The sequence below is a fragment of the Tachysurus vachellii genome, chromosome 15, assembly GCF_030014155.1.
Source record: "Tachysurus vachellii isolate PV-2020 chromosome 15, HZAU_Pvac_v1, whole genome shotgun sequence".
NCBI classification, from domain to species: Eukaryota; Metazoa; Chordata; class Actinopteri; order Siluriformes; family Bagridae; genus Tachysurus; species Tachysurus vachellii.
The window spans coordinates 10027938-10172116 of record NC_083474.1 but is presented as its reverse complement, the minus strand read 5'-3'; the positions used below and the strand labels follow the sequence as shown (position 1 = coordinate 10172116).

Below are 144179 nucleotides of genomic sequence, written 5' to 3'. Positions count from 1 at the left end.
TTTAATCAATTTCTCTCTCTCTCTCTCTCTCTCTCTCTCTCTCTCTCTCTCTCTCTCTTTTTTATATATATATATATATAAGGCTAGTTACGATATCCACAAAAAAATGTTTTATCGGTTATTTGATATATCATCATTGATATTTAATGCTACAGGACATACTGTAGGATGTTTATTTGAAATGTGAGATAATTAAGTTAAGGGAGAAAAAAAAAGTCTTGAGCTGCTGTGAATAACTGACAATCCTGGATTTGTGTCATTTGTGTGCATTGTGTCAGGGCTGCTGGGGTAAATTGGATTGGAATTTGTACTCCTCCTACATCATATGTAAGCTCATATATCATAACTCTATATGCACAAAAGAAAGCAGAACACAGAGTGACATGCAGAAGCCACAGCCAGAGTCTGATATTTTACTATAAAAGGAAACAGTTTTCATGATTCAAATCATTTTGTACAGTTTGTAACACATGTAAAGTTTTCCTCTGACTGAACTATAATTTTTTTTGCAAAACAACTTCCTGAGACCAAATGCAGCTGTGAATTATAAATGCTTGTGTTATATTGTCTTGAACATAATGATATAACATGCAGTGCATCCCAGAAGTCTTCATACCTAGGGGAAATGAACACTTCATGCAACTGTATTTGCAAAACATCCTCTACATGGTTGCCAGTTCTTTGTAAACACTTGTGTTAACACTTCTGGTGTTATGTCCATTACAACCTTGCAACAGCTTCCTGATCCAGCCATAAGAGTGACTTCATTACGTTTTTTGTTTGTCAGAGGCATCTTTAAAGGCTATCTAGGAAAAAACCAAACTTATTTTGGAAGAAGTTTTGAGAAAAGTGTTATTTTTCTCTATGTATGGAGACATTTAAAATGTCCTGTAGTAATACACTGTAGAATAGGCTATAAATGTGCAAGAATTAAGAAGGCTATTCTTAACATGTCCTAATTAATATTTTTTTATCCAGAAAATATGAAATACTGGCAGACAAATCCCAGATCATTGGCCAAACTGAAAACACAGAAAAGGCAATAGTCAGGTGATCAGTAAACAGCGTAAATTAGACATCCAAAATGCAGAAATCAGGAAAATTACCAGAATAATAATCATAAAAATTAAGGCTTGGTAAGTTGGGGGGGTTCGGTGCCTTGCTCAAGGGCACCTCGGTCGTGGCCAGCCCGAGGGTGTGGGTTCGAGTCTCGGGCCGGCCACGACTGAGGTGCCCTTGAGCAAGGCACCCGAACCCCCCCAACTGCTCCCCGAGCGTCGCAGCATAAAATGGCTGCCCACTGCTCCGGGTGTGTGTTCATGGTGTGTGTCTGCTCACTGCTGTGTGTGTGCACTTTGGATGGATTAAATGCAGAGAACGAATTCTGAGTATGGGTCACCATACTTAGCCGTATGTCACGTCACTTTAAGAACCAAAGTCTCTTTATAAAGGGTGTGTTGAAGACTGGAAACAGGTGAGTGCAATCAGAAGTCCAGTGATTGTGAATGTATCAGACTTTGTGAGTTATGGGACGTCTTGTTCAGAGTGTGGCCATGTCCGTAGGCCACAGTGCATTCTGAGTTCACTTTCAGAGTTGACCTCACACCCTGAAAATGTCTGTTCAAACCTTTTAGCCCTGTCTCTGTCAGAATGAACATAAACATGGTTACAGCCAGTAAAAATGAATTTTTAGCCTCCCAGCATGAGTCTGCCTCTGAGGAATTTGAGTCACACTTGCATACAACACACTAACACTGAGAATTCCTCTCTTGCTGCCAACACACATGTTCCGTTCAAGTGACCAGGTGGTTTGAGCTGGTTATGTGGTTTAAAAAGGGCTCTGAGTTGTGCGGTTTGTTTATGAGTTTGGGAATGAGGTTTGGAGTGATGGCATTGAGGGAGGGTTTGTTTTATACCTCTAGGGTTCAGAATATGTCAAAGTGATTACATCACTGCTGGAAACTGTGCACAGCTGACAAGACAACCTTAATGACAGGCAAAGTTTGTAAGTGAAAAGATAAAGATGATGGAGAGGACTGTTTGGGCAATAAAATTCACCAAATAGTGAATCTGAGCTCTGGGTCTCATGGCCTTCAGAATATGATATGTGATATATGATATGATATATCTTTTAGAAGTCAGTTTGGATCATGATGCTTAAAATGTGTAGATCTTCACTGAGCTGGGCTTGACAGCAACACCACCATCTTGAATATTTCACTGGTTGAACTTTTTTCCTAGTACACTGGCGATCCATTACACTAGAAGAATATAAATTGTCTTAAGGAATGTTATCTATCAATATAAACAAATAAATTATTTTATGGTCGCAAGTCTAATAAAAACATCTCCGAATATTAAATTCTACATTTTTAAAATTCTTCAAGGCTGTGACTCTCCAAAGTTCAAAGAGCTTAAGCAGTGTCTAAACCTTATATATTATCTCTTTTTCTGAGTAACGAAGCTTATAGAATTTCCGGGCTCAATTCAACTCAACATCATGTGAGCAGTGATCACTGGTTCTGATATAAGATTTTAGGTTTAAAATTTAACATCTATCAAACTCACCTTAAGCTCATTATATGAAACTGTCAGGACTGAGCAGTGCATTGTATCACAAGGCCTCACCTATGGTATAATAAGAACAGTGTGGGCAAACAAATACACGCACACACACACACAGCTAAATTTGTGATTTCTGATTTTGGACAGTCAACTTTTAGATTGTTCTTAAAAATAAGATGACAAATGATCCACTTCCATTGTGTTCACTAACCCACAACTGTATTTCACATGTACTTTCTCAATCACTGCTCATAATTTGTTAAAGATGTGTCAGTGAAATGGGTAAAAAAAATATCAGCATGCCATTGTGTATAACATGGCTGTCACTCCACTCATAAACTACATAAATCTACAGTCTGGTCTAGAAAAGAAATCAACCCCAGCTTTGCTTCTTGCATTTGTACAACTGTATGTTGTGCTCAGATCTACAAAAATTTTAAAGAATTCACATGAAGGCATTTGTCAAAAATTATAGGTTGAGAAAAGTGAAAAGTTTAAGTTTATCTCAAATTACAGTGCTGTGTAAATCAGACAAGAGGCTTGAATCACTTCAATAAGCTGTAGCTGGAGAAGATTTGTGCAGAATGAAGCAGAGGTGTGTCTACAGTACAGGCCTGGACAGCACGGTGGCTGCATGTCTCATATATCTAAAGAGGACTAGGTTATAATTACCTGCACACAAAAAATTATAATCTTCAAAACAACAAAAAAGTTTTTTCAATTTTTATTTAAAAGGCATATTATAGTTTCATTCATCTAATGCTTTATCCGAATTTCTCGATCATCCACCTACTGAAATGTTTAGGTATTACATTCAAACATATAGATAACAGGTCTCAAAGAGAAAAGGGTTTAATCTGCCATGCCGTCTAACAGCAATATTTATTACTATAGCAATGAAATATATTTTGTTAAATGACAATTAATATATAAGTAAATTAAACACAACAACCTTGCTTTATCCTGGTCAGGGAAACAGTAGATCCTGAAATACACCCCAGATGAACACACACATATATATATCCACTTGCACACAGGCAGTAACTCAGACCTCAAGGCTCATGGAGCATCAAATAGCTTTTGCACACTTTTATGTCAACAGGGAAAACAAACATTTGAACACCGTGAGACACTCAATGTTATTTGATATAGAGAAATAAAATGCCTTTAATAAGTATAAAAAATGTTGCTGCTCTCAGCTTCAGGGTGCCTGTATACAGTATGAAGATCAGGTGAGAGACTGTGTTTGGTTTCTGTGTATCTTCTTCCTGTGTATGGACGGGTTTCCTCCAGTTCTCTGCTTTGTTTCCACATCCCGGAAACATACTGGTAGGTAAAATGGCTATGCTAAATGACCCCTAGTGTGAATGTGTGTGTGAATATGTGTCTGCATGGTGTCCTCTGGTGTCCTCCGATGTCTACATCCAGTCCAGGGTGTATTCCCATCTCACATACGGTGTCCTCAGAATAGTCTCCAGACCTGCAGATCCGACCAGGATAAAGCTCTACTGAATAAATTTTTCTTTCTTTCTTTCTTTCTTTCTTTCTTTCTTTCTTTCTTTCTTTCTTTCTTTCTTTCTTTCTTTCTTTCTTTATGAAGCCTCATTTACTTGTTAAGGCAGGCAGCACTTCATGTTTATGGTTTTACATTTACTAATGGAAATGAAATATACTGAAAGACAATATAATAAAAGACATTGGTTCAACCCTACTGATTATCTGGTCAGTTCATATCATCTGCCCTGTGCACAGAATAGTGATTCAGGAGGCCATTTTGTAACTGCAGAGGCAGCAACTTGGGTGAGCCACTGTAAAATACGAGGATTATCAGGACACACACAGTAAAGGTCTCAATCGGTGTGTGTGTGTGTGTGTGTGTAGGGGCTGTTGTTGCACAGATGTCGAGGGCAGGGAGACTGTGATTTAGATGGGGGTCCAGGCGTCTGTCATGACATGTTGAAATTTCCAGAGATGACACTTCAGTGAATCACTGAGGAGTTGATCTGCTCTACACGAATTTCCTGCTGTGTGAATGCACACAGGTGAAAGTGTGAAAAGGCCAAATCCCAGTGGAGGAAAAGTGTTTGACCAGCCTCATCTTCCCCTAGTAGTCTCTTTATGTGCACAATAAATTATATGGGTCCCCTTAGCACAGATTAATTGATTAAATGAATATTTATTATTGCTATTGAACTATAGGGATGGGGGCACGGTGGCTTAGTGGTTAGCACGTTCGCCTCACACCTCCAGGGTTGGGGGTTCGATTCCCGCCTCCGCCTTGTGTGTGTGGAGTTTGCATGTTCTCCCCGTGCCTCGGGGGTTTCCTCCGGGTACTCCGGTTTCCTCCCCCGGTCCAAAGACATGCATGGTAGGTTGATTGGCATCTCTGGAAAACTGTCCGTAGTGTGTGATTGCGTGAGTGAATGAGAGTGTGTGTGTGCCCTGTGATGGGTTGGCACTCCGTCCAGGGTGTATCCTGCCTTGATGCCCGATGACGCCTGAGATAGGCACAGGCTCCCCGTGACCTGAGGTAGTTCGGATAAGCGGTAGAAGATGAATGAATGAATGAATGAATGAATGAACTATAGAGATTTCCTTTTCTGAGAGATTTTTAACCAGTAAGCTAGAATTGGCATCATTTATAATTAAGTTTGGATGAAATCCATTTAGTGAACTTTGATGGTAGCCTAATGGATGTCCTCATTTTGAGCACTGCTTTCATACACAGTGGAAACAGGCCACTCACAGTTTCTTCTATCCTTTCCATACTCAGATCAGTCTCTAGCTCTAGTGATAAAGCAGTAACCATGGCTCCATACCAAGTCCCTGTAGCACCTGCTCCAGGGATTTATCCTCATCACTTTATGAATGAGAAAGCTTTGTTGTATTGAGCCTTGCAGAGAACATATAATATCACATTACACAAACAGATTGCGATGCATAATTATTAATTAGCTTTCCATGGTGTCATTATAAAGATGCACATTGTGTTCTTTGAAAACACACCTCACTAATACGAATGCACACCCATATACATGCATCTGCACAGGAGGACTGACTCACAGTGACTCACACACCAGACACCAGAGCTGACATACAGTAACGGTAATGTCCTTATGTGTTAGACAGGTGAAAAAACAAACTAGCACAGTACACAGTTCTACTGCAGCTATACTACATAAAACAGCTCCCCTGCTCCAGGTCATTTACACTAAGTCTCACCTAAATCTCTCCAGGTACTGAGAGTTTTACATTCACACTGCAATACAATGACTGATGTTTAAGCAGCACATCTGATCAAATATCCTCTTATATACTAATCTGAGGAATAAAATGGAACCAAGTGTAAATCTCTCAGCCTCAAATGAACAAAATAATAGACCTGTCCTCAAGTTGTTATTAAAGATGATTGAAATTCATCAGGCATAAAGGCCTAACAAGTCAAACAAGTACTAAATACTGTGTATTCCATAGGCTTTACATAGCCGGTACCCATGGCAACACTGAGATAATGAAAAAAAAGTCTTCATAGAGTCTTTTGAGAATAAGGGAAACAAATAACTTTGGTCTTATATGTATGACTGATGAAATTCAGCTTATTTTTTCCCCTTGCACACGCAATGAAAAGAAAAAATGAAAGGAAAGGAAAGGAAAGGAAAGAAAAGGAAAAGAAAGGAAAAAAGCATTATAAACCAAAGTAAACTTAGTAAAAAGTAAATTCTGCCATTTCTTATTGCAAGCCTAAATAAATCACTCACTCACTCACTCACTCACTCATTTTCTACCGCTTATCCGAACTACCTCGGGTCATGGGGAGCCTGTGCCTGTGCAATCACACACTACGGACAATTTTCCAGAGATGCCAATCAACCTACCATGCATGTCTTTGGACCAGGGGAGGAAACCGGAGTACCCGGAGGAAACCCCCGAGGCACAGGGAGAACATGCAAACTCCACACAAACAAGGCGGAGGTGGGAATCGAACCCCCAACCCTGGAGGTGTGAGGTGAACGTGTTAACCACTAAGCCACCGTGCCCCCTCCTAAATAAATCAGAGATTAATAAATAAAGAGAAACTGGTTGGTAATTGACAGTTATGATGCAGAATCAGTAAGTGTTCATTCCACCTCTACTAGAAGTCCTGTAAGAATCAACATTCCAGGTAACCTCTATACTGTAATGCAAAAATACAAACTAGGGCAAAAATATACAAATAGTAATAAAATCTCAGTGTATATTGAAGTTTTTATTTATTTATTTATTTAATATGAATAGCAATGAACATTGTCACAAAACAGTTTTACAGAAACTAGGTCTAAACTTAGACTTTTTTGTGTGAAAGCCAGAATTGACAGACTCAAGGAAAGTGTCCCTGAGCTGGCATTAGGAATAAACCCAGAGCCAAGCTCAAAAAGAAATTCAGCCTTTCCAAGGCCACACCAGACAGTCTGCAAATCCCAGATGTTCACATAGTTTAGTGCACATGAAAGAGTTCACATTGGCAGATCACAGTGCACATGGAAGTACCCACATTGCTGCCACTAGAGGGCAGATAAACCATGCTGCAAGACAAGCCTGATTGGCTTAGATCCAAGTTCTCATTTCAACTGTTGTGCAATAGCAATGGCCACATGATTGGAGGAATGTAAGCACACTTTGTATATGTAAGCAATGCATGCTTCCTTTTAAAGGAAGTTCTCTTTTCTCAGGACCCTTTCCACACAGCTGTGGCTTAATATTCAAACCCTACTATCCTAACAGTCCAACTCAAAGTGAAGTTGTTGCTCACTAATGTGACTCATACACAAAATATAGCTGTGCTGAGCTGATCTGTAAAGCCCATCTCTGTAATCTTATGAAGTTGTAAAAGTTGATGACTTGTTTGGACCGCTGTACAGCAGGAGATATGTGAGCACATTCTGCAGCTGTCAGCCACATGTGTACACCAAGGGCACTGAGTCCATGAGACTCTCTCTGCTCTCTCTTGTTAGCATGGACCACCATGGGGGCTGACACAGAGGGACAAACACTAGTCTGTCTCCATGCATTTTCCAGACATTTCCAGTAAGACATGATCACAGGTGAAAAGTGCTGAGAAAAGCCCTTCTGTGGATGGCAGGTGGAGCTGTCAGGCCTAATCCTGTTATCCCTGTCCTTTAATCCACAGACAACACTTCAGTCTTTAATACTGAACTATACAGTGCACACTCTCTCTCTGTCTCTGTCTCTCTCTCTCTCTTTAAATATATATATATATATATTTATATATATATAATATGGTAGACAGTCTGCTGCTTGGTGTGGAGGGAATCAGAAAAACTATCTTGCATGGAGGAACCGGTGAGATTCCCAAATTCATCACAGGATCCAAGGTAGGATAAGCAGCTTTATGATAAAATTTATCAAACTCTATACTGCTTTGATTTCAGATATATTACACATATTTATAAACAGGTATTATTTGTGTAAAAACCAAGAATACAGCTGGTCACTTGTCTTCTTTATCAAGTTATGTAAACAAGGAAAGGAAGTAAAAAAGAAACTCACTAGTTGTTTCTAAAACAAAAGCATGTAACTGTCCTCAGCAGATCTACCATGTTTAAGACTAGTTGTAAAATGATGAGTGGGACAGGAAGCGTTGCTGCCTCACAGCTCAAGGGCCACCAATTCAATCCTCCGGGTTCTCTGGTTTCCTTTCACCTCCCAAAAACATGCTGTTAGTTGGATTGGCTATGCTAAATTGGTGCTGAGCAATGGACTGGTGTCTCACACACTACTACCTCCTCATGCCCAGTGCTCCCAGGATAGGCTTAGAATCTTCGACTGACCAGAATCCATCAGATCAATGAATGAAGATGAAAAGTAAATTTAATAGTGAATATTTTTTTGAAGTGGAAAATAAGAAGCACAACCTAGACTATAGGGGACACATGATTGCAGAGTTTGCCAATTTCCCTGATTGGAAAGACCTGATTCAACTCACCAGCTAATAATCAAGTCCTTTGAAGCTTTGATTATGTATATTAGAGCTGGGTAAACACTAACCTCTTCAGCTTTTTAGCCCTCCTGCAGAGACTCTGAGCTACATTACCATGCCAACTAGACATTTTATACACATACAGTATCTGACTTCCAACTATACATTTTATACACATACGGTATCTGACTTATACTGACGATGCTTTTATTTTTCCTGAAATTGGTGACTATTTTGTGTCCTCTCATCTTTATCCTCTGTGATTCACAGGTGACTTTCCATTTCCGAACCATGCTGTGCAATGACGATCGCACTGTGCTGGATGACAGTAAAAAAGTCGGGGTGCCCATGGAAGTGGTGATCGGGAACATGTTCAAGCTGGACGTGTGGGAGAATCTGCTCAAGTCCATGCGCACAGGAGAAGTTGCAGAGTTCTGGTGTGACATAATCGTAAGTACCATCATTCAGAACAACTCAAATGTACATGACTGTAAGACTTGTAAATATCCCCATGCAAAATGCCGAACACAGTGAAAAGCCAAAACAAGCTTTGTAAAAAGTTAATCAAAAATGTTCCAGGAATTCAACAAAACCACACCTGACAGAAAGTCTAATAGTTAGCAATACTATATGATTTAATGTCATGCTCATTACCAGCAAAAGTGACACTGTCATGCTGTTTGTGTACAAACTCAGCATGATCCTAAACTCTGTATATTAAAGTCAATTCAGAAAAGGCTAAAGGCAAATGCTGTTAAATGCAGTGTTAGTTCAGGTCCTGTGAGAGCTATAGCACACAGCTGATATTTTTGTGCTCTCGTAAGCTCTGTTGCTCTCGTAAGCTCTGTTCATTAACAGTGTAAAGAGACAGGAGCCTAGTGTCTACAGCTCAAGTTCCTACAGAAGGATTAAGCTGAATGAACCCACCAGATGTAGTTATTATGTACTGCTGTCAAAACTGAGCCCTATAACCAATTCCCTGTTCTCACAGCAATCAGAAAAAAGACAAAAGCTCTGCTTCATTTAGCTTTTAAAAAAAACGGACGACACCTTGAATTAGTTTGAGTTTTAGAATATCCAAGCAATAGGAAATATACAAATATCTCAGTCTGCTTGTTGAAAGACAGCAGCCATCTTTGTGCATGTATTTAATTTTCTCTGGTTTGTCTGTTTGCTGGACAGCACACTGGCATGTACCCCATGGTGGCAAAAAGTCTTCGACGCATTGCAGAAGGAAAAGATCCAGTGGACTGGCACATCCACACCTGTGGCATGGCTAACATGTTTGCATTTCACACCCTGGGTTATGATGACCTGGATGAGCTCCAGAAAGAACCACAGCCTCTCATCTTTGTGTTAGAACTGCTTAAGGTTATTCCCATCTCTCACATACGAAGAGATACTAAATCTTAAGCAAGTCTATGTTGATTTAGTCAGCATGTTTCATGAATCAGTTGTGTAACAGATTTGTGTTGTGCAATTTATTTAAATCTGAGGAGGAACTTGAGTGCACAAAACTACTTCTCAAGAACGGCCACTAGGTTGAGCTCTGGATTTATTTTCAGTTAAAGCTGCTTAAGAGCAATACTGTACATTTTTATGGTTCATCCTGTAACACTGTAAACACTACATCATTACTACACTATATTAATTATTTAGTGTCTCTTTATGGGTTGCGTTGTTCAGGTTCAGCAGCCGAGTGAGTATCACAGGGAATCATGGGCGATGAATGATGAGGAGAGACTAAAGGTTGTTCCTGTGCTCCATGGCCAAGGAAACAAACTGTTCAAACAGGGTCGCTTTGAGGAGGCCACAAACAAGTACAAGGAGGCAATCCTTTGCATCAAGAACATTCAGTCAAAGGTGAGAAAGCTAAGACCTGTATATGGATGGTTGATGAGTAGATGGATAAAAGTGAATTTAGTTGATAATAATAATAACAATAATAATTTTAGTTGATATGTGAATGTCTGATATATATATGTAATGTTACAATAATCCCAGATTTTTCCTACCTATTTATAATACCATAAATTATCTTATATCTTACAACCATTATATCAAGATTACAGTATTATGTATTTATTGTGTGTGTGCGTGTGTGTGTGCGTGTGTGTGTATAGGAGAAGGCCTGGGAGGTCCCCTGGCTGAAGCTTGAAAAGATGGCCAACACTCTTACACTCAACTACTGCCAGTGTTTGCTGCGCATGCAGGAGTATTATGAAATTATTGAGCACACTAGTGACATCATTAACCAGCATCCTGGTGAGTGTAGAATATAGATTCCATAACATTGGCTTGATTTTATTCCCAGCCAGTGTACTGTGTAATAATGTAGAATAACTGATACACCAAAGCAAGTTGTTTTGAGAATTGTATGTAAAGCACTACATGTGTCATGTAGGGGTAATGAAAGCTTACTACTTACGGGGGAAAGCAAACATGGAAGTGTGGAACGAGGCTGAGGCCAGAGCTGACTTTCAGAGGGTGCTGGATCTAGACCCAGGTATGAAGAAGTCAGTGAAGAAAGAGCTATCTATTCTCAATATGCGCATGGAGGAGAAGAGAGAAGAGGAAAGACAGAAATACAAGGGAATGTTCACAGCCACAGCAACAGAGCAAGAAGCTACTGCACAAGAAACTTTCAAGCAAGTGGTTCTGGAGCAAGCACCTACAGAACAAGAAACAACATTACAGAAAACCCCTGAGAAAGACAATTCAGAGAAGGAAATTTTCAAGCAAGAAACTCAAGAAATTTCAGAGCCAAACAATCCAGAAGAGAAAACACTAGAACAAGAAACTCTAGAGCAAGAAACTCTAGAGCAGGAAAATGTAAAGCAAGAAATTATAGATGAGCAAAATCCAGAGGCAAAGAATGCAGAGAGGAAAATACTACAGCAAGAAACTTTAGAGGAAGAAACTCTAGAAGAAGAAACCCCAGAGCCAAACAATCCAGACGAGAAAATGCTAGAGCAAATAAATCTAGTACAGGAGACTATACAGCGAGAAATTACTGAGAACAGCACTCCAGTGTTATTAACTCCAGAACAGGAAACTCCAGAGAAGGAAATCCTAAAGAAATCCTGAGAATGAAGCTCCAGCGAAGAAAGAGCAAGTTAATCCTGAACAAGAAAATGTATCACAGTTAACCTCAGCAGTAGCACAAAACTTTTGAAGAAGCAACACCAGAGCAAAACAATTAATGACTGTCAGTGATGTAGCTACTTAGTGAAAGAGTTTGACCCCCATCTGATCCCTCTTATTGGAATTAATCTAATAGGGCATGAGGTAAGCATATTGCTTACTTTCAGGAGTCTTATTTAAGATATAACCTGATATGTACCTGATATTTGAGAAAATACTACAGCATAATATTTATATTAATAATTTTCCATTTGGGGCAAACTATTATTCATACAATACATGTATATCTGCAATAAACATCATTTATCAGATTTATCAATGTTTTGAAAGAGTGCTGATTTTCTACCATTCTTCCTTTCGCCCTCTTTATTAAGGCGCTGACTTTTGACGATCTGGCTTTTAATTATTATTTTGCTAAATGAAGAAAAAAAATCATATCGTCATTATAATTCACACATGCACTCAGACAGCGAACCTCAAAGTCAATATTACTGTCACGAGTGTGTTGAGTGAGGTCTGAAATATGGTTACTCCAGGAAACTTTGGCAATAGTCATATATTAGGCTATACACAACACTATACATTAGACTATACACCCATTAAGCACAGGACAGCAGTGTCTAGATGGTAGACAGTGGGAATAGTCATTGGTGACTTGTGTGTATAGTTTAAAGTGTTAGTGTTTGTGCATATATCTAGGATTCTCCTGGGTTCACATTTGGTTCTGGTGGAGAAGCAGATAACAATTCTGTTCCAAGAAGACAGATTTTAGTAACTCTAGGTCTGTACCTAAGGAATCTGTAGCATGAAGTAAAATGCCTGATATAAGACAGGCTGCTTGCTGTCAATGAGCTTTTAGGAAATTCCCCTAATTCCCCAAAAGACAATGTTTGGATCTTCACAAAAGTTTTACATGCTGTTCATATTACTGAAACCAGACACTTGGCTCTGACTTTATAATGCTGCATTGCGAATTGTAATGTTAAACATGAACTACTTTAAAAGCACCTGACTAGATTCAACTAACATGTTCAGATAAGCTTTTCCTGTTGTTTTCTTCTGGCTGATAGATAGGTAACATTAGGTGTCTAGACTTTGTACTGTAGGTAGACCTCTGGTCTTAAAAAATAAATAAATAAATAAATAAAGCTCAGGTTACTGTCTTCGTGGAGTTTTACACATTCTCCTGTGTGGCTGTGTGGAGTTTCATATGTTGACCCTTTAATCTTCCCTTGACTAACATTCATGAAATCAAGAAAAATCATGTTGACATGGGTATGAACTGCATTTATTTCTTTTGATTAATCTTTAAAGAACCTTTACCTTACAGAATAATGGCAAGCTTTCCTCACAAGTCTCTTCAGTGCGGCCAAAAATTTGAATAACGTGAATGATGTGATTAATATGGTTTTATTCAATTGCAAAATATTAAGTTGTCAATACAAAAGCAAGATTTGCCTAAACGAGTACATTTACAGCAAAATAGAGCTCTATAATAAACATGTATGATAAACAGCAGTAACAATCATTAATTACTTCTCTTTCTATTAGAAATACTATGGCCATTTTTGCAGTCATGAAAGATTTGAAGACTAAAGCCTTTCAATAATACTATTGATCTTAGACTCTGAAATTTTTATGTACAAAAATGACTGAAACTGTGGAATTCCTCCTTCTGTTACACTGAAATGCTGGTAATGATGTGAGAGATAGGGAGTGTCTCTCTGCACCTCTGTCCATTGGGATGGTCTGGGCGCAGAAGCAGTGCAGGGGCTGATGGGAGAAACAGTTCACAATCCTGTAGTGTAGTGTAGTGTGCAGTGCAGAGAAGTAAAGCTTGAGCAAGTCTCCTCATCAGCAGCTTTAAACAAAACAAAGCGAAAAGCCTGCGGCGCGACACGCAGCTTCTGCGCGCTCTCTCTCACTCTCTCTCTCACTCTCTCTCTCTTACTCTCTCTCTCTCTCGCCCTCTGCGTTTGTGCGTGTAGAAAAGTGGCTTTCTAGTTTTAAATATATTTTATTTATTCTTTTTTTTTCTGTCAAACACCTTCAAATCTTGTGCGCAGAAGAAAAAGTGAAAAGTGATGGTGGGTTTTGGTGAATGACTTCTATTTCTCTCCGTTTTTTTTGTCCTGAATCGCGTGGGTCTGATAGCTGGTGTAGTGAAAAGGGCGGATTGAATGGAAGAGCCGATCTGAAGTGTTTTGGGGAAGAGGAAATGAGCTGATGTGAATGGAAGCACGCTGCAGCCTACAGTTCTGTGGATGTGACTGATCTTTCGAGCGTCTAGTGGATGCTGAAAGTGCTATTTATTAGTAGGTTCTGTTGTTCACGTTTTATTGGGAACTAGACCAACTAGACCAACTAGACCAATGCGTAACTGACCTGCAAATGATGGAAGTTTAACGCTGCATCATTACTTCGTTTCTACCAAAGTGCTTCTAGACAAACGGAAGTTTTAATCTCAGTGTGAACTGATTTTCGGAGGTGAAGCATGGCTGTAAACACCGACAGTGAGTTTGAGAAGACGGGCCTGGCTGAACGCGGCAGGGTGCAGCATGAAACGGAGAAGCTGCTGTGTGACGGCGGAGCAGGAAACGGGCTCAGTATGTCCACCTCCGGCACTCTCACTGTGGACGTAGAGAAAGGAGCCGAGGGCGAGCAGAACGGCCACGGCGGACCACAGAGATCGAGCTCGGTGGTCCAGCTCGCCTCAGCACCCCTGTCCTCTTCCAGACCAAGCCTGAGCCGCACCTCATCCACCGGCAACGCGGTGCATGAGCAGCCCATACCCAAAGACTACCTGCTGCTGGTCATCCTGTCCTGCTTCTGTCCCGTCTGGCCCGTAAGCATCGTAGCACTCGTGTATTCCATCATGGTAAGGAAATTAAACGAAAGTTGCATTTTTCCCCAACATTTGCGCGACTTTTCCAGTATTTCATATAATGTTTAATATAATAAGGGGTGTGAATTTAGTTAATAGATATAAGCAACTGTATATCAACCACTATGATAAAAAAAATATATATACTCTGTACTGAAAACAATACTCTCACCTTTAAGATCCATTTTCACCTGGAAACGTGAAAATATTGTACCTTTAAAATGCTGTATAGAAATTGCTGAAATTACCTTTTAGAATAAAGCCTTAAAGCAATACTACATCACCTTTTTCAGTTTAAATATACACAAAAAAAGATATACAAAGATATGAAAAGCGTACTCTTGATGGTCCGACTTGAGAGACTAGGAGTGGTACCTTTCTCTGAGAATGTACTGTTATAATAATCAAGCTGTGTTGAATTTACTCTTCCACTTTAAAGACACATATACTAATACTGGAAGATTTCTCATCTGTGTCTTCCTGTTCAAGTTAATTTCATATTGATGTGCTCAGATGAATTACAGAGCTAAGTATGCAAAACCCAAATGATTTATCTCCAGACTACATGCTGAGTTAAGGCTTGGTTCTGAGAAAATATTGTTTCTCACATTCATGGCCAAAACCTTAAACAAACTGACTCTCAGAATAATCTCATGCACTTTAGGATCTGCACTTAAAAAAACAAAAGAAATTATCTCTTATTATGTTCCAATGTGCAACATTGTGTAGTGTTTTAATATTTTTAGTGCATTCCTTGCCTGAATCATCTGAAAAATTCCAAAGATAGAAATCTAACAATATAAGCCAGTTTTATAGGTAGAACAAATCTGCATTGGCCACCAGAAAGCCCTGGCTGCTAGTATATCGAATATCTATAATGTGCCAAGATAATGTCTTTCCCACTGTAATCATTTATTCTTGCAGTCTCCAACAGGGAATCATAACAGCCTCTCATTTAGTGTAAGAGGCAGGATGGTAGTTTTGGGTGTGGCTCCATGCATTGGACTGGTCTGTGTGTGTGTGCACAGTTGAGAGAAATGACTCACTCATAAGCGATGTTGAACCAAATGGTCTTTCCCTGATGAAATATTTACTGTATGGGAATGCCCTTTTGACTCAGGCTAGTCTGAAAGAAACACTCGGAGAAGAGAGAAATTGAATATCTGCATATTGGAAACTGGATCTTTAAAAGGGGAAAAGGAAAACTCCTTTCTCTACTGTATCCTTCTCTTTATTTGTCTCTTTCCAGTTTTGAGGATTCCCAGTCATAGCTAGCCAGTGACCCATTTGGAGTTTAAACATTTCTTTCTATTAATTATTATGGCATGGAGAATAATAGAAATATGGGGTATAAGATAATTATTTCCTAGTTTTTCCAGTGTACTCTTTGGGATCTAATGTGTCATTGTTGTACTTGCACCTATCATTCTGTCTCTACAGGGAAAATGGAGAGTTGTCTCTCTAGAGAAATGCAAAGACAGATTGTTTTGAAGTGCTGTATCAGCAGTATCATGTGCATGCAGTAAATTGCTGCAAATGAGTAAAGTTAGAATCTGCTCTACTTTTCACTGACACACTAGATGGAAAATGAAGATATGACACAAGAGTTCAGGAGGATGTTTTCTTAGCACTTTTCCACACTTCCACAGATCTTGAAGGCATTTTAGCTTCCAGTTATAGATCTATTGAACCACTTGTATGTGCTTTACATAGCACCTTGGAGAGCTCCCACAGAGGGACAAAAAGAAGTGTGTATGGACAGGACACTGCCTAATGAATACTTGTGTTGTTTGTAAGGGCTGATATTGTATTGCAAATATGGTTTGACCACCAGCCACAATTATCCAAACAGCTTGGCCTGTTCAAATGAACAAATGAACTGAGCCTGTTTTAGATGACTGGATTCAAATGGCTTTGGCTTTGGATTTTTACTCTATCAGAGGGGTGAGTTCCAGAAGAAAAAAGAGCTGGCCTTTTAACTCGTTATTAGAAAAGACAGGGAAATTGCAGTTGTTAGTTGTTGTTAGTTAGCAAAGAGACAACATTTACACCCTGTTAGATGCTAGCAGAGGTCCATTACACATCATCTTAGCTACTGAAGAAAGTGTAGGAGAAAAAGAGAGGCAGAGAACAGACAGTGCATTATCAAGGTGTTTCTTGGCTAGTGCATTATCAAAGACTCTTGAGACAAATTGGAAAGCAGAGAATACAGTTGGTTACAGAGATGTTGGTTCAGTAAGATGTACTTGCAAGTTGCAGCTCTTGGATGTAGAAAGGATCCCATTACTAAGTCCATTTATTGGACAGAGCAAGGTTTGACATAAAGGGAGAGTCAGAGCTACAAGACTGCATGCTAGGCAGAATTGTCGGTGAGTTATGGCTGTCAGAGATGCAACAAAGCCTACTCATTTGTGTTTACGGTTCCCTTTTTATTACACCTCAGTAGAACAGGAACCTTTCCAGCAATGGATGGCTCTTTAAGTAAAAGCTCTGCAGCTGCAAACAAATAAAAGCTAAGGAAAAAGGTTGATAACGCTTATTGAGCAATTTGTCCAAGCTGCACATTTTGAAAACGTATTTGCCGAGTTCTTCCACTACTATTGAACCATCACATTTTAGATGCTCAGTATCAGTGAGATCATGTTTCTAGTGCACCTGCTCATTTACTGACCACAGAGGCTTTATGTACAGTAAGAGAGCTGAGTCAGTGGTTGAGGAGCTCTTCCAGTGCTTCAGTGAACTATTACTTGGTTGTCACTTTTGCTTCTGACCTCTAACAGGGCTGTTCCTGCCATTATTTATGGCATCATCCTGTAAGAAAATACTTCACCATAGCAGGCCAGTATTGAGGGGCAAAGGCTCAGTATGTCATCTGGTGTGTAAAATACCATGATGAAAATATTCCTGGAATAAAGATATCCATTAATCACACAGTGAGAGGCAATCCTGGTCCTCTTCCTTGAGGAAAAAACACATAAATCATTTGATTCCTTTACAGCTACCTTCTCACCGCTCACAGTTATGAAAAACTAATAATCAAAACCTAATATAAAAGTTTGTTACACACTAAAAAAAATATATGTTTAACCCTCCTAGCTTTCTCTATTGAAGGTTTTCTCTACAGAAAAAACCCAAATCAAATTTTGAACAAATTTTTACCTTTTATCACATTGTGTAGGTAGTAAGGGTGTAACACAATGACACTATCTGTATCATACTGCTATGTATGGTCTGTGAATTTTGCCTTTAAAATGTCCACAGCCCCAGTTAGAGTTCATAATTTGTCTCATCTAGAGGTGTGGAGCTATTTTTGTTTGTTTGGTTCCTGCAATTATAAACAGAATGAGTTAAGTTCATTCTATTTCACAAATTATATATATATATAACTTAATGGATAAACTTAATGGACATGGATAACTTAACTCACCATGACTATGCAGGCAAAGCACTTGTCTTTGTTAGTCCATCTGAAAAAAATGTGAAAATGTCATCTATTTTTGTATGTTTATACACATTGAACAGATGTTAATTTGGAATAAAGTATCTGTGATTGGCTCCATCCCTAAAAGAAGCTATACAGAGTTCAAATTCAGTACAAAGTCTGGAGACAAAGGATCACTCTGCTCTCAGAAACAGAGCTATTGCAGATTCTCACTTCTCTCAGGAGCAGTTTGACAGGGTGGTAATTCAATCCCCTGCTGTAGTGACCCCTGCTCTAAGCAAACACACCTGCAATGCTGAGATGGAGTATAATAGGGGGCCGTGGTGTGTAAACAGTCTAGTACGAATAGAAGATTATAAGGTTTGTTTAGTAATTACTTTGCTGATTGTTAAATATAAAGCTGGGCAAGGATTTGTGCCATGGATCAAACAAATACACAACATTTTATTACAACAAAAGGGATAATGCTTTCTGCTGTAGATGTTGAAATATGGAGGAGTCGTCAAATACGTTTTTTCTGCCCCCAACACATCCTCAAACTCATTGTGCAGTTACATTAATTTGACCACACTGCAGTAGGAAAGGTCATGAAAAAAAGGGAAAAACGATTAACTCGCATACTGAAACAGATTAAGACTTCATTTTAAATTTTATATTTATTCATACAAAATGAAATATATATCTAAGAGTAGCTTTTACTGGGATTACAAGTTAATCTTATTCAATTAAATATTTAAAACACAGATGAACATTAACCAAATTATATGTTTATAGCCAAGGTTGTTTCTTAATGTCCCCTGTCGCTGGATATGAAATTCCTTGAGAAATTGGCCTGATGTAAGGTTGTCTAATTGATGACTCCTGATGTATGCACCAGAGAATGTGAACGATTTATATTTCTTCTGAGATCAGCAATGAACTGCAAGAAAAAGGCGTCCATTTCACATCGCATTGCCAAAGTGGGGTTCAGCACCACGGACAGCGGCAGTGTAACAGCTAGTCCAAAGTCTTGTGTTACTGCACTTCTGCATCTGCTGAGAGATTTTTTAAGGTTATATCACATCACTGAGCTTGTAAACAGAAGTATAGGGATAATGGTATGTATGGAAAGTGTGCTGTAGGGTGAGGTGCCTTTGTCATGGGCTTTTTTTTTTCAGCTGTGCTGCTATGTATCGATTGCTTTAATGCAGTCTAGAGGGGCTTTCCCCAGAGTGCACTGAAGCGCTAATAGGAAGTGGTGGCATAGGGTCCCTTTTAACGAAAATACATAGTCATCAGGAAGCTCAGCATGTCTTTGCATCACTGATGACGGTTGTGGCAGGACTCGTAATAGCACCTTGCTGTTATTTCATTCTCCAGAATAAAAAGCTGGCTTGTGTCTTAACATAATGAGATTCCATACTCTCAGCTGGGAAGAATTCCTAGTCAAAATGACTTCATCCATCTTTATGCAGCATGAGATAGTGTTCAGGTGCTATCTTCATTAGGTTCCTGCTGTAATGGCAACTCATACATATTTAAGCAATAAGCACTTTGGGCTCTTTGTGAGATTTTTGCAACATTCTTCATCTTTCTGTCTTTTTCATTCAGTCCAGAAACAGCCTACAGCAGGGGGATATTGACGGGGCAAAACGACTGGGACGCCTGGCTCGTCTACTCAGCATCGTGGCCATCATCCTGGGCCTGGTTGCAATTATTGTCTATGTTGTGGTGTCAGGTACTACACACTAATGCATTTATCTTGCTCGTTTGTAATTTTTTGTGGCCCAGTGCTAGTAAAGTGTCAGTCTGTTAAGACATTATCTGAGGTAGGAAGTCTAAACTAGACTTAAATTATTCATACTTTTGTTTTCAGTCAGTAGCTGAAAACAATAACTGAAGTAGAAATTATATAATGAAATATATATGAAATGAAATCTGCTTAAACAAACAGACAAGATTGATTAGGATTTGAGAACAGTAGTGTTATACCATATCTCACAATATATAAAATAACAAGAAGTCAAAAGATTCAGTTAATGTTCACAACAGATTAATGGGCTAAAATATGATCTCTGTGGCTGTGGCATGGATCTCCTGGAATTTTACACACAACAGTATGTAGACTTTACTCCATCTGGTGCAAAAATAAATCGGTTTTAACGGTTCTTTGGGTGGAAATAGCTTAGTGATGAAAGAAGACAGAGAAGAACTGCAAGGCAGGGTGGAGTACAGATCTGTCAGGAAAAATATGGTAACTAAAAACTTCTTATGACTGAGCAGAAAAGAGAATGCACAACACATTTACGTTTTCAGCATTCAGCAGACACCCTCACCCAGAGCCACTTACATTTGAGCTCATTTTATACAACTGAGCAATTGAGGGTTAAGGGCCTTGCTCAGGGGCCCATCAGTGGCAGCTTGGTGGACATGGCATTCAGAGTTTTACCCTTCCAATTAGTAATCCAACACCTTAACCACTAGGCTACCACACCATACCTTAAATAGGATGAACTACAACAGCAAAAGGCCATTATTGAAAGCAGGTTCAATTCCTGTCAACCAAAAACAGGAATCTGAGGCTACAATGGACACAAACCCTAGAGATGAAGACTAGAAAAATATTACCTAGACTTTTTCATCTTCAGCTGTCCAGTTGTAGTGAGCATGTGCACATCTTCAGTGTGTAGGCCTTCTGCTGTTGAAGGTTCAACATATTAATCTCTCTGAGATTCATTTCTGCTTAACATGGATGCATAGAGTGATTCTTTTGGTTTGCTCTAGCTTTCCTGTCAGCTTAAATCATTCTGGACATTATCTTCTGCCCTCTGTCATTTCTAACCACAGATCTTTCTGAAATACTTCAACTTTTCTCTTTTCTGATGTCTGATGTGAACAATAACTGCAGCTCTTGATTTTATACATGCAGTTCATCTTTCCAAAAATATACTTAAATTACATTAGATGTACAGCATAATATAAAACCACTTGTTTTTATATATAAGAGTCACTGAGCAATGTAGCTTGTTACTGCTTAATTGTAGAATATAGATACCTTTAGAGATTATAGCATGTGGAAGGTCAGTAAAAGACTAATTGAGTGATAGATAACTGAATGTGTCTCTGCTTTCTCCTACAGTGAGCTAAAGTACAGGAAGACATCTGACAAGAAACAACCATCTACAGCAAAAAAGTCTCTACTGTGTAATTAAAAAAGAGATCTTTCATATAAAATGACATACAAAAGAAAAAGAAATTAAAAGGAGTGTAGCAAAAATAAGATCTATTTACAGAGAAATGACATGCATGCTATAAGTTAATGTGTGCTTGATTAAAAAAACCCACAACTATAGGTTTAAAGTGAACAGTAAGTGTGCTTAGTGTACACCAAACACTGTTCTACTGACAAACTGACCGATGATGATGATGCCAAGGATGAGAGTGGATCTCTTCAGCAAGATGGGGACCTCAAGCTGCAAGATGCATTCTAACATTATATTACTCCTGAAATATCCAGATGCACAGATATATTTGAAATATTTCTCTTCGCATATATTTTATGTAAAGATTTGTATGACAAGATGAAATGAATTAGGAGAAGCAGGAGAGTCTTAGCTTTGCCACATGATACGTGACCTTATGGACATTGTCAATGGAAAATGGAAAGAATTATGAACAGGAGGAGTATTTTTGTTTTGCCTTATTTATTTTGTAGCTTTTGTTTTATGAAGAATGAACACATGCATGTAAAAAAGCCAAACATCATCATGTCCCTTTAGAAAGACTTTTTTGTGGGCACTTAAATTGAATTGCACATACTACATGACTGGATCTGGTCTGGGCACAGATGAGCTGATTCTCTTGGCCTTGCTGTTGGAAGTGCTGCGGGTACTACGCACTGAAACGCATGTCAAATCCCCTTCCCACATCTGAGCTACCTGCTGAAGCATGGACAAACGTCTAGAGGCATGATTGGAGCAGGACCACTTCACCGTGCTCGGTGCCAAAGCCCTCAGAGCTGAACTCTACCCACAATCACTAAAACCACTAGTGCAGAATGCCACTCTAGCTCTTTTGGACTCCTAACTTGTATACGTATGCTATATATCCAAATACTTACCAAACTATTTAGGCATGCTGTAGACAGACAGTATATCTGTTTGCTATTCTCTCTCTCACACACACACACAAAAGCGCCACTTTAAATCAAATTGTTTCTTTGATACAACACAAATTACAGTATTTCCTGCATCTTTGCAAAGGTAACGATAAAATTGAAATTTTTAGTCTAAAACTTTGTTGAAGTCAAATAAAAAAACACCAAGATTCGGCTGTTAGGCTTTTTCTTCATAAATGTAATACATGACCACTTTCTCATTCTGTTCAAGAATTTTACTGCCCCATTCAGTGATTTCCAAGCACTTTATTACCTGATGTTTTTTCAGGATTTTTACTCCAGATTAATAATTCTGTTCACATGCATTAACAAATTTCAAATGTATGAATTTTTGTCTTATTGATATATTGCCTTGTTTCTGTTTAATTTTTCTGTACAGGTAGAGACTGTTAGCATCTACAAACCACCCAGAATCACAAACACTGGATTCTGTATACCATTTTACCTCATCCACAGTTTTTTCTGTCCTTACAGTGTGTGTGAGAATGTGTGTGAATGTAAGAGATAGAAATGCTATGCTTTGCTCTAAGCTGTGGAACATTTAGACGAACACAGCTCACGTATATCTGTTTCATACATCAGGTACTTACTGTACATTTAAGTGCAGTGCCAATATTGATGAGATGCACAAGTGCTGCTATGTGTCTAAAACTGTGATTTTATTATTTATCCCTTCAACGGTTTATGGTACCTTGGTTCACTTAGGATATGAATTTCTATTTCGTAGGTTCATAGCGTACTTCTGCATGGGTGGAATAAATGTTAACCTGCATGGTCTACAACGTGTCTGATTACTTATTCTGAAGATATCCATTAGTGCAGCAGAATTCAGAATGAGAAAAGAAAAAAAAACTAGCAGTGCACACAGAGGATATTATGCTTTTCTTTGACAAAGGCTTACGCCATCACAACCACGCACGCACGGCTATTTTTCAGTCTGTTTTGAAAAGGAAGAATGCACAGATCAGTAAAACTGCACATCTACAGGCTGATTTTGCAATTTATATGCAAGCTGCTGGTGCTGATCTATATAGCTCACAACTCACTGTATCACACACAGGTATGGAAAACATACCTACAATTATCTAATGAAAATGATCCTTATGTAGTCACGCATTTAAAAGTAAAATCAAATCATTCTTAATCACCATGATTGAAGAACACACCTTTGCTTCCAGAACTCAGATGTTTAACAGTACTAGCTTTCTTAAAGGGAACATTTTGCATGAAAACAATGCAACACTCATAGGAGTTTATATAGAATAGTATGAGAAAACCTCACCATATCAACTAATGTATGTTTTTTCTTAGAATTAACAGGAAATGTTTATTATTAGCCTTAGATTATCTAAAAGCAAAAGAGCACATTAGGCTCCACTCTAGTGAGGCAAGAACAAGAATCTGAGGCCATCATGAGTACAGACTCACTGAAGACCAGAGCAGGGTGATTGTTTTTCTAATTCTTCTCCTGTTGTAGCTCATCCACCTTAAGGTTTAATGTGTTGTGAGGTGGGATGCTTTTCTGCTCACCACATTTGTAAAGAGTGCGTTATCTTCCTGTCTGCATAGATCAGTCTGGTCATTCTGTTCTGATCTCTCTCATCAACAAGCTCACAGGATGTTTTTTTCTGTTTAAACTCCCAGAACATCCCAGGAGATCAGCAGTTTCAGAAATACACAACCCAACCCTGGTACCATGCCACAATCCCAGTCACAGAAATAACATTTCCCCCATTCTGATGTTTGTTGCTTGATGTATAACTGCATGTTTTTTTTTTTGCATTGTGCTACTGCCACACGATTGGTCGATTAGATAACTGCAGGAACGTGCTGGTGCACAAGTAGATTAGTGACAACATTAATTTGTTCATTAAGGTGTGAACACTGACAAATTGTGATATGCAGCACATTGTGTTAATTTCGGAGGACATGCACAAGCAATGCTCAAAATGATTACTGAATGAATGCAGCAGCACTTTCATACATGTAGACATACAAGATAAGGGGATTTTTTCTGAATAGGCAAAATGATTTACCAGGAAAGACTAAACACCTCTTTGAACTGATTCGTTGCTCATTAAGTATGGTCCTTTATTGTTCAACCAAGTCTGGGATGTCTGGGAGTTTTCCCCTTGTACAGAGATTTGCAAAAATTATTACAAAACATATTTATACCTAAAAATCCCTCTGTACTTTTAAACACATTATGTGAGAACTAGACAATCCTCTGTGAGGTTCTAAGTGAATAAGATTAAGTGTTTGATGCTTTTAAATTTAATGTGGAACTGAGGAATCTTCCAGCAACATCTCAGTGCTGAGAACAGTGCAGTGTGTAAGAGGATTGATAATCTGTCCATCATGAGTCCATCTGCTTCTAATCTAGTCATCTCTTCACTCTAAGTAACTGTAAAGCCTTAACACAGGTGTAACGCAGGAAGACGATCCAGTAGGGTTTAAACTATAAATCATTAGGTTAGAATGAAGAGATTTCCCATCAGCCCACACACACCCATGTGAGAATTATGAGAGGGAACAAACCAGTAATCTCCTTTTAGAGCTTCCCTCCCATGAGGAAAGCCATGGCACCAAATATTTGTATTTATTTGAGCTTATTTTTATTTCAGGGAAGCATATCGAGAACAGTCAGCGTGTGATGCTGCTGTGACCTTTAGATAAAGCCCCAAATGGTAAGAGCATTGTTGCAGGACTGATGACTCTGGCTGTGTTAAAACATTTAGAGCACTGGATTTACTCAGTACAAACCAGCCTGCACAGGGAGATCAAAACAAAACATGCTGATGGAATACCTTTAAGAAAAAAGGCACATAATTTATAATGACAAAAACCAAGCACAGCACAAGAAGCAAGGAAAATTATTCTGTCACAGCGCAGACAGGAACATGCATCGTGTGCCAGAGCTTGTACACACTACAGGCCCACGGTTCTTTTATAAACTCACACACACACACACACTATGGTAATATACTGTGGTTTGTGAATTCCAAAAGTTTATGGGTACCTCACTATCATACCCACATGTTCTTTTTATACATCCAATTTCAGATTTAGTTTTAATTTGCTTTTAGAACAACATCCACACTTCTGTAAATGGCTTTCTGCTACATTTTGGAGTGTGCCTATGGGGATGTGTGTTCATTTAGCCACAAGAGCATTAGTGAAGTGAGGCACTAATTTGGGGTGAGAAGGCCTGGGACACAGTTTCCATTCTATTCTATTACAAAGATGTTCAAGGTGGTTAAGGCTCTGTGTGAGGCACGGCTGAGACGATGTCATGCTGGAACAGGTCTGATACTCTTAGTGAAGAGAATTCTTAAAGCTTTACCGTATAAAGACATTCTATACAATTGTGTGCTTCTAACTTTGTGGTAGAAGGAACACATGGGTGTGATGGTCACCTTTTGCCATACAGTGTGTTACAGAACACTTTGCTATGCTACAAGGACTCCACTATGAAACCCACTGATCCAATGTGTCCAATGAGAGTTAAATGAAACTTTAACAAAAAGTCAAAATTACACCATCAGGAGACAGTGCGTCTCGTCAGGTTCTTCTTTCTAGAAGGATGGGTGAACATCAAAAACATCTCTCACCTCACCTCCACTCCCACTCACTCACTCACCTCACTTCCACTCTCCCTCACCTCACTTCCACTCACTCACTCACCTCACTTCCACTCACTCACTCACCTCACTTCCACTCACTCACTCACCTCCCTCACCTCACCTCCACTCCCTCACCTCACCTCACCTCACCTCACCTCACCTCCCTCACCTCACCTCACCTCACCTCACCTCAACTCCCTCACCTCACCTCCACTCCCTCACCTCAATTGTGATGTGTGGAATAAAGGCTGCCATTTAATACTAACAGCTTTTTCTAAACATTTATTCTATCGGTAAAGATGATGAAATAATGATTAAAGCCACCCCAGGTCATTATACACAATGGGCATCCTTATAGTTTTACTCTCTCTTTAGAAACCTGATTGTAATTTTCAGTCTTCCATTTTCACTAATTCTTTTAAAGCCAATATAAGACCTGCAACTCAAGACATTGACAAATTACAGACCTACAGGGTTTAGTGAAATGGCAAAAGAAATGATGTCAGAAAAGTATTCAAGAAGTCAAAAGAAACCAGGTTAAGAGAGGAAGCAGTACAATTTCTCTTTACAGCAACCTGGAAACTGGAATGATTATAGCAACACTTATGGTAAATGTTTCATTATTAACAACTAGAGGTGTGTGGGGGACAGATTGAAATTCTGTTCCTGCCCATTCCTTAAAGAATTCTCACAAATCAAAATGCACCGTTTAAACCAGTGACCCTGACTAGGATATAGTAGTAACTGATTGTTTCATACAAGTGTCATGCAGCACTGCACAAGCACCATATATGCTCTTGTGTTAATAGACGTGACTTTTCTTTATTCCACAAATTTCACTACTGAGCAGCAGTTACTGGCTGCGTAACAAGAAAAAAATTTCATACTCCAGAAAGTGTTGATGCATACCTATACCATCATTAAAAGCATTGCTCCCTTGTCTGAGCAGCGGTCAAGAAGATTTTATTGGCAACAGCGAAATTGCTAATAAAAATATCCCACTAGTGCTGATTTTTTTTATGAAGCCAAAATCATAAAAAACAAACTTGGGCCTTTGGTACTGGTCTGTTGGGTTTCTAGTGCCAAAAGTTCCAGTACATTTGAATTCAGTAAAAAAAAAAAAAGGCTTTAAACAAATTATAGCCAATGTTAGATGTTTTACCCAAAGAATCCTGGTGTTGTGTATTAAAGCCCATCTGGATTTCCTGAGTCTTTCTTCTGGAGATGTTCTTTTCAGCACATCAAACACAGGATTAGTTGCCTCTCGGTCTTCTCCTAGCTCAGGCGATGATCATCTACATGAAATGCCGGCTCACAGGATGAAACAGATGATGCTGCATCTTGTTATCTTTCTAACATTTCTTCACAGACAGCAAACACATAAAGGTTTAGGTTAATCACATCTCTATGCACTACGATGCAGTTTTCATCATCAGAAAACTGGCCATAAGCCCAATCAATCTTTACACCTGTCTGCAGAATAAAAACTTTACAAATACAGACTGTTTGACTTTTTAATATTGTGTATATGAATAATTTATTAAATGACATGGTACATAACATCATGAACATCCTCTTCACTAAAAGGACCATCACATTAAAATTCTCTTTACCCCAGTAATCAACGGTGACAGCACAATTTCATGGTGCTGTGTCACAAAGAAATTTCTCTTAAAGCCAGTATTAGTATTACAGACTGCTCTTTTAAAACCAAAACGTTCTGGTTTCATTTAGTATTTGGTCTCCATTTCATTGTCATCAGAAGAGCATGTTTGTATTAAAGAAAACAAAAATGCTGTAAGAGCCACATCCAACCCAGTGCTAGATACAAGTAAGGTAGTCCATGCTGGCCACAATCAATCCTGTTATTTGATTAGGCCAAGTGGGAGTCTGCTTAGCAGCCTCCAGGGTCCCATTTACTGAGCTTATTCTCCAAGCCCTGCCACTGTTTGCAGAATAGCTCAAAATGCCATCAGATCCTCTGTCAGTCAGTGAAATGCGTAAAGCAACAGAAGAATGGTGCAGATGCCGATAACTCCACCCAGAATTAATGAGTCCCGTCTCTTCCTTAAGTTGATTCGCTGGATGAGGCTATTGATGGCAGGAAATCGATCTGGCAGGAAAAGTTAAGGACCCAGACAAAGTCAAGCATTTCCAAATATAATTAGAATGAAATAATTATCTTAAAGAAATGATTCATTCTGAGGACAGACAATATATTTCTGATAAATGTTGTTAATCTGCATTTCTTCTGAGAATATGCTAAATGCTCAAACTCTTGCTATCATTAAAGGAGATATGGTTCTAAGTACAAGGATTAAACAACACGTACAATCAGGTTTCTTTCTAACTAGCACTCTTCCCCTTTTCTGTTTGTTGTATTGAATCAAGACACCCACAGCCACTTTGCTTTATGGTGTTGTGGCTGAATACGATGCCTCATTTATGTTCGTGACTGATGGACTTTTCCATCATTGTTGGAGAACTGCGGAAAACATAAACCAGGCTTTAAGTTGTCATAACGCCAATGGTCAAGTTCTGCTTCAAGGAAAATTTTACGGGGAAAAAAATCCTGTCTTTGTGGTTTTGTTACATTGCAGCAGAAAGTGTTTTTATTTACTTCCTTCCTTCTGCTGGTTTAGTGTTTTCTCAGTGTCAGTGTTTTCTCTCAGTGGCTGTAGTGCCCAGCATTAATTACTTGTGCTCACCAATAATCTGTGATTGAGTGATGTGCCAGTGTTCTGGCAGTCATGCATTTATCTCCAGTTTGAATTTTGACTTTGTGCAACTCTCACCATAGACATGTTTCTGCCTCCTCCACTGTAAGGCAGGTAAAAACCTACCGCATTTTCACTTAGCTTCCCACCCAGCTTCCCACCCTATTGTCAAAATACATCACCCTAAAAAACAACACATGCACTATATCATAAAATAAGGGCTTTTTTGTTCATCACTACAGAGAAATGTAGTATCCAAAAAAAAAATAAAAAAATGGTGTCAAAGAAACACTGGTCATATCCGTGAACAGACACCTCCAAACCACCCTGGTCAACCTTTGAGTGCTCTACAATAGCTGACTAAATGTTAATGAGAGACTGTCTATTTGGTTACAGGGACATGCAAAAGACATGTTATACAGTGTATGAACATGTTAAAGAGAAACCAAAGTTAAAGTTAAAGTTAACCAAACAATAACAGTTACTTTCCCACATACCAGTGTTCTCAGGACAATTCGCTAAACGAGATCTATACCAATTTCTATAGCAGGCTTTGCTTGATGCTTCTGACTCTTTGCTTGATGCTTCTGACTCTTTGCTTGATGTTTCTGCTTGAGAAATAAAAGGATACTGGCCAGAGTGTTGACCCTGCTCTGTATAGATTTTAATATGCCTCGCTGGGAGGTCATGTTTTCCTTCGTTGCCATGGCAATACTGGAAAAGAACAGAAGAATGTTTTCACATGAGTTAAACATGAGATTATCAACCACAGCCTTTATTTATTATTCTGTAATGCATTTATAATACAGAAGACTTAAATGACTTTGCTGTCACTCTTGAAATGCGTGACCCGGTTATGCACGCTTTCACTTTTTTAAAACTGTCAGGCAAATTCAGAGCCAGCACAAATTTGTCTTCTTCAGCTGAGTCTTGCTTTCCTGTAACTAGTAGAAAGGATTAAATTGCAGTGTGACACTATAGCTCACTCAGGATTGGGCTCAGCAGCTTTTTGGAGTGTAAATGATAGCCTGGCACCTTAAGCGCATGCTGCAGGCTTCAGCTATTTACTTGAGGGAGCAGGACAAAAAGATGTTACACAAAAATCATCCCAAGCCAAAAGCTAAATGCAGGGTAATGTGTTATATTCTCTATATGTCTTTGTTCAACATAAATCCCACTGTAGAGCAAAATGAAAATACACAATGTTCAAGGCTTTAACAGCACACATGCATTCTCACTTTGACATGCTTCAAATTTACGTTTTCAGACAAACAGATTGAAATCATTTAGATATATGCTGTAATTGTAAATACATTAAAATATCCTGTGTACAGCAGGGTGACATAAACCTGTCCTAGAGCATCACAACCCCACAGAGACTTTCCCTTGGGAATAAGCTGCAGAGTTGCATTAGACGTGTTACATGACTCCAAAGTGTTCTGATCCACCTGTAATTTTTCTGTTGACATCAATGTTGAGTTAATTCAACATTACAAAGAAATGCAACATTACAAAATACATTGTCTGTAGTTTTGTCTCTTAAATCTTAATAATACAGCATATAACTGATTTACACATAGCATTAAATCAAGGAAAAATACAACACAATCCACTTATATAAACAATCTGTATAACAAAAGACAAGTCCTTTTTGGTGGCTTCTCCCTTGATGCCATTAGACAAAAACAACGAGGCTCCAGAGACATTCATCACCTCTGAGAGCTCTACTGATGGACCGCTCTCTGAGGACTTGGAAAGTGGAACCATACAGGGAATATTTCCATTGGACACATATTTGTGTCTAAAGCTTAAGACACTTTCTCACTCTTACAACATGTACTTCTGTAATGTAGTAGCTCCACAGCTCTGGGGTAAAAAGAGCACAACTGTCTTTATAGAGTAAAATACCATGAGCTGGCCTGACAACAGGAAAAGAGGAATAACGTATTTAACCACAGATGGGGAGTGGAGAAAATATGTAGTAAACAGCATAATCATAACAATAAATCTTTGATAAAATCCTGGCTAATCTTTAAATAGTCTCTTTTCTTACCCAATTTTTTACTAGTTTCTAAATATTTCTGGTCTGGTAAATATTTTTACTAGTTTCTAAATATACAGCATCTGATTACTGACGTTAGAGAGTAGAGAAAATAAACAGTGTTGTTAGCGAGTTTCTAATTATCATTACATTTAAAAATTTGTACTGAGAGTGGTAGTGATGGCATACTCCTTCTCCCCGGTGAGCACTGGTATGAGGGCAGATAGTGCTGCATGAGCAGTAGTTCAAAAAGATGTCACTGGCTGGCTTCACATGTCTTTGGAGGAAGCACTTGTTAGACTTTACTCTCCCCAGTTGGTCGCTGTTGTATTATAATGGAGAGCTGGCTGGTGGGTTTCAAAAAGGTTAGATATAAAGATTAATTCTAGGAATATTTAATCTTTTAAATCGTTTAATCTGAATAATTTTTGGTAGTTTCCAGAAAAACTTTGTTAACTATATATTTGTCTAATGCTGAATAAACTAATACTATATAGACTAAAACATAGTCTCAAAGTTTTCTTTATTATAACAAAGACAAATGTTCACTATGAATCATCAATTGCAACTGATCTACAGTAGTAAGGACAATTAAGTGTTAATTAAATATACTGTTATTTGGAAGTAATAAAATGTTGTCCACGAACGTTATAGGAGCTGGGATCTTGTTTAGGAGACCTTCCTGTGATTCATTAAAACCCAATCAGAAGCACCCCAGCACCCCAGTGACCACAGCAATGAGGAGTTCCAAACTTAGTGTATTGTTGTGATCCCAGTGCAGAAAGCGTAACGATCACAGGCAGTAGATTTTGAGCAATTTTCTGCATGAATAACGCCACGGGAGATTAGAAGAGGAGCTGCATGGACCACGAACCAGCTTAATTAAGCACCTGGGCCACCTGGCTCCTGTGGGCTTCCCCCAGATAAGGTAAACTGCTGTGCTGGGAGAAGATGAAAAGAATCTGCTCACACGTGCACCAGTCACGCCATGGGAGAGCAGACAACCCACGCTCAATCAGCCTGTACATCACCTACCAGGTGTAAGTATGAGCTCAGTTCAAGGGCAGGACCTGCACCCAGGGCTTCAGTTGCACCTTCAGATGTGTTAATTGTTATTTATTGAACCAGGACTCAACTCACAGAAGGAGGTATTTGATTAAAAAAAAAACACACACACAGCAATGTTCCTTTGCAATATGTTAAGATTTGCATCCATTAGTTGTGCTTGCCATAGTGGACACAGGATGTACGCTTGAACAAAGTGGAATATGTGGTTTCAAACAAAGCAACCATTAAATGTTTGCCAAGAAAGCTTTTCTGACAGCTTCACTTAAGAGAGAGGATCTGCTTTCAGCCTAATCTCAAGCAATAATCTAATGGTATCAGAGAATGGACAAGTAATGGGTTAGTGGCTTGATGTTTAGCATTGATTGAGGTCTCTAATGGAAATGGGTGCAAAACACACTACTGGTTTAGCAGAGATTTGAGTTTTGAGAAGTCAAGTCACACTTCAGTTAACGTACACAATTAAAAATATGCAGAACTTAAACAGTTATTACAAAAGTAGCCTGAGAGCATAGTATCATTAAATACCGAGCAATTTCTGTTGGATCTGGCTTACCTTATTGTATCTTCAATAAGTCGATCCGAGCTGTAAGAGGAAAAAAGTAGATGTGAGAGGCATGAGTAAGAATGAATAAATAGAGGTAAGCTTATTTTTACAGTCGCTGAGATTCAAAGTTATTGACAAGAAGCTCTTTCTCTTATGGAAAGGAAAATATTTTAACACCTACAACACAACATAACTTAGTAATTATAATTAAAGGAGAATTTAAAATGCATCCAAATGTCAGGGAGTTATAGCAGTTTGAGGCTCAGTGTTGACTCCTTATGCATAAAACGCAAATTTTCTTATAGACCTTAAACACAAAGTGTCCTGCAAGCTTCAATTTCAAAGTGGTTTATCACTTTATATGACAATGAGCAGGAACTGCAAGAGTTCACGGCAAAGAAATACCGTCCAGCTTGAGACTCCAATACGGGGCCTGCACTAAAACAGGATTACAAATTCTACCCCTGCTTCCATGTCTTCCTGACTACAGCGGTACTGCAGAATGTTGGCAGTGAAAAGGACTGCAGTGGGTTAATGGTCCACATTATTCATTTCAGCAACCGTAACGTGACAGTGAGGACACAAATTCACAAACATAAACATGACGTAGGATTTTGTGGGAGTAAAGGAATAGTGTCAGTCAGTTAAAAGGTTTTTACCAAAGTCCCTACAAATAATGAGGCATGCTTTTGCAGCTAGACTAATTATTATAAATTGCCTCTTATGGTTGGTGCTGATGCAGTCGGTTTCTGACTCTCCTGTTTAATTCCCCACAACGGTGCAAGTAATCCTAATACGCCCTCCCTCTTTTGTTGTCCTTTTTTGACAAAATTGTGTCAAAGGCATTGCCAATAATTAGCAAAAACTGTATGAAAGAAAAATGAAATGGAAAAAAAAACATGTGTATTAAACACCAAAAATTAAACAGAGCAGCAAAAAAAACAAGCGCCAGCAGTTAATGAGAAACTTGAGAGCCATGAGGGCCATCGGTCAAGTACACTGAAAGTAGTGTCATGGCTCGGGCTTGCATGGCTGCTTCAGGAACAGGTTCACTAAACTTTATTGATGATGTAACTCATGATGATAATAGCAGAAACATTCTGAAGGTGCCAAGGGTGTATGGCCAAGTTGTTTAAACCATCTATATATAAATATCATGAAAAGAGAGCTGAAATGCTGATCTATTGTCTCATTATTCTTTTGTTCTAAATTCCAAATGTCATGTGACAATATAGTGTAATAACCCTGCTCTCCCTTTGAAAGAGTTGCTGTGTGTTAGACATACATAACTGTATGATAGTTCCAGAGACATCAAAACTTCTCATTTATCTAATATACTTCATAGTAGAAAGACCACATTGAATTAATTAATTTGTTTATTTATTTCCCCCATTTGCTCCCCTGTCAATTCCCCATCAATCAGGTCTTCCCATCATGTGACATCTGCTAACAAGTTGACTAACACAGATTTTCAGACTGCTGTTCATGCTGCATCACAGAGCAGCACAACACACTGTGAGGAAAGTGATATCTGAACTCTTCTGCATACGTGAGCTTAAAGACTGGATGACTGATTAGTATCATTGTGACTGACAGATGGTAGAGAGTATGCCATGCTGTCTATGTCATGAGTCTAGTTCAAGAGTGCAAAATTAACACGTCAAATCTTTAGTATTCATTTGTATCCAACTACACTTAAACTTCCTGGATAAAACTACAATAAACAGAGGCATGTAATGGTGAGTTAATTAAGACAATTGTTTAAACTGCTAAAAAGCTGGTTTCCTTCAGCAATGTGTTGTTAATAGCTAGAATAGATGTCTGAGGAAATAACGACTGATCCACTGCAAAGCCTCGGCTATCCCTGTCCAGATCTTTCCCACGGCTGCTGTGAAATATACAGGGACAATATGAACCGCATATGAAATGTATATGAAGCGTGTAAGAAGTAGAAACTTGGCTTTATATGCTCCCCTACAGCACCCTGGAACTAAACCACACCCTCTGAAATCACCCTAGGTCCATGACATCATCCTTCTGAGACCTTGGTTCTGCACAAACAATGCACTTAGCTTTTTACTACGCAATTAGAACTGATCATATTCAGTGAAGCATCCTTTTAATAGGACAACAAAAAAAACAACATATTTGCGACTTTCTGAAGACCAAAGGAATATATATTAATACTACTGTATAATAAAGTGCTATATATCGCTTTGATATCAGGATAGTTACAGCTGTAACAGACAGATGCACATCTGTTAAAGCAGGGAGAATGCTTTACTCTCATTCACTTAGTTTTTTTACCGGCCCAGATGAGACAAGGCTGAAAGATTTACTGTCCTCTTCTATCAGCGCAGAACAGACAGAATGTCACACTCCAGTGCTACATGAGTGGATGTGTGTGCAAAGATATTCTCAAGTAGTAAAAAGCGGCCCTCAAACAGCCGGCATGAGCTGCCACAGGCATTAAGTCAGTCATTATCACGAGGCACAAATTCAGCTCTCAGAGCATCTTGTCCTTCTGCTTTCTTCCTGTCCCAGCTTTATCCACTCAAGCAGGACAATTCAGTTTGTCTTATAACTCCCATAATACCATCCAAGTGTACTTAATACATTTATACAGTGATTACTTCACTGATGTATGAAGAGCGCTCATTATTCCCTTCCTCAAATTGAATAGTCTTTCATAGAGCTTCATCATTTTGAAGCAGAACTCTGTCTTGAAAGATTATAATGTGTTTGAATCGGTTCTCACTGTATATAGAGGTATAGAAGAATTGATGTGTGTCTGTTTGCAAACAATGATGCCTTGGTTTCAGCGGTTCTTATATTATGCTTACCTGTTCCATAGTTTAAAAAAAAACCTAATCAACTATACTCACAGACAGGCTTAGAATGCTCGAATATTGATCTTCTGTATACACCTAATAAATGAATGGCAGAAAACTGCTGCCCAATCTCCAGACACTGTTTTCAATAAAGACTTTATTGTGATGGCACCACAGGTCTGGCAGGGACACAGAACTACCCCAAATCCTTGTATCAGCTTGTGAAACCCCACAAAGGCTGTGCTTACACACTGAAAAGCTCTACAGCAGCATAAGGTGCTAAAGCTAGTAAATGGACATTATGCTATGTAATATGACCGAAGCATAATCCATCTGTCTTATTACACCCACTCAGCCCGACACACACATTACAGGAACAGCAGAATGATAAAAACCACTAACAAACTGTGATATGCTCCATTAGACCTGTAGTCTCCAACCTGAGGCAAATATTGAAAGAGTTAACGGTCTACACCATGACCTCATGAATCAAATATCAATATCAAGTTAAACGAGACATATTATGTAACTTTAAGCATCACAACAGCTTTATCAGGTCTTTCCGAACTTCTAGCTCTTTCTGCAGTTTGAGTACCCATCCATCCTTGAGCTTCGCAGAAAGAAGCAGCATGGGAGCTAATCAGAAAAGCCACTGTCTGTGACAGGCAGGGAGAGATTTATTTCACAGCTGAACAGGAGTTGACAGAAAAAGGGGAGTGCGCATCTGGATCTAAGCTGCTGAGCTCCATCTGCTGCTTTTTTAGCACACGACTCCACTGTAGGTCCTCACCCAGTGTCTCTTTGTATATTCTATTCTGTCACTCATATGCTCAAACATAATATGGCTTAATATGTAACATCTGTAAGATATTAGAATAACTATTCCTAAAATTAACTTAGTGTTGTACCACTGGACCGGCGAGGTCTTTTTTACATGTTACTAGCAGGACATTCTTCCATTTCCTCTGCTGGTCACTGCGGTTTTTCACCACCACAGGGAGTTGGTAAAAGGAAACTGAGCTAGATAATGGAATAAGAGGCATGCCTGGCAGAGGTCGCCACATTGGCTCAACGATGTCTTTTCCGCATACATGAAACATTACGGTCGCTCTGATCTCAATAGGAAATAGCAAATAAATTGTTTTATTAATGGCAAGCTTCTCTATGCACAATGATAAGAAAACAAATAGTTTACTCTTGAGCTCAGTGTCACAGGCCTGCACTGGTTCTGAACACAATAACAAAAAAAACTTGTCATGCCAGTTAGTGAGAATGTCAGGTTCTCTGACTTGTAAGAACAAAGTCAGTAGTATATATATATATATATATATATATATATATATATATATATATATATATATATATATATGAATATATGAATATATGATGGTCTGGGAAAACACTCTAGTTGTTGCTGTGACAGAATTCTGGCAAACAAGGTTCATCAGCCTATACCATACTTTCACCAAACCAATTAACCATGCTATGTCATGCAACTGTCATACAAAGCTCAGGTTAAGAAACCAGATGAATAAACAAAGTGGTAAAAAAACAGTTTCTGCAGAAGACTAAAGCTTAAATGTGATTTCCTTATGCACTGAAGGTCAGTTATGTGCTGTAGCAACACTGACAAAAGCCTCTTCAACTCCAGTTGGAATCAGATTCTTGCCATCGAAACATTGGCCATGCACCTGTGTCACAGTCAGAGTGGAAATGTACTTTTCACTTTTGGGCTAACCAGATTTTAAAGATGCTAGTTTGGAGTATGAAATGCATGCAAAACAGAAACATATGCCAGCTCAGGACAGTCTATATACAGTATAATCAAACGTGAAAAATCCACCTCATGATTTTCTCCTTCCCCACCCATATATAAGTCAAAATAACTGCACTGATGCCTGCCAAAACTTGGAATCTATTTACAATCAGATTTACATTTATAATCAGAGATCTGAATAGTTACATTTTCTGGGTTGTTGGCTGGTCTTTTAAATAAATAAATAAATAAAAATGGAAAAGGAGCTGGATGTGGTGGAAGCATACATTTTCATCCATTCTCTCCAAAAAAACAATTAAGCTAATACACAATAGCTCTTTTTACCTCAGTGTTTCTACCAAGTTCTCTAATTCTGAATATGAACTTTCAAAACTTAACTCAAGTATCAGAGATAGGCCAACACATGGACAAGCACAAACTGGACTCACTGCACCTCTTTAACAGTGAATAAAAACCAACCCTTTTTGTTTCCTTTCTGTCTGAGGGCTGAGACATGAACATGAGCCAAAGAAATAGTCAGCACTCTGGAATTAGTGCTATGCAAAGAGAAACTGAACCCTTGGGGAGGTGCCTGTCAGCAAATATTAAAATGCTAAACAAAAAAAAAATCTTAAAAATCACAGATAACATGTAACTAATAGTACAATGCTGATATTTTCCATGGAAGTGAATCTATATTCTAGCCATGGAATAAGCAGTATGCAGCCAGTTCCAGCAAACACACACTTTCATCATAATCTTTACAGGAAGAATCAAGAGGAAGTCTGTGGCATGTTCAACTTTTATATTTAAGTATAATGTATTTATTTTATACGGGAAAGCATAATGATGTATTTGCCACAAAATAATCTGTCTCAGCAGAGCACGAGTTCGTTTCCATTCTGCAGCACGTTCAGCAAGCCATTAACGCAACTCGAGAAAATTGTCTAATGGACTCTGTGGCTGTTACATATATAGAGATCCTGCAAGAGAACACACTTACGGTCCTCTGCAATGGACACAGTGTGGAACAGAAATCCACACTCTACACATGGATGGTCTGAGTCCAGTACAGCACTGTGATTTTAAAGAGCCATACATGGCTTTTTCATCAGACAATATTACCCATAATCCTGCAAATTCCTTTGCTGAGTTTTATTACCCATCTTGCCCAGGAACCATGCAGGCTGAGCTGTGACATATGAGTGGAGCTCATATAGTGCAGATGATAAAGACTGGTCAAGCACAAGTAGAACATCAATCCTGATTAAAGTTTCTAGCTGACCCCTCATCATCACCTGCAAACAACCTTCAGCAGAAGGTAAACAGTGATTGTCTGTCAATTGTCTTTTAATATTTACTGTGCTCCAGTCATCAAACAAGGGTTAGAACATTCACACAGTTCATATCTAATGCAAAAGCTAAAACAAATTAAGTCAGAAATCATAATTCAATTACTATATTTCATATAAAATAATTCATATTTTTAAACTGATATGTAAACAGGCTTGCAAAGTGTTTTGCCCTTTTCAAAACACCTTGCTACAGATTCTGAATAACGTTGGTCATATACGGATCAGTAGGTACTAAACTGAATCGTATTGCAATATATTTTAGCAGAATAAATACCGCAGCCAAATATCAGACTGTTGCCTTCTCATGCCTTAAAATCTCATGTGGAAGCTGGGGTATGACAGAAAAGATCAATGGCCAAATAGTGTTCAACTCCAGCCCTCCCTGACACGATCTGGGCAAACCTCTGCAGCAATAATGCATGAATAAAGAGAACAGAAGCTGTAGATCTTTAAAATGAAATCTTTTACCAGATAGCTAAAGTATTTCCACTTTAATTTAAGTGTTATCTTGGCTACTACCTCTTAATGAAGTAAAGGTGGAGTGTGTGTGTGTGGTTAGGGGTGTGTGTGTGTATGTGTGTGTGGTTGGGGTGTGGGGAAGGGATTTCTGAATTGAAATGTGAATCAGTCATAAATCCATGTGCTACACTTTTGGAGGCTACATCTAATCAAAGTTCTTGAAAAAGCAAATGTTGAATACATGGGTTTGTTTAACGCAAATTATTATATTATTTTTTAAACAGATTAATGTCACTATGTAAACAATATACTTAAATTGCTTTAAAAAATTTTTTAAAAAAACGATGCTGTTGGACGTCTCATCGGTCAGTTGTGAGTTATCCCAGGATCACCAGGGTCCCACTGCTGGGCTCCGGAGCCAGACCCTTAACTATGTTAAATAAATGTAAACCTAAACATTTAAACACAAAAGAGGGCTATATGGTGAGACTCGTCTCCAGCAGGGAGTTGGGACTGATCACTTTAATGGCTTTTTTGCTAAAACCCATGAATCAGCAAAAGAAAAGGAGCATTAGAGCAACTGCTGGAAATAGATGGTGTATTACTCTAAGGCACCCTAAACCTTTACCATTTAGACTGATATTATTTCTAGGTGTCCCACCAGACATACTGCTGGAGACATTTGAGGACAAGAGGAAGCAGGGAATTACACAATCCCTACAGAGGAATCCATAGACCGTTGATCAAGGTGACAAAGCACTTTCAGAGAGTCTAAGCTCCTCTAATGAGTTTATCAGTTTTTCTCCTCCACTGGAGTCTTCCCCTATTTAACCAAGTAATTGTCTGTAATGTGTTCTTCTACAGCCCTGCTCACATCATCTTTCTGCCTTTCCTCTCTCAACGTGTCCAAAGCTGTCAGTAAGTGGATAGATCTCAGACGTGAAGTTTAAAAGGTGTTACAGATGACCTCATGTTCAAGTACAGTTATAAGATCTGTTACTAATGACCGATTTCCTTTCCAAGAGAATGAGAATTAAAAAGTGGATAAATAATAAGAAAAGCAGATAAATAGCTGCTTTCACCATTATACAACAGTGACAACTTTGAACCTTTACTGATATCCTTGACATCATTGATTACGGGACTGTGTGTCAGCTCAAATCCATTAATGATAAATGTCGCAGGGTTGATGGCAACATTTTACCAAATTACTGGCTGCAAATCAAATGCCATCATCTCTACTTTATTACTGCTGTGGATCAAGGGCATATCAATGGAAAACTGAATACATGGTAAGGAAGGAATACACCCTAGATGGTTTTATTTAAATTTTTAATCATCCAGTAGTTTAGGTGCAATAAGCAGTGAGCGCCCCCGCCTGCATCACTGTTTAAAATAGTGCAGCAATATGCTGACTGGGCTGATGTTTAAAGCACCCACAGTTCCTTTAATAGCTGTTTATAACAAATTCATCTCTGTAAACATAGCTGTATATCTTAAGCTTAGACTATAGCTCAAGCACACCTAAGCGGAGTCATTGATGAAAGTCCACTGAGTGTTAAAATAGAGCCATTAAAATCAGCAGGGCTGTGCTATATCGCTAAAATAATTATTATAGAACTAAGATATTGACAATTATATAAATATATTTTGATAATATATTTGTTGAGAAAAAGTACATAGCTAAAGAATGTTCATGTCATCATATTTTTTCATGAATAAGTTTTAACATTAAACTATTTAAAATTGACTTGTACAACCTTCATCTTGCCTACTGTCTATTTATTTGTGTCCTATTACTTAATAAATAAATCGGTACAGTTTTTAATACTTTGTTGTTATTTTTCTCAGTTAATAATTTATTGTAATGGGAGCCTCTACGACAAGTTCCTGTTTTTGTTTTGTTTTTATGCTTTGCCAATGAGAGTAAACATCATCAGATACTGATATGATATCAGATTACATCATCCTGTTGATCAGCCCTATAAATCAGGTGACTGGAGGAAAAAAGTGGAGACACACTACAGTGCTGTAAAGGCTGTAAATGCCACCACATATTGCTGTAAAGGGCAAATGACTAATGCCTCGATTCAAAGCCAGCGAATCAGATTACACACAATTAGACAGTGAGATGTAAAGTCGCAAAGTATACCTCGACCAGGAACATTAGAACAGAGTTTCATTTAAGTTCACTTCATTTAATCCATTTAGACAGTGCTGGGACTGCTGCTACACGTCTCCAGACTTCAGTATGTGTCACATATTGATAGATTTTGTATGGAAATTGTGTTAGGGACCTGAATCCTTACTGATGGATAGATATACTGATGTCCTAATTCCTTTAATCTATAATGACAATTACATGATTTTATTTACATCAAAATGAGCTCTAAATTCTGTGTGTGTGTTTATAAAAATCTACAACCACGTGAAATGAAAGCCTTAATATAATAGCACATGGAGATTATGAAAATGTACTTACTTTCTTAGGTGCTCATGTTCCTTAAGAAAAAGTTCTGTCCGTCGGTTGTTCACCCCTGAGCCACTCTTGTACGTCCTGGTAAAGAAATGAATAATTATTCATATTAGAACATATCTTAGCACCTCCCGGATTTCATGATTGCAGAAAATAACAAAATCGAGCCACAATCTCCACAATACAATTTTACCACATATTTGGATCAAGACACGTCATGTGACGTCGACACATAAGTACAGCCATCTTAGAAAAAAAATTACATATGTGTATTCACTAAAAAAATATAAATAAATAAATACATTTTTAAAAAAAGCACAAACTCTTCAAAAAGCTGCAGCAAAATGACATGAATATAATGAGCACATTTTTTTAAACTAGCCAGTGGAAATCCAGCTATAAATCCTATGACATTCTCTCACACGCTTCGCCTGAACTTATAAATAATGAATACTGAATAATACAAAACACAGCTTGTCATGTTACAGCAAAACTGTTAACTCCTAAAACTGACTAGTTGATACAAAGTGCTGCAACTCAAGACTCCATACATTAATGTTAAATAAACATTTCCTAAGGGAATAATTCAACATATAAGTATATGTTTCCCTTTAATATGTTTAAATCTCTATTATTAGGCTTAAATGATGTATCATTAATCTAATCAATCAGAAATGGTATATTAAAATAAATAAATAAATAAATAAAAACAAACAAACGACACATGACTACACAATATAAGCCACAATAAATATCTCCAGGTTTCAATGGCCTACACCTACAGTTCTGTAATGTTTTGGACAATAAACAGTTGACTTGTCATCAGTATAGGCTTGATTTAAATCAAAACTGTAACTTACAGAGGGCATGACATTTCAATCCTATTAATCAAACTTGCCCCCTCGAGCTTGGGCTAGCGAGTCCAAGCTAATTTAACACTGAGGCGTTCTTCTTCCGGCTGTCTAGATGGAGAATCTAGCCAGTGCTTCCACAGAAAGCATTTAGTGTGAATAATGAATGAGTGCAGTGCTGGGAAGACCAACCCTTTCCAAGGAGTTAATCAGGGCAGTGGCAACCAGAGATACATCTTCCTATGGTCTGCAAACCTGGAGGCTACAACCCTCGCTCTACTGCCCACAGAAATTAAAATCCAACCTACATTTCAGAGCCAGAAGGCAGGTAATGGACGCGATGTGTGATACACAGCTAATCAAATGACAAAACCAACAAACATAAAGCATACACCACCCATTGGTATGCATTAGGGTGGGTTTACTGCAGCTTCACAGATATGGACATCGCTCTGCTCAGTGGGAAAATGCATTCACATACCAACCCGATCAACACGCAGCACTGACAGTTGATTTAATCATTCCAACGACGCTATTAAAGGCCTGGGCTATATTACACAAGCATGCACACACATACGCACACACACAGAGTGACTATCATTTGTGCATGCTGGCATTTCTACTGTACTGTGGTGCAATGCAGATCAGACGAGGGGGGGTGGGGGCACACAATGAACACAGCGATAGGAAAAACCTCCACAGTAATCACTGGTGTCCTCATCCTGAAAGAGGGACTCCGCAGTCACAAACACACAGGGAAAACGACTAGGAAAGGAAAGCTATGACCATACTGATGTGTTTTCCTGAAGAGCGCGTGCTGACACCTGGTGGTCAGTTAAGATAATGCATAGTATTTTTTTTACACTGAAGTATATATACCCTCTAAACCAAGAATAAAGGAAAAAACTTTGATATCTTTGAAAAAAACATGCTATTACAGAGTCTAGCCAAAAAAAACCATACCTGAGCCTGTTAACAGCATCAGGATTATATGTGAAGGGCTGTTTTCCACAAAAAAAATAATGTGTAACTGCACATTCACAACAGATTTCAATCTAACCATTTAAACTACTGTCAGTCAAGAACATGTATACATGACTACACTTGTGCACAAGCTGACCAAAAGTGGACAGTTAAAGCTTGGAAGAAAGCTTTCTTAGCACACATTGTACTTCTTTATATCAATCAAGCAAGTGAATGCGTTAGAGTATTTTTGTTGGCCATGTACATCCTTAATGGTCAAAATTTACTAATCCTGTTAATGTCGGGCTTTTCAATTGGCGGTCTGCAGGCAGAACACCGGTCCAGAAGGTAATTTGTTTCGGCCCTTCAAGTAGCCTAGTGTGAACAAGATATCACAGTGGGATAACGGACCCTACAGTTATAAAGTGACATGCGTTTGTTCCACAGAGCAGGAGTCATGGGATGTTAAGCGAGTGGCACAAGCAGCCTCTCCTGTGAGACTCGGTGACTGACAAGAGAATGACAGATGAGAACTTTTCCATTAGTATCATTTCTTCTGTTCGTTTCTTCCTTAATTTTTTTTTTTTTTTTTTACAAAAACAAAAAAATGGGAAATTGGGTGAAACAAAATGAACCCAATTCTACTACCTATGTCTACTTACATGGGTGAATAGTCACTCACACATGTATGTCATTAATATATATTAATATTTACCATTGTATCTCTATTGTGCTGACAACATATACACCAATTCACTGCTCTTGCCAAATCTAAAAAAAATGTCATTTCTATTATTAGAAGGCAGCATAAATGTTTGCAAATGACTGAGATGGCTATGAAAAAATGGAATGAAACAATGTTATTTTCCATATTTTTTGTTATGCGCACTTCAGTCTCAGTTAACGGAGTTAAATTCTAAATGTGTGCGATATGGCTGACTGATTTACCCATTTGAATGTAGAAAAAGCCTACTTAGACATTGTTGTTGTGTCATCACTCATATTGCAAGCTATATCTCTCTGGCCCCTCATTTAGGGTGCTTTTCATGAACTAGCCCCAATGACAAACTAATTGAATAACCCTGCTCTAATGGCTACTTCCAGCATAAAACTGCACCATGTCACAAAGCCCAAGTTATCTCCAACTGGTTTCAGGAACATGACAATATGACCGTGTTCAGTGTCTATGGCCTGCACAGTCACCAGGTCTCAATATAACAATTCTAGAAAGAAACTTAAACACCACAAGACACCACATGGTTTCAGTGCCATGATAAATCGAGTCTGTTCTGACAGTATCTACCCAGTATAAGTATAGTGTTCCTAATCAAGCGTATATATTCTGGGAACATTAAGTTAAAAATGTTGGAGAATAAAATCAGAACAAAAAGAACAAGTTGGTGAGCAATAGAGAGAGCACATTTCCATCTGAACAACCTCAGGGGAGAGGAACTGTTTTTTTGGCCTGAATTCATACTTGGAGTATGCTTAATAAAAAATAAGGCATTGTTACTATAACTAAAAAAAAAAAAGTTCTCAGTGATGTGACACTAATTGCGGATGCATACATTCAGCTACTAACCACATCTGAGAGCTTGAAAAATGTCTCACTCACTCAATGTCTTTCCTAACGGATCCAAGAAGATCCTCTCGTTCTCTGATGGCCAAGAAGTTGGATTTGGTTTTGTGAAACTCGTGTGTGTAGTCCTGCAGACACAGAAAGGGAAACATTACAGAGATGGAAAACAGTGTGAAGTTTAGTATGTTTGAGTTTGAAGTACAAGCAGGAACCTAATTCTATGTACATTCGGGCAGTGGAATTAGTTTCAAATTTAATGAATTGTTATCAGAATTATTTTTTTACTTAATATCTGAAGACTATTCATAAGATATTCATTCTGATACTAAATAAACAATATAAGATTTGATATCCCTACAGACAGAATACATATTAGTAAATATGCACATCCATGGAGGATTCTTATTCATTGTACACACATTTACCCCAAGTTAAAAACTTCCTGTTTTTCTTAGGTTTAGTTTGTTTTGGTTTTAAGCCTCCAAGTCTACAACATGATAAAATCCTAAGTAGGTTTATTCACTTTATATGAGGTACAACATGATGCCAATCTAGGAAAGTACACTATATGCCCAACAGATCAGCATTTGCAATTCGGCAAAAAAAAACAACAATAAACGTCTGATAGAAAACGTTATCTACTTTTCGGTGTACACACTTTCTTTCCTTTCTAAATAATTAGCTAGAAACCTGATTGATAACTTGGCCACAACTGAAACCTAACTAACACCGTTGAATATATTTATGTCTGTGTAAATATTGTGAAAATTTGAAAGTGTCTAAAGAAAGAAAAATGACCTGCTTTGGGCAGAAACTTTCATAAGCGATCACAGTAAGTGGGTAAGATGAGGAAGGAATAGGTGTAGGACATGTCTCACCTGCAGGATGTCTCTGTGCCTTTGCAGTGTGTGCATTAGTGCAGCATTAAGAGACGTCACTCCCGGCGTGCTAGTGTACTCTGCCATCTTATCGTTTATTCCTGTAAGCTAGAAGAAAATACAGAACTGAAACTTATTATCTTGTTGAAGCAAAATCTGGAAGAGACTGTGTTTAAACTGGTAAAACTGAGCTTTGGTTATAGAGTTTTACACTCCATCCCAACACACCAACACTGTAGATAGAGGAGGTTTTGAGAGAAACAAGGCATTCTGTAATAAAATCCAGTATCAGCTGTGTAAGAAAAATGCTTGTTTACCTACAGCATATGAAACTGTTTACAACTTCTTCATCTGTTAATGATGACAATGCAGTTTTCTGGATTTTTAGCCAAGGTATATTTGGTATCCAGATTTGCCATGAGGTTAACAGGTACACACATTGTGTAACTAAAAACAAAAATGTGATACTCTAGGACATTCAAAACAGTGTGATAAAACACAGCACAAGGTAAATCAAGTGAGTAAACTCAATTTTGTGGGATTTGTTGCACTGAGTGGTCAATTTAAAAAAAACATACAGACTTGACTTAAAGATAAGTTCTAATGTTTCTTTGTACGTTATTTTCTAATATGGGATGTTTGCAATTTGCTGTAGATGGACATAAATGTCTACCAGTCATTTGAGAGTTTGAAGCAAACTTGTTTTCAGGGCCTTTGGGTAATCTTTGGCATAAAAGTATTTAATGGATTTTATACAAATCAAATAATAAATAAAATTCTTTGTTGTGTAAAGGCCTTATAGAAGCCACTCCGGAAACAAAACTCACGGCTGGTCACCTACACAACACAAACACTGTTCCTTACCATTTTAATATTTTGCAATTAATCTGTTTTTGTTTTTGTCAGATTAACAAATTCGGCTTACTAACCTTTGCAAGAAGCTGCTCAATCTCGACTGACATGGTTTCAAACATTCTGTCTTGGGTGGAGTTATTAAGGAGTGGTGTTGTGTCAGAACTGCAAATAACAAAGTAAAACATATTTATAGATGGTAATAATGTATAATACAAAGATGCATTGTATTAATATAATATGTTTCACATCCTCGTGTAAAGTTACCTGTCTCCTCTCCGTCCATCACGAGAACTGCTGTAGCTGGTACACAGTTTACTGAAGGACACCAGCTTTAGGTCAAGCTCATTCTCCAACTGTCTGGCTTGTTTTCTCAAATCTGAACATACAAAACAAACAAACAAACAAAAAAAACATCATTGCTCTTCCAAATAAAATTAGGCTACTTTTAAACAACTGCAACAAGTTGCTTTTATTTTGCTGATATTAGACTAATTATACAACACGAAGTCTCACATCTAAAGCGTCCATTTCCAACTAACTCTATGACACTCTAGCAATATATTGTATTATATTGTGCATTGGTGAACTGGTCTAAATGTCTCACAGCTATTTTTTCATGACAACCTCTACACTCACTCACTTTATTAAGATCACCTCTGCACCTACTCATTTAGGCAATTATATAATCAACCAATCATAAGGCAGCAGATAAAACCATGCAGGTACGGATCAGGAGCTTTAGGGAATGTTCACATCAACCATTATGAGGTGGGGGATCTCAAATGATTTTGTTCATGGCATGATTGTTGGTGCCAAATGCCCTGGTTTGAGTATTTCTGTCACTCTCCTGGGATCTCCTGCAATTTTCACACACAACAGTCTCTAGAGTTTATACAGAATGGTAAAAATCTGAAAAAACGTCGATTGAGTGGCAGTTCTGCAGACAAAACTCCTTGTTGATGAGAGGGTGAGAATGGTCAGACTGGTTCAAGCTGACAGAAAGGCTACAGTAACTCAGATAACTGTTGATGCAGTTCTACACTGCAGTCATTGAATCTGTCCTGTTCACATCCATCACAATCTGGCATGAAGCAGCAACAAAACAGGACAGGAACAGACTGCAACTCACAGTAAAAACAGCAGAAAAAATAACTGGTGCCCCCCTGCCCACTTCCCAGGACTTGTACCATACAAGAACCAGAAACCGGGCAGGAAAAAATCACTACTGATCTTTCATACCCTGGACACAACCTCTTCCAGCTCCTCCCTTTTCTCAGGCGCTACAGAACTTTGCTTACCAAAACTGCCAGACACAGGAACAGTTTCTTTCCCCAGACAAGCACCCTGATTAACAACTCACCATAATCATATTACCTGCTTCATATCTATAAGTACTGCATTATCGGAACTGTCAGTCATCACATCATCCGTATACGTTGCACAGTACTGCTGCTGCATATTGTACAAAAAGCTAAATATTGCACAATATGATTATTTGCACTACCATGCACTTCTCACACTTTATATACATAACTGATCAGTGATATATATTCGGTATTCATATTTAATACTCGTACTGTCTATATTGCTACATTGTCTAATTTACTTGTTTATTTATGTGTGTACTTTTGAGAGTCACAAACAGCTGGAACCAAATTCCTTGTGTGTGTCAACACACATGGCCAATAAACCTGATTCTGATTCTGATTCAGATAATCATTCTTTACAACTGTAGTGAGCTGAAAACCATCTCAGAATGTGCAACGTCAAACCTTAAGGTGGATGGTGTACAACAGCACAAGACTATGCTGGGTTCCACTTCTAACATTCCCAGTATAAAAGTGAACCTGAAAAATCTGCAGGAAGTGTGTGATGTGATCATGTCAACATAGACCAGCATCTCAAAATTCTGCTTTCATATGGTGGAATCCATGTCATAGAGATCCGAGGCTGTTTTGAGAGCAAAGGGAAGCCCTACCCAGTATTAGTATAGTATTCCTAATAAAGTGCACTCTCAGTGAGTGTAGAATACCCCAGTTGCATTGCCTAACATTACTTTTAAATACTGTCACACAATTTAAAGCAGTACACAAAGCTAATAACGGATATATTTAACACCATTCGATATATTGTACTGTTACGTTGTTCGACCAGTTGGTTATTGGTCTTACATTATGTGGAACAATTACAATTTAAGTCCCTGTGTGTATGAGCTGTTACTAATGGAAACAAGAAGGTATTTCGACTCATGCATTAACATTAACCTATAGTTCATGTTACAGCTGATACTTACGTCCACATCACCCTGTTATACAATACTAATTCACACCTACTGACCAATGCACATGCAGTTCATTTGACACTAAACTCTACTTTTACAAGATGGTTCTTTGATTCCACTGAAAGCAGGTGGACACTTTGGAAGCTGAAGTAAGATTGCTTTGCTCACAGTGCAACCCGAAGGTACTTGCTGTTGTTCTAGTGGAGGTTGAAATAACCAGATGAAGGCTACTTCCGGGAGACATAAAATACCCTAAAGTGTGAAAACAGCCAATGACACAAGCAGTAAACAGTTCGATGTGCTTCTAGACAGCCTTAAGCTGAAGCCAGTCACATGTTGCATTACACTGAATCTCCCTTTCAAAAGCAGAGCTGCTGACACTTTCATTTTTTGTTAGCTATTTTAGTTTCACTAGCTATTTTTTTTAAAAACCAGCTGCGGTCAATTCAATCAAACGTCACCAAAGACGAGAGATGAGTTTTTTTTTTTTTATGGCAAATAATGTCAGAAGCATTTCTACTGTATACTCAAACACCTGTCTGATGACTTGTTGACAAATCCATATTGCCCTCACATTGCTAACGAAGTAGCTTGCTAGTCAACTAGCTGGCTAACTAGCTATTCCTAGCGTCAACGAGTCAGTACCTTAAACACAACAAAGTGACAAAACAGTACGTGACGTCTCAGTCTACATGAAGCACGATAATTAATCACACAGGCGAAGCTAAAGAGAAAATCTGAGCTATATGACTGACGTCACGCCGAAGGCTAGGCTCAAAGCTAAAGCTAGTTAGCAAGCTAATGCTAACGCGATGCACTAGATGGAGGTTTTGGTGCCAGTTAGCCGATTTCATTCTTAATAAACGTCCAGAAGCGACAGCTCACAGAACAGGAAGTCATAACAATTCATTTGGAAATATTACCACCGAGTCTTTAATTACGCCACTTTGCCACCTCACCTTCCCAGTAGTTGCTGTTTGCCGCCGCCATCTTTGTTATCCAACGTCATCCGCGTCTCGCTGGCAGAGGCGTGGAAAAGCCTGACGTACGTCCCAAAGAACACTAACCGTTCGTGCTACAAAGCACCGCTACAGCGCCCCCTCCTGGTACAGGAAAGAATGCACCCATCGTGAATCATTCATTCATTCATTCATCTTCTACCGCTTATCCGAACTACCTCGGGTCACTGGGAGCCTGTGCCAATCTCAGGCGTCATCGGGCATCAAGGCAGGATACACCCTGGACGGAGTGCCAACCCATCGCAGGGCACACACACACACTCATTCACTCACGCAATCACACACTAGGGACAATTTTCCAGAGATGCCAATCAACCTACCATGCACGTCTTTGGACCGGGGGAGGAAACCAGAGTACCCGGAGGAAACCCCCGAGGCACGGGGAGAACATGCAAACTCCACACACACAAGGTGGAGGTGGGAATCGAACCCCGACCCTGGAGGTGTGAGGCGAACGTGCTAACCACTAAGCCACCGTGCCCCTCCCATCGTGAATCATTTTCTTCTAAATCATTTTTGTTATTCTAAAAATGTATGCATCATAAAAATATAGAATTATTCATAGAAATAAAGCTATCAGTACATCTATGATTTAACTCAAGGATTTATTCATTTATTTTCAGTAAATCGCTTATCCTGGTCTGTATCCGGAACCTATACCAGGAACACTAAGGTGCAAGACAGGGATACACCCTGGATCTGATCTGATCTGAGTTTATTGCAGGGATGCAATCACACACATTCACACTTGGTCACACCTGTGGGCAAATTTGCACAGTCAGTCCCTCTACAGGCAACCATACCACCAGCATTTATGTATTTATTGATTGATATCTACACTCCCTGACTAAAGTCTTGTCGCCTATCCAAGTTGTAGGAACAACAAATAATAACTTGACTTCTAGTTGATCACGGCCTCTAGATTACGCTTATTTTACCAAAATAAAATCTTATCATGCCTTGATTTTTAAATATTTAATTAGGACAGAAAGGTCAGACTTTGCTTAGACAAAAAAGTCTTGTCACTTAACAGAAATAATGTACAGTACAGAACATAAAGTCATGGTGTAGTGGAAAAAGAATTAATATTGTGTATGACTCCCATGAGCTTGGAGGACTGCATCCATACGTCTCAGCAATAACTCAAATAACTTCTTAATAAAGTCACCTGGAATGGCAAAGAAAGAATTTTTGCAGGACTCTTTGGTTTCATCAATGTTTTCTGTGTGAATCTTGGGTCCATGCAGGTTCCAATAGGTCTTCTGCAGTATTTTTGCGACGATTGGGATGCAGTTCAATAGATGATTCGTAAGAAAAATCAACCTTCTGCCACTTTTCCACAGTCCATCCTTCCTGCAAGCTGTGGGCCTTGGCAAATGCAACAAGATTTTTTAGTTGTCTTCTGTTTAATGCTGGTTTCTGAGCACTAATTCGACCATTACTGTGATTAACCAACCAACAAACGGTCCTCTCGAACAGTTGTCTTACGGGGTCTGCCTGACCTGGTCCTGTCGTGAACTTCACCGGTTTCTTCAAATCTTTTTCTTATCCTCTCCACTTGATGTTTAAATACATTAAAAGATGTAGCAGGAGAAAGGAGACTTGGTCTTCAGGCTCTTGATGATCAGCTCTTTGGTCTGTGGTTGAATCTTTGACATGCTGTCAGAGGCCAGGATGCATTTCAAATGACGGTTGGGTGTGCTGGGGTTCTTCTTCTACATACCTGGGAATGTGTTAATTACAGTATTTCTCACAGGTGATGCTCTAATCTGTGATTGGTTGAATCCTTTAAAGCTGTGACAAGACTTTTGTCTAAGCAAAGTCTGACCTTTCTGTCCTAATTAAATAATTAAAAATCGAGGCATGATAAGATTTTATTTTGGTAAAATAAGCATAATCTAGAGGCCTTTGCCTTTCATATAAGCCACTTCTGATTCCAAATGATCGACTAGAAGTCAAGTTATTATTTGTTGTTCCTACAACTCGGAAAGGCGACAAGACTTTTCTCAGGATGTGTAGATATCAATGAATCCTGCATGTATTGGTGGGTATTTTGATGTACTTAATACTTAATAAAGATGTTTAAATTACACGAGCGCCATCTCACATTTATTCCAGGCTTTTAAATCCATTTTATTTGATATGTCTGTCATTCAAACTGAACCATCATGTGTCATTGCTCAGTTAGGTTGCTCTTCATTTACACACAAGTGACTTCAATTATCTACAATCACTTTTGTATCAAAATGGAAAAATATACAACTGCACGACCAATACATCCAAAAGCTATACATGTTTGTTCAAACACACAAGTCATTTACACTCAAGGGTCAGCATCAAGCCATCAAATTAGACTTTGCAATTCATGAAAAAAATATATATAAGTGGACTAAAGAAAACAAATGAACCTCATGTTTGATGTGAAATATGGATATCAAAGAGAGAGAGAGAGAGAGAGAGAGAGCACAAGAGAGAGAGAATACCACAGTGAGCATATAAAGAAGTGTTGATTTTGACTAAAAGCAGTCTACATGCTTCTTAGGTTCACACTTAGACATTTCCTTATAGTATATTATGTAAATTACAAGAATAGACACAGTTCAAGAAAAAAGGTTTCCCTGATTACTTAAACTATTAAACACTGACATACATGGCTAATATCCATTATTTTGCCTGTGCTTTGTTTTTATCCAAATCTGCAAAAGTCAGTAAAAATGTGGGATTTTAAGGGCATTTCAAAGTCACTGGATGTTAACTGGCAGTAAGTGAGAGAGCAAAGTCACTTTTAGATATAAAAATGTCCAAGTGACCATTTGGTTTGGAGAAAACCGTAGATTATTGTTACTAAATTTGAATAATGTATCATTTGATTGATTTAAAGTATTGAATTTATACAGAAGCACCAGTAAAAAAAAAACAGATCGGAACAGAATTCCTGTGAGAACAATCAGAACAGGAAATGTGAAAATGATTATAGCCTGATTTGATCTCAAACATCTGGAATATTTGAGAACTAAAATGTTTTCAACCCACTACTTGGCTGTGGCTCGATAAACCGTTCAGATGTGGTTTAATATATTAACGATGTCCACAAATTTACAAAGATCCGTCGCATTCTATGATCTACGTAAGAAAATAATTACTTGGCAAGTCAAATATCCGTAGCACTGTATATTATGCTACAATACAAAATGTTCAACAAACTGATAACTGACTGAGTGTTTTCCCTCTGGACAGTGTGGTTAGTAATCCACACAACAGTACACATGGATACTGCTATAATAAAATGCTAACAAGAATGTTTGTATGTTCAGCAATAAATGGAACAATAAATAGTTAACGTGTTGTTCATTAAAGAAGTCAGAAATGTTGACTGGTATAAATGGGGGAAAAAAAAAAAAATAAAAAACACGAAGTAAATTCACTTTTCATTTCTTTCACACGGTGCACTAAATACAATGCTTCAAGACGTCATTACCGCGAGTGCATGACCCAAATAAAAACACTAAAACTAAAATACATCCAAGAGTAAACTGTAACTGGCACCTGAATATTTTGCAGGTTTTCTGAATAGAGTGACATTTCAGTTTGACCACGTGTCAGCATGGATTCACCAGTGAGTCTGGAAAGAGGGGTAAGTATTTCATTACAGTACAGCTAACTTGGAAACAAAAACCATGACAAGATGTAGTGTCACAGATTAGTTACCAAACTGCACTGTCCAGGGAGAAACACACTATAAAAGTATAGTTGCTGAAATATATATATATAAAAAAAATTCTAAAGGTTTCTAAAGATTCTCAGCATTGAGGTTTTGAGGCACACATTTACCCAGAATTGATCTCAGTATTAGAAATCATAAGCAGCAATTCTGCTCCAAGACAGTTTATGTACATAATTTGTCACATACTGTGTGGGACAATGTGAATTAAAAAAAAAGAAATAATAATTATACTCCTGATTATGACCCAAACACAGAGCTTCCAAGAGGATATTTCAGCTTACACACATTACATTGATCTATACATCCTAGTGATATCCAACAGGCAGCAATGGCTCAGGCTAATCAAACAAGGCACTGTGTTTAGTAATCCTGCTGAGTTTCGATTCATGTGGGCAACTGCGTTAGAGATGTACTGACTGGAAGAGACGTGCAGAATATTTCCACACTATAAACAAGTATAATTTAGCCTCAAATAAATAGCATGTTGGTTGAGAGCAGATTGTATGGTTGCATACATTAACTTGTGAAACAGTCAACCGATCTCACTAGGCCAGTAAAGTGCATCCTGGGATAGATTTCATGGCAGTCTGGGCAGACGGGCCTGTGAGCTGAGCACCCCCTGCTGGTTTGGACAGACACCTGATTAAACTTGATCTTCTGTCTCTCTCAGTAGGGTGGCAATGTAGGATATGAGCATAGCAAGAGAGTTAAATATCAGAGTTTGTTGGCGTACAGTGTGTCTTCATCGCTTTCGCTCTCGTCCTGGAACTCGTGGCTCAGCAGGGACTTCTTGGAGCCCATGGACGTGAGCCGGATCTCATCTTCATATTCGTCCCGGTGCTGGCGCAGGCGGTGGAAGCCGTCCTTCTGCCTGTTGGACTTGACTGAGCACACGCACCAGATGATGCAGGCAGTGATGGCCAGAGCTGTCATAGCTGCAGCTGAAGCAGAAAAAACACAAATCATTCAAAAATATAAAACAACAGATTATCTAATCAATTATCCTTCATCATTTGCATCTTACCTGCAGATGCCACCACTAACTCTCGCGGTAAACCGAAGATGCGGTTGTCCATGTCAAACTCAATAACAATGAAGCTCGCTGCCTCATATGATGAGACAATCACCTGGAGAAGGCAAAAGCAAAACAATGAGGGGAGGAAATTAAATAAATTCAATTCATTTAGATAGACATTTTTCTGTGGATACTTCATTTTTGCTTTCATTATGATAATGCATTAGTGTTAATGATGCATCTGGACCAGCAGCTGGTTAAATTCAGCTCACCAGTCAAATGTTTACTGGATTCCAGTTCCAGTGTACTGTCCAGCAGTAGTTTCTATATCTCCATTAGATACGGAAGCAGGATTTAAACCCAGGCATCAGACGCAAAATGCATGATGTGCAACATGAGCGCTCGACACACATATGCGACGCATTTTTCTATTTATATTTCCGCTGAATGCCTCACATGGCCATAAGCATGGCATAAACAGCATTCCTGCATTGTTTTGCAGTGTATGCAAATAACTTAAACAACGTGAGCTAAATTTTAGCCTGTAATTTACCACTGTATGGAACCAGGCAAAAAGTAATGGTCAAAAAACTTGATGAGTGGCATTGAGCATGACAGTAAAACATACACGTGCACACACACACAAAAGGTATTTCTTTTTGTTTAGGAATTCACTGTTTGTTTAGGAATTCACTGAATTCAGGGTTTGGTTGAACTTTTCTCATGCTTGCTTGATACTGATTTGATCCAATCTGACTTCTTTTTCAACACATCTTTACATCTTTGCTGAGTTGATACAGCACGGTCATGATTCGCATGCAACATTTGTCTCGTCAATCAACATCCCACTAATTCTCAGTGGAAAAGAGAGCAAAATATGTCTATCCATAGCCTATACTCACCTCACTCTCACTCACTCATTTTCTACCGCTTATCCGAACTACCTCGGGTGCCTGTGCCTATCTCAGGCGTCGTTGGGCATCAAGGCAGGATACACCCTGGACGGAGTGCCAACCCATCGCAGGGCACACACACACTCTCATTCACTCACACACTCACACACTCCGGACAATTTTACAGAGATGCCAATCAACCTACCATGCATGTCTTTCTACCGGGGAGGAAACCGGAGTACCCGGAGGAACCCCCAAGGCACGGGGAGAACATGCAAACTCCACACACACAAGGCGGAGGCGGGAATTGAACCCCCAACCCTCGAGGTGTGAGGCAAACGTGCTAACCACTAAGCCACCATGCCCCCCTATCCTATACTCATTCATTTCAATTTACTTGTATAGTGCTGAATGGAGTCATATCACAATGGAGTCACACTGATGTACAATATTAGATCAATGCACTCCTAGTTTTTATGAGAATTCTCAAACCTTTTGCCTCTGCTGTTGGTATCCCTCTGCTACTGCTTCAATGCTGTGTGACCCTGGAGCCAGCAAAGCATGGAAGTAACCTCCCTCACTGGTGAACATTCGCACACCACCATTCAGCACAATCATTGCTCCCGCTATGGGCTTGCCACTCTTGTCCTTTACAATTCCACGAACTCCTTTGTGCACCTACAAAAAAAAAGAATGAAATTTAAGCCGCAAAGGCTTAGTCTTAACAAAGAATGCCGTGTTTTTTGAGTCCATCACTTTCCATATAGAGGACAGGGAGTTCTTAAGACTGTAAGCAGGAACAATGTAGGATATTACAGACAGAGCAATGGCTTATGGAAGGAAAATTCTAACTGACCTCGACCAGCATGCTGAGTAATGACTTCCTATTCTCAGTCCAAAGGGTGGGCAGTTGATCAGCTTGGGGGAATAGGCAACAACTGGTATATACCGTAATCTCAGGACAGTGTCCAAAGTCCACACTGAAGTCCTGTAATGTAACCAAATAACAATTAAACACAAGTTAAATGGAAACAAACTGAACAGAAATGTTCTATACATTTCGGAAAGTCAAAAGTATTTCTGCCAGTTCACTGGAGAGTATGCATGGGACATTTCATGGATTATTAAGAAGCATGGGCTTTTTCAGTCAGTACACATTTTTTTGGAACTCCTCCATAACTTCTTAGATATGGTTGCCCTGTGAGCATTACCCTCAGTCATGTCCAGGTGTTGACTGTCAGCAAGTGAGGAAGCAAAGCTTTATGAGATTAAAGGCAGTAGTGTGTTGTGTGTCACACTGCCATTGTTCTGGTTGTGGGTGCACCAATCAGGAATAACACACACAACCAGGAAACACTGATAAGCGGTTTCCTGTAGCCAGGAAATGTATCATAGAACGTGCCCCACACTCCCAGCTGGACTCACTGTTAACATAAAGTCTCAAGATTTTAACAGCCAAACATCCTTACATTAAAAAATAATTGTGTACACACACACCCACACACACCTACACACACACACACCTACACACACACACACCTACACACACCTACACCCACACCCACACCCACACACACACCCACCCACACACACACCCACACACACACCCACACACACACCCACACACACACCCACACCCACACCCACACCCACACACACACCCACACACACACCCACACACACACCCACACACACACCCACACACACACCCACACACACACCCACACACACACCCACACACACACCCACACACACACACCCACACACACACACACCCACACACACACCCACACCCACACACACACCCACACACACACCCACACACACACCCACCCACACACACACCCACACACACACCCACACACACACCCACACCCACACCCACACACACACCCACACACACACCCACACACACACCCACACACACACCCACACACACACCCACACACACACCCACACACACACACACACACACCTTCATGCTGCCCATGTGACTGTGTTTCTCAGCTGCCCGCAACACTCCATCCGGGATGTTTCCCACTGAAATTAAACGAGTCATTGAGAGAATGTTTATACATTTAAATAGAAAACTAGATAACTTTAGTGTCAGCTCTCAACCATATGACTGCTGCTCATTAATTTATGTTCCATAATTAAAATGAATTTGATTCGACTTGATTCGAGTATTACACAATAACAATTCGAGCTAAATTTATTTACAGTGTAAAAAGCAGTATAAAGCACTTCACATACTCTGGGAATTGTTTGGGCATCCAGTGTCTCCTAAATGCATTGTGGGATGGTTGTTGGCATACACCGTAGCCAAATACCTCAAGGTGCTCTCATTTTCAACTGAAAACACACAGCAAAATTTAAAACCCTTTCCAAAACATGTCAATAAGCTGCCACCATTAAGCTGCCATCTGAGAAGAGAAATGGGAGACCTGGTTGAACTGGTTTGTCATAGGGGTAGGTAACCAGTACAGAGCCTCCATCCAGTGCTACTGACAGAGTAAAGCCCTTCTCCTGTATCAGATCCATCACTGCACGAGTCTCAGGCTGAGCTTCTGTGGAGCGCTGCGATGCATTACCTACAAAACACCAAATCCACATAATTCTGTACACAATTCACAACATTACTATTCCACAGTGTAAACACAGATGTTCTTTAAAAAACCTATAACATATAGCTGGGGGACACAGTGGATTAGTGGTTAGCACGATTACCTCACAGCTCCAGTATGTTTGCATGTTCTGCATCAGGGGTTTGCTCTGCGTACTCCAGTTTCCTCCCCCAGTTTAAAGACGTGAGTTATAGGCAGACTTTCATCTCTAAATTTGCTCTAGTATGTGAATAGGTTTGTGTGCGAGTTCTCTAGGATAGGCTCTAGGTGCTCTGTGACCCTGTTCAGAGAATGGGTGGATCGACCCAATACCGGAGAATTATGGACTATTCAGTGTACAAACAGCAGGAAATCTTCACACTGCTGTAACCTGGTTTGTGTCCCAGTGGATCCAGAACCTATTTCAGGAACAATGGACATGCAGCAAGAATACTGGCTAGATAGGACACCAGTCCATCACAGGGCACCAAATACACATTCGCATGGTCGTTCTCATACTCACAACTAGTCGCAATCTAGCATAAACAATCGACACTCATGTACTTGGTAGGAGGTGGGAGGAAACTGGAGAATCCAGAGAAAGCCCACAAGCATGTCTACACAATGAACTTAGCAGTTAGTAGTAGTTTTGCAATGTCAACAGTAAAAGCTGGTCTTGTTGGTTGTTTGCTCACAATTTAAGTGTGCAAGATTTTTTTTTTTTTTTTTTTTTTTTTTTTACAAATGCTTACCAAAGAAATCAGTGTCGAGGTCTTTGCCATTTGCATTGGTCATACCCACAGAGGAGGAGCACTCTCTTTCTTTAGCAAGCTCACGACCATCCGGGTTAATGGAAGGAAGGATAACAATTCTTGTCTTGTTGATTAACTAAAAGGAGAAAGAGAATGAGAGGTTTAGAAATGTGAAAAGTAGTCAATGTGATTAGATCACAATTTGATACTGTACATATTATAAATGTGGGGTAAAAAAAACTGTGTAATTGCATTTTATTGTTTCATTTTGTATTCAGGTTCATTGCCATAACAACTTCAACGGCTATTTTATTTCAAATCCAGGTATAATATTTTCCTGGCCCGTCTAAAAATAAGAGTTTGTCCTGCTAGAAGGTGTCTCATGACTCATGATATTAAAATGATGGTAGACAAAAAAAAATGAACAAATACAAGATGACACAGTCTCACCCTTGTAATAGCAGCATTTTTGCCATAGTTGATACACAGGTAAGCAGCAAACTCCAGCAGCAGCTCTGTGCCCACTGGAGCATTGCCATGGATGCCAGCCACAAATCGGATCTTGGGCTCGGATGGCGCTGGCACCTCAGGAGTGTTGTAGATCTCCAGGGCCCAAATGGTTCTGAACTCCACACTCTGACCAAGACTAGACAAGATTAAAACAAGGTCACGGCTCTGAATCTGCACCTGTGACAAAGAAGCTGAAATGCTGTTGGAAAAAGCGGCCTGTACTCTGACTGGAAAATTACAGGAAAGAGCGATTATGTCTTAGCTTTGTAGTCTTGTTTAGTTTTAGTTTCCACAATTATGTCTTGTAGCCCAATTTCCCCATCTCTCCCTGAATGCTGGTCTAATCATAGCAGGCAGGTCATTTTGGTTGCAATATGAAACCAGACTGTACAGTAATGTGGATTCCTCCTTTCTCTTTTATTTGTGTTCTACATTGTACACTTACCACACACTGACATGAACCTGTTAAATCTGAGTGTATTAATAGGAACACTCAAGCAGGTCTTTTCCGGCAAGTTATTTTGCAACCCGCTTGCAAAATATGTTGTCTTTAGTACAATCTGCAACGGCTGTAAATATCCTGTTTGCTTTTCTTAATACATATTCAAAATCTTCTCTGAGATTATGTCATCCTACATTTTTAAGCACAAAGCTTAAAAGATTAATCACCAGCCACATTGCAGACATAATATTCATCCTCCTGAGAGAGTGTGTTGACAGAGGATGTGTGTGTTTTTTTAAACAAACAGGATTTTAGGCTTTGGTACTGGCTTGTCTCCACAAGTTGGATCCACTGACATATGACTCATCATATGTTCATTTTGTTCATTAATCTAAGACTGATTGCACAAGACAGTTGCAGAAATATGAATTTTTGATTCTTTATTTAATTTTCTGATGCACTCAGCTGTGCAGGTAAGAGACCAGTACCTGCGTAGAGAGGTGATATTTGGGAAGTTGAGGTTGAGGCTGCGCAGGAACTCGGACACCTCTTTATAGCCACGATAGCGGAAGCTGCTGGTGGTGGCTGTGTTCTGGATGAGCTGGTCCAGACCAGGTCCCACTGACAGCTGCTTGATGAAGCTCTGGAACTCCTCTTCACTGGAGTCTCGATGGCTGGTGGGGCTGCTGTTGACATGCTGTATCCGGGTCAGTTTAAAGTCCACGACCTCTGCAACACCATCAGGCACGGTGGCGTACGTGACAACAGACTTGTAGCTGGAGAAATTGTGAATAGAAAGAGAGGTTTTAATTTACAATCAAATTCTGTCTATCTATTATATTCTCAGGAAAACAGACGTAGCACTGAAGCGTTTTACAAAAACTTTTATCACCAGTTCTAAACCTGAAAGCTGAATAATAAATGCAAATGGAGCTTTAAGCACAGAGGAAGCAGGAGATGATACATTATAATGCCAAAAGTGAATTCAGGAGTACCAGTCAGTTCCATGACCACAGGTGTATAAAATCAAGCACCTAGGCATGTCTGTCAATCTGAAGGATGAGTCTGGGTTTGTTGGTTTCTAGGAGAACAGTACTTTTCTGACAGCATTATACCAAGTGTACAGTTTGGTGGAGGGGATTATGGTGTGGAGTTTGTTTTTTTCTTTTCAGTAGTTGGGTTTGGCCCCTTAGTTACAGTTAAGGAACTCTTAATGCTTCAGCATACCAAGACATTTTGAACAATTTCATGCTCCCAACTTTTTTGGGAACAGTTTGAGGAGGACCTCTTCCTGTTCCAACATTTCAAGGTCCATAAAGACATGGATGAGCGACTTGGGTGTGGAGGAACTTGACTGGCCTGCACAGAGTCCTGACCTCAACCTGACAGAACACCTTTGGAATGAATTAGAGCGAAGACTATGAGCCAGGCCTTCTTGTCTTGTGTGCCTGACCTCACAAATGCGAGAGGAATGGTCAAAAATTCTCATAAACACACTAATACAGCTTGTGCAAGACCACCCAGAAGAGTTGAATCTGTTATAGCTGAAAAGTGTGGGCCAACTCCCTTTTATACCGGAATGATTAAGAATGTCATTAAAGTTCATGTGCATTTAAAGGCAGACACCCCAAAACATTTGCAAATATAAGTGTATCTCCATACTCAAGAAAGAAACTCAAAGAAGCCAGTCATATCCTTTTAGCATTTGAAGTTGACTTAACCAAGAAGTTGACTGTTTATTCATTGTATTTTATTCCTTACCACAGCAATTTAGCAGTAAATTACAAGTCTTAGTTTAACAATGATAATTAACAGCACATCATACTTTTAACTATTAGTTCCTATTATTAGTTGTTGTATATTAATTGTATAACCGCTACCAACATTCTCTCTTATAACGTCTGTCTCAAAAAAAAAGGGGGGGAATGTCATGTTACAGAAAATCCTGAAAAGTAGTAAAAAGTCCTTACTGACTGTTATGTAGCATCAACTCGTCCCATAAACGTTACATAGCATTATTACATTTCACCATATCAACATTTTTCTTATTTAAAAGAAACAAAATAAAAAAAAAATCTATTTATTACTTGCCTTAGATTACTGTGGAGGATCTGCTCTAAGTCCTATAAGAGTAAATTTGATTTGCCTCACACACTGTTGCTAATCAACACCATTTGACCAGTCAGATGCAAGTGCACTGAGGCACAAGTCTGTTTTCATTTGCAGTGAGGTAGCTTACCCTTGAGCCGAGGCAGTTAGGTGGTATGTTCCAGGTACAAGCAGACGCCAGTAATCTCCAGCTTTGTTAGTGGTGATGGGGTGGTCGATACCTTCTACAGTAATGGTGGCATTGGGTATACCAGTGCCATCCTTACTATCAGTCACCATCCCCTTCACTCCTCTGTGGACCTAGAGATCATGAAGATAAATACAAGAAATACAGAGTGATGCATGCACTCTGGATACAAGTAGAACACCCCTGATACCTCCCTGTACCTGCCGAGGCCACACTATGTACTTTTCAGTAATCAAGTGCAATATGTGTGCAATGTTTGTAAATATTTCACAGTATGCCTTTTTATTTATTGTCCAAAGCCTGGATAAAATGAGAGGTTTGTGTCCGGAGATGGGATTATTAAAAAAAAAAAAACAGTAAAACCGGTAAACCAGTATTCACTATTTTTAAACTTAAGAGTAATGTCAATCAAAGTATTTTTCTGTCTGCCTGTCTCTCTGTCTCTCTCTCTCTCGCTTTCTTTATTCAGAAAAGTGTAAAAGAGATCAAAAAGAATAAAAGATTCATAAAAACAATGAGAGAGAAACAGACAGATAAACAGTAATGAACCTGGTGAATAAACTGCAGCAGAGATCTCCGGTTGTGCTCCCAGTATTGTGGCAGCTCCTGTGCTGGAGGATATTTCACACAGCCCAGCTCTACAGTCACCTCAAAGCAGTTAGTGTTAAGATAGTTCCAGTCCTGCATACCACCTAGAAGAGACACACAAAACACAAAGCTCACTCACACAGAACATGCATAAACACAACCAAATCAATACTCATTACATTTGAGCATGTTGTCTTCAAGCAAGAGGCTTAAAAATAGGCCCAGGGTTGAACATATTATTACTCGTTTTCTTATTGCTGAAGAAAAACTGGCTTATCATTTAAGGCTACACGCATCTATGTTTGTGTTTCATTTTAATATGTCTTGTATTTGTACATTGATGGGGTTTTGTTCAGGAATTATAACATTCTGGTACAGGACTTCAGGCTGCCCATTACTAAAATACTTAAAAAAATACTATCAAAAATTTACTTGTATCTCAAGGCAAAAATTCGGTCGAATCACAGCTCGTATCTCAAAAAATTCGTATGTCAAAAGCACTCGTATCTCGAGGTATCACTGTATATGTGTTCCTATTAAAGTAGCCTGTATTGTTATATAATAATTGCAAACCCTAAACATGTTCAGGAACTGCTCAATATCTTAAAAGTTTCTGATGCATATTTTGTCTCTGAATTCAGCCACTTACCAGGCACATTGTACCAAGCAGCTCCATTAGTAATACCATCCTTAAAGTACTCATCAGGGTATTCTTTTACATCTTTACAAGGGTGTCCTTTATACATAAGCGGATTTTCCTAAAACACAAGAAAAGTCTTTAATGGGTGTGCTTGTGAAAATGTGGAACAAGTCCAAGAATAGCTCACACTCACCTGCGAGTAAGCAAGAGCGACCATTTTAAACACACCATCGTCCGGAGACCTGCTATATCTACTGACACCCTCCGGATCATCGTCATAAGGATAATTTACCACAAGAGAGCCTAAAAATGTCACAAACAGCAATGTACATGTGTAAAGATTGCCATATTGTAGACCAGGAACATGATAAACCTAAGATATTGATATCTACCTCCGTGCAGGTTAGCCGACAGCACAAATGGGTAGCTTTTAGCCCAGTTCATCACTGCTATAGTCTCTGGCTGTCTGGGTTCAATAGTGGTTTGGAACTGGTCAGGAAAATTGCGATTTAGGTCATAGTTGTTGCTGTTATTACGCCCTTGGTAGCCATTGACATCTCCTGTGGAAGATCACACTTGTTTATTATGTTGAATTACTGGCAAATTTATGGAGCAATGCTACAATGCTAAAAATAAACAATGCTAAGCAACAAATTACTGTTCATGTATATAAATATTAATAAAAGAACCACATATAAATATAGGGTTCAATTGAAATTTTTAGGTTAAAGAGTGTGTTTTAAGCTATTCCTTACCCTCTTGTGCAATTTCATAGCCATCTGGGTTCATGGAGGGCATGATATGTATGCGAGTGTTGTTGACAAGCTGCGTGACCTCAGGGTCGCTGCCATAGTTACGGCACAGATACTCGATCAGATTTAGAAGCAGCTCTCGTCCCACCACCTCGTTGCCATGCATGTTAGCAATATACTTAAACTCTGGTTCACCTAAAGGAGGTATTGAATCGTTTTAATATACAATATACACAAATGGTTGACAAACACGTTATGAAAGAGTATTCATATTTTACAGCACCTTCTTCGTGTTTTCCTGGGTTATCGGAGATCTCCATGACCCAAAGCAAACGGCCCTGAGCGGATTTGCCGATGGAGTAGAGACGTGTGATGGAGGGGTATTTGGTGCTGAATCTCTGCATGAAGAGCTCCATGTCACTGTTATGGTGATGACGAAACTCCTGAGGCTGCTGCGGCTGTGGTGTTGGGGCAGAGCTGCTTAAAGACACGTCTGTAACCCCTGTACCATCACTGGGCATGCTGGAGCCGGTACGGATGTGGCTGCTGTTGGTTACAGCTACAGTAGAGGGTGTAGTAATGGTTACAGTTGTGTGGGTGACACTCTCCTTACTTAGAGGTGCTAGTGTGAAGTTGAGTTCTGTAGCTTTGCCCTCGGTTACTTGAACGCCAGGCACAGTCATTGGCACAAAACTAAAACACAAAAGGAAAGCAAGTTGTGTGTACAGTGTATGACAAATACAGGAACAACATTTCAAGGGAAGTATTTCAACAGATCTACACTGCGCATTTGCAATTCATGAATTCATAAGAAGTATTTTTAATCTATTTTTCTATTTAATGTTTTTGGCACTGATCCTAAAAGATCTTGCTAAATATGTTGAACGACCCATTAACACAATAAAGGCAAATCTTCCTTTTCGTTGTTCTATATTTAATCTATATGAAAACGTCACATTACAAGCATGTTATATACCTGTTTATTTTATATACATATATATATATATATATATATATATATATATATATATATATATATATATATATATATATATATATATATATATATATATATATACACATACATACATACATACACACACACACATAGAATTAAAACACATGAGTAATTTAATAAGCAATTTCAATTCAATTTATTTGTATAGCGCTTTTAACAATTCACATTGTCTCAAAGCAGCTTTACAGAAGTATAGAAACAGAACAAAAAAACGTTTATTCAGTATTTACTCAACATCATGACTAACCAAAATAGAACTTAAATGAAAGTTCAAAAAGAGAAGATGCATGTCTAGTCTTGTGACAGTCTGATGCCACACCATGTCTGGTCAGAGGCTTACCCAGAGGACACAGCTGTGATACTGTAGGTTCCTGGCAGCAGCAGTCTGTAATAGTCACCAAAGTGACCAGTGGTTATGGTGTGGTTAATTCCTACTACAAAAATCACTGCATCAGAAATAGGAGCACCGGTTCCGGCTTCTCGGACAAAACCTCGCACACCGATGTGAACCTGAAACGAGATCGAGGTCAGTGAATATCATATACTAATACAAATGATATCTTTTGACTAATCTAAATGCAGGATAAATGAAACTAAATGCTTAAATGATGTTGAACCTGCTCCATATAAGCCAGCAGAGACTCTCGGTTGTTCTCCCACTCTTTTGGTAACTCTGAAGCAAGCGGATACTTGCAGCAACTCAGCTCCATGGTGATTTCCAAGCAGTTCCCTTTTAAATAATTGTAGTCCTGCATTCCTCCTGTTCAGAAATACAAGATATATATAAATGACTGATGTCACCACATGCAGTAATACGAGTTCAAGACCACCTAACCCACTTTCGAATGATTTATGGCAAAATCGCCCTCAGCCACAAAGTGTTATGTGAGTAAACCTCATTAAGTAAACAAAGGAAACCCAACTTCTTGCATTTAGAGATTTTTCCCTCTCACTAACCCTGCAAATGTAAGTTACAAGTATTTAGAATTTTGGTCCAACAACTGAAATATATGAAAAAACTAAAAGATATACATCAAGGTCTAGGGAACTGTCCCAAAAATAGGCGCAGAGTCTCAGAAATCTCTAAATCTTATTTTTGTTAATGGTGTTTATTAGAAAAGGTTTCCTTAACAAAAATCCATCCATCTATTTTCTGTACACGAGGAAGGACAGGATGCCAACAGATGGTCTGATACAATGGCACACACTTGAAGCCTTTTCATGTCAGCCTGCATCACAATGCTCTGTTTATGATTAACACAGCCTGTAATGCATTATTCCTTAATGTTCAATTTATGAAGCATTCATTGAATTCTGATTAAATGTTAATAACATGCAGCAGCACTGACTGTTTATTTATTCCATGACTAAAATAAGATTCTACTCATATAAGTCAAATAAACTCCAGCATGATACTGAATGCTGAGAATGTACTGAATGCTGAGTTTCAGATGTAAATATTCCATCTTGAACTTCAAGACACTCCATTCTGGACACGTAAAATCCACAATGATATGCCCACTGGTTTAGTGTCTTTTCTAGGTTTGTTACAATTTTCTTTTTCCAATCCGTTAACAAAAGTGTTAGTTGCTTCATTAATATTTGTTAATGTGTTTATTGATGCTGACGTTTGTGGTTTGTTCATGCCAACCAACATGCTAAATAATGCCATTTAAAGAAGCCTTAATGTAAAGTGTTACTTAAATTTACCCTTCAAGAACAGAACATATGCACAAATTAAGCCTCATTCATCCTGGCCTAAAAATCTACAAGGGCTCAGAGCTGGGAAGGACAAACAAAAAACTCATGATCTAAAAAATATATATATATATAGAAGTGACGCAGAGCAAAAAGCAAATTCCTCTATGCAGCTTTACTTCATTGAACTATTATGTTTACATCTCAATTAACTGTGACAGAAGAAATAATACTTATTATATGTTAAATATAATTGTGATCTATTCTAAGCTTTGAGGGTGGGATTAAACTAGATGATTACTCTTAGCACCAGGAATTAAGCATAAATGTATGTCCATTTATATGAATTTATGTTTAAGGGTTTAATATACTGTCCTCAATACTGTATTATATTTCATTCAGCGTCTTCTACACTCTAAATCAGTGTGTAGGGAAAAGCTGTCATCTTTCAGTCCAATGTACTTGACCAGTGGATTAATTTATAGCAACGCTGCAAGTAAACAATGAGTCTGTTAATAAAGAAATAACTACCACTTCCTGGTCAGTTTTTCCAAGTTCCTCTCAGCTGACCCTGCAAACTAAACTCACTCTCAGACCGACTTTGCATATCTCAAGAGAACATGGGAGACGGTTGACTGAACTGTTCATCCATTACCTAATAAAACACACACACACACACACACACACACACACCTATAACTCGGAATTAATCAGTCGTAAAATAAATTAAACTTGAATACATTCTTGTCTGCTACTTTAAAAATCCTGTTTTAAACATTTTTAAGATTTTAATATTTAAAGCATAACGTGAACACGTCACTGTTATTGTTAACCACAATGTGTTGATTCTTCTTTTGTAGGTCACCGATCCAAGCAGAAACATAAAATGAGCCGGCATATTTTATGATTAACTTTATTCTCTCGTCTTAGAGCATATCCAGTTAATGATAAACTAACTGGCATTATGTTTTCCAGATGAAAAACTCATACACCTGAAAGTCCCTGGGTTCAAGAACTATACACAAGAACCATAAAAAAGGTCAGCGTGATCTTTATAGGACTGTGCACATTAAAATGAAGTGTAAAGGCGTTTACTAGGTGTGTTAAGCATTGATCTGCTTGAGAGATCGTAGAGAAACAGAACAAACATTTAAAAGTCAATATGCGTGTGTAGAACACATATCTTAAGTCACCTGATGTTTGCATTAGATCATCACACAGAATCCTTGTGTGACAAGGATACAAATAGTGCTTGGTGTTAGTCTTCTACTCCTTCAGTTAAATCAAGTTTGACTCAGCCTGCAGCAGCACTTTACGTCATTTCCATGTTCGTTATGCTATGCCTTTAGGCTTGGGAAAACTCACACAAAACGTGTAATGCGATTCTCTATACCTGGGTCATTGTAATGAATATTCTAGATGGGCTTTGTAAATTCTTTACAACCGATTATTGTACTGAGTGCCTCCCAGAATGAGCCTGTTCAACTGGTAATGGCAAAAAACTAAGTACTAGCTATTTAGTGAAAAACAGAAAACTCAACCTGTATATCACCAAGTACAGAATCAAAAGTGAAAACAATTGTGTCTATTAGAAGAAAAAGAAGGAAAAAGCCTTTTATTTTTGTCACATATACATTACAGCACAGTGACATTCTTTCTTCATATATCCCAACGTTGGAGGTTGGCGTCAGAGCGCAGGATCAGCCACGATACAGTGGCTCTGGAGCAGAGAGGGTTATGGCCCAACAGTGGCAGCTTGGCAGTGCTGGGGCTTGAACCCTGATACACCAATCAACAACCCAGAGCCATAATCGATTGAGCCACCACTGCCACCATATACATACACATTTGTATGTGTATTATAGCAAAAGACCACATAGCGTTAGCATTTCAGAAAGCTGAGGCTGCACAGGCTTGCCAAAAATGGACAGCTGAGGACTGGAAAATGTAGCCTGGTCTGATGAATTTCCATTCCTGCTGAGTCACACACATTGTATGGTCAGTATTTGACACCAGCAGCATGAATCTATGGTGCCAACCTGCCTTGTGTCAGTCCATACTGGTGGAAGTGGAGTAATGGTGTGGGGAATATTTTCTTGGCACACTTTGGGCAATAGTAATACCAATCAAATATTATTTGAATGCCACAACATTTATGAGTATTGTTGCTAAACATGTAAATTCCCTCATGGCAACAATTTACCATGTTTTAATGGCTATTTCCAGCATGATCAGGTCACAAAGCGAAAGTCTCAAACTGGTTTCATGAATATGAAACAGAGTTCAGTCTTCTTCAGAGAACTTCCCAGTCTCCGGATCAGAATCCAGTGGAACACCTTCAGAAATAGCACCTGAAAAGATGAAATGTTTCATCTTGTGAAATTCATGCCACGAAGAACTAGTGGTATTTTGTGAGCTAAGGGAAGCTCTGTCAACCACTGTCAGTATAGTGTTCCTAATAAAGTGGTCTGTGATTGAACAAAATGCACAGAGGATTCTGACTAAGCCATACATCCGTTATGACTTATTAGTTTCCTTTTGAGAAATTTGTTCTGTTTGGATATGAATATGTCTCACAGCATAATGCATCACAACTAGGCCGTGTCATACAGTATAACGTTCTGTAAGTGCTCTGCATCTTAATTTGAGCAATAGCAATGTCAGACAGACCTGAACATGTTGTGCCAGGTTTTAGACTACACACCTGGCATCGTTTTTACACCCCATCAGCTCCGGAAGAACAACATCCTGGTGCCAGAAGCATTCAAAGAAATCTTTCTTCAGGTGCAAGGTGGCCATTGGTTCAGATTTCAGGACACAATGCAGCTCAGGTTGCAGTGCTGAGAGTGATGTGATGTGACGGTCTGACTATGCTGGTTTTACATTGACATAGCACTGGCTTATAAAGAAATGTATCAGAACACAGCAGGACAAAACTATGCCAGAAATACAGGCTTTTAAATTAGCGGCTACAAATCAGTTCCTCTCACAGGTTTTGGTTTTTGAGTACAGTTAGTGACAGATTATGCAAAAACAGACATTGTCTTATAAAGTGCTAAGAGCAAAGACGGTTTAAAAAAAAATCAGTAATGCTTGAGAAAAAATAACTGAAATGATTTCTCCACTAGCTAAATAAATATTCAGTGCGTTCGCTCCTGTTTCAACATGTCTGTAAACACAGTTATGGATAAGTATAAAAGATCATCAGAAACAACAGTGAGATCAAGACTTGCCTGGTTTAGGGTACAGCTGCTAATTTAAAGGACTTAAAGGCGAGACTGCTCAGTGCTTTCATAATAACCAGATAAGCCCTCTGTGCCATATAGCTCTTGGCTATGACATTGTTTGCCCTAGATCTTATTCTACTAGCTTTGAAGGAAAGTGCAGAAGAAGAATGTTGAAAGAACTGTACCAAAAGTTTACAAGGAACTGCCAGTGTACTGATAAAATAAAGGTTATTCATGTTACTGATTTTTTTTTTTTAATCAGGTCAAAAAATTGTAAAACTGCTGTCATCTTTACAGAAGGTGTATGTGCTCTTCTCGGTTTTGATGAGTGCAGGAACATCACACAGGTAACTGATTAAAAACTTTGTTTGTCTATATTTATGTTCTGCTTCTTTGTGGAAAGATATTTTGTAGAAAAAAAAGGAACTAGGAAGGTTTTAGATATTTTATTCAGAGTGACCACATTTCTGCTGCATTTGTCAAACCAGCTCCTCCACTACATAATCTTTACAAGCTGACACCAAGTCAAGGTTAAAAAGCAGCCAAAACAAAACACTGTTTTGGTAAAATATATTTAGGTTTTTTTTTACAATATCGATGACAATATATACTCCTGGTAGAAAATTCATTCTGCTCTTTCATTTTCAGTCAAGAGTAAGGAAATGGGCTACAATTACACCCGAGGGCTTTATTTTTTGGGGAAAACAAACTTCTTTGAGACGTGCTGTTGAACCCAAGTAGTACTTTTTAAACAAGCTGAACAATGAGGTAAAATATATCAGTTACCTGGGACGTCGTACCACTGCGCACCATTAGTGATGCCGTCCTTGAATGTCTCATCAGGTTCTCCATCACACTTGGGCTCCCCTGTCTTCATGATGGGGTGATTCTTGGCATAAACATGTGCTAGGTAGCGGAAGAGTGCATCGTCAGGTGAGCTGCTGTAGACACCAGTGAGGGTGTGCCAGGCTGAGTCATCAAATGGGTAACTGGCCACTACGGTTCCTCCATGCAAATTTCCAGACAAGACAAACCTGAAACAAGGAAAACCGACTTTTAAATTGACCCATCAACAAAAGATCTGACTTGCAAATTCGATTGAAGGCTAGACAATTTGACAGGGACATCTGGTTTGCAACATGACAGACTAAAAAGCCTATGATTCACACTTGGACTGATGTAAGCGTACTATAAGCATGTATAAGAATATGAAAAGGTTCTCATAAAAAAAATCCTATTTTACTGATAGAACCAAAACATAAATTTAGAGGACTAAAATGGGGTGGTTAATATTACAATATGGAATAGTTAGGAGTTTTAGACTTGACTCAGACTCTACAGGTAGAGAATCTGGACTAGACTCAGACTCTACAGGTAGAGAATCTGGACTAGACTCAGACTCTACAGGTAGAGAATCTGGACTAGACTCAGACTCTACAAGTTGGGAACTCAGTGCTCTGGATTCAGAGTCCAAAAGTAACACATAGATAATTATGCTGTATGCAGTACACATTTTGGCTAAGTATGGCCCATTGCAGACACTGTGCGGTGTACGTCATCTGTTTATACCCTGTTTATGTAGTGCAGCTATACAGGAAGTTGGAAAACATTCGATAATGAACAATCATGACTGATAATTTATGCTGTGAGCCATCAGAAAACCTGAATAAGAAACATTAAAAACTGAATTCTGCAAATGTGCAGAAACTGCCACATTATGTACACAGCAAGTATGTAATATATACTAACTTTATGAGTTGTCCTACACTTAGACTTTGTACTCAATATGAGTTTGTATTTACATTTTCCAACATTTAGCAGACGCCCTTATCCAGAGCGACTCTTCTTATTTTATACATCTGAGCAACTGAGCGTTAAGGGACTTTCTCAGGGGCCCAAGTAAGGGCCTTTCTCAGCCTGGTGGACGTGGGAATCGAACTCACAACCCTCCGATTGTTAGTCCAGCGCCTTAACCACTAGGCTACAACAGATTTGGTCGTTGAAAGCAACAGCTGGCTGAGTTTGCTTACTTGTTGTTAAGAATCCACTTCATCATGGCCGTGTTTTCTGGGATATCAGCTTCGTTCACGTTTATCTCTATGAACTGATCCGGAAATTTCCTGTTCAGGTCGAGGTTCTTTGCGTTATTTCTGCCCCCTGCGTCGCCAACACAGTCCCCCTCCACCGACCTCTCAAAGCCGTCTGGGTTCATGCTCGGCATGATATAAATATCCGTGTTGTTGACGAGCTCCGTGACCCGCTGGTCGTCTCCGTAGCGCTCCAGAAGATACTCGATCAGATAGATCAACACCTGACGTGACACCGTCTCGTCCCCGTGCATGTTGCCAACGTATTTAAATCTGGGTTTCACCGGCACGTCTTTTAGAGGCTCGGTGGTGATCCGCATCACCCACAACTCCCTTCCTTCAACCGAGCGTCCGATGCTGCTTAAATTGGCGATGTGTGGATATCTCTGAGCCAGAGCTCCCAGACGCCGGGTGAGCTCTACATAATTATAGTAAGTGTTATAGGTCTCCGGTTCCTCTGCTGCTCTGATCCGAGGCGCCTCCACAACGCGACAGCTGACAGACGAGACAACAACAACAAGGACGAGAGCGAAGAGTGAAGCTGTACACACTTTTTGTCCGTTCCTGTCCGACATGTCTCTGTTATTTTGCTCCCTGTAGTCATTAAACGTTTAAAAAAAACAGCTGTGCCATAACAGAACAGCAGACCTTCTTCACCAAGCTCTGGTGTGGATGTTTAATGTGCAGCTTCCGGCAAACCTCAGAGATGGGCGGAGCTTCTTAGGGGTAGACAGGAAGCGACTGTTACACCACTACTTCCGGTTTGTTTGTTTGGTTTTTTTTCCCACCCGCAATGTGAACGGTTGTAATTCACGTGAAATCCATTTGCTACTATGATTTCAAGACAAATAAATAAACAAACAAATGTCGGAGAACGGTGTAATGATTAAAGCTTCGTTCTAATTGCAATGATTGCTTATAATTTGACTTGAGGATCTAATTAACTATAAAACTAGTATTAAAAATAGCTAAGAAAATGAAAACATTACTGTTAAAAAATTTTCGCCATAACATAATGAGCTGAATTTTTGTGGCTAGCAATATATTTATTTTAAAAAAAAATTACTTGCCAATATTTAATATTTGTCACTGCTATACTTTCACCTTGCTGAATACTGTCATTGTGTTTTTACATTAATTATTATTATTATTGTTGTTGTTATTATTGTTATTGTTGTTATTATTATGTTGTCACTTACCAAACCCACACTAGAACTGTATTGCTGTCACCTCTTACTGTGACTATTGTCCTCTTTTAGTAAATATTGTAGTGACTAATTTGCACACATGCACTTTATGTAATCCGACGTGACTTGAATACTATGAGCTCAATGCATTTTCTAAGAAATATGACTTTGCTGATGTCTAGATTCTTAGATATTTATACAGGTGAAGGTTATTTAGATTGTTCTCACTGGCACTGATGCTTATCCGGTGTTCATTGCACCACAATTACTCCTGTAATAGTGTCTATGTTGTTAAAAAAAACACGTTGGTAGTACATAAGCTATTTGTAGTATTCAGAAATGAATATACTTAGAATACTTTGTTTTTATAAAAAATAAAAAAATAAAAAATCACAAAAACAAACAAAAAAAAAAACAGTAAGTTAGAGGTAATATAACTAAGTTCATGTTTACTCAAGTTTTATAATAATGATGTATTTATCCTAGTGCATTTAAAAGTAAATAAATTTACTTGGCAGCTAATCTCAAATTACATTTACACATGCAAGTGTAATAAAAGTAAACTATAAATATAGATCTATATGCTTAAATGTCGAATGAGAAATGATATAATAATGCCACCTAATAATTCACACTAATAAAGGCCCTTTACAGTATTGGCAAAGACGTGAAACATGACATTTAGACCTAGGGCTTAAGCATTTGCTTCTCAAATGTAGTAGTTGGTTTTGATTCTACTTCTGCCCAGAGATATCCAAGCTTAATTCTCAGTGCTTTTCTAATTATTTTTTATTTTCATGCACTTGGTTTAAAAATGTACATGCCAAAATGCAGAACAAAGAACAGTGAAACTGGCAAACTGATTACCATTTAATTATAATGAAGTTGCATACGTTTGATAACCGTCCTGTCCAAGAAGCTTTTACAGTGCCATGAAATGGTCAATAATTAATAGTTAATAATAAATTCTTATCATTCAGAAGGTTCCACCAGAAACCCACACTAAACTCTGTAAATTGCAGTTAACAACTTGTTCACATTTTTGTGCCCAATTTTAGACAAAACATAAAAGCAGTTTTTTTTTTTTCAGTAAACCTGTTCTACCTTTTACTAGTTTCCCATTTAATCAGCATGGAAAATGGATATATTACAAAACATGCAAAATTAAATCACAAAAGATTTTATTTGAGGCAGTTTTATTTTAACTCGTGTTATTTCCATGCTGTTTCTCTATAAGAACACTAATACAGATTCTTTTTCTGTGGCTCCAGTCAAATTTCCAGTAGTAGTACAAATTAGCATCAAATTAAATATAAACAAAAAATACAGATGAAATTGTAGGCAATATATAAATTTAGGGGAAGAAGGGAGATCGATTATTTCAAATACTTAGAGCTTAAAATCAACTTTATTAGTGCTTTTTAATATTTTCAAACAGCCAATGGAGACCTGCATTTTAAGTTCTAAAAGCAACAAGGCTCCTTCAATTTTTAGAGCGGCAACTATCCATCCACCGTCAGCCTATGTGCATAATACAGTATTTTAGCACAAATTACAGTCCGCACCACTGCTAAGTATCACTACATAACTCCTACTTTGTGATGTTAAGCATTTGCTCCACATGGATAAAGAAAATTGCAAACTTGCTCTGAAAATCTAAATTGACAAAAAGAGCACTTTATTTTGGACATGCCCTTTCCAAGGTTTAATCATTTAACTGCATTTGATAATTGCACTAACACAAATATTACAGCTCCAACAACTAATAGCCTAATAGTAGACATATCAGTAATAGTAATAAAAGTTAATTTTGCAATTACATTAAGAAAAACTCATATCCAGCAACTGATAAAATGTTGAGGAACAAAGCAAATAAACTTTTAAAAAAAAAAAAAAAAAAAAAAAAAAGGAACATTGTACCAAGACACACAAAAAAAAAAAATTCAAAAAATCTCTAAGCTCTGCCCATCAGAAATTACAGTTGATGTCTGTTTCAGAAGTGGTTTCTTGTTTCAATTAAAGGGATAATAATAATAATAATAATAAAACAAAACAACTTAAAAATAAAACTAGAGGACAAATAAAAATAAAAACAGGAAAAAAAAAAACACAACAGAGGCATCAAGCTGTTGCATGTCATTCTTGAGGTTGGGCTTTGTGGCCACTTTTATGAGTGGACTTTGGGAAGGGGGCGAGTGGGCTGGAGTCTGATATTGGCGGTGATGTTTCACTGGTTCTCATCCTCCACATCTTGCAGCGCCTCTTTATTCTGTTCCTCACCTGCATATTGAAACAATACATCGACATATCAGAATTCATCATCCACATGTTCTACATTGTACAATTTAGACCTTAAAACTTTATGCACCAATAATCCGAGTGTGTTCAACCAAGACCAAAGCACTTCTAGTGGAGAACACATGCAACAAAGTGAAATAAATCATTAACAAAGCAGATAAGAGAATAGTAAAGTGATCAATTCTCACATTTTCCAGGGGATTTGAATAACCAAATGCCAAAAATGTCCTCAATATCAATTTTATCACAGAATCATATCCAAGCATGTATTGTATTTAGATTACAAATGCATAAAGCAGAGTGTTAAATTCCATTCTCCATCTGAATCAAAAGGTTGGCTGTTGACACTTTCTTGTACACATTGTTGACTGTACACACTTTGCACTCTAACAGAAACACAGCATGGCAGCTGTGGGTGTAAATCCTGAACTACATCTCACATCACTTTATTTATGAGACACCAACACCCAAGCAGACACTGAGCCCTTCATGTATGGAGATACACCGATTTAAAATAAATAAACAAACAAAAAGAAATAAATTAATAAATTAAAAAAATAATAATAATAATCAGCTATAAAAAACAGCTGATCTTAAATGGAGAACCATATTTGTGTTGTATTCATTTTACCAATAGGGCTATTATACTGCAAATGATTAAAAACAAACTCCTTAATGTAGGTTTTTTGTTTATACTGAATCTGGAAAGTACAATCTTGCCTGATCTTACTTTGATTAATTAACTGACACAGACATCCTCTTAGTCACTAAATTAGCTTCCTACGTTTTTCTGCTGCCAGGGTATGGGAAACATCAGTGGCACAATAGCAGTGTGCTTTAAGAGTTCACATGCAAGATCTGAGTCATGTGAGGCATAGCAACATGCATTCAGTGATAATAGTCTGGTGCTAATTAATGTAACATCTAAACCTGTGCGTGATAAATAATGCCATCATTCATAAGATGAGCAAAATAGTGCCACGAGTCTTCAGCTTAAAAGGCACTTAACATTGGGAACGGTAACAGCATCATCATGACATTCATAAGTCCAGATTGGAAATATTGTTAAACCATTAATTGGATTTAAAAATTGAACCTAGACTTTTAAATAAGTAAGTAAGTAAAAAATTATTCTTTTTTTTTCATTCTTTGGAAAAAAAGCAGTTAAGAAAACCATTTATTGTATTTAGTTTAAAACCTCTTTTCTTAGTCTAACTGTTAAACTGCTTATGTGACTGAAACCAGTAAGGTCAAACTAGAAAAAGTCTGAGAACATGAACCTCCAAGAATATGAACAATCTTTGCCAAAAGTCACATTATCAGATGCCATCTGGTGAGCATTTACAATTATACTTTTCTCTTTCTGAAATAAATTGCAGACTTCTCTCATGTTTTAATCTCTATTAACCTGTTAATGTCAAGACATGCTCGAGACATACAAGTAGATTTCTAGATTCCAAACCTTAGCTCAAAGGTTAAGGTGAGTGAGTGGCAATACTGTTAGCAACATAGCAGAGCAAAAAATGGGCTCACTTACAAATACAGTTTGTGGGCAATTAACTTAATACCCTTTAGGAATCTAAACAGTAAGAATAGAGGGGAAAAGCAAAAGGTTAAACAAATGAAACATTTTGTACAATAAAGATCATACGGAAATGCAGAGATTTTTGTTTGATAATGAGCTTAAATTTCTCCTATTCATAACCAATGCATTTAAAAAAAAAATTTAAAAGTGATTTTCTACTGAATTACACTGGGAACTAGTTACAATGCCTTAATTAACATGCACAAGGGCTTCCTATAGTTATTTACCCAAGTACCACAGTGCCCCATCTCTGAACATAATGTACTGTGAGCCCCCAGTAGTACTTTACTTACTCTTTACAAAGAGAACAGCAACACTCATTATTCAGAATTCTAGAGTTGCAAGTGCTCCTGGTATCCAGGCAAATTTGGATAAAACAATTTATCAATAGAAATAGAAGAAACATTCCTAACATGACTGTGTTAGTCAGTTAAAATTATATTTTATTTTTAATCTAGTCCCCACAGACAGGCTTCAATACCTAGTGAACCCCGTCCAAAAGAATTAAGAATGTTATAGCAGAAAAGAAGGGACTAACTGCAACAGGATGTTCAATCAGCACATATAGATGTGATAATCAGATGTCCACATAGATTAGGTCATATAGAGTATATTATACTCCTGGTCCATGAATCTTCGCTTTCTCATGGCTATCCCCAGTTTTTAAATCGGTTGTGTGATTCATGCAGAGGGCCTTACCATCTCCCTGCATATCTGAAGTCCATAGTGTCAGATTATCACGTAACAACTGCATGATGAGTGTGGAGTCCTTGTAGCTTTCTTCACTCAACGTGTCAAGCTCAGCAATAGCATCGTCAAATGCTGCCTTTGCCAACCTGAAACCAATAACAATCATGACATTACTTTGTTGTAGTGTGTTCCTAAGTAAACAAAAAGGTCAAAACACTAGAGATAGTCAACATTTCAGCCTGATGCATTCTCGGATATGCCTGATACATTAGTCACTGCCAATTCACCAACTTGTGATCTTAAGAAAGTAGGAGTCAAAATGGGCTTCCTCTGTAATTAGCCTTTAACATGAGTGCTGTTCATCTGCCTGTTCTGACATATACAGTGAGAACTGGAGAAACTGTGGGGTATTTCTGTAGTTAAATGTCAGAGCTTTAATACATCACAGAGAAAAAACAAACCTGCATGCACGGTCAGGAGAATTGAGGATTTCATAGTAGAATACGGAGAAGTTCAAAGCGAGACCCAAGCGAATGGGGTGTGTAGGTTGAAGGTCTGTCATTGCAATATCACTAGCAGCTTTGTAAGCAACCAAACTGTTTTCTGCAGCCTCCTTCCTGTCGTTTCCTGTGGCAAACTCAGCGAGATACCTGTGGTAGTCACCCTTCCTGTGAAATCAAAGATACAAGCAAAATGTGTGGTTTTTATCATTCATACAAACAACAATTCACCACTTTCATTTGAGGAACTTCTGCAAATTTTCCCACCATTACATGTGGGTTTAAAAAAACAAATAAAACAGTGCAATATTTCTTGTCCAATATAAAAATTTATAACAATGTTTTTTTGCTTTGCCAAATAACTTTTTTTTCCCAATGAAGCTTTATTTAAATAAACAAACAAAATTTACATACATTTTGTAGTAAAACACCTTTGACTCTCCTGAATTAGCAGCCGGAATTAGGTGCTTGTCCAACACATCAAGGATATCATTGCAAATTGTTTTCAGCTCCGTTTCAACCTAAAAACGGAAAAACATCGGTTCATAAATATAGAGTAAAACTGGCAGTTTCTTTTTGATCAGATTAACTGGATCAGAACTACTTACTGTTTGCCTGTACTCCCGGATCATCTTCAATTTGTCCTCCCCACCCTTGTTTTCTTCTTTCTGCTCAATGCTGCTAATTATCCTCCAGGATGCTCTTCTGGCTCCAATGACATTCTTGTAGGCCACCGACAGCAGGTTTCTCTCCTCAACTGTAAGCTCCACATCCATTCCAGCCACCTTCTTCATTGACTCAACCATTTCTGTGAAAGTAAAAAGTAAATTAAAAGAGCAATCCTGGCACAGTGGTGTTTATTTCACTGCATCAATAAATGTCTCATCCATTTTATCTGTTACTGAGACACACATGTCATGCCATGGTTAATGATTTCATATTACCAATACATACTGAGACACAGACACAAATAATTTACTTATATACATCATAAATCACAGACTGTGTAAAGAATTAAAATGAAAAGGCAGTGTGCTTGTGTGCTTATGTTAAAATGGATTTTTTTTGGGCAGTAGTTACACTACTTGTATTTTAGCATCTCTGCTTGGCTCAACTGCGGTGGTTTGTTCCCATGTATGTGAACATGTTTTCTTTAAAACAGTAGGCTATAGTGACATGTTTAGTTTGAATAATTTACCCAACATTGTTCAAGTTTGCCACATCCACACTGAATTTAAACAAAGTCCTGTGCTACATTAAATACTTAGCAAAACCCTAAAAACGAGTGATTGTTTAATTGTTTAATAATTCTTTTTTAAACTGTGGCGCACTTCTCCGTATACATACTTTAACACGGACAAAATCCTACACAATTAGATGCTGTTGCGGAATTCGACCGTAAGCGATGCTAATGGTGATGGAGAGTCAGAGACTCACCAAGGGAAGCTATCTGGTATGTCTAAAAGGGATAGTAAATCATATTACTTGTTTTTTTTTTACTGATGTAAAGGCTCTGACTGTCTAAAAAAAGAAAATTATATTCTCAATCAATATCAGAGAAGTAAGACATTCTGGCACTAAATAGCCCTAGTTGATAAAACATGCCTCCAAACTGTTCATCTCATAACTGGATTTGCACAGATTTCACCCTATTGCACAACAACCATTTATTTCCTAACTAAAGGGATAATAATAATAATAATAATAATAATACGCATAAAGACAAACCATGCTTGCAAAAGACCCTCCACAGGGGGAGGGACATATACATTAGAGAGCACTTCATTGGATAAACTCAAGACTAGTGCAGCATGAGTCATCAAAAAAAAAAAAGAAAAAAAAAAAAAGAATAATTTTCCTTTCAGTCACCATTTATAAAAAACAAAAACATATACAATTTCTTAACAGATGTACAGTCCTTTTGGTGTCCATAACAATTAATGTGACAGGTACCACATACGACCATACAATGTATTTTGTCCTGTGAATACATTGGCCACTAAAACAACTTGGACAAAAGACCGTTTTATTTTCTAACTGATAGCTCAGCCGATACATTAGAAATAAATAAAATGTCAGTCGAAATGTTTTTCGTATTGTACGAGCTTGTCAGTGAGGTTTTTGGCACCAGTCTGAGGAGAAATCCTCGTCGACATGCAGCAGAGCCGCTCTGGTTGTGTTGCTACTTCAGACTTTAACGCGACTTAACAAGTTGGAAATAACGTTACTAACGTTATCGCTGTAATGACAACTGAGATTTACTCTAATTGTAAACCAACAAATTTGTCTAATGGCGATTACTGCAACCTATAATTAAATCTGTTGATGTCAGGTGGGGTATAGAGGTCTGTGACTCCCCCCACCCCCCCGCCGCCTTGGCTAGCAACAGCTCGCCTCGCCCAATAACTATCCGCCATTTTGTCTGTTCCACTAACGTCTCCATCTTCATTCCATCCCTCATCGAATTATGATGACCCACGTAGTTTGTTCACGCCAAACGAATTCTCGTTATGCGATTAAGACAGCAGCAGGTTCATTAACACGTCTCAACACACCCCATTAACTAGTTTAACTGGCTGCTTGAGATTACTGCATTAGCTAAGTCGCTAATATTAGCTACCATGCTAACCAGAGTTAGCTAGGAAACACTACGCCCGACAGCTAGCGTGAGTGTAAGGTAACGGACCAGCGCTCACATAACAGCGTTTCTTCAAAAATCATCTTACCGTCATATCTCTCTGCTTGTTCAGCAAGCTTAGCCTGGTATACTAAATCCTCCCGGTTAGCCATAGTGAATAATGTGCGACGAGTGGACTACGGATTTGAAGAAAAGGAGTGTGAGTGAAGCAGCAGGCCCTCGCACAAGCCAGCAGCTGCAGCCTGAATGGTACTGAAGCGCGTCCGCCGGTGAAACTGGAGGAAAAATGGCGGAGGCTTTCATCCGGGAACTTCGGACAACAGCAGGGACCAACCATAGTCCTTATTTTATCCTTCAGACTTTTACAAACGGCTTTATTTATTAAAATCCACTATATTATTATTATTATTATTATTATTATTATTATTATTATTATTATTATAATGTTAAGAGAGTTTATGAAAGTTTGAATTTCTCTTTTAAAAAATAAAGATGTGTTGTTTTGTGCCACACTTTACATTTTGAATGATTGATTGTCCCTTTTGTTCACATTAATAGATGGGAAAATAGATCCCATTTTGTGAATCATTGTGAGGTTTTTGGACAGGAATCAGAACACACTTCTGTCTACAGACATGTTATTCTGTGGATTAGCTTTGTTTAATTTCCCCTAGGTGTGAATGGGTATGTGGCTATGCATATACATGGTGTCCTGTACTGGCCTGGCATGCCATCCCATCTCTGCTGTCCCATCTCTACTGTCCCATCTCTGCTGTCCAATCTCTACTGTCCAATCTCTGCTGTCCCATCTCTACTGTCCCATCTCTGCTGTCCCATCTCTACTGTCCCATCTCTGCTGTCCAATCTCTACTGTCCAATCTCTGCTGTCCCATCTCTACTGTCCAATCTCTGCTGTCCCATCTCTACTGTCCCATCTCTGCTGTCCAATCTCTACTGTCCAATCTCTGCTGTCCCATCTCTACTGTCCAATCTCTGCTGTCCCATCTCTACTGTCCCATCTCTGCTGTCCAATCTCTACTGTCCCATCTCAGTCCCAGGATAGGCTCCTATCCCTCCCAGGATAGGCGCTGGACATGTCAAGACTGACAGAATCAAGCTGCTGAGAGTACTAAAGTAAACAAGTTACTGAAAATGAGTATGCGAATAAATGACGTCTATAAAACATTTTCAATTTTATATTCAAATTATTATAAAAATATTTAAAAGATACAAATTCTTTTTATGACTCATATAAAAGATGTCCATAGATCCTGCATTCTTTATAAGGATAAAGGTGTAGAGATGTTTCTAGGCTCTGGGTTTCTAGTCGTTTCTGGGGCTTTAAATATACCCCAAGTTCTTTCCAACATAAATTATTTAAATTGACACCAGCAATAGTATTAATAATGAATACTGGTATTTTTTATATTAATAATTGATGTGGCAATATAATTCCCTTTGGTTTTTATATATCTTATTTAAAAAAAAAATGTTAGTTTAAGATGAGAGATGAGAAAACGGCTGATATTGCACAGGGGTCTGTGTGGTTGCACTGTTTATGCTTTGTATACTAGTTTTTACTTTATTTCTAGTTATTTGGTTTGTAAGCTGCTGTTCATACCCAGACCAACATGTTACTTGCCAATAAAAAAATAATAATGAATCCCTGCGATGGGTTGGCACTCCGTCCAGGGTGTATCCTGCCTTGATGCCCAATGACGCCTGAGATAGGCACAGGCTCCCTGTGACCTGAGGTAGTTCGGATAAACGGTAGAAGATGAATAATGAATCCATGGACCTAACATGTCCATTAAATGTTATGTAAGGTTAGGTAACGTTTTCTTGGCACACTTTAGGGACATTGATTGCTACAGCCTGTTTGAGTATTGTTGCTGACCATGTGATCCCATCATGGCCACAATGTACCCATCTTCCAATGGCTACTTCCAACATGATAAAGCACTATGTCACAAAGAAAAAGTCATCCCAAACTGGTTTCAAGAACATGACAATTATTTCAGAGCAAATGAAGACCCTATTCAGTATTAGTGCAGTGGTCCTAATGAAGTACTGTCAGTCAGTCTCCCTAAATACCTTTAGGACCAGACATGAGATCCTCTAACTAATGTCCACAACGGACATTTAAACAGTTCTGTTGTTCACCACATTACATTACCCCAGTTATGAATGTGTGTGATTTTGGTGCCACGTGACAGACTAACAGCCAACACATGACCCTTACCAGAATCAAATGATTACTAAAGATTAGTAAATGAATATATATATCAAATGTCTTTAAGCAAATGTGCATTTGAGAGGAATAAATTTGTACTTCAGTCATGTATGCTGCTCAAAATTACTGACACAGTCAAAAGAATGGAGTTTAAATAGTTTACTATTGGGGGTTATCTTCATTTCATGTACAGGCTGATCCAAGAAAAAAAAAACACATTTAGATGTTTTATGAGGCAGTAGATGAACATAGATTAATGTCAAGTAAATATGTAAATTTTACCTAAGACAAAAAACAAAAACAAAATAATACTTTAAGTACGAAACCGCGGGGCACTGTCACTTCGCAGCCGACTTGGACGTAGCACACTGGTTCTTTCTTTATTCAGGAGCATTAATCATAATTACTAGGAATGAAAGAATAATTAAACAATCTCATCAGACATGAGACTCATAATAAGTGTCGATGAATCTTCATTTTATACAGTTTATGACAGAAAAATCAAGTAAGGAGGTCATCTCTTATATTAACTAAAAAAAATACCAAACGGCCTGGAAATTTTGGTGCAGTCGAAGTTTCAGTTGGATGCTTCTACCTGATGCTTTATGGCTTATTAAATGTTTGGAATTCAGTTTTGGCTTAGACTTTGAAAAACAGGGCCATACTCCAAATGGGATTTTATGCTCCACAGTTGAATACCTGTCTTAATTGCATTTAGGATTAAAGCAGAAAGAAAATCCTTCATTAACGTGACATACATTTGACGTTTATTATTTCTTCATATCCAACCTTCACATTTCAGATATAATGGAGGGAGCAATTTCTCAGGTGATTGTCCATATTGAAATGACTAAGCATGATGTTATTTTCGATCATTCAAAGGACTGCTTACAATAATCATGCCCCTGGTGTTTGCTGATGGTCATTCATTCAGTGCTATACATTTGTTCATTAAATCAATTTCATCAGATCCTTATCTTCTTTTCAAAAAATGGGAAGCAGCTACAGTAAGTGGAATACATCATTTAAATACAAGAGGGCTCGTTATGATCCTTGTACACTATTTGTAGCCATTGTTTATGAGGCTATACTAAAGACGACTTGCTTTATTTATTTGGTGCTTTTGCAGTAAAGGCAAACAGCTGGTTAAAGGAACGATTATTGTATATATAATGAGTGATAAACATTGCCACTATGAAGCAGTGATGTGTGATTGCAAATATTGCTGTATGGTTACTTGTACTCGGCTGGCTTACAGATACATAAAACAATCATAGATGAAGACTACTGTAGTGTCTATACACTTCTAGAAAGACATGTTTGAGGCATGTACATTTTACACACAGTGACTCACTAAATCTCACTGTGTATAACAAAGTGGTAAAACTGGTTGCATCTTCATTTGATAGTTTAGTGGGGTAGTGTAAAAACCGTTTAGTACTACTTATTTTAAGAGACACACAAGTTCAATCAAGTGACATTGTACTCCCCCCCCAACCAAAACTACTTTGGAACTGCTAAATAAACTGTCCATGGTCCAAAAACACTCTTCCGTAGTGATCAATAAGAAACAAAAGGGACTGTTTAACAAGACAACACAAAAATACTTGTGTGTGCACAAAAATGCTTAAAGGAATACAAATTAAGCATGTAATAGTAAACAATATGTGTATGATCAGCATTTTCTCTCAGGCATCTTGTACATAATCACATGGTAGATTATTTGTAGTGTGATAGAAGGCTCCAAACGAATCCCCATCAATGCAGCCGGATTTTAGCAAATCAGTAAGAGTAGTGTAGGCTACTCAAACACAGAGCAACAGTCCCTTATAGCAACACCAAACTGCTTAAATTTTGAGTCCAAGCAGACTTGTCCAGACACCCCCCCTTTTTTTAAATGCACAATAAATCACACCAACATTCCATCTATGGTAAACTATAGAAATGTCCATGGTGTTTAGTGTCTACTGAACGATTACCTTCGATCGTTGCATAAGATCTAATCAGGAAATGGCTGTATATATTGGCATGAATGACATGATGGCACAGAATGAACGGACATACAGGAAGTATCTAGTAGAAGAGGCTACTGCTGGGCACATCAGTTATGAGGTGTGAGAGGAGAGGGCGTGTGCATTTAAGGGCTGTAGAAGAATACTATTCTCAAATCTCAGCTCGGGTCGTCATCGGGGTTGTGCTGATCCAGTAAGCGCACATGCGTGAATGGAAAATGGCCTCTCTTTCCCTTGCACTCTCCCTCCCATTGCCCGTTTACGTTGATCTTTGTCACCATTACCAAGTCGCCAACCTGAAACCGGGAACAAAATGTTAACCAGTGCAAAAAGACCAAAAAAAAAAATCAATGGTATATTCTTCAATGATAATTTACCTCTAAAGCAAGAGCTGTCTTATCATAAGCATTGGGAACTCTTTTCTGAACCGCTCTGGCATACACAGGCCCATTTTGCAGGTTGGGTAAAGATGTTGGCTGGGCATAGGGGCCTGGTTCACCGAGCAGAGGAGGGGCTTGGGAATTGTGGCCATCGGAATTGCCTACAGAGCCTGTTCCTCCACCACACAGGGTCCCTGATGTGGGAGAAGCTGGCCGGAATTTCTCCACGTACGGCACAGGAATCATACCCACACGGCCTTCTGAATTCTGTGCGTTCCACCACTGCTCTTCAGGCTTCTCCAAAACCCGCAGGACATCGCCCTTTCGAAAGGGCAGGTCCTCGTCGTCATTGCCAGGGAAGTCGAACAGCGCACGGACATATTCCTCCTCAAGCCTCTGGGGAACTCCTCCTGGCCCCATGCTAGCAACACCAATCCCAGCGTATTTGGCTTTGTTGATGGGCTCGATCAGAGTGGTGGTGTCCAGGTAGTGTATCTTATAAAACTCCAGCAGGGCAGGTAGTGCATCAAATTCCTGGTCTCCAATACGAAAGCGAGAAGTAGCCAAACCTGAAGGGGTAAGAGAGAAGAGATCATACAATGCCTTTTTAAAATAAATGGTAAGTTCATATAAATTACTATATAATATTACAGTGAATGGCATTTATATTTAATACCATGTACAAACTTGTAGACCAATAACCTTTGTCACCATTTTGATATCTGAATCTTCAATAGACTTAAGAGATCTTTAATAAAACCCAAAGCATTAAGGATTCTCAAAAATCACTGATTTTTTTTTCCCCTAACCTGTCAATGTCAAAGGCTGAAATATTTAGTTCTAACACAAATCCGTGTTTTTTTTTAATATATATAATAAATTCAATACTCAAGAACATGCACTGTGTACACAATTAAACTATGTTTAACATGTTCGTGGAATCTGACTAGTTAGCTCTTCTGCAAGCTAACTAGCAAAGCTAATGCTAACTCCTTGTGGTTAAGTGGTTTCCAACCAAATAAGGATTCAGTCAGATACTTCAGTATTATTCTAGAAGTCAAAGTGTCTTCCAGGACTCCACCCGCCTCACGTATAAAGCTGAATAATAATAAAAAAAAAAGGTCTGCAGTACGTCAAGTGATGCTAGTTGTTAGCTACAGACTGGGTTAGCATGCAGCTAGCTAACGTTGGCTTTCTAGCCAATGAACAAAATCAAAATACTAAGATTAGATACCTAAAGAATACAGAATTTTCTCATCTTTAGAAGCTATTTCGCGGAGTCGATGAACAAAGGACACGCTTAAAAGGCTTAAACGCGCGTTGTGTAGAGACGTGTTAGTGCTACAGTCGGTGTGCTAGTCGGTGTGAACGCTAGTTAACCAGGTCCATGCATTAGCGCAGTCTTACCCGGAGCGGACTGCCGGCTGTTGCTGATGCTGTTGATGATATAATGAGAGACTTTTGAGTTTTCTGACACGGACAGCACATAGTCTCCGGGGCTGGTAATAGAGTCCCGCACTAAAAACACGCCATGTCTCTGTCCCTGCAGCAGGGACACGGCCTCCTGTCGGCTAAGTCTTCCCCAGTACCAGCTGCCCCGGTCCTCCGCGTCGAAGTGTCCGGCCATGGTTGCCACCCAACAACCGAGGCTTCACCCGGGGCCTGTTGTGTGTCCGGATCCGCCAGCCGCGCTCAGCTCAGCTCATACAAAAACTTCAGCTCCTTTCCGCCGTTAAACTCGTCCCGAGCAGCCACAGCATTCGCCTTTACTCACAAAGCGCCACAGCTCCAGCGCACATGTGCACAACCAACCGGCGGCCCCTTTTGCCCCAGATTAGCAGAGAAATCACGGCGCCCCGTCTTGCACTAGAAGTTGTCACTGGGGAAGTTCAAATATTTGAAATGGCGGACTGGTGAAACAATCTTTGCCCTTATTTCCCGGATGTGACGTCACGGACCCTCCATAATCACCATGCCGACACCTTCCAGAAATAGAAATAAGTATCTCGATATAGGAGAAATATCGAGGGAAAGTGACTACAATTGTGGTCGTGTCACTAAAAAACTCTCATTCGTGTCCACTGTGTTGTTTTAAATCCTCACACAAGTGTTTAACAGTCGTGTGTAGTTTATTTGAAAATGCTGAGTCATGCTGAGCCTCACTGTACACTGTAGAAAGATTAAACACCAAGCGATTATATGGTCAGCATATTGGAAATATTTATTGCATAGAGTTTTACACTTATTCTTAAAAATTTCCAGTGCAATAATTGTAGTGGTTTGAATGACCGCTGAATGTCGCCATTGCCTGTAGTGAGATGTACATTTAATATTTCCTTGATAATAATAATAATAATAATAATAATAATAATAATAATAATAATAATAACAATAACATAATAATAATAATAATATAGTAATGATAATAATATAAGTAATAACAATAACATAATAATAATAATCATAATAATAATCATAATAATAATATAATAATAATAATATAATAATGATATAATAATGGATAAGATTGAATGAATTGAAATTCATAAGGCATCGTCAGTCCCAGTTTAAAAACTAATAATAAACACCTGACTAAAAATGAATTACAAAAAACCCCATGCACAAGTTTTAGACGTCAGTACATGTTTGACTGAGACACAATTTGTAAGGCTTAGTTTTTATTTTAAAAAGACCAGTGTTTAAAAAGATCAGATACTAGTCTATAGTTTCTATTCATGATGACTGTGAAGTGTTAAAGTTTGTTTGTTGTTTGAGTTTTTGTGTATTTAGTATTAAAGGAGAAGTCCACCCTTCTCCTGTATATGTTGATAAGGAAATATTTGCAAAATGCTTAGTAATACTCGGGCTATTTTATTGGTCGGTGCTGTATTTTTATTATTTCTCTGAGTTAGGAATCTAAGTTGTACGGTTAAACTGGTTGCAGCCAGATTTTGTTGTATCAAAACACAAAACACAGCTACTACAAACACATTGTCTCGCTGACCATAAAAAAGGAAAGAAACAGCTTTACAAGAAATCCTATGTATTTGGCATGATCACATTGACGGCAGTATAAGAATTTTAAGGCTAATCTGTTTGAGCAGAGTGTACAGATAAAGAGTCGAGAGAGATGGACAGACTCGTACCAGACCATTATTCAGCAAATGGCGTTGCAAGTAATTTATGAAACCAAAATTTAAAATTGCAGTAAAAATAAAAAAATCTTGAATACTATTGAGGATAACATGTTAAAGAAAGATTGATATATAAATTGTTCTGGGGGATTATTTTCATTAAGATGTTAATGTGCCTGTTAGACCACAGGGCCTTAGGTTTCTTCGAGAGATCTTAATATTACGTTTATATTTCTAATATTTTCTTCTTGCTTGAGGCTTCTCAAATAATTAAATACCAAAGAAATCTTATCAGGGTATGTGGTAACAATGAATTTTAAATCGCATCACTAAGATAATCAGAATATGTTACATCAACCAGTCTACAACATGAATATTGTCCTTACAAAATAATATATTTATTACAGAAACTCTGTAAAAGAGCAGAACAACAGACTAATACTTGAAAATGGCTCATTCACCGACTTCGTATGTATTATGTTGAGGGATAATATGAGCCTTGTCATAAACTGTATTCAAGATGCTTAATATACTAAAGATTGGACCTACTGGTGCATGAGTATGCGCTGGTGATGAAATACTCATTAATGGGAGCTACAAATGGGTCATAACTGGTTAATTGATATTTCAAACAAACACAATGGCTGGGTGATTATATTAAAAATATACTAAATAAAATGCAATTATAGAGCAGATTAGAATATCTGTATAAAAGGAAGAGCAAAGCTTTGATACATTTCATTACATTGAAATAATCAGGACATTTATGTTATTCTGTCTTCCAGTCTTTGGTACCAGTCCATCATAAAGCACAACAAATATTCTGAAGTTGAACTGCGGGAATTGTTGAAGTATTTGGTTTCCTCTTGCTTTTTTTCTTCAGGCGTACAGGCTGTTCTGACTCTTGGGACATGCATTTCAAAGACACATTTTCTTGCTTGGGATGTAGAAACAGATGCATAGATGGAGAAGGATATGTCCAAGCTAGACGATCATGTCAGGCTGGTGAGTTTGTCTCCATCTCTATCACCCTGTGCATTGGAAAAACATGCGTTCCCACTCAGAGACAGACCATTACACATCTGCACAGACTCCGCTTTAACAAGGTCAGACAGGCACATAGGTAAAAGTCTTTATATAGGACTATATAACCAAGGGGTATTACCTGAAAGAGAAGAATATAAACTGCAAAGGGTATCTTACCTTACTCTATATTATATGATTCTTGTACCTCATAAGTGGTATGGGCTTTAGTTTTATGTTTAATATACACAAAATATAATTTTTTCCCCACATAGTCCTTTATTTTAAATGAGTCATCCCCTGCAATCTTTCAACACCTTGATATTCAGATACTATGATACTATGACCTGTAAACAGTCCTGACCTGTAACGCATGGTCTCTCCTGACTCTTTGAACTTGACGGGTTTAAAGGCTACAATTTCTAAATGGAGCAAAGACGCTCAGGTCAGGTTTCCTGAAGAACAAGGCACCTGATCCACACCAGTATCCTTTTTTCCATCCTTGAACGCTTCTGAAGAGTCCTGTGACTGACTAGAACATGACAGCTGTGAGCTCCGGCTGCGTGTGTCCTCTTCACCTTCAGCCTTAGTTGCTTTTTTCACACTGCTTTGTATTTCATATGGCCTTCTTGCAGCCCTCAGCTCCTCCATGGTCCACACACTGTCCTCATCATCTGGACCTCTGACCTCTCTATCAAAGTCAAGCAGCTCCTCCATCATCTCTTCGATCTCCATCTCTCCATCTATCTCACAATCCACCTCAGACCTGAGCTCGCCCAAGCTCAGTGTCTTGTTTGTATCGTCGGTGTTATCCGTGTCATCCTCATCTGGCCGGGCGTCTGGTTCACTTGCCTGGCTCTCTCCAAATTCCAGGATGGTAGGCAGGTTGCCCTGCTTGGGGCAGCGCTTACGCAGGCTTACTAGGAAAGATTGTGGCAGCGAGAAGATGTCTACATTGTTTCCAAGGTCTATCCACGTGATGCTTGGAAAGCGATCAGGTTCCTTCAGTGTGTCTGTCAGCTCCTTGAGCACGGCTCGTGTCAGCCTGTTGCCATTGAGTGCCAGTGTTTCAAGCCGAGGCAGTGAGGCCAGCGTGGGCAGGAGTAAAAGAAAGGCCTCATCTGTGAGCTCTGTGAATCCTAGCTCAAGGCTGGAAACACGAGAGGCATACCGCTGCAGGTGCGAGCACAGCCGCTCCATATCCTTCACTCCCAGAGGAATACTGGAGAGGTCTAACGCTCCATTGACCGGTGGATTAGAAAGAACAGCTTTTAGGCTGAGAAAAGGACAAACAAAGGGTCAAACACTACAGAACAAATTTAAACAAAGAAATGAATTTGATGTCATTTTAACCTTTATGAGGTAGATATAGAAAATATACTTGTTATGTTATGTCATGTTCAGATCTGAAACTTTTTTGCATACCGTAATCATCCTGTCAGCTAAGTACCAAACCGTCCATTAGCTGATTTAACTATAATTAACTGTAATTTCATATAACTAAAGGTTGTATGAAAATAGCCCTTCGTTAAAGGATCACATAAAAAGCACTGGCTTAACCTTACCAAGCATTAGTGGAACTATAATTAGAAAGATTTCGATTTTATAGCTATGGATACCATCAGCATGTTTGATGAAAAAGGGAATTGAATATAAGGAACTATAAACACTTTTGTGGTTATAGTGAAGTGGTTATTGTGAAGAGCTGATTACATTATGCATTCTGTTAGACACTAGGATATTTTGGTTGCCTCTGGTGGAAGATTTCTACTTGACTGTTGAGCATTATCCAGAGATGAAGTGGGCTCTTTTCCAAGGAGATGCTTGTCCATCTGCTTGGTGCACATTGTTTCAGGGATAGGATCCAAATGTATGACCCTGACCAGGATAAAGCAGTTATAAAAATGCAGTGTTCAAATTAATCTACTGATTAATCCAGAAATATTTATGACTTAATGCATTTTTTGGTCATATATTTATTTTATTCTCTGTTCTAATAATTCTGTAGTTACATAGTCTAGAAAATAAAAATAAATAAATAAATGTAACCAAATTACACCAAACTGTTACTATTTATATAGTTTTATATTATATATTATTATCTGCATTGTCTTAATGAAACAACAGAGTTCCATGGGATACCTGGTTTGAGTGTATTGTGCTATTTTAATGTCCATATCACCAAAGAGACTCACAGACAGCAACAGATGTTAATCTGCAGACAAAGTGTTAAAACAGAGCCAGCAAATGACGCATGACACTCACTGCACACGTTCAGAGCTAAAAATAAGCAAAACTGAGAGCACTGACATTCCAGTAACCGAGATCAGACATAGAGAGAAAGAGGAGTGAGAAAACTCTTGCACCATTAATTGCCATAAAAAGGAAATCCAGAGTTAGGCTTAATCCTTCTATTGGCACCAGTGAACACAATAAACAGACGGTATAGTCATGCAGGGCGGAGAAGAGCTGATTTCAATTATGACCCAAGCTCTAAAATATGCTGCTGTATTCAGAATCGACGCTGTTGCAGAAAGCTTAGAGGTTGAGGTTTCAGAGTGAAATAAAATATCGAATAGATTTGTAAAGTTAATGTGCCTGAATAAATGATTACACTTTGTTTCTAAAGAAAAAAAAATCTGTTTTGTAACCAGCAACAATCAGGTACTCAAAATGTTAGCAGACCCTATTTTCACAGTGTAATCTAAAATGTTTCAAAGATAAACAAAAAAAAAACTGCCCGTGTTTAATCTCTGGATGCAGCATTTGGATTAATCACAGCGAGCTCATTAGTTGCTTGTCGGCAATGAAAACTTTACCGTAAAGGAGTACTTCACATATACAGTATAATGCTCACCATAAGAGGCTGAAGAAGAGCAATGATCAGTCTCATGGCTCAACGAGGATGACATAATCGAAGGATTTTGTCATCCTGGTAAGGATTTTCCAGCCTTACAAATCATTTAGCTCTGTCTGACAGGAGAACTGGAAAAAATTTCTGTCTTGCTAAAATCTTTTTTCGTTTCTTTTCTAAAAACCTCTACAAAAAAACACCAGATTTTCATGTCAGATCATATTCATATTTCAAGATTTTAGGTGAGCAGCTCATGTAGCCTTTATCGCATCATAACCCATCCGTATTGCAGAACAGATTATACAGTGAAATATTGTAAAATAAAATGCAACATGTTTACAAATATATGATTATTTGCACTATGTACACTTTATGTAATTCAAATGTATTATTAAATATGCAATAATCTACAATTGTGATTCAGAATATTTCTCTATATAGTACACAATATTATTTAGAAAATTATTAGTTTAGAAAATGATAACTATAGTAATGATAGAAGAAAAAAAATGTGGCTAACAACCACAAATTTCTTTTTAACTAAACAGATAAGGGAATGATTTTTTTTACTACTGACTGTGTAAAAAACTGACATGTTGCTGTGTTTTTCATTTCGAAAGGTTTTAAAGTTAAAGACTACAGAGCTTTATATTCTACAGTACATGCATTCACATAGCTTACTATAGTTAGCTTAAACAGACCAAATGCTAACCCAAACATTCAATAACTCCTCAATATATTTATAATCTATCCATCCATTCTTCCATCCTTCCATCCATCCATCCATCCATCCATCCATAACCTGGAGCCTATCACATGGCACAAGGCAGGGGACACCCTAGACATTCTGGATGCAGGGCAATTCACACACTCATACACCACTAAAAATCTAGAGATCAGCATACACAGCACGTGTCTTTGGATTGGGGAGGAAACTGGAGTGCCTGGAGAAAACCCCTGAAGCATGAGGAGAAAATGTACTACTCCACATACACAGGACAGGGAAGGGAACTGAACACCCATCTAACCACAATACAACCCCCTCAACTATTTAATGATTTATATCACTTATATAATATAACCCTAATTATAATAAAGTGCTTTTTCTGGATACTGAGATGTGATATTCTGAGATTCTGGATATTGAATAGTGAATTTAAGTACCAGCAAGGCCACACTGAAACTGATACCGTATACCGTAAAATATAGATATGAAAATGTAGCGGATTTATTGTTTACCATATGCACTCGGTAGATTTATCCACATAAACACAATATATGTAACACACATGAAAACTCTATAATCCTTCTATATGAAAAGCAGCAATCATCTATTATATTGCAAAAATATATTTCTAACATCTTGTCAACAAATTATACATATACAATACCATTATATTAGACATGAGAATATTCTCATATATTTTATTTATATGTAAAAAAACATAAAGAAATGCCACTGTCATAAAGCCAGGGTTTTACTTTAGGCTTAATAAACCACAACATCAAGTATGACTACACGATTCTTAAAATAAATTGCAAGACAATACCTGGTGTGTGTGTGTGTGTATCAGAGGCCTGATAGGTCTGCAAGAACATCCCCAGCAGACAGGAAGACAAAGAGCACTCGCTTAATCAGCTGCTTATTCTGCTATAATCTATACAGCACTGGGCTTTGCTTGCAGTGTATTTTATTTCTCTTAAGCATGATTATTCCCAGGTAGCAGACTTGGAGACCTACACAGCGAATGCATCCTCTTTCCTGTGTGAGGAGAATGCACAGGTGGTGATAGCACTGTTTCCCCATTAAGTGCACAGCATGAAAAACCGGGTTGAGTCAACACTCCTTTTCTACAATCTGATAAACAATAAAGGTGTGAGGATGGGTCTGGTGTAAACAGCCCTGACTGTCTGTGCGGTAAATAAGAGATATTGGGAAATAGGTAGGTGGGTGCAGGAGACACAATGCGATCGTATTTTATAGATCTAGCTTGCAGAACAATTTAGTAACTCTTATTCCACTACAGATCTTTCCTTCTGGTTAGTATCACCACAGATACACAGCCATCGTGGGTTTCACTTGGTGAAAGGCAGGAATACACCCTAGTCCATCACTGGGTATCACAAGTACATTCACAACAGTATGTGTGTGGGAGATGGAAAGAAACCAGGGCAACCAGAGGATGCCCACGCAGACATGGGTACAAGATATGAAGTAAAACGAGCTCAGGACAAAACACTGGACAGTAAAAATACCTGTTCACAGGGCTTCCAACCATGCCAGCTTCAATCTGTAATCATCTTAATTACAGGACATGGTTGGAAAAAATAGTAATCTATTAAAGATTAAGTAACAAAATGACTTAAACATCACACCCTGAAGTGTTCTATTGCTCTTATATTACTGCAATTTTCCAGCAGTTCCAGTTTTATTCAATAAAAAACACCACAGTCTGCTTGTTAATGTACATTATACTAACTTGTTGTAAAATCACTGAAACAAGTTTGTTAATGATCACTTGTCATAGAAGCTATGAATAGATTCCTCACAAACACCATTTTTTATCTCGCTCTTGAAGTTGATAAGACAAAATGCAGCTGTTTGTGTTACCAAGCCTTGGATTATGTACACTGTTCACCATACAGGTCCCTGTTACTATAGAAACAATAGCAAAATAGAATAAAATAAGCTTTTGATTTGCTTTATTGGCACCAAAGATGCTGTTATAGAAAATATGACCAATCTGATTCAAGAGTTTAACAGCACTGTGGAATGACTACAGTGCAAATTAGGTTTGGTAATTCTGTTTAGGCTGCTTAGCACCTAGCATGAAATATTGACAAAAACTATTCTATTGCTGCCGCTGGTGTGTGTGTGTGTGTGTGTGTGTGTGTTGGGGCATTTCTGATTCTGATATGTAGATTGGTCACTGCAAATGCACTGAAGCAATGATTATGTTAAATTCACTAGCAGCTAAAGGGCATAAACGTCAAGCAGAATGTCTGATTATGTTTTGGTTCGAAATGGACGAACAGTGCTGCTAGATGTGTGGGAGAGAAAGTGCGAGAAAGCAACACACAGAAAAGCAGGAATGAATACTAATGCAGCAAGTTCATTTACATATCATACACTGACCCCTGTGCTGCTCCTACATAGAAGCACACTGGAGGAGAAGTAAAAAACATAGATGGATATTATTAAAAATTGGAATTTAGACCCAAGTAAAAATGCATGAAGCCAAGCGTATCGGAAAGGTGGGTATGGATAGAAATATAGTATAAGAAGAAGAAGAAGGAGCATTGGATTTGACTAAAGAAAGAAAATATGTATGGAGGTGGGGAGAATGAGGGAATGTTGGATGAGAGAACAAGAAAAAGACATGGCTGAGAAATGACGTGATCTTTTCTCAAAAGAAAGAGCCAGATGCACCTCTTTTAACATCTATAGACCTAGATTAAAGCCTCGACATGACATGAATGTACATGACATATACAGTAAGTGCACATAAGACAGAATCAATTTATGGCAAATGAAATGTAGTTCACAAAAAAAATGAATTCTTCAAGCCGGAGTACAACGGAAAATCTCACCCAGAAGCATCCGAGTGTCTTGTGTGTGTGAATGTCTTGTGTGTGTGAATGAGACAAAAAATTTCATCTGTTGACAGCACAATGCTGGATGTTAGGAGTTGTTAGAAAGTACAGACAGCAATGCAGACAGACCAGACAGCTGCCATGTCTCACACAATTCAGTTCATCCAAAACACTCTGCACTGTCTGCACACATCAGCTGCTGTAATTTTCCTTCTATTGTGCCAGTCGTTACTCTGTTACCTCCCAACGGATAAATCTCTTCTGACTGGTAATTTATTCATTTCACTTTTTTTTTTTTAATTCCAAATTGAACACTAAAGAAAATCAGAGCGATAAAACTTCTAGTTTTCTTCTGTGAAACTACTTATGTAATTACAGAAATAAGAGGATGTGTACAATAACCGTGATCAGTGATCATTATTAATTCTTCTGCAAGTACAGACAGATAAGATCTTATGAATCATTACTCATGTGCAGTGTAGCCTTTACAACTCTCATAATTAGGCTTAATGTCTGTCATTATCCCTCATGAGCCATTCGGAAGTAAAAATGGAGTTTATCTCTGCATCATGCCTTTAGCCCTGGTAGGAGGCAAGAGTCATGTTTCCATGAAGTTGATAGGAGAGGATCCCTGGCTCGGAGTGGCTCATTAGCTCATGCTAATGTCCCCTTGTACTAAAACGCTTGCAGGAGGGACAGTAAGTTGAGTTAGGGAGTCATAGCTGTTGAAGCAAGTGTAGTAGCTAATCAGAACTTTTAATATAATCAAAGATCACAGAATGTATTCGTAAAGATTCTAAGAATGATCTCAGAGAGCTCCTAACTTAGCTTAAAAATTCCTAACTAGAAATCTTAGCTTTAGAGTGACTCAGGACCTCTGAGCCATATATATATATATATATATATATATATATATATATATACATATATATATATATATATATATATATGTATATATATATATATATATATATATATATATATATATATATATATATATATATACATATACATATATATATATATATATATATATATATATGTAAAAAGCTTCCTATCATTATTACGTATTGTATACAATACATTTCTTATCCCTCTTCACCTTTTGGCCATATTTTCCTCTGCTAAAGAAACTGTTAAGCATCTTTAACGTCCTTCTCACTACTCCTAAAACCTTTTGACATTAAGAGCCCTTTTAAGGGTTAACATGGTTTAAGAATAACTTTTATCTTTACTGCGATCTTCTCTTTAATTTTAAGGGAAAACGCTCACATTTCTAAGAATTTTCTTCATTAGGCTTCTACATCATTAGGAGCAGCTTTTTACACTAAGAATTTTCATGAAGACCGGCCTTGGTGTTAAAGAAGAGTTTTGGCAGATATGTAGGACACCCTGCCAAATACATTGATGACTAATCTCATTTAGTTATGCCTCAGAAACCCAAACTGCTCTTTAAAAAATTCAGCAACACTATTGACATCCCTGGAGAACTCTCTAATTGCACCATTTATGAATGTATGCAACATTACTGAAGTTCATCTCCTCTAATACCACTAGCATTATTCAATGATGTAAGACTCAATGTTTTGATTCTGATTACATTTTGTTGTAAGGTCCTTTCCTGACAATGCCAGTCCAAGATTGCAAAATTACTCATGCTCTCTGGGTAGGATGCATGATGTTTTACTCTCTCTGGTCAATCAAGATGGTACATCAACAAGCAAACTGTACACAGAGCAGATGCAGGAACTGAACCCCAGCCCGTAGGTGTGAGGCAAACATGCTAACCTCTAGTACAAGTCCATCAAAAAAAGTAAATCTAAATATTTTTGGCACCTAAAAAACTTTGCCCCTCCCCAGTCTAAAAGGAGGCAAATGATCACTTCTTTTATTGATTTATAAAGCTCCTGCTCTGTTTTTTTTTTTTACATAGATGTAGGCAGTGATGAAAGGAGGAAGGGGCAAACAAAAATAAATACAAAAAGTTTCTGCCATTAAATTATTCTGCCTTAAATATAAAATATCACATGCGACGTCTTGTACTTTCATTTTTATCCTGGTTAGTCAATGTAGTATAAGTAATTAAGTGTACCGTGCAGCTACAGAATTAATTGTGTGTATTTATGCTAGCTTTGTATGTATTAAACTTGTATTTTGTAAATGTGTTAAGGCAGCGTGAAGGCAGGTTGACGCAGCAGTCTGGGTGAGACAAGCTTTGGCTCATGCCGATGTCGGCTCTGCTAACAGAATGTCACACGCTGTCTCTTGAGCTCCACTGGATCTCTCAGTTCAGTGTGGTTCGGTGACTGAAGGACAGTTTGAGATTTCATATATTGCTGTGTTTTTTAATTTGTTTACTCTCACAGTGCTGACAAATCAGGGCTTAAAGAAACAGCTGGCACCACGATGACTAGCTGACTGTTACAAGGAAGCAGAGTGTATTTTATTTTCATAATTTATCTAATGAATAAGGACTTACATTTGGCTCTTGTGCATGGATTTGGAGATAGGTTGGCCTTTTAAATCATCTGCACTTGAATTAAAATGGAAATTCAATAAAAAGAGAGCAGCAGGCCTTGGCCAGCCAACAACATGTTGATGTTAGCGGACGTTATGACTGATAAACTAATGGAGAGAAATACAGTAAATCATACAGAGAGAGAGAGAGAGAGAGAGAGAGAGAGAGAGAGAGAGAGAGAGAGAGCGAGAGAGAGCTTTCATTTCTACTGGTCAACCCTGACCTCCTGGTTCTTCAGCCCATGTATCCTGTGTGCTTACCATGACTGAGGTTTCCTCTTCAGCAGGCCCTGCCGTCTCCACTGTGAGTGTGGACTCAGATGGTAGGTCAGCTGACGGCACACCTTCTCCATTGCTCCCAAAGAATCACTTTCCTGAACAGGCAAAGATTGGAGTAAACAGAGAAAGAAAATGTCAGTCATGCAGTTGACAGGACAGCTTTTTGTGAACTACAGTGAGAGAGGGAATCTAAAATCATCTAAAATCTTTATCTGACAAAAAAGATAGTTTCCACAATTCTGTTTTATTTATTTATTTATTATTTTTATTTGCAGCGTTTAGTTTATCTCGCACAAGCAATGATGGCTCCATATGTATGTGTATGTTATGAATTTCCAAAAAAAAACCTTCCAAGCATTTCATTTCAACCTATTAACTAAGCATTGCCATAGTGTACAAGCAGAAAAAATGTGCTATAGGACATTTTTTGTTCAATATTAATAGATGTTAATAGATAAATAAAGTTCATTCTTGGTTGTTAGTATTTGAGGCTCAGCATTGTGGCTTTAGTTGCTTTGGGTTGAAACTGCTGGAGAATACATACAGATTAGTGATGCGCAGGTCGAGTTTTTTTCCAACCCGCGGGTCCCACTTTTATGAAATTATTGGCACGCCCCAGCCCGCCCCGCAGCAAAGTGACAATTTCTTTACCCGCCCCAACCCGACAGGACCCGTGGGTTATGAGACGACCTGCGCATCACTAATACAGATCAAACGACAGCTTCGAAACATTCTTAGGAGAAAAAAAACCTAGTTGACTGAATTAACAATCTTAAATAAAATCATATATTTAACAATTAATATAAGTGTAAGTGTATATCATCACCAGATGCAAGGTCACTTCCTAGATAGGTACCATTACAATAATAGCACTAATACAATAAAATAATAGCACGGATAAAACCTCTGTATGGTTCACTTGCCATGGATGTATGGTTGTTGTTGTTTTTTTGTTTGTTTTAATAAATCATTGATAAAACCAGTATGCTGAAATGCAGTGTGTAATATAAAATGTAAAAACATTTACAGTAAACAGCTCTCATGCCACATAATGCAGTCTGATATGAATAAGCTTTGGTTGCTAAGCAACATAAAAGGAAAAGATTAGGGTATACTATGGATAGAACAATGTGAGTAAGTGTAATGGTGTTACTGCTCTAAAGGTTGGTGCATTAATACAGAACTCAATTACTATGTTCCGGTCACTGGGGTGTGTATATTGAGGATTTTACGACAGCTTTTAAAGCAGAAACTATCCATTTAATAATACAGAACTAAGATTTGGATCAATGCCTATTGCTTACTGACCATACTATACTGTACATCCAGTACTATACTGTACATCCTGCAGTCTTGTATCTTCATCAGTCTTATATTTGATCAGTCTTATTTCAATAATATTGTTCTTGTTCTAGTTTGCGCTGAGAACTACTGTGTTTTATTAGAAAACAGCTGTTAGCGAGGCTTTGGCCCAGAGCTGTGCTGGTTGTTTGTTCCGTGCTGTTGGGTTTAATTTGCACCATTAAGTGCAGCAGCATTAGCAGAAGGCTCCCAGTGTAAACTCACTCATCTTCACAATATGACTCATCCATGAGCAAGAGACTAGTGCTGTCAATCACACAGCCCGGCTCATCATTTCCCCTCTATCTGTCAGTATAGTAGATGAACTGAAATTGCTTTCCTCTTTATGCTGTTCACAACATTCACTAATGCTTCTGAATCTTGTGACGAATGGAAAATATTCAATATGTACTTCACATAAATGACATCTCATGTAGCTTGCTGTGATAGACACACCATTAAATCCTACACACTACAGACAAAAGGGATATTTGTTGTATGTGCTCATGAACATCGATAAGATCTTTGATATTTGCGGTTTGATAAAAACACATCATATGCCCTCTGTTGTCCTGATATTCAATATCAAGGCTTTTTGTCCTAAATAACATTTATTTCCTGATGCACCCCAGCTAACAACTGCACGTGTACACACACACACACTCTCTCTCACACACACACACACACTCAGACAAACACACACTCACTTGAAAACCAATTTCTTCATCCTTCAGAATACAGACAAGAAAACACTAAACTGACTACGCAGATGCGACTAGATATGATTATAGTTCAGCTAAGAAGAAAGAGTAAAGATGCCGTTAAAGATTTCTTTTTCTCTTTTTGGAAGAGTAAAATCAACACATTACAAATCATTTTATAATGATTTATACCAAATTAGAGATGGCATCGTTTATTACTGTTGTGCTCAAGCAGAGCCAGCAACCTGTTCAGTCATTATAAACCCATCCAGATCCCTCATGTTCGTGCCTTGAGCTGAAGATAATGGCTTGTAGTTGTCAATACTGCATTCATCACTCAAAGAAAAGAGCAGTGAAGGTGAGAGAAAAACATGCTAACCACTAACCACTGTGCTGCCAATAATTTCACCACAGAGTAAATCTCTCTAAACTTAATTTGAAGCTACTTAATGCATGCATAGTCTAAACATTTAACACTATTGGCTGATAACCAAACCTCCAATTCAGAGGTATGTTTGCAGTGCTGGATGTAGACTTTATTACAAATCTACTAAAGTAAATGCCCTGAATGTACTTTTTCAGCCAAGAAGTTGAATTTTATTACATCAGTAAAGAAACGAATCACTTTACCGTCTTCGGGCAATGAATGTATCTGGCCAAACTGATAATGAGGTCGTGTGTAATAGGATCCACCAGGTTCCGGAAACTGGCGTAGCGATAAAGGACATCATCCAACGAGGTTGACTCCATTCCCAGGTCCTACAGCAAAATAAGAGAGAAAACCGAGCTTTTAATGATTTCAGCACTAGATCACAAAGCCAAGATTAACAGCAATGATTCACTTTATTTAAACGTTGTACATGTTGAACGTATATTCCATTTTAGATTTATTACAAACTATATTTTTGCTTGACAGAAAACTGGTGTATAAGGTTATACAGTATCTATGAATATATCTAGCCTATGTCTAGAAATTGAACTAATTAGATTGTTGAAGAAAAAATCTTATAAGCAAACAATTTCATATAATGTATTTTAATAATTTTTTTTTCTTACAGAAATAGAGTAAATAGAATTCATCATAATCCCATGATGAGAATTATTATTTGTTACATTTTGTACGATATATATTTTTAACGGACGTATTTTTTTTTGTATTAAAAAACCCCAGAGAAACATCAAACCCAATGTTCAAACCCATCACTTGATGATGCTGTGTATAGATCCATTCAAATGTAAAAATAAGACTAATTAACCTCAGCTAAAATTTTTATTCGATACTTCCAGCGTGTACCACAGCACTGACCATATCTGATCCACTCTGCTAAAGCTTATAATCATTTCACTCTAAATAGAAAATAGCAACATATTTCATGGGGGTTACAGCACGAAAGCTCCCTGTCACTATGTGGGAAAAAAATCCAAACAATTTCATAATACACTTCTGCAAATAAACAAACCTCATTGTGAATTTAATCTACTCTAACCCAGGGCCTTGTTATCTACACAATAACAAGAGAGGTAGAAGAATCAGCTCAACAAATCACTCTGTGTTTTGGGTCGGTGTTCAAGCAAAGCAGAATTATAAAGTGAAAGACATGCATTTTTTAAATCCAGTGACATGAAATATAAATGCACAAAACATACTCAAGGACACAGAAGACATATTCTAAAGTAATTTTAGAAATACGATTAAAGATTCTTTTCCCTAAGAATCCTCCTCGCAGGGTAATACAGAACAGCAATGCACAATACTCATCTATGGGGCTACATTATTAATGATCTTCCTTTCAAACAAAGATCCCTACATTTTCACAGTTCCTTGGGTTCACCTAGCAACCAAAGGCATCTCACCTTCTTTCCCATTCTCATTAACTGCTCTTTCAATTTACATGAACTGAAATACCATTCAGTTCATCATCTAAACTGTGCAACTGAAATGACGCATACATCGAAATCCCCCACTGAAAATCAGGAGTTTGTGCTGTTAATACATATAGAGGATTTAAAAAACATTTGGACCCTGGCCTTGATCCTTGTTCTTCATAAAAGACCTGATAATCAAGTCTCACCCTTTTATATAGGATTATTAGGATCCTTTATAATCCATGGTGCTTAAAGAAATATCCCAGCATTTTCATTTAAAACTATATTCACTCCATCGTATGTGTAACATATGGGAAATTACCATAATACTTAATTTAGAAATAGATTAAAAGAATAGAAACCTGTTAATTGGAAACAACTATAATGGAAGTCCAAGGGCAGTCAATAAATGTTTTAAATATGTAACTATTATATTAACAAATAAACCATCTAAATTTTCATTCAGATGTAATAATATTTCATTTAGGTTTATTCTTTATTCTTAATTCAGTCATTTGTCTTCAGTAATTAATAGATCATAGGTCTTGACCCATGGCCTATCAGGAAAACTCAGTATGATGCAGGAATATACCATGAAAGGGACTCCAAAGGCAATTCAATGCAACCATTGCACCCTCTAGCATAACTTGAGTTGATAGGACGAAACCTGAGAATCATGTAGAAACCCACATGAACATGGGAAAAACATAAAACTATACAGACAGTAAACAGAGAGAGCCTGGCACTACCTCAATGCTACCTGCAGAGCCACTTTAACTAAATCTACAAAGTCATATTGTTGTCCTTTCCTGCTCCCTGTTTGGAGTCACCACAAACAAAGTGGTAAAAAAAAGTCCTCCGATCTGCATCTTTGATATTGGCAGTAGATATGTGTGTGGCTAAGAGAGAAAATTTTATTTGTAAACAGAAAGCACAGACACATTGATCAGCAGAATACTAAATAGCATCGATTCTCTCAGACTCGCACTTCTGCTGAGCTCGTTTGATTGTCTATGCTTTTACTTATGACTGTGAGCAGCAATATGGCCTTCTTTCTATCCTTGACCTTCCTACAGGCCATTCTTTTACTCCTACACTCTCTTCCTAATCCCTCCATCAGAGACTGCCAAGATCTAGAGAGTAAAAGAGTCTACACAGCACAGTAATAAATTGCACAGCCATACTAATTGCATCAGCAGCACAGGACAGCCCAGCCGCTAGGCACGCATTTCAGCAGCTGTGATGGGGGTGAAGTATACAGCCGCTAGTGCATAGTGCAGGCACAGAGAAATGACACATTTGGTATGTAGATTGACTTGAAGGAGAAGCCCCATTATGCCTGTGGGATTTACAGAGGAGTCTTAATGCTTGCCTCCACTGTAATTTACCTGTTCTTGATAGAGGGCTTTTGCTTGCTATGCTCTCTACTCCCCCGTTGTCTTATACAGATATCTACTCAGTCTGACCTTGCTGATTAAAGACATGCAATGGATTAGATTTCAGTGTCTTGTACCAGTTCCATCTGCAGAATGCTTGGTGGTTAAGGGCAGTATGATACATGATACTAATTTAAATATAAATAAACAGCACATATATTGCATTGTGTTGTGATGTTTTACATTAGAAGGAACTGTTTAACTACCATCACTTTACCACTGGCTTTGTTTGTTGTGAGGACCATGTAGATTTTAGTCTTGCATTAGTCAGTTTTTGCAGAAGGATTAACAGCCTCTTGCTGTAATCAAAGTGCACTAATTTTCATTTGCAAGTGGTCTCAGCTGACCAAACAAACAGCACTAATAGTCTAAACACAAAACTGATCGATTGAAATAGTGCATAGCCTACAGTATATTGCATAAATTCCCACAGTACATTGTAGATAATTGTACTGAAACAAGGGATTTATTTCTGTTTATTGCTTTTACAAATGTAAACCTATTAGTCATTCATCTTGAGTAGTTGCATTATCCTAGGCAGGCTAGTGGTGGATCCTAAGCCAATCCTGAGAACAGAGGGGGGCGAAAGGAGGACAACTCACACTGAACAAGCTGCTAGCGCATCCCAAGGCACAAAGCAAACACATATTCACACCTAGGAGCAATTTAGTCCTGCCTATATGCATGAATTGGTCAGTGGGAGGAAACCTGAAAACCCAGAGGAAACCCATATGAATTCCACACATACAACAACCGGGATCCCAGGCAGCAACACCCTTATTAAAAAAAAATGAATATACACAACATGATAAGATATATTGAAAAGTGGTAGGGAAAAAAGTAATTATAATGATATCCATTCTAATATCTTTAATTTCCTCTGTATGATATAAATATTCTCTACTGATTTATATATCCAGTTTGCCCGTAAGCATGTACAGTCTCAGAATAGCATTCGATTTCTGTCAGCTCTAGTGTTGACCTCTGCTGACTTTGCTCTTTCCACCTGCAGTCACCCAAATGAACCCTTCCAGGCATGATTACTAAGTCCCTGACAGCATTCTGTTTAATGCTCTAGATGCAATAAGTTTTCTTGCAGTATTTAACTGTGCAACATTCTTATTTGTTTTAATTACATCCAGTTTATTGCAGACCATCCACTTCTTTTCCTGGCAAACGTGTAGTCTACCTATGTTGTCTCTGATCTTGTATCTGTTGTGGGTTTTTTTTTTTGTTTGTTTGTTTTAACGTGTAACACCTAATAATAATAATAATAATAATAATAATAATAATAATAATAATAATAATATATTATAGTGTACATAAGGCACGATTGTGATGATGGAATGTGAGAAGAATGAGTTATTCCTTTCAGGCCACTGATTCTCGTCTCCGTACCTGTCGTAGGGTTCTGAGCATCTCTGTGGCCTCGTCGTGTTTTCCCTGCTTGGCCATGTGCATCATGTCCTGAATCATGCCCACACGGCGCTGGTACGGAGGCGGAGGTCCGGTGCGCGCGAGTCTCTCCCCAGCGCGCAACACGAGCGAGGCGCGCACGTCATTACTGCGCTCGCGTGTCGGTGTCCTCCTGCAGCGCGCGCTTAAAGGACTGGCGCCTGCCTCATCCGGGCTCTTCGCCTGCTTCGCTCCCATGACCGAGTCCGGACACAGACACTCGGATGCAATCAGTGCAGATTCAGTCCCACACTAGCGACAAGTTCGCATAGCGTAACTTGAACGTATGCGACTAGGAAGAAGGAGTTTACAGTTGCGTTTGTCACTGGTTGTTTACATCACACCTGTCCTGGAGAGAGTGCTCACGGTTATACGCTCGAATCTATCAAAACAAAACAAACAAAACAAAAAGAACTAAAGATGTGCACGAGATTTGCATCTCCTGAGTTGCATCTCTCATCGTCACAAACTTCAGCAATTCGTTCCACTTGTGTTGCCTTAACAAATAAACAACAGCGCGTGCCTGAAACCTTACATCCAGCTGAAGCAACCCTCCTCCTTCCTTAGCTCAAATACCTTAGGAACTACCTTGAACGAATAAACCCATCATCCGATTAAAGCCATTGCGACAAAATATAGGTTAGAGGACTAGAAGGCTGTATCCTTTCGTCTCCCTCAGGTAGGGAACAGATCGGATGAAGATGCCTGGAGCATGGCCGCAGACTGGGAGAGGAAAATAATGCTCAAACTCCGATTCTGCACAGCAATCTCATGCGCTGAACAGACCTTCCGTGTATCTGTTTCTCCAGGTCTGTTTCTCCAGGTCCGCCTTCACCTCGGAGCAAAGTAAAGCGAGGTCAGAATGGAAGAAGAGAAGTACTCGCGTCGTTAGGGTGCGTTTTTCCTCCTCGCCAAAGTCATCTCAGGGCTTTCCATCACGTGCACTTACTTAGCTTATATTTCCGGGACGTTTTCAGCTATAGTTATGTTTTGCATCAATGCTTTCAGATGTCCGATGTTACATTGTTTACGGTTTGTGTCTTTCTCTGAGACTAATGCAGGCTGTACCAGTGGATCATGGTGCAGAGAGACTCCCCCCATTCCCCCTCCATCATCTGGGAGGGGTCGGGCAGTGTGCACATCATGCATCCTTCAGCAACTCGCCAAACATTGAAGTCAGTCACAATACTGGAGTGCTGTACAAAGAGTAGCTGTTTATCTTATTGACCCAGGGTAAAACACACTTATGAATTATGCGACCTTGCTGTATTAAAGACTTAAACCTGCGAATTGGGGAAAAAAACACACACAACAGTGTATTTGATCTAGGTAACATCGTTAGAACATAATGCATGCATAATAAAGTGGGCATTTATATTGGGTCGGACAGTGTAATTGCGAAAAAGAAGCTCCTCCACTGCATCTGTTTCTAATCTAGAAGGTGAAAATCTTTGCAGACTCGTACTGATTGCCACTATACTGCATGCATTTCACTCTACTGACATCTGGTGCTTAAGGAATTGAATTTATAAAGCACATCTAAAACGCTGTAAGTTGCATTAAGAGATTTCTTAGTTTCTTAAATGTGCTTTAGTTTGGTGCCCTTTCAGATCAGGAAACATTATTGTCCGCAAAGGACCAGTGTATTTGCAGATTTGTATTCCGAACCTTATTCAGGTATTATCACAAAGAAGGAATTATACCCTCGATGGAAAGCCTTGATTTAAAAGCCTTTTAAAGGACTTTTAAAAATGGCCATTGTCACAGCGAAGCAATATGTTAATTCAGAACATAATTTTTAAATGAAGAAACCAGAAAGGCCAGTGGAAACCCACATGTACTGTATATTGACAAAGACAGTAAACTAAGCAGGAGATATGAGGTGTTAGTCACACCTGACAAACCATGCAACCTCCACACCTTATCCCTCACTGTGAGGAGTGGCTCTGAAAATAAACACAGTTGCTTGCTGTCCCATTAATACCATATTACTTTGGACGCTCCTTCACGCATCGATTCTTTCTCTTCTGGCTAGTAACAAAACGATATGAAGGCAAAGATATGAATTTATTGTAGACCTCCAGTATGCACTATGTAAGGCTGAAATTCGAAAAAGCCATCTGGAAAATTGGATGCAGTCCAGACTGAATCCCCTCATGTCCCTTGCTGACAGACATAGCTGACAATGAACAGCTGATCACTATCCCTGTCCCCAAAAGTTAAGCTGTGTCCTGCAGTCCAGGGATTGAATTCTACAGTTACACACAAGGACCAGGAGTTTGACTGTTATATAAACATATAAACAGTGCACCAGCTTGCTTCATAATTTCTGTTTGGTCAATGCACTTCAAAATTCTTCAACATTCAACTACAGCATACAATAGTGGAGAATGAAACTAATAGTGCTAAAGAATGCATTAAAATCAGGTTTCATTGATGGAATAATAAAAATGATGTGTGGCAAATTACTACACATACACACTTGCATGTATTTTCTAATTTTCTTATACCTGCTGAAAGTATGTAATGTCCTATTAAGTTCACTGTGTTTCCAATGAATAAAACGTAATATTGTAAACAGAAAAGTTATAACCTGTATATAAGAAAAATAATGATATGATGAATAATTCATCTTCTAGCTCATCGACTTCTCAATCACTGCTACTGAATTAAGGATGTGTTAGTGTCATTGATTAAAAAGAGCAACCCAAAATGGTATTCACTCATACCACATAATGTTTGTTGTTTTCTTTCAGCTGCTTCCGGATCATCTGAGAGATTTGGCACAGTTTTGAAGCCAGATAACTGATGCAATCCTCCCATTTATATCATGGGATAGGGTTGGTTGGGTTGGTTCTTTGTCCTCAATTTGAATTGAACTTGACCACCATGGATCCATCATACCACATGGTTTTAAATTCTGCGTAATTCACTGAATTAGGCTGTGTGCCAAATATGCTAAAATCTATGATAATCTTAACTGGATGAGAGAGAATTCTATGTGATGCTTATGTTTGTGTTATGAGGCTTTTTGGAAACTTGACCATGACTGTTACTGATTGGCTGCTAGCTGCTTAAATCAATACTATGGGCTAGAATGAAATCATCCCCAGCATTGTTTCAACATTGTTTTTGTTTTGTTTTGGTATATTTTTCTTAGTTATTGTTGTAGTTATAGATTAATAAACTGAACAAGGCTTTATATTAATGTGTTTTATCTTTCAATGATAAATAATAGCTGCAAAAGCTTTTATACTTGCTGACCTGGCTCAATGATATGTTAAAACCTTATGTGATTTAACTACATTTATCATCGGGGAGACTCATTAAGGGTATTTCCCATTTAATTTTAGTAGCATGTACCTCAGCAAAAGGAAAGGAAAAGCTCGAATATTACTTATGGATAATGCATAAACATACTGAAAAGCACTTCTATATCAAAAAGCAAAGGAAAGAAATATATCCGTTTTCACAACGCGCTGTGTTTACATTCGTCACGTTCACGAGGAAACGTCATCATTAAGCGACACATCAGCTGATGGGGTTCCCTAAACGACTGGATGTAGTTGGCTTTAGTATATGTATATATACATATTGGTAACGTTAATGTAAATATCATATACAAGATATAATTTATACGTATTTTAAGGGTTCAATGTCATTTTAATTGACTAATTCACTTCTTTTTCGGTTTGAGTATACGGAGTACATCTCCCTCGGCTAACTGCTAACAGCTAACAGCTAACTATAGATATCTATGACTTTTAACTGCTAACAGCTAACTGTTAACAGCTAGCATTCACTGTAGTGGTAAGTATTCTGTTCTTCAGAAACATCAAACAGTTTTTTTCCGGCTCGTTCAGTCTATGATGTGTCAGTTTGATGTTGATTCATTCACACACAGACTCTCTATATATAACCATGAACGTCACGGCGAATTCATTTACACTTGGGGATAAATTTCATGAGAAGGTAGAAGAGTTATTGGAGAAAAAACGCAGTATTTCCCTGGATCTCCTTCGGGAATTAGAAGCTCTTAAAAAGCAAACCATCATCTCATTCAAGACTGCCAGGAAACTGCAGAAACTTCTTCAGGAAAATGGTAGGAAAAGCTAGGAGTCATCTACTGTTTTTTTTTTTTTTTTTTTGTAAATTTTTTTGTTGTTTACTATTATCTTCTTATGCAGTATGTGATCTGCTTATGTATACAAAAATATCTAAGTATTATAAAAAAGTATAACACGGCATCCTTTTCCATCAGTGTTCTTCAGACCATTTAGCCAAGGACATCTAAAATAGTTTGGTTGAATAATCTATTTATACACATAAACACGTATCTGGATTTATACAGCTCATCTTATTTCTCTGCAGGATATCCAGTGTACCTTCACGAGCTGCTTGAAGACAGCATGCTTTATCTTCCAAAGGTGGAACCGCCTCCAAGAGTAAGTGAATGAATTGCTTTAATTTTCTGAATTGATGGCTGAATTCCTTTGAAATCTAATTAAACGATGTACCGTGAGCAGAACCCTCAGTTAGTGGCACGTCTGGAGAAAATCAAAGCAAAACTTGCAAATGAAGAATATAGGAGAATCACACGGAATGTGAATCCTCACGTAAGTGCTGATTTTCCTTCTTCACTTTTCTGTGTTGTCATTTACATAAATTCCTTATGCTCTTTTAAGTCTACAATCATATCTTTTTGCATTGACAGGAAAGTAATAATGTTGGAACCCTAGCAGACTTTGGAAGAGAAGGTCAGCAGAATCTTTTTTGGTCAGGAAATTTGTAAGACTAAAAAAAAAAAACCTCGCCAGAGTTGGTATATAAGACATTAACATTACTAATTTTGTACATTTTGAGTTGTACATCTTTATGTGAGCGTGGGTTAGGATTCTAATTATAAGCATGCAACCATGAAATAGCAGTGAACACAAAGACACCAACCTTGAACTGGAATCTGATATGTTGTCCTTCGAACACAAAACTGTTATCTAGTGCACAATATGTTGTGTATTTTTCATTAATATAAACATAATATCAAAAGGGTTTTGATTGTATAGGTGTAGCATTCTACCTATAATTCATTAAACGCTGTGACAGATTTTCACAAAGTTCAGAACATTTTGTTGTTTGAAATCGAACTCTTGTTCATGACCAAACTCATGTTATCATTTGTGTTTTGTTTCACAGTTCGGTCTGTCAAAGCGGTCGTGGTTACTGTGTTCAATTTCTTGGTAACGGTGGTTGCAGCCTTTGCTTGTGCCTATATTGGTAGTCAGTACATCTTCACAGAAACAACAGCGGTAAGAGGCATGCAGTCAGGAATGCTGGCTCAGAATATATACTGTTTATATTAATCAAATCGTTAGTTAAATATACAGAATCTGTACTGATAAACTACTGTTTTTGTTTTCTTTTTCAGAGGGTTATATCTGCAGTTATTGCAGCATCTGTAGTTGGTCTAGCAGAGCTTTATGTACTAGTTCGCACTATGGAGGGTGACTTGGGAGAGCCGTAACCGCAGCCATCACTGGAAAAACAATGTTGTCTAAAAAAAGCTTAGTAGATTGTATTTAATTCTACATGTGTAAAGGAATGGAGGGAGCTCTAATAATCATATGACTTCAGAGAACAAGTGTGCAGCTGGAAACCTTTGTGTTTCACCTAAGAGTTCTAATATTGATGTAATGGATGGGAATTTAGTTGTATATATGATAATGATGATGATGATGACAGATCTATATCAGGAGTGTCCCATCTTGTGTAGGTGCATGTTTTTTTTCCCAATCAAGCAGCAGCCACACCTGATTCCACCTGTTTAATCAGTTGATGTGAAATTTCATTAGACTCATCTGTGGCTCGTGGTTGATGGGAATAAACCCTGCATGCACACTGACTCTGGATAAATCTATACCCAGCAAATCTTATTAATCTGACTCTCAGGATTACTATCAGGAGTTCAGTTTATTTCCAATAGATGGTACATCACACATCATACAGTTGTACACCAGTGCCAGTGGACTGCTATATTATTCTGTAAAGCTGAATAAAGGCTACTCTAGTAAGCAGTACTCGCCTATTATTTTGCATTACAAGACAGAAGTCTTAGGTACAGCATTCATTTGGTCCTGTTTAACCAGATATATAATAACAAATCAGGTTCATCTTTACGTAGGTGGTTTTATACCAAACTGTAAATCCTACCTGATACACTGAGCACTTGTTTTCATGTATACCAAGATATGTTTAAATGTTGTATGATGTCTAAGTAAACTTAAATCTCTTAAAAAGCCTTTTTGTACTTTTCATTACATTAAATCTTTCACGGTGACAGAACCTCTCCTATTTCCGTCTGTTTATTTCTGTCTCACATACATCAGAAGTTCAATTTTCATTGCAGTTTTGCATACAGTAAACATCACATGAAAACAAATTCAATCTGAGCATTCTTTAATATAAATCAAACTCCACGAAGTTTAAATGTGGACTTGTTTGCACCTGAAAATAAAAGCATACTGCAGAAAGAAACGTGCTGAAAAGATGAAAAGTGTAACATATACTAAGTCATATCCACTGCTACGAATCCAGCTTTATTCTCACCAAAACCTACAGCATGTAACAGGTGGCAGTTGTGTTGGAAGCAAAAACACACTTGGATGTTCTTGGTGTAAAGACTTTGGCAAGAATTGTGAAGTTTTCCGACATGTATACTAGACAAAAATACGGAAAACCTACATTTGAAACCATGCTTTTATTAAAGATAAATAAAACGCAAATAAAAAAGTGGTCTAAATTCTTAGAATATATTGTATGCTTTTCTGTACATGTCTATCTCTGAGTTGTGAAAAAGTTTGTCTTTGCAGTCTGGCATTGTCAAGTTTAATTCCTTCAAATTCTTTGCCTTGTGTATGAATACATTGACGCATTAAACCGGCATCCACGTTCATTGTACTGAAATATCACTAGCAGATACACAAAAAAGGAAATAAATAGGCTTTCTGGGCCTTTCCTGATAAAAGCATAACCACAAAACATGAGGCATTTTAAAGGAGAGCATGTCACACAGGCATCCCTCCTCATCCTCTCATTTTTCATCTTTTACTGATGCTGAGTCACATCCAGTCCAACAGGGGGCAGTGTAGCACTTCTGGCAGTTAGGTTCAGGACACAAAGTCTCAAACATGATAAAAGATGGTTCACTCAAACTTGCGCAGGTGGTTATAGAGAGACTGGACGTAGGTGAAGACACACATGGGGTCAGGTTTTCTGCCCATCACCATCATGTCCTCCACTTCAATGAGTCGGTCACAACCAGCCTTCTTCCTGCAAGAGAAAGTTTCATCCAGAAAGAGTTGATGCGTAATGGAGGGATGGTTCACATTTTATGTGGAGTTATTTACAAGTACAAGCATTAGAAGTACAATTAATACACTTACACTACAGTATTAGTGACATTAGTACATGGTACATGGTATCATCTCTGTGCTTTTGAGTGTGTGAGTGTGACTGAAAAGCATTGAAGAAAAACATTTGTTCTCTTACTCAACTGGATTTTCAGTAAATGCATTCAGTTTTTACAAATCTAGTCTTACAAATCTCAAACCTCATGATTGCAATGGCTAATTTAGTCAATCAGTAACATTGTTCACATTTGAAACGCAATAAACTGTAAATCATCAAATCAGAAACTAAAAAACCAATTGAAGGCTTCGACTCAAACCCATAGCAATTTGCACTGAAGCCATAAGAATCATCTCTGCTCAAGCACTGCTTTGATATATTTCATTCAGAAACCACTGATCTAAATCTGATCTAAATCGTGTTGTCGATTCTGTTCATACTAGTGGAAAAGCAAACCCTAGGGCTTTGTAACTAACTGAATTTGAATAGTTTTAATTTTAAAGTGAATACAGTAGTTTATTAATAGTAGTAGTAACAACAATAACAATAATATTTTCTTGATTAGAAATACATTACATAATTCATAACAGTGAGAGATCTTGGCAAGAAAAACAAAGATATAATGTAATATTATATCTTACAATATAATACAATACTGGCTTGCTTACTTGGTACCTAAGAAAGACTTTCACATACGACCCATACTGAATATCAATATATTTTTTTCTGTATTTTTTCTATGGCTGTAAATAACTGATATAAACATGTACACCAACACGGAGGGAGTTATAGGGTTCATTAATGTCTGGCTCCAGTAATGGAAAAATTGAAGCTGTGGGCAAGAAAAGGCCTGGGGTTAGTTGCCTTGGCTTTGCGGTTTATAGAGTGGGATACGTTACAGACATGCACTTCTTAGATGCATCGGAAAGTCAGTAACAGTATCTCTATTGCCAAACTGAGGAATGACGTGATGCAGCTCAACTAGAAGATCAGTTCATTTTAAAGAATTCTACTAAGGTCAAAGTTCTAATCAGTCAATCTTCACTTCATTTCGCTTTTTAACACAGTGTAAAGACATGTATATCTAGTAACTGATAACAGAGGGTTCTGTGGAGCTTTCATTATATGTATACACCCATTGCTGAGTGTGAAGATAGACGAGGTACACTAATACATTGCAGATGACTGTGGAAATGATGGCACCAGGAAAAAATTTGCACATCAAAGCTAAAGAGTGTGAACGATGCAAGAACTTACTCTGCAGTGCTGAAAGCCAGCTCGAAGTTGTGTTTGCGTTCTGTAGGGGAGAGGGTGTTGTAATCGAACTCAGTGGGGAAGAACGAGTGCACTAAGGCACAGAAAGCCATGCCATCACTCCAGCTAGAGGAAAAGTTCTGGATGTCGATGTTCTAAATGAGGATGAAAGAAAGAATTGATTATAAAATAATAAAAGGGGTGCAAAAGTAATGGAACCCAGCAAATTGCGGATGTGGTAGACTAGTGGTTAGCTAGTTAGCCATTCGGAAGGTCGCGAGTTTGAATCCCAGGTCCATCAAGCTGCCTCTCCTGGACCTCTGAGCAAGGCCTTTAACCCTCAATTGCTCAGTTGTATAAAATGAGATGAAAATGTAAGTAGCTCTGGATAAGGGCATGTGCCAAATTATGTAAATTGTTCCTATTTATGTTTCCAGTATTGAGAAGATGCCCTTCATCCAGAGTGACTTACAGAAGTGGCTAATACTCACAGGTCAAATAGTCATGGATAAAATGGCTGTTTTAAAGCATGAAAATATGGGAAACATTTTAAGTGTAAACTGAATATCTTGGAATTATGATGCTACTATGATGCTGCTGTATATAGGAAGTAACCAAACAGACTATCATGTTGCAGCAGCACAATGCATATAATCCTGCAGCTACCGATCAGAAACTTCTGTTAAAATTTACACCAAACATCGAAATGAGGGAAAATGTCATCACAGTGAATTTGACAGAGACATGGTTGAATATAACAGGCATGATGGTTTGTGTATTTCGGAAACTGCTGATGTCTGAGGAATTTCACACAAAAGTGTCAGTATAGATTTGTATAGTTTGCTGTGAAAAACAAAAATCATCCAGAGAACAGCAAATCCTATTAGCAGTCAAATATTTGATCTTTGATTTAAATCATAGAATTGTCATATATATTCCATGCATTGTCATGACTTTTTTGTCCCGTACTATATACTATAATTAAATCACAATTTCAACCACAAGAACAACTCAAAACAACATCAGCAGCAACTCAACATCAAAGTTTTCTAAAATTATTGTTGTTTTTCCTACTATATTATATTGGAAACGACAAAAGTCAGTTACACTGACTATTCTTTACAACTTACTAGATTAATCACTCATCTTCTACCGCTTATCCGAACTACCTCGGGTCACGGGGAGCCTGTGCCTATCTCACGCGTCATTGGGCATCAAGGCAGGATACACCCTGGACGGAGTGCCAACCCATCGCAGGGCACACACACACTCTCATTCACACACTCACACACTATGGACAATTTTCCAGAGATGCCAATCAACCTACCATGCATGTCTTTGGACCGGGGGAGGAAACCGGAGTACCCGGAGGAAACCCCCGAGGCACGGGGAGAAAATGCAAACTCCACACACACAAGGCGGAAGCGGGAATCGAACCCCCAACCCTGGAGGTGTGAGGCGAACGTGCTAACCACTAAGCCACCGTGCCCCCAGAATTAGAATATTATAACTAAATTCATTTTATTTAAAATTTTCATTTCAAGTAGTACACCTTTTCCTGCAGAAATGCAGTTAACTCTTTTTCTCATGTCAATAAATGTATTACCGTTCATTTTTCTAGATTCTTTTTTTCCTCCAGGTTTTTTCCAAGCATTTGTTGTTCCTTCAGTTTTTTCCAAGCCTCTAGTTTATGAAGCATACGTAGTATGAATAATTTGTTGTGTGGAAATGTTGATTTGCAGGGTTTACATGGTGGCTATAATCCAAAGCACATTTGAACAACATCTGAGATTTAGGTCAAGTGTTTGTTGATGTTATCTGCCAAACATTATTTCTGCCCATGATGGTCTCAGGATGAAGTCACCAAAAATGAACAGCCGGTTTTGTAACTGTTATGAATGTGGTAATATATTACATCTACCCCTCCAGCGTTAAATCTGTCTTTCAAACCCTGCTCTTTCATTTATATGGCCTCAACCCCATTTGGTAAATTCAACCTCATTGGTCAATGTAAAACATCCATCATAGTTGTCATGAATCCAAAGTTCAAGTGTTCTGGATTTTATATATTGTCCTGTTTTTGTGCTAAATGCGTCTGGACCATGACGGCATTTTTAACTGTGGCCATATGGAAAGACGAGCTCAGCTGTGAAGAAGAACAGCAGTGCATACTCCCCATATGACGTACAGAAAAACTAATTTTCTTTTCTTTTTTTTTTTAGCTCACAGTAATTCTTTACAGCAACTGCTCCAGAAATCTGTGAGGTAGGAGTCACTATCAAGAACAAAGGATTTCAGTTTCAGATGATGAAGGAAATGTAGCCAGCAAGTAATGGTACAGTATTTTATTATTTAACAGATGTTCTTATTCGAAACTTACATAAGTGCTTCATGGTCTCCTTAAAAAAAGAGAAAGAAAAACACTAGCATCTCCCAAAAAAAATAAAAAAAATAAATAAATAAATAAAACAAGATTATTGTCTGAAGATACCATTAAGCTGCCCTATTAGTGAGGATTTAGTATAACAGGTTTCTCTCTCTCTCTCTCTGTCTCTCTCTCACTCTCTCTTTCTCACTGACTCTCTCTCTCTCTCTCTCTCTCTCTCTCTCTCTCTCTATGGATTTAATGTGTTTGTTAAGTGCTCTGTGTAGTGTGTCTTAAGTCTTCAGTTCTCTAAATCCCTACTTAAGATTTGCCATACATTGCACATTTCTTTGAATATTGTTTGCATCTTTGCTGAAGGGTCTAATCACCATGTATGATTTGTCTGTCTGACAGACAAAGCAAAGCTCAGAGTTGGCAAACACAAGCACTTGAATGAAGAAACGGGCAAAAGTCCAAAAACCAGAATAGCAATCACAGAAAAACAAGGCTTGGTTAGATCAGATGCACAGGACAAACTGAGCGTTATTTTGCAAAACAAATTTGAGTGAAAATATCTTTTAAAGTGTGTGTGTGTGTGTTGCATGGTTGGTGACGGTTAGCAGTGTTGGATTCTGGGATGTTTGTAGGCTGTGGTGTGTCCTGTGAAGTGTTTTATGTTACTTTGTGACTTACTAAAACTTTACTAATTCTTTTTCCCCCACCTTAAGTAAGTACTGAAGGTAGTTATACTAAAGCCAGAGCCTATTCTGGGAATAATGGGTATGGGGTGGAAATATACACCTTGGTTTAGTTAATAGTTAATATTAACTAGCTAGTTTGTTTTGCACTGCAGTCTGTTTACTGGCTTGTGATTTAGTTTTCAGAAGTGTCCTTACACTTCTGTGTCTTTTGTGTTTGATTCAACTGACAAAAAAGTTATGCATAGCGGCTGCTTTAAAGAAGTTTCATATTCATATACTCAATCTTTTTTGCTTCTTCTATTAAAAGTAATATGTATGAAATGTCTTACCTGATACCCAATAGTTTTGGAGCGACACCACTCTAAAAGAATCTGTTTGATGCTGCTTGCACTGGACACACCAAAGCTCTGAGAGCGCTTCAGCTTGGGCTTAGAGTCCACAGGCTTGGGTTGACTGAAATAAATAAGAAGCAAAGATGAAGAATGTAAAAGTTTAGAAGACGGAAATGTAAGCATGAGACAAAGAGATTGAGGAAATCCTTTTACCTGTTCTCAGAATCCAGTCGCTCAAAAATTGACCTGCGTGCCTGGGCTCCGATGCTGCGGGGGAGAGTTTGAGACCTCACGAGCTCACGCTTGCGCTCCATGCCCCTACCAAAGGACAGCTCTCCTGCAATATCTGCATTCCTGATACACACAATATCCCTATTATATGACTCGCTTATTCAGACGGTCTTTACAGCATGTCTCTGAATTTGAGCCATTAAACTATTGTACATGTGTTCTTTTGCCAAGGCGAATAAAACATGAATGTATTCTTTGATTTAACCAACCTTTCTGTGAGGTGCTGGTTGAGAGGAGAGTAACCTGAATAAACCACCGATTTAGAGGGCACAGAAGAAGACATTTTCTCTGCAAATTACAGAATATATATATACATACATTTAGGTCAGGCAAGAAATCAAGTCCGTGTTTTTTTCCCTTTGTACTATCAATGAGTCTATCAATGAACCCACTGATCAGAAATTTCTTTCCATTTGATGTCTAAACATAGCTACAAATAAAAAAGAACAAATTCTGACATTTCATACATTCTTATATATGTATATAATAAACTAAGAATCAATATCAAAAACAAGAACTCAACAGTATTAACTTTACCGTTGATACTTGAATAACCCATTGTCCTTACTGGACCCGGAGTCCATGTTTTTACAGAAGACACTAGACAAACAATTGAGACACACAAGAGTTAGACAGAAGAGGAGAATAAAGACAAAAAGTGTCAGGTCATGATGACTGGTAATCATGTGTACCTGCATGAACTGGAGATTCAGGTTGTGGCTCGCTATTACTGGAACCTGGGTTGCTATTGGGCTGTGTATCTGTTACAGATGGCAGTGTCTGCATTGGGCTGCTTGGTGATTCAGGGCTCTTCAAGCCAGAAGAGTCAGCTATCTTGGTAGTGGCAGTGATTGGCAAATGCGGCATTGCCATAGATAGAGGTGAAGAGTTTTGTTGTGACACAACAGTGGTTGGAGAAATCTCTCTTGTAGGCACAGTCGAGTTTTCTGATAAAAAACAGACGCAGCTGAACTATAAACATTTATGATTAATGATAACTATTATATCTGAGTGAGAAGCAGTGGACCATTACCTGCTGTGGATGTGTGTCCATTTGCCAATTTAAAGGGGGCTGGAGATGGATCCACCTCAATGGGTTCTTCCCGCTCAATACTCTGGAGGACATAAGCACACCATTCATTCATTCGTTCATTCATTCATTCCTTCATTTTCAGAAGCTGCTGTATGCTGCTCAAGAATGAGTTGTATCCAGAGCCTATTGTGGAAACATCAAGCTTGAGGTGGGAATACACACTGGATAGGTGTCAGTCTATCTCAGGACACCGATTTAGCATACCAAATTACTGGCATGTTTTTTGGAGATGAGGAAAAGTCAGAGAACCTGGAGGGAGCCCAGATGGACAAATGGAAAACAGGAGACTGAGAGTAACCTGAGCCCAGGATCAAACCAGGGAGCCTGGGAGTAGATTACTAACTATCTCCTAAAACACTGGACCACCAACAAATAATTTAAAGTAAACTCCTACTATTTAAACTCCCAGGCTACAATGGCTAAGAGATAAAATTATGCTTGAACAATATAACAACGCAAATAAGATGTATGAATCATTAATAAAGCACCATAGAATTTCTCTGTCCCTGTTTTGTTTGCCAGGTTATTTTTGTGCTAGGACATTTGGATAGGTAAATACTGAGTCCTTTGGGTTATCTTCTGTTGCGCTGTTATTAACAAACCTAAACAGCTGACCATGTCTGTGATGAGTGCCTGTTTGGCAGCACTGTGTTGAGAATACCAGCCTGGTACTGATATACATTGTTTCTGAAGAAAGCCGTCAGGTCATGGAGACCAACAAAATATATACTACCGCGATGACATGAGCCACATTCTTTGAATAGTTTTTTTTTTTTGTATAATTATAGAAACCCATTATTGTAAATTGTTTTGTGGTAATGTATAATAGTTAAAAGAACTCTGCAATATAAATTACACACATCTTTTCACAGCTGTATGTAAACCGAGTTGTTAGAAGAAAAACCCCAAAAGATTAACATGAAATCTGATGTAATTATCCAATAAAGCCTAATCAGTGAGATCAAACAGTCTCACATTCCTCTGAGGTTCCAGATCCTCCACAAGAACAAGATCCCATCTCCTGGAGCACTCAACGGATGGCTGAACGATTTAATCTAATCACTCTTTTCTGACAGACAGATTTATGCATTTCCTATCAGAAGCTACTTTCTCTGTCTGCTTCTATCACCTCCAGTCTCCTTTAACCTGAACTCAAAAACTAAACAAAGCTCCGAAATCAGATGCAAAGCACAAGTAAAAACTTCAGTTAGCTTGGCTCAGTTATCATGCACTGAAAAAAAAAATCCTCACTTTCCCAGAGTCACTGAAACCTGGTACAGCCTTTTTTTCAGACTCTTTCTTCTTCATCCGGATCCTACGCTAGCAAATGCCTAACTGTCAAGAAAACCCACTTTCATTTTCTCTTGAAACTTGTTGCTTCTTGATGTCAGTTTCCACACAGGCACTGGCACACACAAACCTACACATGCAATCATGCACTCAGAATATAAAAAATATGCTGTATATTGACACATGCACACACTTGCAGTAACTGAAAAGTAAATTCCTAAGTGTGATCTGCAGAGCGTAATTGAGTCTCAGGAGTAAAACAGAAGTGACATAAGCGTAGAGGAATGCTGAAGGGTTCGTATATTGGAGGGTGAGGGGCTTGAACAGCTGTGAGGTAAAGGGGAGATAGAATTCTCCATTGAACCATGGAAACCATGCAGCTCCATTTCTTTGGCAGAACACACGGCCAGGTCCACTCCAATGAGCTGTGCGTTATGTGGCATTATCCTCAGAGGCAGTGCTGCTGACAGGTCAGGCTCTCAGGCTAGCAAAGATAGAATACCTGCAGTTGTAAGCCCATCATACAGTCCATGCACTTAACCCATAAAAAGTACAAGATAACTTCAAGCATCTTAAGCCTTTCTGATGTCTTTAGCTTCTGCACTGAACAGAAAATAACTTACTCACTCACACACTCACACACACACATACACACACACACACACACACACACACACTCACACACACACACACTGACTTACAAGTCACGCAAGATTTTTCCAGATATAATAGGTCTCATTTGTTTAGTAGAATACATCATAATGTTAGTAGGGAGCAGTACTTGAAGCACAATACATGACCCTGCAAACCAGCCTGCATTTTAGGCCTTCCTTGTTTTCAAGCCAGATCTAGATCTAGCCTAAGAGCTAACCGTGAACAAATGTATATTTCCTTTTCAAAAGTTATGCTTTTCAATCCTGAGAGCTCCCAGAAGTTGATGATGATGAGGATGACCTTATAGGCACAACTTGTGAAAGTGAAAGAAAGAGGATGGCACTAGCTGTTGTATTTGTTACACTGCTTTGTGACTCTGCATGAGCAGCAGTACAAAAAAGATTTGGTGGATTTACGTGCAGTAGAGGATGTGTTAGCCTTCACCCTTCTCAGTTTGTAGATGTTGTTTTATATAGAAGGCTATAAGGCTTCTGGTCATTGGAGCCAAAGATGAAATTCTTTGTTCAGTATAAGATGCCAGCATTGAAGAGCAAATCACCACTTGATCCCACAGCTTATTGTCACATTCCATGCAATGTCTCATTCATGGCATAGCAGGAAAACATACCAAATAAAAAGGCTGCGAAAATAATTGTATAATGAAAAGTCAAAATAGGGATGCTGATAATGTTAAGTTTTGAATTTGAAAACACTTGAATATGAGTTGAGAATGTGTGGTGTGTGCTCGGCCTATTTTATTCAAGCATAGAATTCTCATTACACTTCGGGGTGTGAAGGCTGTTCCTCATCACGTTTTATATTTTTTTAATTAAACATTGCTGTGCAAAATGGTCCATTTTCCATTTTTCATGGAAAGACGAAGGCAGCATTGGTTCCCGTTCACAACCTGGTCAAATTTTGGAATGAGAGCCAACATGTGAGACAATGGACTCCACTCAGAGAAAGGCTTTCATGTGAGTTTAAATGTCAAACTTGTCCCATGTGAACATGCTGTACTAAAATGAGAATTCCCCCATGCTGGCTGTCTTCCTAAAAAATGTTGGGGTGCGAACAGGAGTATTATGTATGCATGATCACAGGCTCATGTTGGATGTGCTCTTGCAGCAGACCTGGTGGTTAACATAATAAGAACCTCATAAAATAGGGCACTGTACACTGTAGCTGAGCAGGCATGTAACTACCTGAGCTATTGTGCCAATGCTCCAAAGTCTGCACGAGGAAAGTTGAATGCTTTGATAAGGAATTATGGGGGGGAGGTTGGGAAGTTAGATATATATAATGAATATTTTAGCTCTTGACATTTGAACAGTGTGGGTGAATGGAATGCTGAGTACAATGAGAGCATGTTGTGAGGAAACATTGAAGACTCTGAGGATTCTATGTAGTGACTTATTCAACAGAGAGACACTAACACAGGAATGCCCACTAACTCTGATTTTGGATGTATAATTGTTATTTTTCATCATCTACAGCGCTGGACTTGCTCTTGTAGCATAATACCCGATCTCAAAATAAACGGATTCTGAAGGTATAAATTCTTCAGTGGGAGGTGAATAATACGTAGCATGCACAGAACAACAATGAAATTTTCACCTTGACAATAATTTGACATTTACTACTAATGGAAAGTCAGTAGGCTGCAAACCTCATGAAGCAGCATGCAAAAACAGGCAGTGAGAGCACTGTCTTATCATATGTTTCTACAAGCTCTGTAATTTCCTTCTGGGACTTGCATCATAATAAGAAAAGAAACTCTAACACCTGTTTTTCCAAGGGCACAAAACCTGCAATTTCCACTTCAGCGTAAGCCCCCAACTTGATAAAGGCATAATCTAAAATAATGGCTTCCCACTGAGGTGAACACACACAAAACAGAAATATTCTCAGTCAATTCAGTGCCATATGAAAAACTGTGCAAATAACAATGTTTTTGTGCTAACGTGCATTAGCTTTGCAAATAGCCATGGTAATGAGTACACGAGCCTCGTTCATATGCACTATTGTGGGAATACAATGCTAATTATTTGGGAAATGATCAAATGTTCACAGAAGACAGAAGACCCATGAAATCTTTACATATGTGAAATTACTACAAGAGTACAGTATGTTAAATATTTTGAGCTTGTATGTGATCAGACATCAAATCTTTTTTTGATTTAACGTAACTTAAAACTGAAAGAATAAGGGAAGGAAACATCTTAAATCAACTAAGAGGAGGAATAAGAAATTGCATCTGATGATTAAGCTGAATGGCAAGGTTAAAGCTGTGATACTTTCTGAGTGAATCACCAGCAAGCACCAAGAACGTGGGATAAGAATAGGAAAACACAAGTAAATAAAAAAAAAGCCTTCATATCTGGAACTTGAATTCCACTAAATATGATGCCAACTACATCAGCGTGTGTAACTGTTTTCATATGAATGACAAGTATGCGTGCATTCCAGGTGATTGACACAATTTACAAAAAAGTTCTGTAGATATTTTCCAGGTTTTGAGCATGAAAATCTTTTCTTTGTAGGTCCACATGTGGGGAAGTAAGACAAGAACCAAGCCAATGGTCAGGCAAAGCACTCAGGTCGAGGAATGGTGGGAGAGAGGGAGGGTGGGGGGGAGGTTTCAGGCCATCTTTCCATGACGACATAGCAGTTGGCACCCTGGATCTAAGAGCCTTAGGCTGATTTAGGGTTTCAGTTCACCAGCTGCAGAAGATCTCGACCCATTGGCAGACTCTACTGAGAACAAGAGACATACTGGGAAAAGATGCTTTGTTGAGGAAGAGCTGAAGCACGACTGTTACAGAAGGTCTTGTGTTGATAAAAGTAATAAAAGTACATAAAAGTACATAGTACAGAAATAAAAGTTTTGTATCAGGTTAATTGCAAATGTAGCCAGACTGCTGTTGTGAGCTCTACATTCACACACCTTTATGGCAGGAACAATAGGTCTAGAGGCCCGTGAGGTCACTTTATATACTAGGAATTTTTAACCAGTAACCACGGAGATGAGAATACATATTGCCTGGAAATAATCAGGAGAGCCAGGGGGTAGCATGGGAGTGGTCGAATTCTTCAGCCCCCTCACCTACCTCCCACACACACACATACACACACACTGCTCTTCACTTCTCTATATTATTAGTTACCCTTCAGTTTTTGTTCTATTACCTCTACTCTAGAAGGAACCTGTGCTCAACATAGAGATCCAAGCAGCACAAGAGGAGATTATATACTCAGTTCCATTGTGAGAGTTATGGCACTGGGCCAGGAGCCTCTCTACCCTGGCTTAAAATGTCATGCATATCACACACACAGCGAAAGAAAGAGAGAGAGAGAGAGAGAGAGAGAGAGAGAGAGAGAGAGAGAGTGCATCAAGTAGCACATTCAAATGGCTATAAAAATATATCTAACCAGGTGTCTTGTTTAAATATATGACTTCAAGTCACTAAATGCATATCAGCTTTTGTTAATAGAGTCATGACATCTAGAGACATCTTTGCCAGAGTAATTTCAGAGCCAGTATTAACATGGAGAAAAATCAACTAAATTAGGCCATATATAGTTCTAAGTGTATGAGATGAATAGATATTACTCTGAGGTTTATTCAACTGAAATAGTCGGGATTAAAAAAAGCCTTGGACGTATTTAACGTATCAGCATAAAATCAGATGGCGCGCTGAGGTAAATGAGGTAATAATATACACCAATCTGCCAAACCTCATCACACACACATGTGCTAACCATGTGAGGCAAAACCTCAGAGCCAAGAGTGCCGTGGAAGCAGTTAGAAAACATTCATCTTAGACTACACCAAGGTCCATGATGACATCAGCTTGTACTGTATATGGTTCAGTGCTGATTGTAGCATGCAAGAGGAAAGGTGATAAGACTGGGCTTATGGACATGGATTGGTCCAGATGAAGGCTAATGAGCCAGTAATTTGTTGTACAACTCCCTCCTAAATGACACACTTTCCTCCGAGTTTCTCCTGGCTGTTCACTGTAGGACATATGCCATCACTTCTGCCTTCATTAAATTTAACTTACATCACTGGTCAAGAATTTCAGATTTGCTTTTTAGTCCGACAGAGGTTGGGTAAAATCCCAGTGTGGTATAAAAGTATGAGTGTGTTCTTAACAATGCTAAAATATTTTGATATCAGGTGTGTCTGTGTTCTCTCACCGAGACACACACCGTCCTCTGGTGCAGTTTCCACAGATAACTTATCTCTCTCCACACCTCTCCCACTCACTCATACTGTATGCACATACACACATGCTCACACACAGTGCTCTTTCTCAAAAAAACCTCCCATCAGAAGGCACTGTGTGATAAATTTCAGTGGCAGTGATATGCATTGGGACTGAGTAATCTCAGATAAAACAGTGACCCAAGAGCAATTTGTTGATCATTACCAGGAAAAGACAGATCTGAACACTTCTACGGTAGGTCCAGTCCAGTACAGTTACTAATCTGAATCCAGAGCCATCTGTAGTGTGATTGATCTATATATTTATAATTCTTTATTTATTACACAATATGTTGTACGACCTTGTGTGTTGTACTCAATGTAGGTACTGTAAGTACGTACCTGTAAGTAAGGTGCACCTGTAAACGCACGTAATTCCAATAAACCTGTTTCTTCTCCTTCTTTTCTTTTCTCTATGCCCACCTTTTCAATGCACAATGGTCCTCATAAAAGATTTCCATTGTATACAAAGGTGAATGTTAACAGGCATCGTGTTAAAGTACAACTGAAATACTACTACTACATAAGTGATGCAGCACCGTGACCATAGATTTTGCTGGGGCAAGATGACTACTGACACCTCATACGTTTACGATTTAGTGCATTTTTAGTGCACTCCATCGTATGCAGTTGAGATTTGACAACAGATTCATCCGGCATCCATCTAGCAGCTTGTTTTGAGTAATTTTAGACATACTTACATTCAACTGTGGTTGATACAGAAGGTGTGTCAGAATTTCCAGCTCAGCTATTCAAAAACAGACAAAATACCTGAAACTAGACAATAAAGTAGAAGGAGGAGACACGTTCTTCTTTCATCTCAGGCTTTTACATGGGAAATAAAGTCACTGTGGTTTACACACATTTCTGCTATGAAAATATTATCCATTCCATAAACACCCTTTCCGTCTCCCAGTGTTTGCAATGTATCTTATAATGGTCCTGTACATAGATTTTATTCAGATTGTCTGTTATAAAACAAGATCTTGGGAGCCACAGGAGTTTTTAGCCCAATATTGCAACCCTGTCTTCGTGGCGTGAGCATGGATCAGCATTATTCCTGCCCCAACTGGCCTCTATTAGCAGTGTAATAATAATTCTGTGAAGCTAAATGGGGCAGTGAGAATGCTGTCATGATGTCAAGGGCACATGATTGCACAGCTTTTAGAAGCGTGAGAAAATCAATGCAACATCATCGTATGTCTGTCAAATAACATTTAAAAAAATTTCTGATCACAAAATAGAGATCAGTAGAATTTTAACAGAATTTAAAATATATAGAATTTGAATATGAATGAGGATCTTATGAAAATTAACATTTGTTATATGACTGATATATCTGCCTCACCTGCCCCAATGGACAAGCAGCTGGGAACTAATCACAGGTACAAACAGAAAGTAGTGAGTCAAGTCGAGTGACAAGGAAATGTCAGGAAATATGTACGACAGAATAGGTAGAAGGAAACGTCTAAGCCAATCATTTGGATTTGTCACCTTACTGTATCAACCCTTGTTTGCAGAAAATTGTGAAAATCCCAATTCCAGTGTTTTTTGGACTGTTGCTTTTGCTTTGCCGTTTGTTGCTGTTGCTGAAATTGTGGCTCTGTGACAAACTGTGAAAATCTGTCACTTTGCTCGATAGTCTGAATGTAGCATAAATATCCCTGACACATGATGATAAGTGAAAGGGAAAAAAAGCCAAGTGGCACAGTGACATCTAGAATTGTGCAAAGCCCAATGGAAAAACAGGTGCAGAGTAGAAAAGTTCTGTCCTGGGTGTTCATCTAATCCGCGCTCTCCCAATGTACTTCAAATGAGGCAGAATGTTGATACAATGGCCCATTGAAACCACAGAAATGCAGCAGTAATTGGCAACAGCGGCACAGGCAGCACAGAGCAAAAGTAGGGGGTTGAAGAAGATATTATTTGTAGAACACTGAGGGCATTCCTCTAGAATATATTCCTGCTTTAGCTTGTTATTAAGAGACAGGAAGCCAGAAGACCCCTGGCCTCACCAAAGAGATGGGGTTAATGCAGCCTGGGCTGTAAAGAGGTCACAAAGGCCATGTAGTGAGACAAAGTAAGCATGTGTTTGGAAGATGACCTAAGCAATGAAGATTTTATGAATACATTGGCAACAGACCAGGATTGAGCACAGGATAAAAAGAGACATAATCATCATACTTGGATGGAACAGATAGCCAGGTCTATAGATATGGAGAGAGACAGGAGCGTGAGAGATAAAGTGTGATATTTGCTAGGTATGATGTCTGCAGATGTTCATAGCAGAGCTGCATAAATGACTGCTATGGGACAGGCTAGCACACATCCACACAGAGTCTGTTTCTCACCCTTTATCCAATACAGCATCATAGCCTGGAGCAGAGGGAGTTCTCCTCACACCTGCTGAAACACTCTGTGTGCAGTCCAAGGCCAGAATCATATCTCTCTCATTATGGAGCTTGCAGGTGTGCATGTGGCATAAAGTAAAAAGACATATGCTTACTCTCCGTCATAGCTAAAAGCGACAACACAACTGGTTTAAACCAGAAAAGGTTTAGCTGTTCCATTAACAGGAAGTTCATTTCAAAACCAATACTCTGATTTGCATCTCTGATTACACAACAGACTTATTATGAAGTCATAGTCTGTATGGAGTGAGGCTAACATGCTGAGCTTGAGAGATAGATGAGTGATGAATGTGTCTGTCTGAGAGGGTCTGTGAGTCAAGTATTGCTTTGAGTTATAGACCAGCTGCATGCTGAGCTCAGGAGGGATCGGGGTCACTTAATAGAATAAAAAAGTGCTTTTGTTTGTCTGCAATTGCTGCATTGAGGTAACAAGATGACCTCTAAACCACAGCCTTAAGTAATCTTCCCAGAGGGGAGTCCACTTAAAGAAACTCAAAGAAAACACCAACATAATTAAAGCTAATCCAATTACGGGGAAATGCCATCAGCTCTGGTTTGAATACAATCCAGCTTACTTTACTTTTCAAATATTTTCCTGGTTTCAGTCAGACTGTGACTGTTAATAGCAGAAGATTAAATTTTAATGAAATATTGAAAGTTAGCAGCTCTTGCCCAGGGCCAATTTATAGTAAATCTGTAAGACACATATTGAGACAACACTAAATAATTCCAAATGTTGCCAGTGGTCAACTTCTTGTACTTTACCTTTGGGACCTCTGCTTAATTCTTATATTTTGTAGATTAAACGTTTGAAACCATCTTAGTTGTTTTACAAGAGGCATGGTGTGAAATTATATCTTGCCCAGTCACGCACAAACTTTTCAAACAGTTCTTTAGTATCTGCATGTCTAAATATTTCCAAGCTTCTCTTGTACTCATAAAATCTGACATCATTGCACTTCTTGGCTTAAGAAACACATACTGGCTTTAACCCACTTCTCTTCTAACCCATAAACCCCACCCTCTTGTAACTCATGCTCTTTGCTTGCTGAAGTTTGTGTACTCACGTTATTCTTGCTGCTGACAGAGAAGGTAGCTCTGCTGGAAAAGCGTGTGGCAATGGGGCTGGAGGCAGAGCCACTGGGGGTCGTTGCATTGCTGGGTGAAAGTGGTGACTGGGATACTGTTGTGATACTTTGGGGACGGGTTGGCATCGATCCCGACCCCAGAAGAGCACTCCTGTCGCACACCGTGCCCGTCAGCATCTCCACCTGGCGAGTAAGGGCCTCCAGCTGGCTACGGAGCTGCCGGTTCTCCTGCTGCAACTGGGCCACGGCTCGGCCGAGCGGGCCACTCATGTGCAGCGCTTCTTCCAGGCGCCTCTCCACACCCAGCTTGAATGCACTGACATCCACGTGGATCTCACGCACAGCATCATGCAGTGTGGTCTCATAACGTGCCAAGGCTGCACATACAGTCTCACCTTCTGGAGGACCCTCACCTACCAGTGCCAATGCTGGGCCAGTGTCCATCTTGCCCAGTCCAATGCTCTGCTAGTGCTGCTGTCTTCACTTACTCTCTCAGATGTCTGGGGTTCTCAGTTGGTTGCACTTCAATGAGATATTCTTATTTTAGTAGACAACTTCTAAAAATCCCAGGCAGCTCCACAAACAGCCACCAGCACCCTCCTGTTAAGTCAATACCAACGTATTAATTTCCCATTCAATCAACAAAAACAACTTTCTTGTAAAACTATATAACACTTGCATATTACCATTTAGCATTAGTGTGTAATAGCGTTAAAAACGGTTTTAGAACATGGTGAATATTGTGTGATTATTGTCTGTGTATATATCTACAGACCTGTGTTGCAGTTGAGTCTTCTTAGTCTATGAGTTCTGCTTTCCCAGTTGGGTGTGAGTGAGTGCTCTGCCTGCTGTGCTGTTTTAAAGTACAACTCTCACAGTCAGGTTAATCTCCCCCTCCTCAGCCTGGGGGAGGGAACAGAGACAGAGAGAGAGAGAGAGAGAGAGAGAGAGAGAGAGGGAGGGAGGGAGAGAGAGAAGAAGGGAGGAGATATGAAGTTGCACTCTATCCCAGCCCTCTGCTAGCTGTTGGAAATAGTCCCCTTTTGTTATTGTTGTCTGCCTCCTCTCACTCTCTCTCTCTCTCCTGTCCCTCTTCTCCTCTGTCCAGTGTACTCTGTTCTTCCACAATGAACTCTCTCTTTTTCTTTTACATCAGAACAGAATTTTCTGTTTCTGTTACTTTTACCTACCCAGAATGATGAATGGCTTAGGACCACGCCAATGAGTGAATTAATTGGATTTTAGACAATTTATCTTAAATTGATTTCAATCACCATGATTGTTCAAGAAAGAGTTTTATACTGTATAATGTCCACTAATATTTCAAAAGAAAACAGGGTTACCTACATGCAACAAGAAAAAAGGGGGTATTTACACCTTTCAGAAATCATGTAGGACTTTGTCTTTTCAGGATAAGTGTGTGCATTAACTTGAATAATGAAGGATATTAGGACTATAATGTCACATAGTGAAATACAACACCAGGAAAGTAACAGATTTAGGGGTTTTCTGTGTGTGCATGTGTGTGAGATACCAGATCCCAGGGAGAACAAACTCTCCTTATCAAAAGAATGGCACAGAGGAGGGGTGTAAGGGAGGGAGTAAGGAGACACAGTGCCAGTGGCCACGCAGACCCCAGAATGAAGCCAGGCACACAGCCTGAAACAACTTCACATTCCAACCCTCTGTTTACTGTAAACACTGATGGGCTGAGGGACATAGGAGGTAATTTATAACTGCACAGTGTCAGCCTGGACAGTCAGAGCCCCCAGCTGACATGGCGTTACAACTCTGTGTGCGAACACTACGCATATGACACTCACAGGAAGCATGCATGCTGAGCAGGAAAAGAGAATCCGTCAGTGTCAGAAGAAAGAAATCTCTAAGACCCTCATTTCAACAATAAAGGAGACTGTTTATTTCAAAGCTTAAGACTCTGAGTAGCTGTTATAAGATATCTATCTTGCATTGACGTTTTCGTGTTAAGATCAGGTTGTAAAATGTCTCACAATAAGAATTGGAGAAGCCAGGCAGGGAGGTCTTGACCTGCATAATGGAGTGCTTATCCTTCCAGGTTTGTTATTGTATCTAAAGCTGCAGGGCTTTCTTTCCCACCCTTACCTTGCTTCTTATCAGATGCAGTATGGAGGCAAGGAGGAACTGATCCCAGCTGCCTGTGTGGAGCCAAGTGAACTCAGAGAGGCCCCAGTGAAGCGCGTCATCACATAGACCTAGCAGGACCTCACAGGCCTGGACTAGAAAGAGCACGCTTATCAGATCAGATCACTTAGGAGCGATAACTCACTCAGGTATTGCTACATTATGGAACACTGAGAAACAAATAAGGAGGAATTAACCGCAACAAAAAAAACATGACATTTCCTTGAGTAATGTAAACAACACTAATGGTTTGGTTTGTTAGTCCAGAGTCAAGTTACTGGACTCAACACCCCACATGGCTCTTAGAGACTCTTAATAAATATCTAATATAACTGTTCTTGTATTGGATTTCCATATGATGGATCTAACATTTAACTGCCTGTATTTCTATTACATGTATTGGAACAGCACCATGTATTAATAACTGGACATTAGAAATTCTAAGAATTCACGACTATTATTACTGCACACTTAATAATGGTTTCAGGGATTGACAAATTTTAATCATGTACTTGTCCAGACTTTTTTTTTTGTGGTTGCCTATAAACCTAATTAACTAGACTAAATATAGTAGCTAACATAATGTAATAAGGTACGGAAAGCCATTTGGCTTGTTAAGTTTAATGTATACAGATAAGACACAGATCAGTATATAGATTTCTGTACAGGGGATTACTTAGTCATATCATTATTCTTTTATGGGAAGATGTCTGAGGGAGCACAAAGTCTGTGTGATTGTGTCTATGTTTTTTCTGGCGTATTTGTACACAAGCTGACTGCACTAGCTTACACTAACAGTAAAGCTATATGACAGCGTACTGCTGCACTTTATTTCATCTCTGTTTACACACACTTGTCTGTTCCTGGTTCTGAAAAGGCAGTATTTGTTTATTCTAATTAATCGAACAAAAAGCAGATATGTGTGGTGTAGAAGGCCATGGGTTTTTGAAAATGAATTGTGCATGCTAAAGTTATGAACTAACGTGCAAACTTCAGCTCAAAAGCAAATAAGTCTGCTATCTTACTGAGCCCACATTCTGTAACTATGACTAATAATAATAATAATAATAATAATAATAATAATAATAATAGCCCAGACATAGAGTCTTCTTGTCCTATGCACATTTTAAACCCTGGATAGTTATGAGGCCATGTACGTAAAGTCCTCAGTACCACTTGGGAAGAATATAAACTGGTTGATATGTAGTATAGCAATACGTTGGGAATGAAACATAGTAATAATATGACCCTTAAAAATTTACTACAGGTCACTAGTCTGGATTCTGTAGGATACCTAGAGTTAGTTAGCACCCAACAGAATAGTAACATTAGCTGATGTCATGTACCCAATATAAACTAAATTAGTACATGTCTAAAGTTTCACTGTGTTTTATTTTTAGGCACTTTTAGTCATATTATGTTCCATCCATCCATATATCCATTTTTACTGCTTATCCTTTCACAGGGTTGCAGGGATCATGAAGTCTATCCCTGTGGACTCAGGGAACAAAGCAGGGGACATCATGGTGCCATCACAGAGTATCACAGAGTACTATCACAGAGTACAATCACTCATACACACTCGTTCACACACTACAGATGATTTAGATATTTACATGTCTTTTGGTTTGGGAGGAAAGCAGAAGCACAGGGAAAGCATGCAGACTCTGCACACAGGAAGGATGCTGTAATCCAATCCGCCAAAGCTGATGTTGTGAGGCAAACATGCTAACCACTAAGCTGCTCTGACCTCAGTATAGTAGTTTATAGTCATTTTTAAACATTTACATTTACAGGGGTTTATATATTATGGATCAAAATATATGTTTATGGCATGTTGCTTCTCCAAGACTGTGTTAATCAATTAAAATGTTTTTACAGAATTCCTATTACTAATAAATATGTGTAGTATTTTTGGAAATACTGTAACTGTTAGCACAAACACTTCCATACTTTATAGACTGTGATTTAACTTTTCTTGAAATCCAGCCCTTCACTCCATCTGTAAGAGATCAAGTGAAGTATGGTGTGTATGGCAGTAGTAAACATTAACGAGTGCAGTTGAAAGTACGTGTATTGCGTCACTGCACTTTTACACGTATACACAGAAAAGCAGACAGTAAACTACTCTCCATAATCTACAGCTACACTATATACACACTCTGATAATAGCCTCTACACACTCCCAAAAACACAACATCCATTTTTGAGTAGTCCCTTGTCTACACTGAGAAAAATATTTATCACACCATTTGACTGAGAGATGATCCTCTTTTTCTCATGGCTAATATAGAGGAGTGAAGTGAAGGAATGTGGTAAAAGATGTAATCCCTGGTGGCTTACATCCAGCGGAGTTGACGACAACCCACAGATCCTTTTAAAACACTACTCCGCTTACTTTCCTGCATGTTGATCATTGGCCGCTTTCTGCGTAGCAATTACATCAGCGTTTTCATGGAAACCTTAACATCCAAACATGTCCATAAGAATAACAACCGGGTGATGATGTCATTGTCACCTCAAAGTCGTAACGTAATGAGGTACAGATGGTGCCAAGAGACAGAGAGGTGAGAGAGGGAGTGAGAGAAGGGATTGGAGAGACGGACAAGACTATGATCAAAGTGATTTGGACATGTTTTTAAAATATTTCTGGCAGAATGCGTGATGGGTGACCACAGGCAGCCTTTGACAGGCAGAGGCAGGAGGTGATTTATGAATCAGAAGAGGCTCTGCTCATGCTGCAGGTCTGAAGTGCAGGGGGTTGTGTAAAAAAATCTTACACACACTATATGCACACAGTCAGCATTAGTCATTACACACTTGACTAGTGAAAGATAGACAGACCATTGAACAGATCTTATACTGTATATCACATTAATCAGATGGCTGGTCTTCCCGACAGTCCCTTACTGGGGTAGCATGCAGGGGTCTGCTAGAAAAGGGAATAAGATAGAGAGAGAGAAAGAAAGAGACAGAGATCAGGGGAATGCATACCCTTAGCCGAGCTGACCTCTTGAAATGACTGGCTGCAAATAATTACAGTCCTTCTCCTTTGCTTCCAAATGGGGTATGAGCAGAAACTACACTGTCCTACCAACACTGGGCTACTAGTTTGACCTGATGAAACCAAACACACAATTACACATGAAATATATTTACACCACATAAGTCTACATCTTTACTATATTGCGTTTATATCTGTATATGTGACAGTTCCTCATAACTCAAAACTGGTTTTTGGGTCGAGTTATAATTTTTGTTTAGAAAAGATCAGTTATATTTACATTCACGGCATTTGGCATTTGACGCATTTGACGCCCTTATCCAGAGCGACGTTCAACAGTTTAAATCTCTATCGATGAATACATTAACACTGGTTAACTAGGTTACTGACAGGACACCATCAGCCTAAAACTCTGTTCAGGGTTTTTTGTTTTCTTTTTTAAATATAGACATACCAGAAACAGGAAAAAGTGCTAGTTTAAGTATTTCATGAAGAAGTAGGTCTTCACCCATCGTTTGAAGCTAGCCAGTGACTGTTCGGACATCATTCCACCACTACGGGACCAGAACAGAAAAGAGCTCTTGCTCTTACCCTGAGAGATGGTAGAACTAGTCGAGCAGTGCTGGTAGATATGAGGGCGCAAGGTGCAGTGCGAGGAGTGATGAGAGCTTTTAGGTAAGAGACGAATCACGTTTTCTAGGTAGAACTGCCAGCAGTGAGTTGCAGTAGTCCAGTGTTGAGATGACAAGGGACTGAACATGTACTTGGGCAGCCTGCGTGGACAAACATGGCCGAATCCTTCTCATGTTGTAGAGAGGAAACTGACACGAGCGTGTCATATTAGCAACATACAAGAAAAAGACAGTTGATTGTCCAGCTGGATATTGCAAGATCCTGACCTAGGGATAAATCACCTGGGATGATATGCAGTTCAGTTTTGCTGGGATTTAGTTTCAACTGATGAGCTGTCATTCATAATGATATGTCCGACAAACATGCTGAGATTTGAGCAGAAGCCATGGTAAGTGGTAAGAAAACCCATGTGAGGAAACCAAGACTTCACACTCTTGGCTTTACCAAGAGAGTGAGTATACAGGGAGAACAGGAGAGGACCAAGTACTGAGCCCTGAGGGATACCAGTGGAGAGTCTGCATAAAGCAGATGTCACTACTCTCCATGTTACATGATATGAGCGACCATTCCCATGTTGATCCACCAATTCCAAAACACCTAAGGGTTGACAAAAGAGTCTTGTGGTCGACCGTATCAAACGCTGCCAAAAGGTTGAGGAGGATGAGGACAGATGACAGTTTGGCTGATCTTGCAGTATGTAGTTTCTCAGAGACAATCAAAAGGGCAGTCTCTGTGGAACGTGCTGCTTTAATGCCAGACTGGTTGGGATCTTGTTGTGGTTGTTCTCTGAGAAATAGACAGATCATGATATATTCTCTCACATTCAGTTGGGTCTATTTCCCAAAATAAAGAAACTAGTAGCCTAATTTAACCTCGTTTAACACAGTCCTTTTAGTAGAGGCCAACAATGGAATTTGTGCCTGCGTTCGTGGTGCCCATATTCAGACTTAAATATCTTTATCACGACACATTCCACAGTGTTGGCTAATGTAAATCGCTCATATAAAAATAGACACATAATACATTTTGTACTGTTTTTATAAGTTATTTCTGTTTTTTTCTAGCCTAACAGGGGCAATATATTTATAGAAAAGTTCCAAAAAAATGTAATTTAAAGTTTTATTTCATTGGCAAAGGTGTCCTGACATAATTTCTATCAGATTTGTGGCGACAAATTTGTTTACACTGGTTGAAAATGTCTGATAAGCTTATTTTCATTTGACTTGGAAAGAAACGCCAATGTACTGATTAAAAGGGTTAAAACACTGCACCCCTGCTCAGTTACTATGTACTAAATACAGCACAACACATTATTGGTATTGAATGCTGTCTTTAGTTGCTTGTGAAAATAAAAACCTCACATTCACATTTGTTGTGTCTCATGAGATTCCTGCCTTGACCTCAACTCTCATCCAGTTGCCATGTGAAACCTTCTAGGAAGCTTTCTAAAATTTCATATCTGTATTTGTTTAGAACCCATTCTGCTAAACCTGAATAATTTATTTGTATTTGTTTAAATCCTTAATGTTCACAATAATAATTAATAGTGGTAAGCATGTTTGTCTTACATCCCCAGGGTTGGGGAATTGATTCCTGCTTCCAAACTTGCTTTTATGTTTTCCCTGTGCTTTAATGGTTTCCTCTTATTAGTCCAGATTCCTCCCCCAGTCCAAAGACATGCATGGTAGGTTGATTAGTATCTCCAAATGGTCTGTAATATGTGAATGTGCATATGATTTATTATTTATTATTTATTCAATCTACAGTTCAAAATGTACAGTTTTTATTTTAGCTAACAAAAACTGTTGAAAAGTATTCATTCATTCATCCTCAGGAACCGCTTTATTCTGGTTAGAATAAGGTATCACAAGGTATCATGTGCTCTTACATTCATTCACACCTAGGGGCAGTTTACTCACATGTTTTTGGGAGATCATAGCAAATCGATATAGTTACCGCAGAATCCACCTGCACCATATTGCCACCCCACCAGATAGTATAAGTTTAGATATTAATCATTTAAAAAGCTCAAACTCCTATCAAAGGAACACATCCTTACTCAATGTAATAAATATTCATCAATAAGTTCTATGCTCTCCCTTTAATGACATATTTGTGTGTTTTATAATTATGGTTCCTTCAATTTGCAGCAATGCCATACACAGCCTTTATCTGATCTGACTGAGAGCTATGGTAAAACGTTCTGGTCTGTTGATTGTGCTTTATGTAACATCTTAGAATAAGTTTTTGTCATTGTCATTTTTTAAGTTTTTATCCAGACACACAAAGGGACAGATTTTTTGGACTCGATTGTGCACAAGCAGCAAGTTGAGAAAGTGTATGATTGTGTAGAAACTGTTATATGGAATTTAGCTGTAAATAATTAAGAAGATAGTACCTAACTTGCATGGGAAAATGCACTGAATGTCATTCAGACTGCCTACAGGAAGGGGAAGAAACTGTCCTATCATCACATCACACAAAAGCAAGCACACAAGCACCAGGAACCACAACTGTCTCTTTCGCAAGGTTTCAAACAGAAGCATAAGAAGTCAGCCTTTTCCTGAGAAGCAGGAACCATCAGTCATTTGGTAGTTTAGACTAATAGTGATATGTCGATGATGACACATTCTCAGGGAAGCAGTACATGCACTGATGTCATAGTCGCAGCTTAAGCCAAAAGATGTCTTTATCATATCTTTCAGTCATTCCCACAATCTGCCTGTCAAGTTCCGAAACCCGACTAAATCCCTCAAGCAATGAAAGTCTCGCTCAGCATGACATCATCCTCTCCCTTAAGCCTGTGGTGGATGAGATTGACCAGCCTGTAGAAGAAACACACACAGACACACACATACACACAAATTCAATAAACCACCAGTTCTATTAACACAAACTGTGAAACCTCAGTACTAACTACAGCATGGCTTATTGCATGACTGAATTGAAATTTGTCAGCAAGTGACTTTGGCATGTACACATACATGACATCTAAACCCCTTTCATTCTTGGCAGCAATCGTCAGCTTATACACTGCAAAAGAACCCGTTAGACATCTAGTAATGTTGAGGATTTTAGAAATCTTTGCAGAGTTTTCATCCAAGCACCAACTTAATAAAATTCCAAACTGGTGCTTTAGCATGATTCACTTTCTCCAAGTTGTTTTAGCAGGTGAAAATGTTCAATCTCTCACCAAGCTTAATAAACCTTTGCAGCTAAACAAAGGCTTGTATAAGAAAGCTGCCTGCTGTAAAAGTGTCATGCAGTGTGTGATATTTACTAGCATGAGGCCTGGTTTGGGAAACATAGGGATTTCTGCAGGTGAACCAAACTAGCAGTGTGTGTAAGCACACGATCAAAATCACACACATACACATAACCATACACAATGCAGTGCAGTAAAATGCTTTTTATGACTGCCTGGAGACATAAAAACAGAATTTATAGAAAACCAGAATTTACTTCCAAGCATGCAAGTGCTCTCACCGCTGTGGCCTGGGTTCGATTCCTAGGCAGAGGCTAACTCTCAGTGCCATGCCTGAATAAAATGGGAGTGTTGCATCAGGAAGGGCATACAGCATAAAACCTGTGCCAAAATCAAAACATTCGGATCGGATGGTATGGGTCCGGTGACTCCAAAGGGAGCGGCCGAAGGTCAACAACAACAACTCACAAGGATACAAGCAGATAAAGAAAAAAAATAAATATATAGGATAGAAAAGAAATGTCAGAATAATAGATGGACTATATGTATCTATGTGTGTCTGTAATATCAGAATTTGTATGTGTTTATTTACTAAGCTCACTGAGTAGGAGTGTTAGGAGTGACAAATAACCACGTTACTTCTTCCAGTTAACACGTGTACATCAACACCTGTTGCACCTGTAGCAGAAGCGTTAGAGCTACGTGCGATGAGTAATTGTAACTGTAATCCTGTCTCTGTACACACACCATTTCTAACGGCTGTGCTTGTGCTTACCTGCTGAAGGGAACAGTGCCAGGTGTTGTTACTCACTCTGACACCTGTAGCTGAGTGAGAGTGCTCTCTTTTTCACCACTCAGATGAGCTCATCCACACCAGCTCTTGGATTCATCACTGTTTGGAAAAACAACATTATTGCCAAATGTTTTAAAAATAATTATATGTTTACAACAGGAATTGAAGTTATCATACTTGATGCATCATTCACCTCAGTCATCCAGTCACCTGAGGTAAAAGTCACTTGTATGCATTTAAACATGAACATGTTGTCTTTTCATTTGATTAAACGCTGTTCACTATAACACCAGTTATGAAATTACCGCTGAAAAAGTCAGTCGGTTCTTATGGCTAAAAATCGTTTGATTAGGCTATTTAAACATTTTAACACCTATCTGTCCAGAGTTCAAACTGAACCGATTAGAGATTTCACTGCAGCATGTAACAACTACATGCATAAAGCACACTTACCTAAAGCTACAAGAATTTAGACATTTTTATTCAGATTTGCTGCAGTTACCTCTGCAGATGTCAGGTCTTTTCCAGACTTACATGGACATCCAGTAGAGATGTGGTAGCTTAGTGGTTAATTTGGTGGACTACTCATCAGAAGGTTGCGAGTTCAAATCCCAGGTCCATCAAGCTGCCACCACTGGGTCCCTGAGCAAGGTCCTTAACCCTCAGTTGTATAAAATGAGATTAAATGTAAGTCACTCTGGATAAGGGTGTCTGCCAAATGCACTGAATCCATAAGACAGATTATGCTTTTGTTTGCCACTTCTTTAACAGAAAGGTTTCCACTGCACAATCTGTAACATCTTTGGAAAAGCAAAATCTTATGAATATTTAAATGAATTTCACAATCTTAAAGTATTTGGTCCCCATGTCATAAATTTTGCTTTAATGGGAGTGTGCAATAGAGCTGACACAGACTCCACAATACGTGATCTTTCATGTTCCACCAATTTTATTGGTGTGTCATTTGAACATACACATCAGTGGAAGGGATAAGAATCACAGCAAATCTGACCTTTCATACAAATGATTAATATCACAAAATTGTTCGAATTTAAAAAGTGACCTAACAACAAATTGTGCAAACTGTGCAATGTTGCACATGACCTTTTTTTGTTGTTGTTTTGTGTGTGTGTGTGCATGTGTGTAAGGCATAATGTAGAACCAGATGTAGAATTTATTAGTATTCCTCTAGAAATGCATATTAACCATTATGTAGTTTAGCAACAGATGTGTGGCAGAAAAAGTCAATATCAGTCTCAGCCCAACAGTGATTTCATTCTAGGGTCTTTCCACCTGAGTATTGTTTTTGTGCTCTGAGATACAACACCATCTGCCCAGCTTGCACACCAGGTATGATATCATTTCTGAAACAGCTACATGCTTGTTTAAACCTAGTTAATATAATTCATTTATTCATGTATGAACAGCGGCACATTCAGATTTTTTTTCAGTAAAGTGCCAACATTAGGAGCTGGTGTGATTTTTTTGTATCAGAGGATAAATAAGAAGGAACGCTTTTAGCATGGATGCTAGTTAAATACATTTGTTTATTTGCAAATTCTATGTTAAAAAATCAACCATGTAACTTTTACCCATGTTACACATTTAGACGCAAAATGTCTTTGGTCGGGTCGGGAACGGTTAAACACATGTTTATGGGAGTACAGTTATATACATTTTTATATTAAATATTGCACACTACTGTATACTATATTACTGACTGTATACTATATTAGTACACTTTATAAGAGCAGCAGAGTGTAAAGGATCTGATTTTTTCCACAATTATAAAAGCTAGTAGCAGGTACAGTATTACATAAGTTAATCTTTATGTGTTAAATCTAAGTAAAATTTCAGGTTTTCTCTCATGTTTTCTCCCGTATTCATAACCAAAAGTCTTTCTGAAGATAATGACACTTTAAAGACCTTGATTTGACAAGACTATGGCACCTGAATTGTTAGCTATTTTAGCATGCTTTCATTCACTTACATTACTTTCCAAACACATACTAGTTAAAACTGACTGAATTTATGTTGCTCATGTTTCATGCTGTATCTAATGCTTTCAGTTAGCAGCTAACTAATTTCACCTGGTTGCGGTGCTAACTGACTGTGCCCCTGAGGCTAGCTTGATAAGATTTACTCCTGATAACTGTAACTCCACTTGTAGCCATAGTCATTAAATGTAGATGACATAAGAACAGATACGTTAAGGGCACATCTGATTACCTCAGATGTGTGTCATCTTCAATATGTAAATAATATATGTACCTCACATGTACCTCACAGGAGTCCAACCATTTCACCCTTTTGGCTTCATCACTCCATGTGGATGTCTGGGCTGCGGTCAGGAAGGCCTGGTAGGTGTCTGTCACTGTTGATGATAAGAGCAGAGGAAAAGACAGTCAGACTGAGAGCATGCTATAGTTTTATCTTTGTGGGGGAAGAGACGAGCTATGAACAAAGTGTTGGTCAAAAGTTTATTTCTGCCCAGCTTAGTTGTCACTCTTAAAGGAATATGCTAATAATTTTAGTCTAAAATGTCTATCTTTCAGATTTGTAGTGTAATATAAGCCAAATATGTGGCTTTTCCTTTGTTACTTTTAAATGTTAGTAACTGTTAGAAAGCCTGGATGTTTTGTAAGGGATCATTTGTACAGATTTAGATCATGAAAGCACTACGCAAAACTATCTGTGTTAGTTTCATGACTGATCCAACAGCTACAGTTAGTCATCCATTATAAGCCATTGGAATCAAATAAACATTTTTTCCCCCTCAGTACAGGAAATCACTCCCAAATTTTTGTCTTCAGGTTACATGCATGCACATACTCTGGATTTGTGGTATATAGAGATTATCATGAAAAAATGATGATGCCTTACGTTTATTGACTATAACTTTATCAGCAAAGCAGGAAACTTTAGGTGATTATGGTTTAGACAAATATAGCCAAAGGGAAACAACTCAGGACACAGCAGGGAGACATTGTGTCTTAGCCAATTACCTCTGTGTCCACACCCTACACTCCCTCTGTAATGATTAGCAGTAGGTCTGAGATCCAGGGCTGGGTTGCTCTCACCCCAGGCCATAGAACAGGAGGATCAATGGAAGCAGTGCACCACTGTGAAAAGAATGCATCCTGAGTGTATATAAACCAGTAGAGCATGTGAGATTTATGGACATAGGAGCAGAAGTAATGAGCAACTGGCCCTGCCTCTGGGCCTCTACACTGTGATTTTGTCCACAGTTCTGTGGATACCGATTTAAATCACTCCTTACTTTGAGCAAAAACGAAGAGTGAAAAACTAAGTGACGTCATTGTTCAAGGACAGTATCACTCACTTCAGAACAAAAAAGTCAGAGGATGAGAGCGAGAAAGAGAGGAATAAAAGGATAAGAGAGAGAGAGAGGAATTCTGTGTGAAAAACCCCAGACAGGAATAAATAAATAAAGAATCAAATGTCAACAAGTGTCTGAAATGGAAACCGAGTAAGAGTGTAATAGAAAGGTGAAATGGCTAAAAGTCATAGAAAAACTATTCATAAAAAGTCATAAAAAACTATATTTAAAAAAAAAAGATTATGAGTGAGAGAAAGAGAGACGTGCTGGCCCCTCAGAGGCCTGATAAAACGTAGTGCGCATGACTTCACTTCCCAGCAGTGAGGCCTGAAAGCGTACAGGGGAGGGAGCAGGCCTGCACAATTTTCCATCCCAGTTCACTATTTTATCGGCTGGGAATTTTTTCCTGTGACCCTTCTTGAGGAATACAAAAAAAGGAGGGGCCTGATCTTGACCCTTGACTCCTCAGCTGGTTCTCTCTCTCACCCTCTCTTGCTCTCGCTGTCAAAAATAGCTAAAGACTTTACGATTTTTTCAGCACGTCATATGGGTTAGATTACATCTCTAAACTCTTCCAAAGAAGCAGGATTCCTGATAAGCATGAGTCATGTTGTCTACTCATCTACTAAGAGGTCAAACATTGATCCCCATATGGATATCTAAGGGATTTGCTTAAGTTGAATGAGAGTTGTGATAGAGGTTGGGTTAATTTCAAAGTTCCTAATTTGCAGCCTAATCTTCCATCAATAAGAGAGCAATAACACTGCAGAGTAATAGGGACCCATGTGGAAGTCTTAGCAATCAAGCAGTGCTCAGGCATTTACCTACTCCAAACCTCACTTAACAGATTCACATTTCATTGCCATGCATCTGGAGTTTTTAAACATTTTTGAACATTTGAACCATTTTTGGCAGGCTTCATATGCCTGACTCATGCACAAACATAAACATATTCATGTCTTTCACTTGCCATTGTTTTTTTAGTCACTTTTTTTATTTGGATATTTTTTTTGTTTGTTACTGCTACGTCTCGCATCTGTGCTGGATTTGAATAGGAAGGCTCATGATGCAGTGAGTACATACAATATGTGTATTTAATGCAGATGAACCTGCTACAATTGAATATAGCCTGAAGCCATTCACACACATTTAGCTTTCTCCATAATCCTTCACACATTACCTGTGGAGAATTTGTTTAATTTATTCATTCATTCATTCATTCATTCATTCATTCATTCATTCATTCATTCTTCTTCAGCACTCGCTTTATCTATTTCGAGGTTGTGGTAAATCCAAATCCTATGATGGGAACACTGGACCCTCATTGACAATGTGCTGCTTTAGCATAAATAGTCCAACTATTGGCATGATTTGGGTGGAGGGAGAGATCCAGAGGAAACCATGAGAACATTGGGAGAACATGTGAAACTCCAAGCAGACAGTAACCTGAGCTCAGAATCAAACTGGGAACTCTGGAGCTGTGAGAATGTAAATGTTCCTAGTATACTTATTTGAATATAACCTGATTATATATGACTGCCTTTTTCAAAAGCAACAACCCTATCTAAAATTGAGAAATCTGGACCTGCATTGTCTTTTTTGAGCAATAAGCTAGATATCAAAAGATATAATTTATGCACTAATAGCACTTACTGACATACTGTAAATGTCATATGAATCAGATTTCATCCCATGAATTCCACATTCAATGTGCTAACATAATACACTGTTCGTGAGAACATACTGGTTTCTTGCACCTATTTATACATTTTATTACCAGAATAGTTCACTGGGTTTAGTCTTAATGGTTCTTCTCTTCTTTGCCACTCTTAAGTGGAACATTAATAAAATTGTGCTCAGAGGTCTGGCTGCTTTCAGCCATATTTAGAAGTACATCCCATCTCCAAAGTGTCCTCAGAGTTCCTGAAAGATACTGAGAGGAGACACTGTGTATCTGTGAGCTATTTCACAGGCCAAAAACAACCTTCCCATGGTAACAGCTGGTCTCTGCAGGGGCTGACCACAATAACAGTGAAAAGACACTGAGGGGATTGGGGGTGGAGTGTGTGTGTGTGTGTGTGTGTGTGTGTGTGTGTGTGTGTGTGTGTGTGTGTGTGTGTGTGTGTTGTAAAAAAACATGATTGGATTACACAAAGAAACAGGCCTTGAGTTTTTTCCATGCTCAGGACATAATGGGTGATTAAGCTTAAGAGTGCAAGATGATCACATGGACTCTGCTTTCACACCAATGCCCAAGCAGGAGAGGAGATTTCATCCCAAACCCAAGCAGATATTAACATTGGGATAGGATGACTGCAAGAAGTAAAAACAAGCAGCCTCACACACCCACAAAAGTATATGATGTGTTGAGGGCAGAGCAGTGAACAAGAGTTAATGAGGTTAGTGAGGTCAAATTAGGTCTAAACCATTGCAAATATTTATGGGATACAATGGCTGGTAAT

At 38.5% G+C, this 144179-nt stretch overlaps 9 protein-coding genes across 12 annotated transcripts in view; 3 read left to right on the top strand and 6 right to left on the bottom strand.

Annotated features, from left to right (window-relative positions):
* The window catches only part of aipl1 (aryl hydrocarbon receptor interacting protein-like 1), a 15669-nt gene extending 3734 nt beyond the window's left edge, over positions 1 to 11935 (top strand). The window contains exons 1-6 of one of the 2 annotated variants that reach the window (XM_060888126.1): positions 7822 to 7937; positions 8813 to 8992; positions 9725 to 9913; positions 10229 to 10405; positions 10666 to 10807; positions 10947 to 11935. In XM_060888126.1, coding sequence (XP_060744109.1) covers positions 7842 to 7937; positions 8813 to 8992; positions 9725 to 9913; positions 10229 to 10405; positions 10666 to 10807; positions 10947 to 11629 — 1467 coding nt within the window. In that variant the 5' untranslated portion in view covers positions 7822 to 7841 and the 3' untranslated portion in view covers positions 11630 to 11935. Of the gene's footprint in view, positions 1 to 7821; positions 7938 to 8812; positions 8993 to 9724; positions 9914 to 10228; positions 10406 to 10665; positions 10808 to 10946 lie in introns of those variants that run through there. The other variant, XM_060888127.1, reaches the window with a different exon arrangement.
* Positions 11936 to 13752: 1817 nt separating this feature from the next.
* Positions 13753 to 22928, top strand: trarg1a (trafficking regulator of GLUT4 (SLC2A4) 1a). Of its 2 annotated transcripts, XM_060888317.1 has the most exons (3): positions 13753 to 14564; positions 19603 to 19729; positions 21131 to 22928. In XM_060888317.1, exons 1-3 carry the CDS (start codon positions 14181 to 14183, stop codon positions 21136 to 21138), a joined length of 519 nt encoding a protein of 172 aa, XP_060744300.1. In that variant the 5' UTR covers positions 13753 to 14180; the 3' UTR covers positions 21139 to 22928. The 2 variants fall into 2 exon arrangements, with proteins under 2 accessions (XP_060744300.1, XP_060744299.1); XM_060888316.1 differs by lacking the exon at positions 21131 to 22928 and having other exon boundaries at positions 19603 to 19743.
* A 4363-nt stretch (positions 22929 to 27291) lies between these two features.
* Positions 27292 to 49507, bottom strand: gosr1 (golgi SNAP receptor complex member 1). Its single transcript, XM_060887722.1, has 9 exons — positions 49405 to 49507; positions 46429 to 46540; positions 46239 to 46326; positions 45310 to 45417; positions 44468 to 44559; positions 41045 to 41119; positions 32171 to 32200; positions 29140 to 29222; positions 27292 to 27904 (listed from the first exon to the last, which is right to left on the bottom strand). Exons 1-9 carry the CDS (start codon positions 49433 to 49435, stop codon positions 27780 to 27782), a joined length of 744 nt encoding a protein of 247 aa, XP_060743705.1. The 5' UTR covers positions 49436 to 49507; the 3' UTR covers positions 27292 to 27779.
* Positions 49508 to 51572: 2065 nt separating this feature from the next.
* cpda (carboxypeptidase D, a) lies at positions 51573 to 72408 on the bottom strand. The gene is made up of 21 exons (XM_060887989.1): positions 71653 to 72408; positions 70409 to 70656; positions 65315 to 65457; positions 65038 to 65207; positions 63963 to 64372; positions 63683 to 63874; positions 63320 to 63487; positions 63121 to 63230; positions 62937 to 63045; positions 62249 to 62391; positions 61643 to 61812; positions 59892 to 60179; positions 58902 to 59097; positions 58452 to 58587; positions 57541 to 57687; positions 57350 to 57448; positions 57072 to 57136; positions 55953 to 56084; positions 55589 to 55774; positions 54213 to 54315; positions 51573 to 54129 (listed from the first exon to the last, which is right to left on the bottom strand). The coding sequence occupies exons 1-21, from the start codon at positions 72282 to 72284 to the stop codon at positions 53903 to 53905; spliced, it is 4074 nt and encodes a 1357-aa protein (XP_060743972.1). The 5' UTR covers positions 72285 to 72408; the 3' UTR covers positions 51573 to 53902.
* A 1652-nt stretch (positions 72409 to 74060) lies between these two features.
* ywhae1 (tyrosine 3-monooxygenase/tryptophan 5-monooxygenase activation protein, epsilon polypeptide 1) lies at positions 74061 to 80896 on the bottom strand. Of its 2 annotated transcripts, XM_060887991.1 has the most exons (7): positions 80696 to 80896; positions 78578 to 78777; positions 78384 to 78490; positions 77931 to 78137; positions 77479 to 77615; positions 76732 to 76773; positions 74061 to 75176 (listed from the first exon to the last, which is right to left on the bottom strand). In XM_060887991.1, the coding sequence occupies exons 1-6, from the start codon at positions 80757 to 80759 to the stop codon at positions 76766 to 76768; spliced, it is 723 nt and encodes a 240-aa protein (XP_060743974.1). In that variant the 5' UTR covers positions 80760 to 80896; the 3' UTR covers positions 74061 to 75176; positions 76732 to 76765. The 2 variants fall into 2 exon arrangements, with proteins under 2 accessions (XP_060743974.1, XP_060743973.1); XM_060887990.1 differs by lacking the exon at positions 76732 to 76773 and having other exon boundaries at positions 80696 to 80893.
* Positions 80897 to 82984: 2088 nt separating this feature from the next.
* Positions 82985 to 87160, bottom strand: crk (v-crk avian sarcoma virus CT10 oncogene homolog). The gene is made up of 3 exons (XM_060888013.1): positions 86640 to 87160; positions 85230 to 85801; positions 82985 to 85148 (listed from the first exon to the last, which is right to left on the bottom strand). The coding sequence occupies exons 1-3, from the start codon at positions 86857 to 86859 to the stop codon at positions 85011 to 85013; spliced, it is 930 nt and encodes a 309-aa protein (XP_060743996.1). The 5' UTR covers positions 86860 to 87160; the 3' UTR covers positions 82985 to 85010.
* A 903-nt stretch (positions 87161 to 88063) lies between these two features.
* Positions 88064 to 106515, bottom strand: lrrc75a (leucine rich repeat containing 75A). The gene is made up of 4 exons (XM_060888844.1): positions 105376 to 106515; positions 101306 to 101434; positions 98616 to 98728; positions 88064 to 90665 (listed from the first exon to the last, which is right to left on the bottom strand). Exons 1-4 carry the CDS (start codon positions 105628 to 105630, stop codon positions 89831 to 89833), a joined length of 1332 nt encoding a protein of 443 aa, XP_060744827.1. The 5' UTR covers positions 105631 to 106515; the 3' UTR covers positions 88064 to 89830.
* A 2444-nt stretch (positions 106516 to 108959) lies between these two features.
* tmem199 (transmembrane protein 199) lies at positions 108960 to 111771 on the top strand. The gene is made up of 7 exons (XM_060887656.1): positions 108960 to 109242; positions 109337 to 109534; positions 109804 to 109877; positions 109959 to 110048; positions 110147 to 110189; positions 110626 to 110738; positions 110858 to 111771. Exons 2-7 carry the CDS (start codon positions 109354 to 109356, stop codon positions 110951 to 110953), a joined length of 597 nt encoding a protein of 198 aa, XP_060743639.1. The 5' UTR covers positions 108960 to 109242; positions 109337 to 109353; the 3' UTR covers positions 110954 to 111771.
* A 97-nt stretch (positions 111772 to 111868) lies between these two features.
* Positions 111869 to 129485, bottom strand: smtnl (smoothelin, like). Its single transcript, XM_060887655.1, has 10 exons — positions 129358 to 129485; positions 128562 to 129182; positions 118813 to 118894; positions 118472 to 118726; positions 118317 to 118379; positions 117989 to 118067; positions 117702 to 117842; positions 117486 to 117609; positions 114094 to 114245; positions 111869 to 112758 (listed from the first exon to the last, which is right to left on the bottom strand). The coding sequence occupies exons 2-10, from the start codon at positions 129024 to 129026 to the stop codon at positions 112632 to 112634; spliced, it is 1488 nt and encodes a 495-aa protein (XP_060743638.1). The 5' UTR covers positions 129027 to 129182; positions 129358 to 129485; the 3' UTR covers positions 111869 to 112631.
* Positions 129486 to 144179: the final 14694 nt, after the last annotated feature.

What these genes read in the sequence shown, in the direction of transcription:
- trarg1a (XM_060888316.1), top strand. Translation starts at nt 14,181, where the DNA reads ATGGCTGTAAACACCGACAGTGAGTTTGAGAAGACGGGCCTGGCTGAA. An exon ending in CACTCGTGTATTCCATCATG is followed by an intron (nt 14,565 to 19,602) that starts GTAAGGAAATTA and finishes TTTTTCATTCAG; the next exon opens with TCCAGAAACAGCCTACAGCA.
- gosr1 (XM_060887722.1), bottom strand. Translation starts at nt 49,435, where the DNA reads ATGGCGGCGGCAAACAGCAACTACTGGGAAG. An exon ending in GATGGACGGAGAGGAGACAG is followed by an intron (nt 46,327 to 46,428) that starts GTAACTTTACAC and finishes TGTTATTTGCAG; the next exon opens with TTCTGACACAACACCACTCC. An exon ending in TCCGTTAGGAAAGACATTGA is followed by an intron (nt 41,120 to 44,467) that starts GTGAGTGAGACA and finishes TTTCTTTACCAG; the next exon opens with GACGTACAAGAGTGGCTCAG.
- cpda (XM_060887989.1), bottom strand. Translation starts at nt 72,284, where the DNA reads ATGTCGGACAGGAACGGACAAAAAGTGTGTACAGCTTCACTCTTCGCT. An exon ending in CCCAGGAAAACACGAAGAAG is followed by an intron (nt 63,875 to 63,962) that starts GTGCTGTAAAAT and finishes TACCTCCTTTAG; the next exon opens with GTGAACCAGAGTTTAAGTAT. An exon ending in ATGCCCAAACAATTCCCAGA is followed by an intron (nt 57,137 to 57,349) that starts GTATGTGAAGTG and finishes GTTTAATTTCAG; the next exon opens with TGGGAAACATCCCGGATGGA.
- ywhae1 (XM_060887990.1), bottom strand. Translation starts at nt 80,759, where the DNA reads ATGGCTAACCGGGAGGATTTAGTATACCAGGCTAAGCTTGCTGAACAA. An exon ending in ACAAGCAGAGAGATATGACG is followed by an intron (nt 78,778 to 80,695) that starts GTAAGATGATTT and finishes TTACTTTCACAG; the next exon opens with AAATGGTTGAGTCAATGAAG. An exon ending in TCCGGGAGTACAGGCAAACA is followed by an intron (nt 78,491 to 78,577) that starts GTAAGTAGTTCT and finishes TTCCGTTTTTAG; the next exon opens with GTTGAAACGGAGCTGAAAAC.
- crk (XM_060888013.1), bottom strand. Translation starts at nt 86,859, where the DNA reads ATGGCCGGACACTTCGACGCGGAGGACCGGGGCAGCTGGTACTGGGGA. An exon ending in CAGCCGGCAGTCCGCTCCGG is followed by an intron (nt 85,802 to 86,639) that starts GTAAGACTGCGC and finishes TTACCCCTTCAG; the next exon opens with GTTTGGCTACTTCTCGCTTT. An exon ending in AGACAGCTCTTGCTTTAGAG is followed by an intron (nt 85,149 to 85,229) that starts GTAAATTATCAT and finishes TCCCGGTTTCAG; the next exon opens with GTTGGCGACTTGGTAATGGT.
- lrrc75a (XM_060888844.1), bottom strand. Translation starts at nt 105,630, where the DNA reads ATGGGAGCGAAGCAGGCGAAGAGCCCGGATGAGGCAGGCGCCAGTCCT. An exon ending in ACATTCATTGCCCGAAGACG is followed by an intron (nt 98,729 to 101,305) that starts GTAAAGTGATTC and finishes TTGCCTGTTCAG; the next exon opens with GAAAGTGATTCTTTGGGAGC. An exon ending in AAGAGGAAACCTCAGTCATG is followed by an intron (nt 90,666 to 98,615) that starts GTAAGCACACAG and finishes TCCTTTTCTCAG; the next exon opens with CCTAAAAGCTGTTCTTTCTA.
- tmem199 (XM_060887656.1), top strand. Translation starts at nt 109,354, where the DNA reads ATGAACGTCACGGCGAATTCATTTACACTTGGGGATAAATTTCATGAG. An exon ending in GAAACTTCTTCAGGAAAATG is followed by an intron (nt 109,535 to 109,803) that starts GTAGGAAAAGCT and finishes ATTTCTCTGCAG; the next exon opens with GATATCCAGTGTACCTTCAC. An exon ending in AGGTGGAACCGCCTCCAAGA is followed by an intron (nt 109,878 to 109,958) that starts GTAAGTGAATGA and finishes TACCGTGAGCAG; the next exon opens with AACCCTCAGTTAGTGGCACG.
- smtnl (XM_060887655.1), bottom strand. Translation starts at nt 129,026, where the DNA reads ATGGACACTGGCCCAGCATTGGCACTGGTAGGTGAGGGTCCTCCAGAA. An exon ending in TGAATCTCCAGTTCATGCAG is followed by an intron (nt 118,380 to 118,471) that starts GTACACATGATT and finishes TTGTTTGTCTAG; the next exon opens with TGTCTTCTGTAAAAACATGG. An exon ending in CGACTGGATTCTGAGAACAG is followed by an intron (nt 117,610 to 117,701) that starts GTAAAAGGATTT and finishes TATTTATTTCAG; the next exon opens with TCAACCCAAGCCTGTGGACT.